Source organism: Dreissena polymorpha, chromosome 12, assembly GCF_020536995.1.
Source record: "Dreissena polymorpha isolate Duluth1 chromosome 12, UMN_Dpol_1.0, whole genome shotgun sequence".
In the NCBI taxonomy this organism is placed as follows: domain Eukaryota; kingdom Metazoa; phylum Mollusca; class Bivalvia; order Myida; family Dreissenidae; genus Dreissena; species Dreissena polymorpha.
The window spans coordinates 43,164,746-43,291,228 of NC_068366.1; the positions used below are offsets into that span (position 1 = coordinate 43,164,746).

The 126,483-nt window shown below is 35.2% G+C and overlaps 4 protein-coding genes across 6 annotated transcripts; 2 read left to right on the forward strand and 2 right to left on the reverse strand.

The window, feature by feature from the left end:
• Positions 1 to 515: 515 nt before the first annotated feature.
• On the reverse strand, positions 516 to 39,534 carry LOC127853231 (TBC1 domain family member 9-like). Of its 3 annotated transcripts, none has more exons than XM_052387540.1 (27): positions 39,369 to 39,534; positions 38,200 to 38,311; positions 35,124 to 35,175; positions 34,686 to 34,763; positions 33,691 to 33,864; positions 33,189 to 33,322; positions 32,064 to 32,129; positions 31,485 to 31,615; positions 27,923 to 27,994; positions 25,654 to 25,786; positions 22,481 to 22,600; positions 20,324 to 20,453; positions 19,938 to 20,061; positions 19,307 to 19,415; positions 18,749 to 18,843; positions 14,747 to 14,841; positions 13,496 to 13,642; positions 12,726 to 12,837; positions 11,965 to 12,025; positions 11,161 to 11,343; positions 10,100 to 10,309; positions 9,261 to 9,452; positions 8,602 to 8,779; positions 7,098 to 7,175; positions 5,227 to 5,514; positions 2,267 to 2,379; positions 516 to 1,788 (listed from the first exon to the last, which is right to left on the reverse strand). In XM_052387540.1, exons 1-27 carry the CDS (start codon positions 39,410 to 39,412, stop codon positions 1,159 to 1,161), a joined length of 3,861 nt encoding a protein of 1,286 aa, XP_052243500.1. In that variant the 5' UTR covers positions 39,413 to 39,534; the 3' UTR covers positions 516 to 1,158. The 3 variants fall into 3 exon arrangements, with proteins under 3 accessions (XP_052243500.1, XP_052243499.1, XP_052243501.1); XM_052387539.1 differs by having other exon boundaries at positions 2,267 to 2,397; XM_052387541.1 differs by lacking the exon at positions 39,369 to 39,534 and adding an exon at positions 39,221 to 39,238 and having other exon boundaries at positions 2,267 to 2,397.
• A 2,857-nt stretch (positions 39,535 to 42,391) lies between these two features.
• On the reverse strand, positions 42,392 to 72,738 carry LOC127853244 (serine/threonine-protein phosphatase 4 catalytic subunit). The gene is made up of 9 exons (XM_052387583.1): positions 72,610 to 72,738; positions 63,431 to 63,466; positions 62,673 to 62,796; positions 59,412 to 59,564; positions 58,707 to 58,880; positions 47,817 to 47,943; positions 47,334 to 47,523; positions 44,397 to 44,475; positions 42,392 to 43,526 (listed from the first exon to the last, which is right to left on the reverse strand). The coding sequence occupies exons 2-9, from the start codon at positions 63,454 to 63,456 to the stop codon at positions 43,476 to 43,478; spliced, it is 924 nt and encodes a 307-aa protein (XP_052243543.1). The 5' UTR covers positions 63,457 to 63,466; positions 72,610 to 72,738; the 3' UTR covers positions 42,392 to 43,475.
• Positions 72,739 to 75,650: 2,912 nt separating this feature from the next.
• Positions 75,651 to 105,847, forward strand: LOC127853241 (prostaglandin reductase-3-like). Its single transcript, XM_052387579.1, has 11 exons — positions 75,651 to 75,926; positions 85,393 to 85,480; positions 86,063 to 86,158; positions 89,853 to 89,951; positions 90,244 to 90,312; positions 99,743 to 99,817; positions 100,827 to 100,898; positions 101,104 to 101,165; positions 101,405 to 101,507; positions 104,501 to 104,686; positions 105,334 to 105,847. Exons 1-11 carry the CDS (start codon positions 75,790 to 75,792, stop codon positions 105,400 to 105,402), a joined length of 1,056 nt encoding a protein of 351 aa, XP_052243539.1. The 5' UTR covers positions 75,651 to 75,789; the 3' UTR covers positions 105,403 to 105,847.
• Positions 105,848 to 106,600: 753 nt separating this feature from the next.
• On the forward strand, positions 106,601 to 112,089 carry LOC127853240 (THAP domain-containing protein 11-like). The gene is made up of 3 exons (XM_052387578.1): positions 106,601 to 108,700; positions 108,928 to 109,056; positions 109,553 to 112,089. The coding sequence occupies exons 1-3, from the start codon at positions 108,320 to 108,322 to the stop codon at positions 110,108 to 110,110; spliced, it is 1,068 nt and encodes a 355-aa protein (XP_052243538.1). The 5' UTR covers positions 106,601 to 108,319; the 3' UTR covers positions 110,111 to 112,089.
• The last annotated feature ends 14,394 nt before the right edge of the window (positions 112,090 to 126,483 follow it).

A 126,483-nucleotide genomic window follows, 5' to 3' on the forward strand; every position in this document is an offset into this window, starting at 1 on the left:
CGACCCCGTGACCTAGTTTTTGACCTGCATGACCCATATTCAAACTTGACCTAGATATTGTCTAGATACAACTTCTGACCAAGTTTCGTAAAGATCGGATGAAAACTATTTGAATTAGAGAGCGGACACGAAAAGTGTGACAGACTGACAGACTGACTGACTGACTGACAGACTGACGGACAGTGAGAAAACTATATACCCACTTTTCTTCAAAAGGGAGCATAAAAATAAGTTTCTGTTAATTTTTAAACTGTAAAGATATGCAATTCATTTTAACTTAATTTTTACATTGCAAAAGGGGCTTAACAAACAACAATTAACATTGTTTAAAAAACATTATTTAACTACCGTTTATTTATCACAGACTTACTTCATACAATTATTTACCTACCTGTTATAACAGATACTTGGATATAAGCACATGGTAAGCATGTACTTATATTGATAACAGCAAATTAATCATGTTTTGAACACTACACTAGCTATGTAAACATTATTAAAGAACCCTACTGGCATTAATGAATAGCTTTTATTTTTTTTAAATGTTTTTCACTATACAAAATAAGTTCAAATTGTACAAGAAACAATATCAAATAAATTGCACATGGTTTTAAATAATGCCATGACATTTACATTTACAACATATATGCAAATTGCACTTAGATAAATATTAAACGAAACAAAAAGCTTCACCACAAGTTTTTCAAATTGATTTCTTTTTAAGAAATAATTTTTTATTTAACAAACTTACACTTAAACTAAAACCAAGAGTAGACCAAAATAAAATATACCAGCCAGTTCTTTTGTATTGTTTTTTATGTAGTAGAAATGAGATGATACAAATTATGTATATTAGAAAGTTATATAATTTGATACCAAATCAAGAAAAAGGGAAAATTAACTTCTTATATGATGGAAGACTTCTAAACTTAATCAGGAGAGAAAATACTGACAGCACAGATTCAAACCTTAATTTGTTACGATTTAAAAAGATATGTAAATTCATTAATTACTACTGAAGACTACAAACTCTTGATATAGTCTAAAAAAAACGTAATATCAATAACTTTTGTTTAAGAAACCGTGTGTTTAAGCATGTTATCATACTAGGAAAAGATTTCAGCGGAAATTCCACATTTCCAGTGCCGGTACACAGTTTTACTTCTGAACTGGCGAGAAGGGAGCACTAGCCTGCCTCATAAGTAGCCGACGGTGCCTAGTTCTGTTGACCGCTTCCTGCAAATCCACCGTGGACTCAAAGAATTGCACCAGAGCAGGCTCAGTCAACATGGAGGCTAAGAACTGTTCAAAAGAAATAGACCAATCAGCATCAACCTTTGTGGATGATACAGACGTTGTCCTTTGACTTCCTAAAATGGGCCCAACATCTTTTTGACTATTCTCTGAAACGATTGACATCAAATCTGATACTAAAGATTCTGGATCTTTGCCAGACAAGTTTTCGATTTTTCCATCACTTTGGATGCCAATATTTTCAAGTCTCTTTCCAATGCTATCAGTCCTGCCGTCAGCAACATCATCATTGTTTTCTTCACCCCCTTTTGCCAAACTTAATTCATCTGCTAGTGAAACATCTGAGTCTGGTGTCTTCATACTATCAGTGAGTGAGGAGGCAAGCTCTTCTTTTTGAAGGTAAAACTTCTTTCCTACCTCCCCTATTTCTAGTAGAAGAGTTCCTACAGTGGCAATACCATGATACAGCTCCTGTTCTTTTGGATCACCTCGGAACATGTCATAGAGCGTCTTCCACATTTGAATAAACTGGGTCTAAAACAGAAACAAAGATTATTAAAAGCTTATATTCAGTTGTCCTTTTAACTTTCAATAACATCCTGAAGTTAACATGTAAGTGACTAAGGCATAATTGCACTTTCCTTAAAAAGCTGCATGAATAAAAATAAGTTTAAAAACAAACACATGAAATTTGAATCAAAGATAAAGCAAACAAATAAACACAATTAATGACAATAAATCGACAACAGTATTATCAAGAGGCCATCCTAGGTTGGCACAAAGTTATCTGAGTTTAATTTCTACAACCAAAAATACATATTTTTTGAAAACATACCCCTTATTTAGAAATAATTTTGAACAATATATGTGAAAATAAGCTTTTTTCAAAAGTTAAATTAGCATATCAGAAGCTCTTGTAGGCTACCTCTAATTTGGTCTATAATGGCACTATCATAGGAATTGACTGAATGTGGAGTTGTATCACAGAAATCTGATTGTGAATCTACCTTACCTGACTGAGCCTGGGAATGTTGCGGAATTCTTCCTTGCTGCCAGACCTCTCCCGAATGAGGTTTCTCCTTACGTGGAACACACCCATTGGGCTCTGGGACACCTGCTGACTCCCTGAAATGCCCCCAGAACCTGAACAGAGGTTGTTGAGTTACCACTAAAAACTGGCTTGGGAATGACAGCATCAGTATATGTTCTTATTAAAAAGAATCTTCATTTAATAATGTTTTACGACATATTACTGCTAATACAGCCACATTAATAAGTGTTCTTGATAAAATAATCTTGGTTTTTATTATGTTTCACAACTAAAACTTCTAAAAGTAACAACCAATTTTGACATTATTATGTATTATCCCATCATTTTTATTGTAACTGAGAGATTAGTCCAATTCGAGATCATAAAGAACCACCCCAATTTCAGTAAGCAATGTTTTCAAAATAATTTAGTATAGTACCCGGCAAATACCAGCAATATTTTTTACAATTAACTTTTGATTGGTGAACATCAAAATACTTAAAGCGAGATTATACGATTTTTTTTATATGTGTTAAATTGTAATAAATTGATAAAATATGTTACAATAACACAAAATAAGCAAGAAAAATTACACATTAAATAGGAATTTCATAGCGTCCCGAGCCAATTGTGATGAACATATTTCTCTTACAATAACCGAAGCATTCGTCTTTTTATTAGGACCAGAGTTAGTTTTGGTGTGTCGTATCATTGCAGGAATTTAAAATGAACCGTTAAACTACATGCATGAACTACATTAGACTGTACAGCCGTTTTCGATTTCAGAATTAAATATCTGGCTTATTTCGCATTTTTCGACACATGTTCTTCACATGCTGCATTGACACAGACTATTTTGCATGCTGTCTTCACAAAACAAAGGAATCTAATTTATGGGGATTTTTAAGAATTATTATGCCATTATCATTTATAGCCATTTTGACCTTTGAACTCTTGAATTCTTTCACATGACATGCCGTCCAATGACTGTGAACAAAATTAATGTACAGAGTCATTTTTAAATCTCACAATGAATGACATAGTTATGGCCCAGACAAGATCATTTATTGCCATTTTTAACCTTTGAACTGAAAGTGTTACCTTGACCTTGGAGATATCGACCTAATTCTTTCGCGCCACACACTGTCCAATGATGGTGAACAAAAGAGCCAAATGATTTTAAAATCTCACAATAAACGACACAGTCATTACAAGCTCAATTATGGCCATTTTTGACCTTTGAACTCAAAGTGTGTCCTTGACCTAGGAAAAATCGACGTAATTCTTTCACGCGACACACCGTTCAATGATGGTGAACAAATGTGCCAAATGATTTTAAAAACTCACAATAAACGACATAGTTATGGCCTGAACAAGCTCATTTATGGCCATTTTTAACCTTTGAACTTAATGTGTGACCTTGACCTTTGAGATATCAACGTAATTCTTTCGCGGGACACACTGTCGAATGATGGTGAACAAATGTGCCAAATCATTTTTAAATCTTACAATGAATGACATAGTTATTGCCTGGACAAGCTCATTTATGATAGTTGAACTCAAAGTGTGACCTTGACCTTGGAGATATCGACGTAATTCTTTCGCGCGACACACCGTCCAATGATGGTGAACACATTTGCCAAATAATTTTAAAATCTCATCATAAATGACAAAGTTATGGCCCGGACAAGCATTTGACCTTTGAACTCCAAGTGTGACCTTGACCTTTGAGATATCAACGTACTTTTTTCACACGACACACGGTCCCATGATGGTGAACAAATGTACCAAGTCATTAAAAAATCTAACGATAAATGACATAGTTATGGTCGGGACAAACTTTCAGTTTAAAACACACTAATTGACCCCATGACCTAGTTTTTGACCTGGCATGACCCAAATTCAAACTTGACCTAGAAATCATCTAGATACAACTTCTGACCAAGTTTGGTGAAGATTGGATGAAATTTCAGGACAGACCAACAGACCGACCGACAGACCGACAAAGTGACTCCTATATAGCCCCCATTACCAATGGTAATGGGGGTATAATTAGCTTTCAATCAAATGTTTTTTGTAATATCTATAAGCTTTACATGAAACATAATCCATCTTTACCTAATCAGTTTGGGAACTTAACTGAGTTTATATATATATATATTAATGAGTATTTTCATTAATTTAATTATATACTAAATGTATAAATGGTGTTTTTAAATTTTGCTTTGGTAAATAAGCATAATAATTCTAAAATTGCAAAAACTAATACTTTGCAGGTTTTGAAAATAAAATATTGTGTTAATTACCAACAAATTGCAAAAACGCCAAAAAGATTGTTGTTTACTTAGGTTAAGGGTGAACAAATTCAGTTCTTACTTTGTCAAATACATCAGAACTCAAACTCAAGCTCTTTGGCTTTTACAAAAGCATTAAAAACAAGACTATTGCCAAGCAATATATGTCCCCTACCGGTTCCACCATTGTCAGATTTTTTTTATTTGTTGCCATAGCAACCAGAATTTTTGACGAAGGAACAAAATGAAATGACATGCACAATTTCCATATTTGCCATCTATATATGTTTCAAGTTTCATGAAAAAATATGAAGAACTTTTAAAGTTATCGCAGGATCAAGAAAACCACTATTTTCAGCAGTATTTCTAGTCTATTTGTTGCCATAGCAACCAGAATTTTTGATGTAGGAACAAAATGAAATGACATGCATAATGTCCATATTGCCATCTATCCATGTTTCAAGTTTCATGAAAAAATATTAAAAACTTTTAAAGTTATCGCAGGATCCAGAAAAGTGTGACAGACTCACAGACAGACAGACAGACACACAGAGTGAAAACCATAAGTCCCCTCCAGTGAAACCGGTAGAGGACTATAATGCCCAAGAATCCAGAGTAAATAACCAAATTACTCCCAGGCAACATTACCTGCTATAGGGACAGGCTGACTTTCCTCACTCTTCACCTCCCCCTCCATCCCCTGCCTACTTGCCCCTGCAGGCACTGCCCTCTCTATGGGACTGGGAGGATCAGAGTCAGTGAGGCTTGAGACCACACTGTGAGACTGGAGAGGGGAGGTAACTGGGACCCCATGGCCTGCCTGACTCGCCTCCCCTGGTATGTCCTGGGGCGGTGTTGCTATCAGCTTGTCTATAAGGTTCAAGTCCTCATCCTCCCCCAGCTCCGGGTATGAGGGGACACTGGGTAACTCAATGTCTACAATGTATACGTAGGGAAACTGATACAGAGTGTGGAAAACAATGAGAAATACATATAGAACAATGATGCATTTGGAATTAGTGGTCTGACAAAGCAGGACTAAATTTTTAGATTAAATATTACTTAAGACCAACAAATTGTTTCAGGTCCAAAAATTAATGTATCAGATTAGAAAAAAAACATCTTTAAAAATCTGCGTCTGCCCATTAAAAATTACCGTTGTGTATAAAACCCGGCATAGAATTCCCCCAGGTCAAACGACCATCACAATTGGGTTATTTGGAAGATCACCACGCATACCGGTAATAAACAATGGTTTTACCCAACATAATTTGAAATGATATCTTATTCAGGAAGTAGTATGGTTGTTTTTAATAACATTTTTATATACCATTTCAGGTACGAGCTTGCAAATAAGTGAAGTTGGTTTATATTTAAAGCAGAAAAAAGAGAGTTACACACAACAAGAGTTCTGCGGTCGGAGACATACATCCCCTAAACAGGGCTTTGAACTAGTGACCCCAATTTCAATAGGGGTCATCTACTGTCCAAGGCCAATGCACATGTGAAGTATCAAGCCAATTGTTCAATTTGTTGACAAGTTATTGATGGGAAACAATTTTCATACTTATTGTGACAGTGACCTTGACCTTTTACAGTGACCCAAATTTCATTAAGGGTCATCTACTGTCCAAGACCAATACACATGGGAAATATCAAGCCAATCCGTCTATTCGTTAGTTATTGCTCAGAAACAATTTTCCCACTTATTTTGACAGTGACCATGACCTTTGACCCAGTGAACCCAATTTCAATGGAGGTCATCTACTGTCCAAGTCCAATGCACATCGGAACTATCAAGCCAATTCGTCCATTTGTTGACAAGTTATTGCCCAGAAAAGATTTTCACAGTTATTGTGACAGTGACCTTGACCTTTGGCCTAGTGACCCCAATTTCAATAGAGGTCATCTACTGTCCAAGGCCAATGCATGGGTAACGTATCAAGCTAATCTATCAATTAGGTGATACTTATTGATTGGAAACGCTTTTCAAACTTATTGTGAGTGACCATGACCTTTGACCTAGTGACCCCAATTTCAACAGGGGTCATCTACTATCCAAGCTGAAGGCCAGTGCACATGTGAAGAGTATCAAGCCCATTGGTCAGTTTGTTGACAAGGTATTGATCTGAAATGAACTGGTCTACCGACAGACATAGCAAAACAATATACCCCTCTTCTTTGAAGGAGGGCATAATAAAATTATTGCACATTAATTTATTGGTTTTCTTTCAATATAATAATTGACAAACAAACACAACATATATGTTTCTAAATTTTTGGACACTCATACTTTTTGAATATGTTTCATATCTAAATTTTCGGGCACGAAAAAAAAATAAATTAAGTGTTTGAAAATTTAAGAGTAATTAAAATATTCGTGGTTCTGTACTGTAATGTACATTTATTAGTAACATTCAAAACAAATTCTGCAAACTACATCCGCATGTGTTGACTTGTATTTGACTTGTATTTACCACTATATCCACAAGAACATATTTAACCAATGTAATGATTACCATCGAGGTTTTCTGTTGTTGGAGTAGACATCTCCTCATCAAAAAAGTCTGTGGCTTCACAAGCACTCTCTGTTGCATCTGATGGCAAACAAAAACATACAAACTTAGTCCCCAGAACAAAAAATTAAAGTTAAAATGGTTACCCTGGTGTAGTGGATATGGTCTCCACCTTACATTCGGGAGGTCATGTGTTTGATCCCCAGTGTGGGAGCGTTCTTTAGATCTCTCCTAAAGACAACAAGTACTGGTTCCCCTTAGGGAACAGATTGGAAAATGCTTAAATAAAAAGTAAGCGTTAGGCTTTCAATGCAGTTAAGATAAAATAAATAGGTTTAATTTTTTTTTTAGTTTATATTAAACAAGAGATTGCCAAGCAGTATGTCCCTACCGCTTAAACTCCACCATTGTCATAATTTTTTATATATTTTTTTAAATATTTGTTGCCACAGCAACATGAATTCTTGACATAGGAACAAAATGAAATGACATGCATTATCTCCATATTGCCATCTATCCATGTTTCAAGTTTCATGAAAAAGACAGAAAGACAGAGTGCACACCATAAGTCCCCTCCGGTTTGAATGGTAGGGGACAACAAATACATTTAAACCAAGTGTATTGTTTTATTATAATTGATATAATCACTTTACTTCATGAATGCACATTATATGGAACATATCAACAAACAGAATTGAAATATTGATATGATAATGGCTTTCTTACTTGTTTAAAATTATGCCTCAAAACAAAACTAAGGAATAGTGGTATTTTTCCTATTTGAATGTTTGAATATGAAACCTCAAACTCTGAGCCATATTTACATATCCATACATTTACACTTTTTTCCTGATTGTCTTTACCTTTCAAGTATTAGACTTGACATCCATATGCATTGCAAATGAACCTCAATTACGCAAGTAGATTTTGGAGCTGCCATCAAATTTCATGAATGAATCTTTGCATCATATTTATTGTGTAAATTATTAATCTCACCTAAATACCACAGAACCTTCACACGTTTTCCCAGCAAACTAGTCTACTGATTTATGCATTGTCTAAATATAAATAATCTCAATCATAAATACATGTAAATACACATTTTGACTTATCATAAAAATAATGCATGTATAATTCCATTATAAAAGCAAATGATAATTTTTTATGACATAACTTTTGTGCATCACAGCGCAATTGCAAAAGCTGGAAAATCTGGTCAACTTTTATACCTCATCCAAAGCATTACATGTCTTATTCTCCTTACAGAAACTGGAAACACACACACACACACACATTATAAATATGCTTACATTGAGTCTGCTGTTTAGCAATTAAATAATTCAATATAAATATCAGACTTGTTTCCCTTCACAATTTTTTGGAGATTATACATTAAAAGGAATAATGAGAAATTATGATAACAGACTTCCACGGTTTGCACCCTTTTACTTTGTTACAGGGGAAGAGTAGTTCTAATAATCCATATATGGTAGCAGTGATCCCTCACCAGATTTAGTGGGAGACTGGACCTCATCCTCGTCAGTGTCAGTGTCCCTCAGACACGGGGGCTGGTGCAGCTCATACAGCAGGCGCAGGCGGTGTGTGTAGTCTCCCTTGCACATCCGGCCCAACAGGTCCACAAACTCCTTAAAGTTCACCATGTTGTCGTCATTTGTGTCGATGTACTGAAAGTTTGATTGGATAAGAATTATATTTCTATGTTCAAGTTGGAGTTGTAATTACTTCCATGAAACCCATTTTATTTGTCACCCATTAGTTTCCGTGCATATTGTTAAATCATTCAACCACAGAGTCAAATGTTTTAATAATGCTTACATCGGAATTTAATGTCAGACATAATACAAAGTCTCTGAATTTAAGATAAAACACAAAGATGTGATTATTTGATTAAACGAACTTTCATATCACAGTGATACAAAGAAAGCGCAGTATTCCATAGTGAAAGTGACCTGTCTGTCTAATTGAGTGAGTCATTTTGATTTTGTGACCTTTTTCTTTGGTTGTATCTTTTTTTTTACACATTGATTACAATATTATAAATACTTCTGAACAGTCAAAAATCATATATTAACATAAAAAGAGAACAAATGATGCCAAACAAGAATTAATGAATAACGAACTTACAAACAACCCTATGATATATACCCTGAATGCCCTGAGAGCCATTGTGCCTGCCCTTTGACCCCTAGCCCAAGGAGAAAGGGAAAGGAACATGGTTTTGAACTGGTCAAAGTCCACCTTGTACAGCTCGTAGTAAGGACGGGAGGAGTCGTACTTGTCTGGAGTGTCGGTGGGCTGCTGGCTGGTGCGCCAGTAACACGAGGTCAGGTACTCCTCCTGTGGGGATAATGAACTTGAGTGGCATTCTATGAAAATGGAGCTAAATGCATGTGCGTTAAGTGTCATCCCAGATTAGCATGTGCAGTCTGCACAGGCTAATCAGGGAAGACCCTTTCAGCATGAACTAGATTTTACAAGAGACTTCCTAAAAACTCCATATAAGCAGAAAGTATTGTCCCTGATAAGCCTGTGAGAAATGCACGGGCTAATCAGTGTGGACACTTCCTCCTATACTGAGTTTTTGCTACAAAGAGACTTACTTTAAACAGAAAATATCATAAAAGCAGAAAGTGCTATCCCTGATTAGCCTGTTTGGACTGCACAGGCTAATCTGGGGTGACACTTTACCCACAAGGATTTAACCCCTTTTTTCACAGAGCACTGCCCATATAGATATGATCATCTTTCCTAAATATATCACTCTCCTAGGTCCAAAGTGAAGATTATGCAAATAAAGAAAAAGGAATGTGTTTCCAAGCTTAAACCATAGTTAAATAAAGCAACAGTAAGATTTTTGAAAAACTGGTTCCAAGATTGCATTTAATGCAGATGCATTCAGCCCAGCAGTTCCAGGACAATGCCTGATCATTCAGCACAGCAGTTCCAGGACAATGCCTGATATATATTTTGAACAAATATACCACCTTGAAGAGCATGTAGAGGTCCTCCAATTCCCTGCCCTTGATGACAGAGACCTCAGACACGCTGCGCAGGATGTTCTTCATCGTGTGGTCCTCTATATTCTGCACCACCCGCAGGCGGAACTTCAGTCGCAGGTTCTCGATGTGTTGGTTGGACAGGGTGCCAAACTTGCGATAACTCTCCTCTATGAGGTCACTGACATCAACCGACGGCTAGAGTAATTAGAGAACAAAGTCAAATCAAAGTGAAAACAAACTTAATAAACTTACCCAGGTAGTAAATTCAAATAATAAAGGCATTAAATATCCTAAATATTACATTAAACAAGAGTTCTCAACACATTGTGCTGAAAGTTTTTTCAAGATACACGACCCTGTGACCTTGATTTAAATAGGTGTCTTACTCTCCTCCCTAGTATCCACTACCATGATTTCCATAATCATAGGTCAAAGTGTTGTTATTTTGTGGTCATTATCTGTTTCAAGACTTATAAGCAGTTGAACACAAAATCAAGATGATTGGAGGTCAAATAGGTCAACATAGCAGGAATAAACTACTTTCTTGATAAAAGCTCATGTAACCTTCTACTTGAACCTCCAAAATTAAAATTCACCCTCTTGCCATCCATGTAACAACTTTACCAAATTAAATTCTTTATTTAAGCCTTATAGTGCCGATTACAAAATAGGTGCCTAACCTTTCTTAGAAATAACCAAAATATATATTTTCATGATCTTTCCTTAATACTTAAAAAAAACAACTAAAAGCCACCATGCCAATATGCATGGTTGAAAAGAAATGGAAGGTCTCTGGATCACAGACAGTCTGACGAACCGTTGGACTTACTAACAGAAAAGTGCAAAGCATTATATCCCCACTTTTTTAAAGTGAGGCATAAAAACTAAATGATCTTCTTTATTTGCTTTTGAGGTATACATTCAAAATAACCAGCCTATTTGAACATCCATTTCATAAACACATGCTTTATTTACATAAATATGATTTTGAAAAAACAACAACTCCTTATACTCATCAAATAATCCTTCTAAATGTCCTGACCCACCAGTTTAGCAGTGATGTTGGAGCTCATGAGGCTGGTGTGCTTCAGCGTAGGCATGGTGGTGTCCCGGTTGGACACGTTCTCTAGGTACACACTCAGTATAGGCATGGCCTCAGCGTCGTCCTTACATTGCATCAGACCCTCGCGATTGGTCTCCAGGATGGTCAACGCTACTTGGAAAATAACCTGCAACATGCAGTAAGTATAGAATGAAACATAAGGTACATTGGTTTTTACAGACCCCATAAAGTAATAGTTAAGGGAAATCAATCATCATTTATAGTCTAGTACATTTTCAAATCAACATAAATATATTACAATTTCTTAAATCATTCATAACCCTTGGACTTCATTGTTTCATGGATAATTCTTGTAAGAGAATCTTTTAATTTTAAGTTGTACTTGCAAGTGACTTACCTGAGATAAGAAGATTAATTAATTGGCCCATACAAACAGAAATAATCAAACAGTTTTATACTTGGAACTATCATTATAGTTCAATAATCTTATATCAGCCTTTGACCTTGATCTGTAACTTTGGCCTTGGACATACAGACTTTTCTTGAACATGCTAGTTCTTTCTTTCAAGATATTTGACTATTCATCCATTGAAGACAATATTTTGCATCAAACAATATGTTAGGGTTGATTGAATTACTCTTCGACTTATTACCTTGACTTGTGAATTTGACCTTGGACCTACAAGAATGATAAGTTCCCAGTAGGCCCTTACACGTTCATATTGTTAAAAACATATTTAGATCATTGTTAGCTATAAAGTAAGAAATAAACTCTGAATTAATGTACCTTTGCCCCATCATAGAAGAAGCAATCAAGAATGTTTACTGCACAGTTAAAGGGCATCACACTGCAAGCAGAAATTCAGAAATATACATGTATAACTGTCAACAACAAAGGACTTTGAGCTGAATGAAAAGCGGTTTACAATTAAATTTGTATGAGGTTTTTTAAAAACATCTTTGTTATTTGACACATGAAGCTGCAGTCAATTTCATCTGAATACATGAATACAATTAATCAAACATGAAATGTGTCGAGCATACATGGATGTCCCGGCTTAATTCCACTGAAAACATAATTAAGTGTTGGCTGAACAGTCATCATGTGTATTTATTATAACATGTTTTTTAAATTGCTAAGAACCATCTTTGAACTTGGCTTAGATATAGAGAGAGAAAATGTTCTTTGCAAGTTTCATGATGATTGGTGAAAAATAGTGACTCTAAGAGTGTTCACATTGTTTCACTGAAGCAAATTTAAGAAAATTGCTTTTAGGGACATGATATCGAAATAGCCGAAATAATTACGATGTTTTATCAACATGCTCTAGTGCCAGAGTGCCTAAGGAAGATGCTGATGACTAAAGCTGATGACTGAAGGTTTGTAAAACATGCCCCTTGAGCCGTAGAAAGAGGGCAACACTTAAGCTTCACACATAAAGATTTATGAACTGTGCCACTAGAGTTGGCATACTAAAGGGGGTGGATGATAACTAAAGCCACACAAATGAAGCTCTATAAACCATGCCCCTGGTTGTGGCTGCATACCTCAGGAAGATGGTGAGGAACCAGGCGAGGCTGATCATGCTGAGCAGTCCGAGGGTCTCGAGCTTCACATGCAGGTCTGGCAGGTACTCCTTGATCAGTTCCTCAAACACCCCTGCAGAGGAATAGCAACCTGTGAGCCTTGCTCTGACAAAAGGGGGCTTAATGCATGTGATTAAAATCCCAGAGTAGCCTGTGCAGTACCCAAAGGCTAATCAGGACGAGATTTTCCTCCTACAATGGATTTGTGCTAAGAATAGACTATCTTTAAAAAGGAAATATCATAAAAGCGGAAAGTTCCTGATTAGCCTGTGCAGACTTCACAGGCTGATTAGGGACGACACTTTACTCACATGCATTACATCCCCTTTTCACAGAGCGAGGCTCATATACATGTTATGTGGGAACAGTTTGAAAATGGTATTGAATGAGTTATTGAGCATAGTTTCAATATATAATGAAAATTAATGTTGATCAATTAGTCTGACAAGTAATTCAATCCAGTTTCAGTTTGAATTTGCAATATTAAATAATAAGACCTCCCACATATTGCAAAAGACCAAGATTAATTATTTTTTAGTTTAAACTTATTTATCTTAATTAGGAGTAAGCCAATTCCTATTAGATTGTAATGTGGGACACCATATCAACAACACTACAGGGATTTTTGTGTATGCATGTCCTCGATTTATAGATTGAAAACAATTTCTTTAAGCATAATATAAGGTTCAAGACTGCATAGAGTCCTGATGTCCAGTTTGGTTTCCACTCACCCTGGTCTATGAGTGCCCCTACAACCCGGGTGTTGTAGTAGTCTGGCAGCATCCTCTCACAGAGCGCGACCAACAACCAGAACGCCTCCTCCTCACTGGTATACAGCAGCAGCACACTGGTCACTATGTTCATAGCCTGACAGTAACCTGTGGTGAAAAACAAATTGCTTGGTTCCCAACTTGATTTCAATAGAACAAAAGGTGACTAACCGGTCCAACCTTTTACCCTTACAGTCACTTTGTTAAAGAGGTTATAGTTTTGGCACAGCATTTACACTATAAATATCTAATAATGAAATGTGGATTTCAGGTGCCAAATAGGCTAATGTATATATCTAAGCATGACTATATCATAGAAAGAAAATATAAAGGTGTCTCTCTAAAAATGTCAAATGTCCCCAATCTTGTTTGCAGATGTTTATCAGCTGAAAAAATTATTGCATGGATGCATTAAACTAACTTGTCACTAACCTATAGTGGGATTCCTCCAAGCACTAACTTATAGTGGGATTCCTCCAAGCACTTACCTATAGTGGGATTCCTCCAAGCACTTTCCTTGTCACTAACCTTAAGTGGGATTCCTCCAAGCGCTAACCATAAGTTGGATACCTCCAAGCACTAACTTATAGTGGGATTCCTCCAAGCACTTACCTATAGTGGGATTCCTCCAAGCACTAACCATAAGTTGGATTTCTCCAAGCACTTACCTATAGTGGGATTCCTCTAAGCACTTACCTATATTGGGATTCCTCCAAGAACTAAACTATAGTGGGATTCCTCCAAGCGCTAACCTTGTCACTAACCTATAGTGGGATTCCTCCAAGCGCTAACCATAAGTTGGATTCCTCCAAGCACTAACTTATAGTGGGATTCCCCCAAGAACTAAACTATATAGGGATTCCTCCAAGCACTAACCTATAGTGGGATTCCTCCAAGCACTAACCTTTAGTTGGATTCCTCCAAGCACTTATCTACAGTGGGATTCCTCCAAGCACTAATCTATAGTGGGATTCCTCCAAGGACTAACCTATAGTGAGATTCCTCAAAGCACTAATCTATAGTGGGATTCCTCGAAGCACTAATCTATAGTGAGATTCCTTCAAGCACTAACCTATAGTGGGTTTCCTCAAAACACTGACCTTAAGTGGGATTCCTCAAAGCACTAACCTATAGTGGGATTCCTCCAAGCACTAACCTATAGAAGGATTCCTCAAAGCACTAATCTATAGTGGGATTTCTCCAAGCACTAACCTATAGTGGGATTCCTCCAAGCATAAGCGGTGAGAACCCTTCGTAGGGCCCCTATTCCAAGGTCAGACTGAAAGGCAGGATGCTCCGGAAGAGACCTGTATACATTTAAAAAATTGATGCATCAAAGTCATACAAATTGAGCACACATTTCTTTGTTAATTTAATATAGACTAACCAATAAATAAAATAGAATGTTAAACTTAGAAATATGCTTATCTTTATCAGGGCTTTCCTTTGACCCGAGCTCCCGGGTTTTGACGCTTGAAAATTACAGAAGACCCCTTTTTGACTCATGAGAAAATTATGTCATGCGTCACATTTGACCCGGGGGAATATACCGACTTGCGTCAACGAGATCGAAAGTTGTTAAGACTAAGCGATAATTGGCTCAGGGCGCAGTATTTCATTTAGTAGACGCTAATCGTTAACGCCCGTTTCCAATCATCGAAGCACAAGTCCACCCAGTAGGCGGAGTTTGTTTAATTGAGAAATCTAGTATTGACCAATTAAAACACTGCTGGTTCGATGACGCGTGTATTAACTTACCATTATTTATCATAGCGTTTGTTATCAGCTGTTTGAGGAAAAGACGTGTATTAAACCCATCTAGTTGTAATAATCCAACTCCCAGGTATTGACCCTCTGAGCTGTACGTATGTACTCGTAAAAGTTCAGTGTATTTAAGAAGAACTATAACCCCCCAAATCCGCATAAGTTTTAATAATGTTCAATATAAAATAATAACATCCATATCCACAGCACACTGTAAAGCATATTTTGCGATATTTCCAGAGTATGTCAGAATGTATTTCCAAAGCTGAATGCACCCATCACTGTTTTACTTCATGTTTGCTCAATTCAAAGGCGCGCGAAAGTTATGCTGTCATATGTACTGTCTACAATGTCAAATTACACGCTTTGCATCAAAGTTGCTTAAAATAACTATAGAACCGATATAACTCACCTTGTGGCTAAGTGACAATTTTCGCATGTGCTAATTGATTACAAAATACATGTAGGCGTAATAATTGACCGTTTGAGAAGGCATAGAAAACGGCGTGTTTGTCGCACGTCTTCAGTGAAGATGGCACATGAAATAATTAAAGGGTGTCGGAATTTTTAATGGGATTAAATACGGAGGCACCTTTATCGGTGAGTAGAAATAATTTCCTTATATAGTTTACCGATTTATATAGGCTATTGCGTTAAGGTGCCACCCGTATGTTTTTTGTGATAGCCAGCGGAAATGTTGTTTTTTTATAAATATTTTGTATTTCATTCTTAATTTAATAGCCAAGCGAAACGGTCAAACAAATTTATTGGATCCCAGAATCTGTTATTCCATCCCAGAATGTGCTGCACAGGTTTCAGGACATGTGCAAGAGAAGAAAGTGATAGTTTGCTGGTTTTATGCTAGTTGTGTGTGTGTGTAGTCATAGTGTTGTTTTATTACCTTTTTTTACTAGGGCACCATTTGAGATCACTCTTTAAATGCATGAATGATTTATTTATTTGCTCAAATGATTGTTAGTTTGTAGGACATATGACATATTGTTTTGCTGTATGCATGAAGTAAATGTTGTATTAGAATACATATTTTGTATGTTATCTTTGAGATGTTTTGTAGGACATAAGACATATTGCTCTCTGAGATGTTGTGTAAGACATGATATGACATATTACTCTTTGAGACGTTGTTTAGAACATATGACATATTACTCTGCTGTATACATGAAGTAAATGTTGTATTAGAAAACATGTTTTGTATGTATTAATCATTGAGATATTGTGTTTAAATGCATAGTGTTTTAGTGACATTACAATGTAAGAAATAAATGTTAACATATCTTTTAATTTGTTGCTTTTTATATATTATATCTCAGTAATTTGCTTAAATTGCAAAAAATCATTGACTCTTCTGCGTTATTATTAGGACTCTTAAAAGTTTGATTTTGACTCTTGAAAATATGGTCCCAAGAGTCCTTGACTCTTGAGATTTGAGGTCTAAGGAAAGCCCTGCTTTATCCAAATTATAAAACCGGAAAATAATTCAACAATAAAAAATGGAGAAATACACTTCATATCACAGAACAGAACAGGTAGTTTATGTGCAACTAAAGGATATACAGCTAATCCTCAAATAAATACTTAAGCAATAATGCTAACATGAATACACAGAGCATCATCACAATAAACAAATCTTAAAGGGTGATATCTGAAATATTGACTGGTGATATCTGACAAATTGACTGGTGATATCTGAAATATTGATTGATATTATGTGAAATATTGAAAATGGTGATATTTGAAATATTGACTGGTGATATCTGAAATATTGACTGGTGATATCTGCAATATTGACTGGTGATATCTGAAATATTGACTAGTGATATCTGAAATATTGATTAGTGATATCTGAAATATTGACTGGTGATATATGAAATATTGACTGGTGAAATCTGAAATGCTGACTGATTATATGTGAAATATGAAATGTTAATATCTGAAAAATTGACTGGTGATATCTAGAATATTAACTGGTGATATCTGAAAAATTGACTGTTGATATCTGAAATATTAACTGTTGATATCTAAATAACTGACTGTTGTTATCTGAAATATTGACTGGTTGTATCTGCCAATTTGACTGTTGATTTCTGAAATATTCACTGGTGATATCTGGGCTATTGACTGGTGATCTCTGAAGTATTGATTGATGATATGTGAAATATTGAATAGTGATATCTGAAATATTGATTGGTGATATTGAAGTATTTCCTGATGATATATGAAATATTAACTAATGATATCTGAAGTATTTATTGATGATATCTGAAATATTGATTATTGATATATGAAGTATTTACTGATGATTTTTTTTGTATTTACTGATGATATCTGAAAAAATGAATGTTGATAGCTGACAAATTCATTGATATCTGAAAAATTGACTGGTGATTTCCGAAAAACTGATTAGTGATATCTGCAGTATTTACTGATGATATCTGAAGTATTGACTGATGATATCTGAAATATTTACTGATGATATCTCAAATATATTCAGATGATATCTGGAATATTGATTGGTGATATCTGAATTATTTACTGATGATTTCTGAAACATTGAATTTTGATATAAAAAATATTGACTGGTCATATCTGAAATATTAACTGTTGATCTCTGAAATATTGCCTGGTGATATCTGAAATATTGACTGATGATATCTTAAATATTGACTGATAAAATGTTAAATATTGACTGATGATATCTGAAATATTAAGTGAAGATATTTCAAATGTTGACTAGTGATATCTGAATTATTGACTGACAATATGTGAAATACTGACTGATGATATCTATTATATTGAGTGATGATATATGAAATATTGATTTGTGATATTTGAGATATTGACAATGATATCCTAAATATTGACTGATGATATCAAAAATGTTGACTGATGGTATCTGAAATTTAGACTTGTGATATCTGAAAATATTTGCCTGGCGATATATACATATTTTGTGTTGATATCTGAAATGCACCTGGGTTGCTTTACCTGTGTAAATCCCTATCAATCTCCTCGGTTGCTTTACCTGTGTAAATCCCTTTCAATCTCTTCGGTTGCTTTACCTGTGTCAATCCCTTTCAATCTCTTCGGTTGCTTTACCTGTGTAAATCCCTATCAATCTCCTCGGTTGCTTTACCTGTGTAAATCCCTTTCAATCTCTTCGGTTGCTTTACCTGTGTCAATCCCTTTCAATCTCCTCGGTTGCTTTACCTGTGTAAATCCCTTTCAATTTCCTCGGTTGCTTTACCTGTGTAAATCCCTTTCAATCTCCTCGGTTGATTTACCTGTGTAAATCCCTTTCAATCTCCTCGGTTGCTTTACCTGTGTAAATCCCATTCAATCTCCTCAGTTGCTTTACCTGTGTAAATCCCTTTCAATCTCCTCGGTTGCTTTACCTGTGTAAATCCCTTTCAATCTCCTCGATTGCTTTACCTGTGTAAATCCCTTTCAATCTCCTCGGTTGCCATTGTGTATTTTCCAGAGCTTTGGGCAACCAGGTTTGCATAGTAACCAGGATTGGTGTTCAGCTGCAATAACATCACAAGACACAAAGGGTTTTAAAGAAACACTATGTACATTGATCACAATAGTACCATTTTAGATAATCACAATATCCCAAGTAGCATTGATAACAAAGAAATAAAAGCACCAATGACTTAAATTGGCTGAATGAGGTTGAGTTACAGTTTTAGGATTAAAATACAGAGAACACATCGTACAACAGAACAAAATTAATGTTGTTATGGAAGATATCATTTATGTAAGTATTATTATAAAACATTGAAAGAAAACAAAACAACTGAAAGAAATATACATGTTGCAAAAAACTATTAACTTAATTTTTTCAGAAAGATTTTTCTAATTTGTCTAAGGTTATTATTTTGTCAAATATATAACAAGTTCCAGTACCTTGATTGGATGATCCCTTATTTAAACACAAAATTATAATCATAGGATATGCCTGAGTGTTGGCTCTTACTAGAGACTTGCCTCATTGAGAGCTCCTGAGAAAAGCATCCACATTTCCCCCCTGTACTTCTCTGGCAGACCCTTCAGCATGAGCTCATTGGTCTTGTGCGTGCGGTACATCACCATGCCTCTGACACACAGGACTTATAGTTACACTTAAAGTCAAGCTATTTCTTCAGGATGTTAACCGATTTATGCCTAGTGGACTCTCCTATCCTTCTAAATTGGATCAATTTATTAAAAAAAATAGGAATGTCTCGTATATTTATTTCTATTTTTATATTATTTCTTATATAAATTCCTTTAAGCAAACAGCGCAGACCCTGATGAGACGCCGCATCATGCGGCGTCTCATCTGGGTCGCTGTTTGCTAAGGCCTTTATTTCTAGACGCAAGGCATAAATGGGTTATAGTCAAGCTATTTCTTATGGATGTTAAGGACCTCTCCAGAGCAATCATGCAAGATCATGCCATGACTAAGAAAAACACAAGGAACTGGACCCTTAATACAAAAACCAATCTGGTTTCAACCTTTTACACATTGTTTTTTTACTTGTCTTTAAAGGCAACTCTACACAAAATGGTCATCTTTGCAGTAAAATATTGAGTTATTGTTAAACAAAACATTAATGGACAAACTATCATGTTATACCTGCCATATTCTGTGAAGTACACATCCCATAAATGTTCCTTGATGGTTTCTTTCGCTGTAAGTTCATCCGACCCCCGTCGACAAAATAGACTGACCAGAGCTGGCTGGAACTGAACTTCCTCACCTAAATAACAGCTCAAACATTAATTCTAATGTTTCAAAATATAATTGTCCATGTTTTAATAACAAAGTCTGATTCATAATAGCCATGGATTTTATTTGACAACATAACATTAATATTAATACATAAGGTTGCAGAAAATATTACACTATGTTATGAAAAAAACACACCAAGCTATATGCATAAAACTATTTGATAACTAAATATTAAGAAGGAACAATTTTACAGTTATTATTCCATTTTTCAAAACCAAGGTGTTCCTTACCAGTTTCTGTCACAGAAACCATGGAGACCAGCCTGCCTGGAGGGGTGTGGCCGGGTTGCCGTGAGAGACAGTCCGAGATCTTCTCCACGATCAGGTCACGCTGACCCAGCTGTGAGAACATCACATTCATCTGAAGGTAAATGGTCTTCTTATAACATTGTCAGTTCATAATAATTTAAACATATTTCTTTTAGCTTGATTGAATTGAAAAGGTTAAGTCTTATTGAGACATTCTTAATATGTCCAATTTCTGATCATATCTAGTGCATTGTATGTTATTAGATGTTTAGAGATCTCTCTGAGTGCCAATAAAACCTTGTATGTCTTGATCACTTCCAAGATGGCATATCTACTTTGTCACTGAAAGCAACATATTTTTGTAGACACTTCATAATACAGCTGATTATAAGTCAGAAACTTCAAAATTAATTATTTAAACCATTCCAATAACATCCCAAAAAAACTTCTGACTTAACTTTTTTTTTTCATTATAAAAAATATTTTGTCTTTTCAAGTCCTTATCACTGGAACATAAGTCATCTGCAATACTAACATATGATGATGATTAAAAACAAGCTCGAACTAGACTAGAGCTTTGTCACAGACGTGACGTATACCTCCACGTGCCGCATTGACACAGACTATTTTGCATGCTGTCTTCACAAAACAAGAGAAGCTAAGTAATGGCGATTTTTAGGAAATATTATGCCATTATCATTTATGGCCATTTTTGACCTTTGAACTCAAAGTGTGACCTTGACCTTGGAGATATTGACATAATTCTTTCGTGCGACACACCGTCCAATAATGGTGATTTAATGATTTTAAAATCTCGCAATGAACAACATAGTTATGGCCCAGAGAAGCTCATTTATGGCCTTTTTTGACCTTTGAACTCAAAGTGTGACCTTGACCTTGGAGATATCAACTTAATTCTTTCGCGCGACACACCGTCCAATGATGGTGAACAAATATGCCAAATGATTTTAAAATCTCACAATGAACGACATAGTGATGGCCCAGACAAGCTCATTTATGGCCTTTTATGACCTTTGAACTCAAAGTGTCACCTTGACCTTAGAGATATCAACGTAATTCTTTCGCGCGACAAACCGTCCAATGATGGTGCCCAAATGTGCCAAATGATTTTAAAATCTCACAATGAACGACATAGTTATTGCCCGGACAAGCTCATTTATGGTCTTTTTTTACCTTTGAACACAAAGTGTGACCTTGACCTTGGAGATATCGATGTAATTCCTTCGCGCGACACACCGTCCAATGATGGTGAACAAATGTGCCAAATGATTTTAAAATCTCACAATGAACAACATAGTGATGGCCCAGACAAGCTCATTTATGGCCATTTTTGACCTTTGAACTCAAAGTGTGACCTTGACCTTTGAGATATCGACGTAATTCTTTCGCGAGACACACCGTCCAATGATGGTGAACAAATGTGCCAATTATTTTAAAATCTCACGATGAACAACATAGTTATGGCCCGGACAAGCTTTCGGGACAGACAGACCGACAGACAGACCGACAAAGTGACTCCTATATAGCCCCCCATCGGAAGACATATACCCCTGGAAACGCATTTTTGAAACAAACGCAGATTTTGAAACCTAAACGCAGACCCTAAGTTCAAGGTCAAATGGGCAAAGACTGTTGTGCGTATGGAAAGGCCTTGCCCATATACACATGCATACCAAATAATGAAGGTTACATCTAAAGGGACATAGAAGTTATGAGCATAATTCGAAATCTTAACGCAGATTTTGAAACCTAAACGCGGACCCTAAGTTTAAGGTCAAGGTCAACGGGGTCAAAACTTGTGTGAGTATGGAAAGGCCATGTCCATATACACATGCATACTAAATATGAAGGTTACATCTGAAGCGACTTACATGTAGAAGTTAATTTTATGAGCATTTTTCGAAACCTAAACGCAAAGTATGACGGACAGACAGACGGACGGACGGACAGACAGTGCGATCAATATATGCCCTCCTTCAGGGGCATAAAAACACCAAATGAGAGTTTTTGCATCTGATACACTATACCGACTGACTTTTACAGATCAAACTCCTTTCGATACCCCTATATTTTAAGATTTGTAAAAAACTATACATGTTAAAATTAAACATGTCTTACCTTGCTTTTTGTTGTGACCACAATGGCTGTAGACTGTACAGGTCCAGGTGGGAACGGTTCTGATTTCTCCACAGTGTTCACATCCCGTAGAGGTATTATCATGGTAACTAGGCCTCGAACCTGAACAATAATCATGGTAACTAGGCCTCGAACCTGAACAATTATCATGGTAACTAGGTCTCGAACCTGAACAATTATAATGGTAACTAGGCCTCGAACCTGAACAATTATCATGGTAGCTAGGCCTCGAACCTGAACAATTACCATGGTACTAGGGCTTGAACCTGAACAATTACCATGGTAACTAGGCCTTGAACCTGAACAATTATCATGGTAACTAGGCTTCGAACCTGAACAATGCAGAGGTATTATTATGGTAACTAGGCCTAGAACCTGAACAATGCAGAGGTATTATCATGGTAACTAGGCCTCGAACCTCAACAATGCAGAGGCATTATCATGGTAACTAGGCCTAGAACCTGAACAATTATCATGGTAACTAGGCCTCGAACATGAACAATTATCATGGTAACTAGGCCTCGAACCTGAACAATTATCATGGTAGCTAGGCCTCGAACCTGAACAATTACCATGGTACTAGGGCTTGAACCTGAACAATTACCATGGTAACTAGGCCTAGAACCTGAACAATTATCATGGTAACTAGGCCTCAAACCTGAACAATGCAGAGGTATTATCATGGTAACTAGGCCTAGAACCTGAACAATGCAGAGGTATTATCATGGTAACTAGGCCTCAAACCTGAACAACGCAGAGGTATTATCATGGTTACTAGGCCTAGAACCTGAACAACGTAGAGGTATTATCATGGTTACTAGGCCTCGAACCTGAACAACGCAGAGGTATTTTCATGGTAACTAGGCGTCAAACCTGAACAACGCAGAGGTATTATCATGGTAACTAGGCCTCGAACCTGAACAATGCAGAGGTATTATCATGGTAACTAGGCCTCGAACCTGAACAATTATCAAATCTATATGTTTCCTTATCCCAACTCGGCTAAACAACTTTTCAGGGGGGGGTTTAACATCAGTGCTTTTAAAGCAAGTTCCCCGGAAGTAAATCAGGCAAGGGACCATCGAAAAAGCCAATTAATCAGAGAAGTGTATAAGTATATTATCAGATTCATAGAGGATATTTGTTGGATTCGGTGGAATATTGATTTTAAATCATGAATGATCATAGAAAAGTAAAGAAAACATTTATTTTCACTTGTTACGCTGTTTTATGCAAACAAATGATTATTTTTGTATCTTTGCCATTTTGGACAATCTTTTTCCCGGTAGGGCGCTCCTTAAATTCATTACATGTATGTTCATTTGAAGATTATCTGTATGTTGTTATAAACATTTAATGAAGAGTAGTCGCCCTTGGTAAAATTGGGGGTCACAATTGGGAAACCAAATATTTATAACAGTAGTTGCGGTAAAACCATGAAAATTATCGATAATTTTCACTGTTTGAAACAGCGAATGTTTTGTTTTATTTCACTTATATTTCTCTATAAACTGCCGGAAAGCATTAAATAAATATTTATCATACCATCACATTGATATCTGCCTGATATAACGTTGCCTGATTTTTTTATATCATGGTCAACAGGAAGTTCTTATATCAGTCATGTGTGGAGGATGGTCATATTACTCCGAATCAACTATAAAGTAATCACTTTTAGTATAATCGAATCACATTCAACAAAACAAACAATTTGATACATATATTTTAAACACAAAATGCAAAACAAACAGTAAAAAACATTTTAAACAAATATTAAGCGCGCATGCTCATGACGTCATTATGAACACGTCAAACGACAAAACTCATATTCTTTCCCGCTAAAACTGCAGCTTTTTAGCAATTTTTTTCATTATTTCTTTAAATAAAGAAATAACAAGGGCTGTTTGTAAAACATGCATGCCCCCCATATGGGCTGTCAGTTGTAGTGGCAGCCATTGTGTTAATATGTTTTTGTCACTGTGACCGTGACCTTTGACTTAGTGACCTGAAAATCAATTGGGATCATCTGCCAGTTATGATCAATGTACATATGAAGTTTCATGATCCTAGGCCTAATTATTCTTGAGTTGTCATCAGGAAAACATTTTACTGTTTCGAGTCACTGTGACCTTGACCTTTGATCTAGTGACCTGAAAATTTATAGATGTCATCTGCCAGTCATGATCAATGTACCTATGAAGTTTCATGATCCTAGGCGTAAGCGTTCTTGAGTTATCATCTGGAAACCATTTTACTGTTTCGAGTCACTGTGACCTTGACCTTTGACCTAATGACCTGAAAATCAATAGGGGTCATCTGTGAGTCATGATGAATGTACCTATGAAGTTTTATAATCCTAGGCGTAAGCATTCTTGAGTTATTATCAGGAAACCATTTTACTGTTTCGAGTCACTGTGACCTTGATATTTGACCTAGTGACCTGAAAATCAATAGGGGTCATCTGCCAGTCATGATCAATGTTCCTATGAAGTTTCAAGATCCTAGGCGTAAGCCGTCTTGAGTTATCATCCAGAAACCATTTTACTGTTTCGAGTCACTGTGACCTTGACCTTTGACCTAATAACCTGAAAATCAATAGGGGTCATCTGCCAGTCATGATCAATGTACCTATGAAGTTTCATGATCCTAGGCGTAAGCATTGTAGAGTTATCATCCGTAAAACCATTTTAGTGTTTTGAGTCACTGTTACCTTGACCTTTGACCTAGTGACCTGAAAATCAATATGGGTCATCTGCCAGTCATGACCAATGTACCTATGAAGTTTCATGATACTAGGCCTAAGTGTTCTTGAGTTATCATCTGCAAACCATCTGGTGGACGGACCGACCGACATGTGCAAAACAATATACCAATATAAAAAGCCTCGCCTTTATATTATTCTAAGCCTTGACTGATATATTACAATAAGATCAGGCAGAAACCTGTTATTCTCCATGTATATTCTGCATGACACAAACACTATCAGAATTTCGATCAGCCTGTAAGCAGCATATACGGTAGTAGTTAACATTATAACCGACAATATTCTCAAAAATAATGCATCAATTAATGTCCCTTGTATGCAATCGCATTAACATGATTTCAATCAGATTTTATTAACCATTTTCAGCATGCAAGATAATTGAATGACTCACCCTGCTAGCAAAGCAGACATAGTTCTGTGAGATATACAATCTCCCCCACACATACTGCTTGTTGTAAGGCGTTAACATCACACAGTCTGTGTCTCCATCAAGCTTCTCTTCTACAGGCAGACTGAATGCAAGCCTGAACAACAGAGGAATGAAGGATGTCTACACTTGCACATGTGTAATATATAAGGCAGACTGAATGCAAGCCTGAACAACAGAGGAATGAAGGATGTCTACACTTGCACATGTGTAATATATAAGGCCAATAAGAACACTTTGTGAACAATTTTCCTCAATCAGAGTTATGACTTAAAGGGATCTTTTCACGCTTTGGTAAATTGACAAAATTGAAAAAAGTTGTTTCAGATTCGTAAGTTTTCGTTTTAGTTATGATATTTGTGAGGAAACAGTAATACTGAACATTAACCATGCTCTAATATAGCCATTATATGCATCTTTTGACGATTTTAAAACCTAAAAATTATAAAGCGTTGCAACGCGAAACGATTGAATAATTTGGAGAGTTCTGTTTTTGTCGTTAAATTTTGTGAAACTACGAAGATTGCTTATATAAGGTATAAAATACGTCAATAATGTGTACTCGGCGGAATAGCTCAGTAGGCTAAAGCGTTTTTACTTCAGGACTCTGGCAGGACTGCAGGGGTCACTGGTTCGAAACCTGCTACGGGCAATGTTCTTTTCCTTTTTTAATTTTTTTTCTTGATTTTTTACTGGGGCTTTTATGATCTAATGTTTACATTTATCAATATAAAGCATTTAATGAATAAGTTAAAAAAATGCCAAAATCTGTGAAAAGGCCCCTTTAATATTTATGAAATATACTTTCCAATTAATCTTATACGAAAAGGTTGATTTCTTTCCATTTATATAACACATTCAATGACAAAATAAATTATACTCAGAAAAATTGTTATTTACATTGCACTGTAATTGGTACAAAAGTAAAAGCATAACAGTCATCTCTACCCTTAACCCTTTGCATGCTAGGAAATTTGTCTTCTGCTAAAATGTCTTCTGCTGAATTTCTAAAATTAGCATTTTCTTCGATTTTTTTCAAAGAATACTATCAGAATAGCAAACAGTTTTGATCCAGATGAGACGCCACGTTGTGTGGCGTCTCATCTAGATCCAAACTGTTTGCAAAGACCTTCAAAATCCGGTTCCAGCGCTGAAAGGGTTAAACATGCCAAATAACAAGAGCTGCCATAGATTTTCTTCAGAGTTGATTTTTTTAACTAGATTTTGATCAATTTACCAATTGATTTAATTGTATTTTAATAACTGTGGCATACAAAGAAAGGCATGCATGTAAGCAACCAACAATGTTAAGGCTATTTTATTTCTCTTTTAAGTATCAATGACCTTACATCATGACCCACAGCATATGTGTGAAGTTTCAATTGATAACCTGTAGTTGAAACAGTAATACAGATTTGTTTCCCCCATTTACCTTACCTTTAGTACCAAATGAGGCATAATTTAGCTGAAATGCAGGTCAGAGTAACAGACTTTGGTCAGTGATCTCACAATGACAGCAAACACATGTAAGACGTTTCATGTGAATACCTGAGGTAACAAGAGATGTGTTTGTCAGAAACACAATGCCCCCTATTGTGCCGCTTTGAAATAAAATGTTAATATATCATTTGGCATATTTAGAAATTATCTCCATTTTATAGCTTATTACTTCCCTTGGATTCTATTTTTTGACTTTTGACCTTGAAGGATGACCTTGACCTTCAAATTTATTTTTATTATATCCTTGTAAAAAAGATTACTTCCTTTGTGAAATTGATCTGTACCTGCCAAATGATATAAAATAAAATTATCTCCCTTAAAGCATGTTACTTCCCTTGGATTCTGTTTTTTGACCTTTGACCTTGAAGGATAACCTTGACCTTTCACCACTCAAAATGTGCAGCTTCATGAGATACACATGCATGCCAAATATCAAGTTGCTATCTTCAATATTGCAAAAGTTATGGCCAAGGTTAAAAGTTTTCGGACGGACACACAGACAGACAGACAGACAGACTGACAGTTCAACTGCTATATGCCACCCTATCGGGGGCATAAAAAAGTGATATGGGGATATTGCATGTTTACCTTAACCAGAGCATTATATGCAGACGCCGACACTGACAAATAAGCGAGTAGTTTAGCTTGGACTATTTGATAAATAGTCGAGCTAAAAATGGCCTCCTGTGACCTATGAAGCGCTTTGCAATTATTAATTGAATTGAACATGTACCTATAAGCATCACTTCGAGCCCGTGCATCAAGATCTCGCTTTATCATTGACATCTTCTTGGGAGTCTTTTTCCTGTAATAAAACAACAAAAGCTCACATCACTATAACTATAATATTCTGTTAAGCAAAAAACATGGGAGAAAAATAACACTTACAAAAAAACACTTGTAGAAGTACAAAAAAGATTGTGAAAACGTTAGTGCCAACTTAAAAAAAAATTACCATTTAAAGGTCTGGGTTTCGTTGATATGTAATCTGGGTCTCATTACTTTATGATCAAAATATTCCAAAAACAAGAGCACCACCTTGCGGGTGCAGACCGCTCATCTATTTTTCTTTTTAAAGGTGAAGGGAACTATCTCAATACTTCAATAAAAAAAGATGGATGGGTGGGGTGGAGAGGGGTGTATGGTGTGGGGGTGTGGTCATTTATTACATTATCTTCCAAAAATAAGAAATAAAAATGCAAAAACAAAATAATTTTTTAATTTTTTTATGGGGAGGGGGGTTCTTGGGTGGGATAGTTGGACGGTCTTTTAAAAATAAAATAATAAAAATAAATATTTTTGTTTTTTAACCATGTTTCCAAAAAACAAATAATTTGGGGGGGGTGTGTGATCATTTTTTTTTTTGGGGGGGGGGGGGGTAGGGGGTGAATGATTCGGGGGGGGGGGGCATGGGGGATGGTTTGGGTTGAGTCTATTGTAGTATGTCATGTAATAGCTGTTTTGTCAAGGTATCAATCAAATCTGATCATAAATAACGAAGTCATGGCAATTTTTGCAAACTTTAATTATTTGACCTTGAGAGTCAAGGTCATTCAAAGGTCAAGGTAAAATTCAACTTGCCAGGTACAGTACCCTCATGATAGTATGAAAGTATTTGAAGTTTGAAAGCAATAGCCTTGAAGTAAAGTGGATGTAAACACAAAATTTAATCATATATTCAAAGTTACTAAGTAAAAAAAGGGCCATAATTCCGTCAAAATGACAACCAGATTTATGCAACTTGTTCCGTACAGTCCCCTTATGATAGTTTGAGAGTGTTCCAAGTCTGAAAGCAATAGCTATGATACTTTAGGAGTAAAGCGGCCCAAAACACAAAACTTAAAGAAATTTTCAATTTTCTAAGTATAAAGGGGCCATAATTCTGTCAAAATGCCAGTCAGAGTTATATAACTTTGCCTGCACAGCCCCCTTATGATAGTAAGTAAGTGTCGCAAGTATGAAAGCAATAGCTTTGATACTTTAGGAATAAAGTGGACCTTAACACAAAACTTAACCAAATTTTCAATTTTCTAAGTATAACAAGATGTGTTTGTGAAACACAATGTCCCCCTATATGACGTTTGACCTTGAAGGATGACCTTGACCTTGTGAGAATGACCTTGACCTTGTGAAGGATGACCTTGACCTTTCACCACTCAAAATGTGCAGCTCCATGAGATACACATGCATGCCAAATATCAAGATGCTATCTTCAATATTGCAAAAGTATTCATAAAATAAGCGATTTGGGCCACATATATTTGACCTCTGACCTTGAAGGATGACCTTGACCTTTCACCACTCAAAATGTGCAGCTCCATAAGATACACATGCATGCCAAATATCAAGTTGCTATCTTCAATATTGCAAAAGTATTCATAAAATGAGCGATTTTGGCCACATATATTTGACCTCTGACCTTGAGGGATGACCTTGACCTTTCACCACTCAAAATGTGCAGCTTCATGAGATACACATGCATGCCAAATATGAAGTTGCTATCTTCAATATAGCAAAAGTTATTGCAAAATGTTTAAGTTGGCGCAAACAAACCAACAGACCAACAGACAGGGCAAAAACTACTATAGTGGGGGACATAAAAAGGGAAAATAATTCTGTCAAAATGCACGCCAGAGTTATCTAACTTTACCTGCCCAGTCCCCTCATGATAGTAAGTAAGTGTACCAAGTTTGAATGCAATAGCTTTGATGCTTCATGAGAAAAGTGGACCTAAACACAAAACTTTACCAAATTTTCAATTTTCTAAGTATAAAAAGGGCACATAATTCTGTCAAAATGCACGCCAGAGTTATCTAACTTTGCCTGCCCAGTCCCGTCATGATAGTAAGTAAGTGTACCAAGTTTGAATGCAATAGCTTTGATACTTTATGAGAAAAGTGGACTTAAACACAAAACTTAACCGGATGCCAACGCTGACGCCGACGCAAAGGTGATGACAATAGCTCATAATTTTTTTTCAAAAAATAGATGAGCTAAAAAAGAGAAATAAGTGTGCGTGTCAATGCTTTGAGTCCATCTGCGCTCACAACAATGTTGTGGAGGACTAAAGCCTATTCAAACATTTACAGAAAGTCATACCGGTAATTCACAAGTGCTGCAGGCAATATGGCTGGTAAATGTTCTTGGCCATGATTTTATGCAAACAAATATTGTCATCAACGCAAATTTTTTGCCAAAGTTTGAAAAGGACAAAATGAAAACTATTTGAGTTGAATATTCTCTTGAAATTGGTCCAAATCATATGCCAACAAAGATTTTCAGCAAAATTTTAGGATAATAAAATTATTTAAGATAAAAACAAGCGATGTGTTTTTGAAACGCTATCTCCCCATATACAAGTATGGGTGGGGGTGGGGGACATAAAAAAGCCAACAAGTTTGATTTGGCCTTTTTTTCTCATTCAAAGTCCATTGTTTAAGAGTGATTTAGTTGATCATATTGATTATCTCCCACTTGGCTGAGACATGGCCAAGTTTCATAATAATTCAATTTAAATTTTTGTTAAATAAAGATTGAACATCATTCTGTACACAGTTTACATGGGCATATAAGAATCAACAAGGCATTTTTTGTATTTCAAAATGCTTGCGGTAAGGATTCTGATGTTTGATGAATCATTGAGCAGTAGCCAATGATGGGTTTAAGCTAATTTTTTGGAAGTCTTGGTTGAGAAAATAAAACCCTGATACTTCAATAAAATCTGATGGGTCAATAAAACCTGGATGGGTCTATTTAACCAAGATTATAGACTTCAGCAGAGCTTGCAGATGTCTTACTTAGTCCTGTTGAGGATGGTCTTCCTTACTTAGTTCTGTCTAGGATGGTCAGTCACAGTCATACTTAGTTCTGTCTAGAATGATCTTCCTTAATTAATTCTGTCCGGGGTGGTCCTCCTTACTTAGTTTGTCTAGGAGGATCTTCCTTACTTAGTTCCGTCTAGGATGATCTTTCTTACTTACTTCTGTCTAGAATGGTCCATCATACTTAGTTCTGTCTAGAATGATCTTTCTTACTTAGTTCTGTCTGGGATGGTCTTCCTTACTAAGTTTTGTCTAGGAAGATCTTCCTTACTTAGTTTTGTCTAGGATGGTCTTCCTTACTTAGTTCTGTCTAGGATGGTCTTCCTTGCTTAGTTCTGTCTAGGATGGTCTTCCTTACTTAATTCTGTCTAGGATGGTCTTTCTTACTTAGTTCTGTCTAGGATCGTCTTCCTTACTTAGTTCTGTCTAGGATGATCTTTCTTACTAAGTTCTGTCTAGGATGGTCTTCCTTACTTAGTTCTGTCTAGGATGGTCTTGTCCTCCTCGAAACCTCCCTCCAACATCAGCTGCCTCATGGCCATGTTGGCCAGCTGCTCCATCAGCCTATACGTCTCTCCGATTTGCATGAACATCGAGAACACATACTGCAAAATAGGAGTGCATTTGATTATTTGATGTTTTAATATCATTTAAGTCCAATCAAACTGGAAGGTTAACCTACTCAAAATATTTGTGGGTTAATCTTTTTTGACCACTGAAAACACCGACAGCAACAGGGCATTGTAATGTAGGTACCGAATGTTTATTCAATCTGCATTTGAGATACTGTCTATGAAAAATGACTATAGTATAGGTAAACTATTATGACAAGACCACCTTGTTCATATGAAAGAGATATGTACACATCTATTTAGTATTCAACACATTCAGTTTCATGTATATAATGCATGTAGATTTAAAATCTTAATATCAAGAAATTATAACATTTAAACTGAACAAATAATAACAGTTTGCCAAAACAACAATCACACATGGATAATGTTTATGTATTTTTTATTTTTTGGCAATGTTGCCTAATGCAATGTTCATTACCTCACAATCACGAGTTGAAACCCTAATACTTTCTGGAAGTATCATGTTGTTGCCTCTCTCAAGTTTCTAAAAATAGCCAAAAATTAATCAATAAATTAATCATTCAGCTAGAAGATCAAAGACAAATACATGCAGATGCACACAGTTTGACTTTGTGAATTACATAAAAGAACACATATATAAATAAACAAGCAAATTCGCATTGATATCCCCCGCCAATATGCTTCTGGACACTCATACCAAGTTTCAGTGAAATCCGCCAAAGCACTTCCAAGATATGGCTCTGGACACATAAAAAACATTTTTTCAAGATACAAAGAGCCATAACTATGTTATTATCAGATGGTGTACAATGCCATTTGACATGCATCATCCTATTATCGATATATATACTCATACCAAGTTTCAATGAAATCCGCCAAAGCACTTCCAAGATATGGCTCCGGACGGACGGATGGAAAAACGGACAGACAACGCCAAAACAATATCTGCTTAAAGCGGGGGGTAAAAAATCATGAATGTATACAAAAAGCCATTCCTTTTAGATCAAGGGTTCTTCCATGCAGGGTGGATAACTCTTCCATGCATGGTGGATAACTGCTGAGCTGTCCTTTCAAACAAGGATCAGAGTAAAACACTGGAAAACTTTAGGTAGACCTAACATTATATAAATATTATGTTATTATTTTGAACATGAAGTCACCTGTAAAATACTACAGACCTAAAAAGTACAAAGAAAAACGCATTCTATGCGTCCGAAATAAACTTTTCTGTAGTCAAGGAATAAATAAGAGGCAAACAGTACAAACAATAACTCATTCAGTCTCTACAAGTTCGGGTATAATAGCCAAATGTCATGGTAGAATAAACATTTAAAATCATTTAAATATCTATTAATATGTGCTTATGGGGACAACAATTAAGAAATAATTGACAGGCAAGCAGTACAAACACTAACCCTTTCATTCTCTAAAATTTGTGGAATGATATCCGAGTGTCAGGGCAGTATAAAAATAAACCCCATTAGTTGGTCTGTATAATTTAAAATGTGCCTTTGGGGACAGCAATGGATGGGTGTTTTGAAATGTGTGTTGGGTAGATGTTTGAGTGACTAAGTCAGCTCACCATGATATCGGTCCATCGGACGATGACCTTGGCCTCCTTGCCCAGCAAGAAGGAGTAGAAGCACATGTGGTTCACACTCAGGTACATCCATCCCTGTCTGGGGACCTTGCCCTTCCAGTAACTACAGGAGTAGTCTGTTAGAAACATGGAGCACAGTCAACATTGACCAAAACCACAAAGGTTTCTATCATACTGCAAAAAGAATTGGAAAAGAACATTCTCTTGTATTACATTTATCTTAATGAATACTTTCAAAAACACATTGGTAGCAAACTTTCAGAAAAAAGGTCTGCATTAAGCTTAAATCAAATACATTTTTTGCTAAGAAGAGACTTCCTTTAAAGGTAAAATACAGTAAAAGCTAAAAGTGTCCCGTATTAACCTACAGTATTCAAACTGCACAGGCTGATCTGGGACATTACTTTACCCATATACATTAAGGCCGGTTTTCCCAGAGTGCATAAACACTATAAAGTAATAAATGTCAAAAATTCAAACTAACGGTTGACTAGCTTTTCCTCAGGAGGCATATTGAACAATTTCATGAATTTTCGGGTGGCCGATTTAAAGCTCTTTGTTTCCTCATCCTCTACCACATTCTCTGTCTTGTTGGCAATCATGCTCTCGATCTTACACCGCACAAATTCTGTAGCCTGATCCTCATCTTCAAATGCACCTATCAAGATTTGATTGTATGCATTTCAACATAGATTTACTTCAAAGAATTCATTATGGTGCTTCTTATAGATTCACAATTCTGATGAATATATATTTACCTTGTTGAGGGATTGTTAATTTGTGTTTGCTAATTTGTTTTTTTCAATAGTATTTCATTAACCCATTAATGCCTAGCGTCCTGAAAAAAGGACATTGCAAACAGCGTAGACCCAGATGAGACGCCGCATGATGCGGCGTCTCATCTGGGTCTACGCTGTTTGCTTAAAGGAATTGTAGTAAGTAATATTCTAAATATAGAAATAAATATACTAGACATCCCTAATTTTGGAAATATATTGATCCAATCTTAAAGGATGGGAGAGTCCACTGGGCATAAATGGGTTAATATCAGGACAGTCAGTTCACCACCCCACAATTTCATTGGTACACATACTTATGCTCATAACCACCCCACAATTTCAGTGGTGCACATACTTATGCTCATAACCTCCCCACAATTTCATTGGTGCACATACTAATGCTCATAAATTACAACTGTCCTACTTGAATCAAAGCTAGGGGGAGAATGGCCTTAGAAATGATTTCATAACCAATATCAGCACATAATATTTTCTGCAAGAGAGACTGACAATTTAATTTTCAAGTTTAAAATGTCCGAAATTATACCAGTTACCTTTTTAAATGATAAGCAAGTATCATACCTATTTATGTCAAACAGATTTTAAGATTCATTCACAGATCAGATAAAAATGTTTATCGACACACCACAGCCAATACAATTAGCTGATAACAAAAAAGAAAAGTTTGTATTAACTGCACCAAGTGTTTGCATGAGGTTCTGTTCTATCCATTCCCAGTCTCTTGTGATGTCAGTCTTATTGTTTGCTACTGACACAGCTGAAAGCAGACAACAGTTGTGATTGTTTTATTCAAATTGTCTCAGTCTAGTGAAAATATGATTTACCAATATCATATTATATACTTTTTAATCTTAACATAGCATTGTCTTATACATTATAAACAGCATAACTGGACATTGACCTGTTGTACATTGAGCTACAGTACATTGACCTGATGTACATTGAGCTACAGTACATTGACCTGATGTACATTGAGCTACAGTACATTGACCTGTTGTACATTGAGCTACAGTACATTGACCTGATGTACATTGAGCTACAGTACATTGACCTGTTGTACATTGACCTACTGTAGAAACACAAATAGCTTACAAGTCTTAGCACCAAAAACACTTACAATAACTAACTTCTGACTCTTGTGTTTTGTGAAGAATTCTGTAAGGTGGAGTCTGTAAACAAAATTAGAACAAAGTCTTTTACACACTATCCTATCCAGTCATTACACCCCCCAGACGTTACACCCCTAATCATTACACCCTCTAAGCCTGGACATTACACCTCTCAAGGTGTAGTCATTACACACCCCCCCAATATATTGATTAGATTAGTAAGGTGTGCTCACACCTTCCAATAAGTAACTTATGAACCACTGATTGGATTTGTTGTGTGTAAGATGACACTGATGAGATTAATGATTGCTCAAATTATTTAATTGAGCAGCCATCATCTAAAAGTGTGTCATTTACATTACAAGCCCAATCAGTGAATATAAGTTATTTATTATCCCCACGTGTTTTGGAGAAAAAGTGGGGTTATAGTATTGATGTGCGTCTGTCTGTCCTGGCCACCTGCTCCTCCTAAAATATTAGCACTAGAACCTTGAAACTTACATACATGGTAGCTATGAGAATATGTGCGACGGTGACAGTGACAGAATTTTTATCTGACCCCTGGGTCAAAATTTATGGGGGTTGGGGCGGGGCCGGGTCAGAGATTTTCACTCATTTTTTTATGTTATTTTACATTAACTTCTTCATTTTTGCACCGATTTACTTCAAATTGATACTGAGCCTCTCTTATGACAATAAGGTCAATCTCAACTATGCATGGCCCAATTACCAACCCTGGGGCGCCCCAGCCACAAAGGCCACGCCCACCCAAAATTGCCTTTTACTATAATTTCATTTCTACACCGATTCACTTCAAATTGATACTGAACCTCTCTTATGACAATACGGTCTATCTCAGCTATGCATGGCCCCATTACCAACCCTGGGGCGCCCCGCCTACATAGGCCATGCCCACATAGGCCACGCCTACCAAAAATTGCCTTTTACTATAATTTCTTCATTTGTACACCGATTCACTTCAATTTCATACTGAACCTCTCTCTTTTAGCATAACTATCTTTGCTGCATGTTACAGATTAAATTTAATTAATTTAAGTAAAATGTTATGGTAAATTACTTTATTAATTGATCCAAATGAAATGCTCCATTAACAGAGAACTTTAAAATGTTTTTTTTAGTCATGCTTAGATATTAAATAAATGATAATAGCTTAGTTTGATAGAAATAGAAGATGGCCAACTGAGGAAAAATACATCACACCTACTTTAATTGGCAACGCAATTTGTGTATATACTTTGCAAACTGATTGAACATCGATTAAATGTGTTATAACAGGGTTTTTTATCTGATTTTGGGGAAAGGGCCTGGCCTTTTTTGAGGGGAAAAAAATCGTGCAAAATGCCGGATTTTGGGGGAAAAAATCACGCGAAACGCTGGATTTTGGGGAAAATAAGGAAAGTCTTTAATAATCAATTCAACATATTTTGCTGTTTTTAAAACAAAATCAAGGCAACAGATAATTTAATTATGCAATATGTTATATTTTCTACACTGGATCAGGTAAACTTATGTATTTAAAGTTTAAAAAAAAAAAAAAAAAAAATTTTTTTTTTTTTTTAGGGGAAAAAAATGAAGTCTGGGGGAAAATTTACCTGCTGAGGGGAAAAAAATCTGAGGGGAAAGGGCCGATTTTCGGCGGGTCCCAAAGAAGGAAAAAAAGCCCTGTATAATATACCAGTGCCAAAGTGACCAACTGTGAATGCCGAACTGGTCAAACCCCGAGTGCTGAAGTGGCACTTTTTACGGTGCCGAAGTAACCAGATGCCGTAGTGACTAGATACCTAAGACAGACATACAGACAAACCTGATGGGGCATAGTATATTTATTTTAATGTAGGTTCATAATAATTACTTTTTAAGTTCAAAATTGATTTTTTATGGTAATTACGCTATTCAACTCACATGCATGATCACTAAATCACAAATTGATATTGATTTAAGCATATGAACCCGGCACAAAAAAAATCATATGTGATATGATATATAATATATTTAAAGCAAGAACATCATTAATCAATTGAAGTGTGCCCCATTATAGGTGTGATCACACCTTAGTAATCTAATCAATTATGTTAATATCCTGGGAGTGTAATGACTACACCTTGAGAGGTGTAATGTCCAGGCTTAGAGGTTGTAATGACTAGGGGTTTAATGTCTGGGGGTGTAATGACTGGAAATCCACACTATTTATTACTTTACTTGAAATACATTTTATTTCAATAAAACAGATTGTATTGTTATACATGTATACATTTAATCTACACATACATAGTGGAAAATCATTTAGACTTATAGTTTTTTAACAGAAAATAAAGTTGCTTAATTTTTCTGGATATCAAAATCAACAACCATGGTTTGGCCTAAATCTTAATCAGGAAGAGGTCATGGCTCATACCCCAAGACCAGATAAGTTAGATGTAGTACTTTATAAAGACATAGAGGCAACAAACAAATAGGTAATCATACGAATAGTTTAGACAAAAAGTCCTTATACTGAGCCCTGGCAATTATCCAGACTGATTAGGCCAAAAAATACTTGAAATTATCCAGACTGGTTTAGGCCAACAAATTCTTATTGGGTACTCTTGGACAAGAAGCTTTCCTTTCACTGAAGTATATTTTCACTCATTCCATTTTGTTTTATTTTGAATAAAAGACATTGATGCCAATCTCAAACAAAAGCCAGGGATATATCACACAATATCATACAATGAAGATTGCTTTCCTTATTAGAATGAGTTATGTGATCAAATATATCAAGCACTTGATAGACTGTTGAGTGCCCTCTTAAAAGAAATCCAGATTGATTATATTAAATTATATTGTTTAACAAGTTTATAAACAACTCGCTCAATAAGTTTTCCGATTCAGCTTAAAGTAAAGGATATCCAGTATCAATTCAACACAATACTGCATTTTGCAAGAGTGCTACTAAATGGGCATTATTCGGTTTACTTGTGTGTAAACATTACTTGATATACATTTACAGTTGAAGTCAAGAATAGGATCTGAATCATATCATGCAATAAAATGGAAACTTCTGTTAAAATACGTATTAAAAACCTTGTTATCAAGGACAGTGTCCAGTGTTCCAACCAGCAGACCTGTGAGCCCTCCACCTCCATAACCCTTCCTACGTTGTAACAGGAAATATGGATTGGCTCTCTCTGTAACCCTGTGAAATACAGCCAGCAAATGCATTTAATACAAATCTCTGTCCTTCTAAGAATGTCACCTTGTCTATTTTGTTATATGATGGGTAAAATTACCTTAGAATTTCATCAAAAAGTTGTGGACCTTTCTTAAAATAAATGGCATCGGAAAATTAATCTCCAAAACTGTGCATATATTTCTGATAGTAATTTTCCATCATACAGCTGTAAGGTAGCTGATATTACTGCATATTCAGGATTTTTTCGAACAGTGTAAATATTCAACGACTGTTCAACATCGTTATGGACTTGGTTACAAAAAATATCACGATGTGCAAAATATTGGTGAACTGCGACCAAACCGATAGCGACACGTTTTGTTGACAACATTACAACAGTTCCCAATATAGTAGATAGAGCGTGAGAAAGATTAACAAAGTAATAAAACAGCAATTATTTCTTGCTTTAATGGTACCATTTGCATGAGTTTGTGCTTTAGACAGGTAATCGTTGATCAGCTTTTGAAGTATCAGTGTTCCTTAGCCTTTTCAGTGGGGGATAAAATTTTGCACCTTTGGACAATAGACAGCACATTGCAACTCTCAGCAACCCTTTGAGTTATAAAGCAGAGATTTGAATTATTGCAACTAAATGTCCATAAGCTGCCATTCAGGTAAATTTAATGTGTTTTTTGAAAACGACGTCTGTTAAGTGATGCTCACAGAATCTCTGCACAGAACTGCGGATGAGTTTATGAACTGATGAATATGAACTCCCAAAGCCGCCATATCAACAATTATCGAAGGCTCTGGGAGTCCGTTTATGTGAACTAGTGTTTATTTATGCAAGAAAATAGTTTGTGTTTCTCAATTTACCTCAATTTACCTATTTAAATGCCAGGCGGCACAGTTTATATATAAAAATTCCATTACCAGTATCAACTCCCAGCGACCCGAAGTGTCAATAACTGGGATTTTGAGTATTGCAACTAAGCTACAGCCTACAAGTTAGGTTATCCTTTACGAGGAAGATAGCGGTCTTGAGCGCGATATTTTTGTATGAATGCAAGAATATATTTACCATAACGCGGTTGTGAGTAGTACCTCTTCAGGTTTTACCCACATTTTGGTGTTAATATAAGACGCAAATATCTAGGCCTAATCACTTTAAGTATTTTATTATTTTGCTGACGGACTTCCGCAAAAATATATCCTCCATTTTGTCCGGTCACGTGAACAAATAGTGTGATATTATTTTATATATTTATGTATTTTTTCGTGATAACGATTTAATTATTCAAATGAATAATATAGTAATTTTATGCTTGAATGGACAGCATGAATACTGAATTTATTTTTATTTTTATCAACGGCTCACATCTATAAATACAACGCACGTGACAAAGCAACGTGATCATTCAACCTTCGCGCAGAGATTTAGACTGGAACCAGCATAGCTGCGTAAACCGTTCGTGGAGATTATGTAGGTGATAATGTTTAACGATATATGATTTTCAAGTTTGCGTGAAACTGTTAGTCAACTTTAAGTATGATCTTGTCAGGATCGTTTCATCTAAGTTGTTTTCAATTGAACACGTTACTTTCTCTTAAGAATAATCCGGGTCGTTTCGCCCTTAAGTTGTACCTGTTTGCCCGTGAGTCGTTTCGCCCTGATACGCGTTTCGCCCTGATACCCGTTCGCCCTGATACGCGTTTCGCCCTGATACCCATTCGCCCTAATTCCGAGTTTTTATATATACAGCAATTCAAAGGGATTTATCTTTAGATTGTCACAAGCTGAATTCATACTTCATTAAAAGTATACTGCTTAGAGTGTAGACAAGAAAAAAATGGTTATTATTCCATTCACTAAACATTTCAAAAGCATAAGATTGTGTAGAGTTACTGACAACAGCAACAAGACAAATACGTGTAACACATCAGATATTCTTTATATAATTATCTGAATATACAGCTGTCACAATTAATGTCTCTGTCACACTTGTGGTCGGTATAATTCACGAGTAATATAGTTGTGTGCAAGAGGCGTGAAAGGTGTTAAATACAACATACTTTATTTAATTATTCAATTAAAGATAATTGGTATTTTAATAAATCAGCTTTAATTGTTATTTAAAATAAGGGCGAAAAAACCCACTTGTAAGGGCGTAACGATGAGTGACCTAGGGCGAACAGGTTTTTGGGCGAAACGACCAAACAGTACCTTGCCCGCCATGCTATTGCCTTCCACTGATTTATCATACCATTATACATAAGACATGCTACCTTTCGTAGTGTACTGGTTTAGGCTTTGATTTAACAACTGGGCTTTGGGAAATGCCGATGTCAACAAGTATAAGTTGATTTTTGATCTTTAGAATATATATATTAACACACTCAATATATGGCATGTTTTAATATTGATTTCAGATAAAAATAACTTTCTATCCCATGGGAGGACAGCCTTCAGTACTTGACAAGCCAGAGGCAAGCTTCATTAAAGCAGCTGTAGCTGAAAATTGCGTAGTGGTATTTTCGAAGACATCATGTCCATACTGTCATTCTACAAAGAAGCTATTCCAAGATCTAGGAGTACAGCCGCAGGTGTACGAACTCAATCAGCGTAGTGATGGTGAAGCTATCCAAGATGTTCTTAGTGAGATGACTGGAGCAAGAACAGTAGGTGTCAGTGCCGCTGTGTTCTCAGCAATAATTATTTTAATTGCCTGAGACAGCCCATTACTTATAAGATATATTAATTATAAGATTTTTCATGATATAATATTGTGTTAAATTTATTCAATATATTCAAGCTGAAATAACAGCAGTTAATAACAGATCTTTTTTAATATAAAACTAGTGAAGACAATTTTAAGTTGAAATAATCTGCTAATAAATGACCATATAACTTATTTTGTAGTTAAGGCGTGAATATTTCTTCCTACTAGAAATTCATGCTGTAGTACACCAGTTCTGAGACTATCCAATGCAATGTTAACAATACTGTAGACAAACATGAGATCTGAAGTTAAACCCGAGTCTAAATATAAAACAAACATAGACACATTTGAATTAATTATCATAGTGGCATTTGTCTATTCGATGCTTCATTCCATCCTTATGTACAGTGTTCTTGTGTATACTTTATTTCAGGTTCCTAGAGTATTTGTAAATGGACAGTGCATTGGAGGGAATTCAGACACCCAGAGTCTTCATAAATCAGGCAAACTGCTCCAGTTGATACAGCAGTGCTCAAACTGACATGTGGAACAGCTTAGTTCTTACTGAAAGCTACGGCAGTGCTCCAGTTAGCCATTGCAACATAACGGCTTGTTTATATAGCAGTAACTTCATTCTCCAAACAATGACAAATTGTCCTTAGAATTAACAGTGGTCAACAGGTAAATTTCAAAGAGGCCATGCTTGCTTTATCAGATTCAAATCAAGAACCAACAACAACATGCAATTCTTCAACCAAGTCAAAGTCATAAGAATTTTTCATTTGGTCTCGCGATTCTGACAATATCCACCGATTGTGGAGACGTGCAGTTGGAATACTGCTGCTTTTTTATCATTTTATTTAATGGCTATTTCTGTAAAATGAGATCTGTTGTTTTTCCACTTCATTGGTGAACATAGTTACTTCTTCTTATCTAAATAAATTCATCCTATAAATGGGGGTGATTACTATATTGATTATTTATGCCATAAACAACTGAAACATGTGTATGCATTAGATAAACACCAAACTTTCAGAGAATGTTTATAGCCATAAACAGGTAACTTAAATAATCCTACCAAGCACTTGAGTTATGGCCCTCAAATTATTGCATTTTGTAAATGTTTGTACATAATTTTGTCCGGTGCATATCTCAAAAACTAAACGAGTTTTAACTATCAAACGTTATAGGTTTGTAACTTTCATTATAACTCTTCTTTCCCCCTTTTAGTGGTAATGCCGTTGTGAAATTTTGCACCTTATTTCTGAAGCATATCAAATAAAATTAATATATTTACATGTATTAACTAAAAACTTTAATGGAAGGTAGATATCATATGAGGAAGTGGATCAATACGGTCAAGTTTTAATGAAGACAAGCCCTATTTTGACGCTTTAGGGATGAATGTTTTATTCATAAGTTTTGATCATGGACAGAATGATGTCAGCATAATGGTGCTGTAAATTGGCAAAAAAATCATGCTCTTAAATACAATACTGCATGTTTCTACCTAATACATTCCTGAAATAATGATACATGTACCAGTAAAAATAATTAAATCCTTCAAATGCACATTTCATAAAAGCAATATATAATTGTTACTCGGAGACAAGAACATAAGATATTTACACATATAACGTGCATAGGAAAGTATACACAAATGTGTCATTTACAAAGAACACACTTAAAACATTGTATGTCTCAAGATTCATTGTGGAATTCATAGAACTGAACCTTTAAAATCAAGAAAAGTCCATGCAAACAACTTAAGTATTCATTGAGAAATTATATACACATCTCAATCATTGCACAAGAGCAATTTGTTGTCTTGAAAATTTATTTGTTAGCTGTTGTAAATCCGTTGAAATAAACTTTATGAATATTGTTTACCACTTCTTTAGCTATTTACAAATAAAATGTCCTCTTGTGGTTCAAATTATTGAAATTTAAAGTCTCTTGCAATGGATATTATTTCATAATAAAACTGGCAATAACAATGTAATACTAAACTTGAAATGCCATAAAAGTGAACATGTCTCATAACATGTCCCACATGCTGTATTTGATTAAACATTCTTTTTGTCAGAATAAATCTGCATTGATAATGTGAAAGTTAATTTGATGACCTTCAAAAAGTAAATATATCCGGCTTACACAAACAACATGCATGTTTTTATGTACATAAATAACATAATATGTTCAGGAAATAAATGCTCTTAAATTGAATTACCTTTCTCAAATAAGTCACATGTTTCTTCAGAAAAACATGCACTTTAATTTGCATATGTGTAAATGAATTCCACAAAAATTGTAATAACTTTAAGTTGCTAGTCCACACTGGACACCAAAGAGCTGATGACAAAGATGGCTATATATAATCTTGATCACAATGACAAATCTCATGAAGATGGATGACACTGAAACTATTTTTGATGATGGAATCAAATTATCAAAGTCTTAGTCCTTCATTATAAGAAGTAATCTGGTTGGGGCTTCTTTGTTGGAACACCTCGCAATTCCTGAAAAAAACAACACATGTTAGCATTATTATCATATCATAAACTAAATCAGGTCCAATTTATTGCACGTACTATTGAACAATTGTCTGAATGAATTTGTGGGAAGATATATCATTTAATACATGGCTGTTTTCAGGGTCTTTCTTGGCCCTATAAGAAATCACATCATATAAAATATATTAACTTATTCCTCAAATATTGTACTGTATTTGATATTTTATATGCCCCCCTTTACACTGGCTGCATAATCCATAATGAACATATTACAGATTTTTAAGTGTCATTACTGTGTATTTACTCAAACTATACTAAGTTTATTATTTAAGTGATATTCTAGTTTAGATTTAGCAAGAAAACACTATCAGAACCAGAATGAATATTTTTTTGATATAGCATTATTATCATATCATAAACTAAATCAGGTCCAATTTATTGCAAGTACTATTGAACAATTGTCTGAATGAACTTGTGGGAAGATATATCATTTAATACATGGCTATTTTCAGGGATTTTCTTGGCCCTTTAAGAAATCACATCATATAAAATATATTAACTTATTCATCAAATATTGTACTGTATTTGATATTTTATATGCCCCCCTTTACACTGGCTGTATAATCCATAATTAACATATTACAGATTTTTAAGTTTCATTACCGCGTTTCTACTCAAACTATACTAAGTTTATTATTTAAGTGATATTCTAGTTTAGATTTAGCAAGAAAACACTATATCAGAACCAGAATTGATATTTTTTTGATATTATAGGATATACACCACACTTAAAATTAATCACTGAAGCTTACACATTTATGTAAACACTACAGATGAGACTATGATACATTTCAGGTATTCTAAATAAATACCAACCTGCGGTGCAGCTTCAAATATAGTGAAGTCTCGCTGTAGATGTTCATCCAGTTCCAAGATGGCTGCCACATTCCCGCATCTATAAAACAAAAGTTAATGAATAATGTGACTTAAATGATTGTCGATTTTACAACTTCCAAATAAAAACAAAGTATGTGCAACTGGAGCTGTGTCATACACATGACTCGTACCAAAAACCATTATAAAGAAAATCAGATATGCTCAAGGGCAAATTACTCGGTAATGTGTGATCACTGGGGATGTCGTGAAATTCTGAAAGTTGGAGTTATGGTTGTTTTCCATTGCACTTCCCATCATTGAGTTGTACATAGTTGATACATCTTATAGTTTTCAAGACATTTCCCATTCACAATTTGAATGTTATAAATAAATACAGGGAAATAACTCTAAGAATAGTGAAGCAACAATTATTGATCTTGTGCACTGCATACCCCATCCACGAGATCTATCATCCATAAAGGTTCATGATGATACCTTTTATATTTTTTAGTTATGCTCTGTAAAATTTTAAATTAAAAAACAAAGTGCAACAAGCAAATTCATTGAATTGATATCCCCTGCCAAATAAAGTTTGTTTATGGATGGGTGCAAATCCCTTGATATATGGTATAATCCTAAAACAATACTTAAGTGTAAGGTAATTGTTTTTATGCATTGCAATACTCCTCATTGATATCTATACACCCATGCAGTTTCATATTGAAATCTTGTAGTTTATCTGAGATATATCCATAAAAAGTTACACAATAAAATAACAACAAAGGGCAATAACTCTATTTCAGAAAGTGTAGGATTTTCGTTCTTGTGCATGGCACTTCTCATTGATATCAATACACCCATGAAGTGTCATGTTGAAGTCTTGTATCGTTTCTGAGATACAGCCTTGAAAAGTTACATCATACAAGGGCCATAACTCTTTCAAGAAAGTGAAGGATTATTGTTCATATGCATGGCACTTCTCATTGATTTATATACACCTTTGAAGTTTGATGTAGATATCTTATATAGTTTCTGAGATAGAGCCATGCAAAGTTTTGTGACAGACGGACGTACAAAGCCAATACTATATCCCTCTGCCTTTGGCGGGGTATAATAACTGTCAATTTTGAAGCATAACATATCGCCATAATGAAATCCAGCTACATGTTTAGTATTCTTTCTTATAGCTTTTTTTGCTTTTAAGACGAAATACAAAATTTAAGTAAAAACAAGAGATGTGTTTGCCAGAAACACAATGCCCCCTACTGCGCAGCTTTGAAGCCATATATTTGACCTTGAAGGATTACCTTGACCTTTCACCACTCAAAATGTGCAGCTCCATGAGATACACATGCATGCCAAATATCAATTTGCTATCTTCAATATTGCAAAAGTTTAACCAAGGTTAAAGTTTGTGACAGACACATACAATGACAGACAGACAGGCCAAAAACAATATACCCCGGATCATTTGATCCGGGGGCATAAAACATTAACTATCACAGGAGGGCCATGTTTCGCCCTAAAGCACTCGGCTTAGTTTGTTGAAGCTATGACCTGGTAACCTAGTTTTTGACACTTGTGACCCAGATTCCAAGTTTGCATAGCTAATATTAATACAAACATTCTGATATTTAAACTCGAGTGAAAAATGTGGTGTCTAGACTGGAAACAAGGTTTAGATATGATTTGACATAATGACCTCAATAGCTTACCATGGGCAGTAAGCCCTCACATATGGCCTAAATAGAGTATTAACAAATTAAAAGATGACAACATAATACAATGGCCCCTGGAAATCAGGTGACCACATAATATAATGGTCCCTGGAAACTGGTTGACCACAACAGCTCAGGTGAGCTGAACATAGGTTTCCCTAAGAATCATCTTCAAAGGGGAGCATCATTAATTGCACTGCTTTGCTCTTAGTCATCACTAAATTTATCATGTATTTTCACATTCATCAAATGATCTTCCATACAGGTCTATCCATGTCAATTTTATAACAATTGCCAAAAACTTGCTTAGATTTCTTATACGCGACTCAAAATTTGAACAAATCTGGGTGACTGGCCTATGTTGATCTGTAAAATATATCTATAGAACCTCCACCAGTTCCTTCACAACATTTTATTAGTTTGTAATGCAATGGTGTTGTTGACACGCCAAACTCAGGTTACTACACTGATTTCAAAATTGTAATAAACAAGCAAATTTGTTGAATTTGATATCCCCCGCCAATATGCTTCTGGACACAAGTGTTATATTTGACACTCAAAAAAGCATTTTTATAAGATACAAAGGGCCATAACTCCGTCATTCAAAGATGTTGTATAATGCCATTTGGTGTGCATCATCCTCTAATTGATATACATACCCATACCAAGTTTCAATGAAATGCGCTAAAACACTTCCAAGATATGGCTCCGAACACACAAAAAAAAGCATTTTTTCAAGATACAACGGGCCATAAATCCGTTATTAACAGATGGTGTACAATGTCATTTGGCGTGCATCATTCTCTTATCCATATATATACTCATACCAAGTTTCAATGAAATCCGCCAAACAAAGCACTTCCAAGATATGGCTCCGGACGGACGGAAAGACGGACGGACAACGCCAAAACAATATCCCTCCGCCTATGGCAGGGGATAATAAACGGATAACAAATGATTAAAACAAGCAGAGCCAACCACATGAAAAGACAACACAATCCTAAAAATTGGAATAACAAATGGTAATGGACTGTTCTTCACATATTACAAAGACTGTTTTTGTAAAATATTGTGGTTGTGTTAGATTTGTTAAATGTCCGCGTAAAATTGTGAAATGCTGTCAACAGTCGCTCCCAAAGAAGGAAAAGCAGTACTGGCATGTAGACTAGAATGTCACTTTTTGGCAAAAAGAAATGGTGGAACCAACTTCATTCCTCACCTATAACAATAGTTGGGTGCCGACCAGACAGTGAGTACAGTCTCATTGAAGTGCCACTTGTACCCCTCCATGACCAGCTGATGTGCGCGACATATCAGGTCCACATTGTTGGCTGTGTTGAATTGAGAAACCACGTCACTGCCAAACAGGTACCCAGCACCTCTTGGACTCACACCCCAACCCTGCATGTCTACAATAGCAGATAATCACAGGTAGATATATGGAGCAAAAAAATGTGTGTTTTATTGATCACAACAGTTTTTGTGTGTTTTATTGATCACATCATTTTCTGAAACATTGAGTCTAAATTTTTTAAGAAATATAACACACAAATATTATATTTATACTTTATATTATATTCAATAAATAAATAGATACCAGAAAGACCCATTCAGTGATTTTTATATAATATCCAACAACTGATGATCTACATGTATAAAGGCAGAAAGTTAAGTCCTTGTAATTAAAAGCTTTCATGTATACCTTCAGGGTCTGACCAGAGCAGATCACACATGGGTCCGTCATGAGGCACTTCCTGTTTCCTGTCTATAGCCCTGATCTGGTCCAGAGTTTGAATAGACGGAGACAGACCTCCATGAACACAGAATATCTGTAACAGGCACACACAATATAATACATATGTATACAAAGTATATATCCCATTTATGTGCATGCTTTTTTTATGGATTCACTTTCATATGGGAATGTAGAGAAACTTTTAACAAATAATAATTTTGATTTCAATATTATAAACAATTGATGTATACTGTTCATTACTTTCGTCATAATTCATTAACACTGTACCACAAATACAAAAGCTGCCGTATGATAAGAGTCCTCAACTATTCTGACATTGATTGCATCAGGTTTATTTTCAAATAACTTCCACAAAAACATATCTGAAGTTTAATATCTATAAAAGTGGTATAGAATATTTAATCTTAAAGCTGAACATGTATAACTTAAAAGAAGAAATGTGACCAGGCCAAGAAACTACCAGAAGATTTTCAACTATAAACCAATTAATTTAGAAGACTTTAATGAGATTTGAAACAATGAAAGCAAGGTCTGCACATGAGCTATCTATAAATAAAATACCGGCACAATACTTCCAGCCATCTCAAGATGGAGAAACATAGAGTTTTTCTATTTTGAGTACATGGAACTCAGCCCAACTTTCTCTAAATGCAATTCAACCATAGGTCTGGATGTAACTTTTTATCTATTTTTTAGTAACAGTGATCTTGCCCCAAACAGCCAAGCTGAAGTTATTGGATACAAAAGTTTCATACATCTTAATCAACAGTACCAGTGACCTTGACCTTGTCTCAACTAGCCCCAGATTCAACTCCATGCTAGGTCTACATGTTAAGTAAGATGTTGCATGCAAAACATTTACCTGAATAAACAATGAGTCCAATTAGGGTATAATTCTTCTAAATTGAAGACTTACCAATTATGTGCCTTGGTCATGACCATGCATGATGATCCCCAGACATGTTTGAAGTACCTACATATCAACTTTAATGGTAACCTTTACCTCACTTTTCCCAGTAAAATATGCATTATCCTAATTAAAGGCCCTTCAAAGTTGTAGGACTTGGTCAGTGATTATTTGTTAAGACACTGAACACAAATGTTAAGTTTGATTCAAATATCTGTAGTCTTCATATTGATTTGGAGTTGTTAAATGCAAACGTAAATCTAATTTTTTTATGAATAAAAGGATACAAATCTGCTAATCACAGGTCATAGTTATGCTTGAATGCCCATCGTTTTCTTGTATACTACTATGTACAACTGGCTATGGACAATATACTAAAACAAACTTGGCAAATATTAGACTTTGCCAGTGCTATGCCCACCCCAAATCAAATGTCATAAAATATTACATAACAAAATTCTCCTTAAACAAAACCTGCCTAAACATGCTTTTTTAAGTATAAATTTGATAACATAGAGGACATTTGACAGATTATTGACATAAAAATACGAACATAATGAATTTGAATTTTTTAAATTTGGCTACTACTTTTTATTTCTTAGAGCCAACCTAGTTTCTTATTAAACAAATGGAGCCCAATCTTGCAATCCTGTTTGTTTTTAAATATACAAATGTATATATCACAGTAGTCTCCCATTTGGCAAATATTGTGTCTAAATTTTGCTTTTTTACTAAAAATCAAACATTTTAATAAATAAAACAAGAGGGACATGATGGCCCTGAATCGCTCACCTGACTAACCTTGCTACATCAACTTAAATTTTATCAGATCCATATACAATCCCAAGCCAGATTTCATCAATTAATACATTCTGACAAAATTTCATAAAGATTGGATGATTACTGTGACCTCTTTCATCTACACAAGGTTTAACTAGAATTGGCCAGGTGACCTAATACAATCCCAACCCAGATTTCATCAAGATTAACATTCTGACCAAAATTTCATGAAGATTGGATGAAAACTGTGACCTCTATTGTCTACAAAAGGTTTTTCTATCCTTTGACCTAGTGACCTAGTTTTTGACCCAGATGACCCAAATACAATTCCAACCCAGATTCCATCAAGATAAACATTCTGACCAAATTTCATAAAGATTAGATGAAAACTGTGACCTCTACTGTCTACACAAACAAATTGTTGAAGGACGCACGCACAACGGACGCAGTACATCGCACGGTCATATAAGCTCACCATGTCACTTTGTGACAAGTGAGCTAAAAACGATAACACGTTTCTTAATCAATTGATTTGCTCTGAAAGTAAAAATAATGGATATAAAAAAATTGCAAATACAAATCAATTATTTTGAAAAATATTGAAGACATCTAATGTAGGGCATTTCTTCTTTCAGACCATTTTAATTTTCCATTTACGTCTTTTGATGGCCCTGAATCTCTCACCTGACTAACCTTGCTACATAAACTTAAATTCTATCAGACCCATATACAATCCCAAGCCAGATTTCATCAATTAATACATTCTGACAAAATTTCATTAAGACATGATAAAAACTGTGACCTCTTTCATCTACACAAGGTTTTACTAGAATTGGCCCGGTGACCTAATTTTTGTTCCCCAGATGACCCATATACGATCCAAAATCAGATATAATCAAGATGAACATTGTGACCACATTTCATTAAGATCAGATGAAAACTATGACCTCTATTGTCTACAAAAGGTTTTTCTATGATTTGACCTAGTGACCTAGTTTTTTACCACAGATGACCCAAATACAATCCCATCCCAGATTTAATCAAGATTAACATTCTGGTCATATTTTATTAAGTTTGGATGAAAACTGTAACCTCTATTGTCTACACAAGGTTTTTCTATGATTTGACCTAGACAGTCTAGTTTTTTACCCTAGATGACCCAAATTCGATCCCAACCCAGATTTAAACAAGACAAACATACTGACCATATTTCATCAAGATCTGATGAAAACTGTAACCTCCATTGTCTACACAAGGTTTTTCTATGATTTGACCTAGTGACCTAGTTTTTGACCCCAGATGACCCAAATACAATCCCAATACAGATTTTATAAAGATAAACATTCTGAACAAATTTCATAAAGAATGGATGAAAATGGTGCCCTCTATTGTCTACACAAGGTTTTTCCACAATTTGACCTAGTGACCTAGTTTTTGACCCCAGATGACCCAAATACAATCCCAACCCAGATTCCATCAAGATAAACATTCTGACCAAATTTCATAAAGATTAGATGAAAACTGTGACCTCTACTGTCTACACAAACAAATTGTTGAAGGACGCACGCACAACGGACGCAGTACATCGCACGGTCATATAAGCTCACCATGTCACTTTGTGACAAGTGAGCTAAAAACGATAACACGTTTCTTAATCAATTGATTTGCTCTGAAAGTAAAAATAATGGATATAAAAAAATTGCAAATACAAATCAATTATTTTGAAAAATATTGAAGACATCTAATGTAGGGCATTTCTTCTTTCAGACCATTTTAATTTTCCATTTACGTCTTTTGATGGCCCTGAATCTCTCACCTGACTAACCTTGCTACATAAACTTAAATTCTATCAGACCCATATACAATCCCAAGCCAGATTTCATCAATTAATACATTCTGACAAAATTTCATTAAGACATGATAAAAACTGTGACCTCTTTCATCTACACAAGGTTTTACTAGAATTGGCCCGGTGACCTAATTTTTGTTCCCCAGATGACCCATATACGATCCAAAATCAGATATAATCAAGATGAACATTGTGACCACATTTCATTAAGATCAGATGAAAACTATGACCTCTATTGTCTACAAAAGGTTTTTCTATGATTTGACCTAGTGACCTAGTTTTTTACCACAGATGACCCAAATACAATCCCATCCCAGATTTAATCAAGATTAACATTCTGGTCATATTTTATTAAGTTTGGATGAAAACTGTAACCTCTATTGTCTACACAAGGTTTTTCTATGATTTGACCTAGACAGTCTAGTTTTTTACCCTAGATGACCCAAATTCGATCCCAACCCAGATTTAAACAAGACAAACATACTGACCATATTTCATCAAGATCTGATGAAAACTGTAACCTCCATTGTCTACACAAGGTTTTTCTATAATTTGACCTAGTGACCTAGTTTTTGACCCCAGATGACCCAAATACAATCCCAATACAGATTTTATAAAGATAAACATTCTGAACAAATTTCATAAAGAATGGATGAAAATGGTGCCCTCTATTGTCTACACAAGGTTTTTCCACAATTTGACCTAGTGACCTAGTTTTTGACCCCAGATGACCCAAATACAATCCCAACCCAGATTCCATCAAGATAAACATTCTGACCAAATTTCATAAAGATTAGATGAAAACTGTGACCTCTACTGTCTACACAAACAAATTGTTGAAGGACGCACGCACAACGGACGCAGTACATCGCACGGTCATATAAGCTCACCATGTCACTTTGTGACAAGTGAGCTAAAAACGATAACACGTTTCTTAATCAATTTATTTGCTCTGAAAGTAAAAATAATGGATATAAAAAAATTGCAAATACAAATCAATTATTTTGAAAAATATTGAAGACATCTAATGTAGGGCATTTCTTCTTTCAGACCATTTTAATTTTCCATTTACGTCTTTTGATGGCCCTGAATCTCTCACCTGACTAACCTTGCTACATAAACTTAAATTCTATCAGACCCATATACAATCCCAAGCCAGATTTCATCAATTAATACATTCTGACAAAATTTCATTAAGACATGATAAAAACTGTGACCTCTTTCATCTACACAAGGTTTTACTAGAATTGGCCCGGTGACCTAATTTTTGTTCCCCAGATGACCCATACACGATCCAAAATCAGATATAATCAAGATGAACATTGTGACCACATTTCATTAAGATCAGATGAAAACTATGACCTCTATTGTCTACAAAAGGTTTTTCTATGATTTGACCTAGTGACCTAGTTTTTTACCACAGATGACCCAAATACAATCCCATCCCAGATTTAATCAAGATTAACATTCTGGTCATATTTTATTAAGTTTGGATGAAAACTGTAACCTCTATTGTCTACACAAGGTTTTTCTATGATTTGACCTAGACAGTCTAGTTTTTTACCCTAGATGACCCAAATTCGATCCCAACCCAGATTTAAACAAGACAAACATACTGACCATATTTCATCAAGATCTGATGAAAACTGTAACCTCCATTGTCTACACAAGGTTTTTCTATGATTTGACCTAGTGACCTAGTTTTTGACCCCAGATGACCCAAAAACAATCCCAATACAGATTTTATAAAGATAAACATTCTGAACAAATTTCATAAAGAATGGATGAAAATGGTGCCCTCTATTGTCTACACAAGGTTTTTCCACAATTTGACCTAGTGACCTAGTTTTTGACCCCAGATGACCCAAATACAATCCCAACCAAGATTTCATCAAGATAAACATTCTGACCAAATTTCATAAAGATTGGATGAAAACTGTGACCTCTACTGTCTACACAAACAACTTGTTGACGGAGGCACTCACAACGGAGGCAGTACATCGCATGGTCATATAAGCTCACCATGTCACTGTGACAGGTGAGCTAAAATGATAACACATTTCAGTAAAAATAATGGATATCAAAAAATTGCAAATACAAATAAATTATTTTGAAAAATATTGAAGACATCTAATGTAGGGCATTTCTTTTTTCAGACCATTTTAATTTTCCATTTAACTCTTTTGATGGTTTTGTCTCAGACTCCGCATTAACAGGAATAGACAAAATAAGTTCACCAACAGTCACTCTTCTGTGTTTTTTTGCAAGAGTTAATCCATGTGATATTTTACAGAAATTCCAATAGAAAATATAGACACTCACGTAAATGCATTAAATCAAACAAGTAACCAGTAAAAACCCCAGTAAAGAATTTTACAAAATACAAAAACACTTTTCATTATTCGGTGCACACACACACACATGTTGCATTAAAAAATATCAAAATTTCATAAAATCCAAGGAAATCAAAAACTGAAATACAAGATATTGCATAAAAACTAAGTTGTTAACATGTCCAATACAAGAGGGCCAAGATGGCCCTAGTTCGCTCACCTGAGAGGAGTTGGTTCATTAAATCTTTACCAAACGTCAAACTTGACCTAGATATTGTCCAGACAAACATCCTGGTCAAGTTTCATCATAATTGAACCAAAACTCTGGCGTATGGAGTGTTTTTGTTTTGTAAGATTTTACCTGGTGACCTATATTTTGAGTTGACCCCCATTACCAAACATCAAACTTTGCTTACAAAAATAAATATTTTGACCAAGATTCATAAAATCTGAAACAAAATTGTGACCTTTAGAGTGTTTACAAGGATTTTGTATAATATAATGAAAATTTGGACAATCTAAGGGCAATAATTATGGAATTAATTATGTAATTTTGCTCATTATCAAACTTGACTGAGATCTTTCAGCAACTTTCATAAAGAATGCTTGAGAAGTGGGAATGCTAGAGTGTTTACAAACCAAATGTGGACGAACGGACAACGGACAAAGGCCAATTCTAAAACCTCACCTGAGCAATCAGGTGAGCTAAAAAGTGTGTTTCACCGATCTGAGCCATTTTCCAACTTGTCCGAGAAATCAATAAAACCAATGTATTGAATAAGTTTCACGATGATTAGGCAAAAAATGAGACTTCTATAGTGTTCGATCACAAGGTTTCTCTCTAGTCACATAAGGAAAACTGCCCCCCCCCCCCTGGAGGCCATGTTTTTTTACCCATCAGGACCATTTGCGAACTCATCTGAGATATGTATAAAACCAATTTTTTCACCAAGTTTCATGATGATTGGGCACAAGCTTATTTTTTTACTATATAAATATAAGAAAACTGCCCCCCTTGGTCAGCCATGTTATTCAACTGACCAGAACCATTTTTTAACTCAACTCTTGTATGAAGGAAACAAATGTTCTGACCAAATTTCATGAAAATTGGGCAAAAAATGTGACTTTTAGAGTGTTCACATGTTTTCACTACGTATATACATATAGAGAGAAATGCCCCGCCCACTGGCGGCCATGTTTTTCACCGATCTGGACCATTTTCGAACTCGTGCGATATATAAATAAAACGAATGTTTTGTCCAACTTTCATGATTGGGCAAAAATTGTGACTTCTAGTGTGTTTACAAGGTATCCCTATAGCCAAAGAAGGAAAACTGCCCCGCCCACTGGCGGCCATGTTTTTCAATGGACCAGAACCACTTTTGAATTTTACGAACATATCATTAAGACAAACATTTTGACAAAGTTACATGAAGATTGGGCATGAAATGTGACTTCTACAGTGTTTACAAGGTTTTTCTTTTTTTTTACTTAGTGACCTAGTTTTTGACCCAGCATGACCCAGTTTCGAACTCCATCGAGATGTCATTGGGACGAAGCTTCTGACCAAGTTTCATGAAGATCGGACAATAAATGTGGATTCTAGAGTGTTTACGAACAAATGTGGACGGACGGAAGGATGGACAGACAACGGACAAAGACCGGTCACAAAAGCTCACCTGAGCAATCAGGTGAGCTAACAAAAAGCATCAAATCCAAAGTTCATTAAAACCAAACATCCCCAATACACATACAATTAGCGCAGCAGTATCAAACATGATTGCCCTAGAGCACAATAGGCCGTCATCACATAAAGAAACCCTAAATTAAATGAATATGATTGATAAAGTTTCATAAACAAGCCTAGTTGCTTTAACCTTTCATCCCCACTTTCATAATGTCGCTGTCGCCCTAAAACCTCGTACATGTACCTACAAAATGCCAACTTTTCAGGAGAGAGAAAAAAACGTCAATTTTTTTTATAACGATGTTTTAGAAAGTGAAATTCAGTAAAAATACCAAACAAATGAAGCTGCAAAATACGGTATAAGCCGTAGACGCGCAAGTCATACTGATAAGTCATACTGATATTCAGAAATGGTAGCTACAATATTTCTTCACCACAGTTTTGTCATTTTTATGAGGTACTACAATTCATCCTGATAGGAGACCTCGTTGCTGCAAATATAACAAGAGCACTGCCTTCGAGTGCAGACCGCTCATCTATTTTTCTTTTGGAGCAGAGAGGATGTATAGTGTGGGGGTGTGGTCATTTATTAAATTATCTTCCAAAAATGCAAAAAAATGCCCCCAAAAAACATGTTTAAAAAAAAGAAAAGGGGGGGGGGGTTGGGGCGGGGTATAGTGTGAGGGTGTGGTGGTAATTTATTAGATGATCTTAAAAAAAAAAAAAAAATGGGGGGGGGGGGGGCGTGGGGGATTGTTTGGTTGGAGTCTATTGTGGTATGTCATGTAAGTGTTGTTTTGTCAAAGTATCAATCAAATCTAATCATAAATAAAGAAGTTATGACAATTTTAGCAAAATTTAATAATTTGACCTTGAGAGTCAAGGTCATTCAAAGGTCAAGGTAAAATTCAACTTGCCAGGTACAGTACCCTCATGATAGCATGAAAGTATTTGAAGTTTGAAAGCAATAGCCTTGAAACTTTAGAAGTAAAGTGGATCTAAACACAAAATTTAACCATATATTAAAAGTTACTTAGTCAAAAAAGGGCCATAAGTCCGTAAAAATGACAACCAGAGTTACGCAACTTGTCCTTTACTGTCCCCTTATGATAGTTTGCGAATGTTCCAAGTATGAAAGCAATTTCTATGATACTTTAGGGGTACATAATTCTGTCCAAATGCCAGTCAGAGTTACATAACTTTGCCTGCACAGTCCCCTTATGATAGTTAGTACAGTCTGTAAGTGTTGCAAGTATGAAAGCAATAGCTTTTATACTTAAGGAATAAAATGGACCTAAACACAAAACTTTACCAAAATTTTCAATTTTCTAAGTATAAAAAGGGCACATAATTCTGTCAAAATGCACGCCAGAGTTATATAACTTTGCCTGCCCAGTCCCCTCATGATAGTAAGTAAGTGTACCAAGTTTGAATGCAATAGCATTGACACTTTATGAGAAAAGTGTTCGATCGAGTTCGAAACTGGGTCATGCTGGGTCAAAAACTAGGTCACTAAGTCAAAAAAAAAGAAAAACTTTGTAAACACTGTAGAAGTCACATTTCATGCCCAATTTTCATGTAACTTTGTAAAAATGTTTGTCTTAATGATATGTTGGTTAAGTTCAAAAGTGGTTCTGGTCCGTTGAAAAACATGGCCGCCAGTGGGCGGGGCAGTTTTCCTTATTTGGCTATAGAGGAACCTTGTAAACACTAGAATAGAATATAGCCCAAAACACGCGCCAGACTTCATATATTCGGAAAAGACAATTTTTTTTTTGAAAATTTTGGAGCTACGAGGTTTGAGAACAACAGCGACGATAAGCAAGTTATGTTTGAGATGCTTTCATGTTTTACTTATAAGGAAATCCAGCTCATCATCTGCTGTTTCCTGAGAAATATAATATTGTCAATGAATGGTCACTTACATGTACATGTATGTTTAGATGGTTGTCACATGAATATTGACTGGCCACTATAATAATTATGTATTTTAAGTAAATAGTCATGTTATCAAAATAGAAACCGCAGTGATATAGCAATGTTGCACATGTACGTGATTAGTCAATATAAGTACAAATGTTGCAGGTAAAAGCTATGGATCTTGGCCAGTAAACTCACACAATCATGATATTTCAACTGAATACTTATGAAATAAACAGCTGTATGCTAATATAATTCAATTTTAAATTATGGTAACACTTTAAGTTGCACTTTCCAAGGGAATAAATTTAGAGCCCTGAAAGAATGCCGATTATATAAATTAATTAAAAATATGAAGAACCAGGTGTGTGATTGAGGCAAAGTCAGAGGGGAGGAAAATTCTGTCGACTGATTTGGACTACGCGAATGGCGCGCATAACGCAATGACAAACCTTGAAACAGACCTTAAAATAAACATCTTCTTTAAGTTCATAACAATATTTCTTTATAAAAAGCAGTTTTTCAATGTATTGAATTACAGTAAATGGACTAATTTTAAATTAACACACTTGAGTGTTCTTCTTGTGTTAATGATGTATTAAACTGAGTTAAATTAACATATTTAATTTGTTTACCTTTCAATATCTTTCAATATCTTGCATTTCACACCTTTAGTTCAATGCTATTTCAGTTAACTGAACAGCGTGACGAACATAATAAAGCAGAATATGCATATGAATCTGATTATACACAGATTCACTAACATATAAATCAAATCATGTTTGTCTATTTCCATGTTCAAACGATACTCTTCTAAATTGTTTTACTTCGCGAGTAGACTGAAGTCCAATTTGCAAACACTGGTTTCCGTGACACAAATTCACTGTGCATATTTCTAAACAAAATATGTGTTGCTCGTATCTAAAACGTATTCTTTTTGTTGACAAACATATTTCATTATTAATATCAAACTATATGATGTCAGAAGTTAATTCGAGTGCTATTTGTCATTTCAATAATCTTAATTTTTGCTTCGCAACGGCGCCATTGGCAAGCGAATCAGCTTAGAAATACCAAACACATTTTAAGAAACCGATTTTAATTGGAAAATTGGGAACCAACAGCCAATTATATTGCTCGTTTTAAAAATGATTAGGCAGAATCTTCCAGTGTAAAATGCGGAGAGATTTACGCTTGCGGATATTTCGAGCCGCTTATGAAATACGTCCGCGGAATCGGTGGTACCACCCCCCCCACCACATTTTTAAAACTAATTTACGCGAATCTCAGAAGTGACCCCGGGACAACCCATTCCGCGGAAATCCGCGGATAAATCACACCCCTGAGAACTATAACTTACTTTTCCATCAATTATTGCAGACAAGCTCAGGTAGTCGAAAATCTCTGTGCAGTACCTCCATACTGTGACAGATCCATACTTCCGCAAGCACTCATCATAGAACCCATAAACCTGTGTAATCTGTCTGCTCTCATGGTTACCTCTAATCAAGGTTATTCTATCTGGATATCTGACCTGCAACATAAACAATATTTATGAACCAAGGTAAAGGCCCTTTTAAATTGAAGAGAATTGATCAGGATAAAATTCAGACAAATATTATTATTATGTGTTTTTTTGTATTTGGTTCCATTGACACAAGCAAGTGCAATTAGTATAAGTTTATGATAAAATAAATAGCAAAGATATTCACAATCATAAAATTGAATGGGCCACCATTCACAATGGTTTTCATATGGATTGTCAATAATAATGTTAGCCGGAATGTGTGAAAAATCGCGACTTTGTTCTATTCGTTCTCGCTAATAACACCGTATTTGAAATGAAGTGAGGTGCGAAATAGTTTAGATATGCACTAAATTCGATAAATAAAGGTGTTTTACGGGTTTTTAAAACCGCGGCAGGTGAACTTTAAGGACCTTTCAAGTGTTAAGCACCCACTTAACCCAAAATATTTGAGCATTATGTAACAATAAACCATTAAGAAACTCTGACACAGACACAAGTGTAAAATTACCCCCAAAGGTCAATTATGGAAATTCTTACCTTTAATGCTAAAAGGAGTAAGAAGGTTTCTACACTATAAAATCCTCTATCAACAAAATCTCCCATGAATAGGTAGTTTGTGTCTGGAACATCTCCCCCTACTTTGAACAATTCTTTTAGATCATAAAACTGGCCGTGTATGTCTCCGCAAACCTGAAATTTGTGAACACAGGATTCAATTACAAGTTTCAGATTTGCAACTACTATTTTTCATAAAAGAAGTTTTAAACAAACCATTACCCTTTTGAATATTTAGATAATGTAAAACAAGAGATGTGTTTGTCAGAAACACAATGCCCCCTATTGCGCCGCTTTGAAGCCATATATTTAACCTTTGACCTTGACCTTTTACCACTCAAAATGTGCAGCTCCATGCGATACACATGCATGCTTATTTTGCAAGTTATTGCAAAAATTTAACCATTAGGTTAAAGTTTGGAGACAGAATGACAGACAGACAGGCCTAAAACAATATTATATACCCCCAATCATTCGATCCAGGGGCATAAAAAAACTGTGAAATTTATGATGAAGTTTAAACATGTGTTTCCTAGCTGTACATTATTACAGCTAAAGCTACAATTATACAGTCATGTTTACTATACTCATGTGTAGTGGTGTTTCTAAAATTTACAGTAACAAAATTTGTTAAGTGTTTTTATTGATTTTAATAAATCTAAAACATAATCTAAACTGGGGATTGCGCTTGGATCAAATTTTACAGAAAAATAACTTATCCATGTACTGGGATTCAAGAGAAGTCAGGAAAAATCTATGTGAAGTCATATACATGTAGATTGAAATTTATTAGTTGCATTATTTCACCATTTTAAAATATTTAAAGTGATATTATGGGCATCTAACAGTTTATAGGTGTCTATCACAACCATTGTTTATTGTTGGTGTTTTCACTTCATATACACTTTTATTTTTAATGCAGCATCAACATACTCAAACAATATTTCCCGGAAAGAGAAAAATAATGCATTTGAATATCAACCGTTCTTTCGTTTGACAACTGATCATGCATGTACGATGTGAACCTAAATTTAGTTTTAGTGCAGATACAATTTTGTTTTACGGATCATTTCGGCTTAGAGGACAGGGTGAGTCAAGTAAGAATATCTAATATAAAATATATTTTTATGAACAACTGGTAGCAAGATGAGTTGCAGATAATTGGTCAGTAACCACATTTTAACTAACTCTTTTGACCTGTTAATTCTCTTCAGCTCAATTCAACAGTGAAAAATGCCCATAATAATTAATATCACTTTAATATAAAATGTATGTAAATAAAAGTTGTTGCGTATTCATTTATCAAATTTTCAAATTTAATTAAACATCAAGAAAAAGGAAAAAAAGAGTTCCACAGTTGGAGACATATGCCCCCAAAACAAAGCTTTAAACTAGTGACCCCAATTTCAACAGACCAACATCCAGCCAAACATTATACCCACTCTTCCTTGAAGTGGGGCAAAAAATAAATAAACACTTTCTAATAGTACAATAAAAATTATAATATCTGTTAAATGCAAAAAGCTTTGATAATCACAGAATTACATTGTGGGAATTTATAAAATAAACCTATGCCTCAACAGTTTGAATGCTATTATCTAAAAGGTCTTTCATGCATTGCCAAGTTGGGTTTCATTTCTAGGGAGTTTGACCTGTACGCATGTAACATTTGGTCATTTCAAAAGGCATCAATAAAAATACTATTGTAAAGGAGAAATGTATTTAAGCACTATAACATGTAATAGAACACAAATGTACAACCCTGATAGAGGAAAGAATGTGTGAAAAATAATAGACACTTTACAACAACAACAACATTTATTCAGCAGTAAAGCTTATACAAGTGCATAGCCTAAATTATGCATTATACAATTTATAAGCAATGGTAGAAGATAGAAATTGGACGATAGTATTATGAACTGGTTAACACTTTACTGCATTGTATTAATTGGATTTTAAGCAGGAGTAAAGAAATCAACTTTATGTTTGCTTGATTTAATTTAATTTGATTAAATCAAATTTCGCAAACTGGTGCCAATATATTTTCTCCATGCGCCGTCTTGCTACCTGTACCCTGTTGATCAATGTACAACGAAAGTCACAAAATATGTTGCTTGCTGATTGATCAAAATAAGATCAATCCAGTAAGCCCTACATTGGCAAATGTAGCCACAATTGCTGAGATTTTCAGTTATATAAAGAATGGCCGTTTTCTTTGCATTTAGTAAGGATCATTATAAGAATGAGTTTCTTGGTAACACTTCTAATGTCAATGACTGCTTGCAAAAAGATCCCCCACATTACAACACACTGAATATGGGCCATGCTCTATGGAGTTTAATGCATGTGCAACACTTTCAGCTTTAATCATATTTTTTGTTTAATTAAAAAGTCTCTTCTTAGCAAAAATCAAGTAAAGGCAGAAAGTGTCATCCCTGATTGGCCTGTGCAAACTGCACAGGCTAATCTGGGACAACACTATATGCACACGCATTAAACCCCCTTTTCATAGAGCATGGCTCATATACTTCAGTTTTGCCGTGATCTAAGTGAGACTAAGTCTGTACTTACTGTGATCTTAGTGAGACTTAGTCTGTACTTACTGTGATCTAAGTGAGACTAAGTCTGTACTTACTGTGATCTAAGTGAGACTTAGTCTGTACTTACTGTGATCTAAGTGAGACTAAGTCTGTACTTACTGTGATCTAAGTGAGACTAAGTCTGTACTTACTGTGATCTAAGTGAGACTAAGTCTGTACTTACTGTGATATAAGTGAGACTGAGTCTGTACTTACTGTGATCTAAGTGAGACTGAGTCTGTACTTACTGTGATCTAAGTGAGACTAAGTCTGTACTTACTGTGATCTAAGTGAGACTAAGTCTGTACTTACTGTGATCTAAGTGAGACTAAGTCTGTACTTACTGTGATCTAAGTGAGACTAAGTCTGTACTTACTGTGATCTAAGTGAGACAAGGTCTGTACTTACTGTGATCTAAGTGAGACTAAGTCTGTACTTACTGTGATCTAAGTGAGACAAGGTCTGTACTTACAGTGATCTAAGTGAGACTAAGTCTGTACTTATTGTGATCTAAGTGAGACTAAGTCTGTACTTACTGTGATCTAAGTGGGACTAAGTCTGTACTTACTGTGATCTAAGTGAGACTAAGTCTGTACTTACTGTAATCTAAGTGAGACTAAGTCTGTACTTACTGTGATCTAAGTGAGACTAAGTCTGTACTTACTGTAACAGGTGAGTCGATTCTTTGAACATTGCTTTCTTCTACAAGTATCTCCCTAGCCTTGGCACACAGGGCTTTTACCTCACTTTCTTTGATTATTTTGCATTGTCTAAGCAACTCAATTTGCCTGAAAATTCATGGGAAAATATATATTATTTTAAGCAATATAAAATTGAATTAAATATAGAATAAAAAAAAATTAATACAAAAATTCTGTGTTTGCCGTTCGGCATTCAAAGAATCGGAAGTTGGCATTTCAAAAATAACTTAAAAAATATTTAGCTTTTGCTACCAATTTGCCATTTTGTAACATTTGTCACCATATTTTAATTAAATAACATAGAACTGTTTTGTTGCCAATTAAATTAAGTACATGTAAAACCTTAACAGAAAAGATACTGATGAAACATCTGAAACGATACTTGTTGACTACGTTTTCATATATTGCATTACACACACAGTTTTCAGTTAAAGTTACACAAATGGTGTTTTTGGTAAAAAATAACGTCTGAATATTGAAGTGCCACTTTTTAAAAAGTCTCATGTTGTAATTATTGTGAAAGGTAACAACAGACCATCATACAGTTTAACTTTATAAGTTGTTTTCAAATCTGTATTAATGTACATGTACATATTTACTGATATGGGTATTAACAGAAACTATTATTTCCTCCAAATATGCAGACATATCAAAATGTGTCATACATGTATCATCCTGATAACATTCATATTTATAATCACAAATTAAAAAGATGTTTTACCTGTCCAAGTCACTGACATCACCCATTTGTGTGATTCTGCAAAGAATTTTTTTTCCATTAACATCTTTCATTATTAAGCTTATTTAAAAACAAAAACAAGATGTGTTTGTGAAACACAATGTCCCCCTATATGATGTTTGACCTTGAAGGATGACCTTGACCTTGTGAAGGATGACCTTGACCTTAAGTCCTTTCACCACTCAAAATGTGCAGCTCCATGAGATACACATGCATGCAAAATATCAAGTTGCTATCTTCAATATTGCAAAAGTATTCATAAAATAAGTGATTTGGGCCACATATATTTGACCTCTGACCTTGAAGGATGACCGTATCCTTGACCTTTCACCACTCAAAATGTGCAGCTCCATGAGATACACATGCATGCCAAATATCAAGTTGCTATCTTAAATATTGCAAAAGTATTCATAAAATGAGCGATTTTGGCCACATATATTTGACCTCTGACCTTGAAGGATGCAGGGTTTTTTTTGGCCCGATTTTATAGCCGAAATTCGGCTATGTTCCCAATCCCAAAAAGTATACTTTTTTCCCAAAATGTGGCAAAAAATTCCCAATTGCCAAAAAAAAAAAAAACAATTTTTTTTTTTTTTTTTTAGAAAGAAGTCTTAAAGTTTTTGTTATCTCAATTTTAATTCAATTACATCAAACAAAGTATTATATGATTTTTTTCTTTTAATTTGAATGATTATAAAGAGTTAAATCAAATTTAGTATTTCCCTAATCAGTGGACTTTTCGTGTGGAAAAAAAGGCTAATGAATTTATTTTCCCAATTTCATGAAAATGCCGTTAAAATTCCCAATTCCAAAGCCATGGGCTATCTTCCCAAAAAGTGGAGAAAAAACCCTGAGGATGACCTTGACCTTGAACTTTCACCACTCAAAATGAGCAGCTTCATGAGATACACATGCATGCCAAATATGAAGTTGCTATCTTCAATATAACAAAAGTTATTGCAAAATGTTAAAGTTGGCGCAAACAGACCAACAGACAGACAGACAGGGCAAAAACAATATGTCCCCCACTACTATAGTGGGGGACATAAAAAACAAGATAAATAAATTTTAAATAAATAAATTATTAAGTGATATTGCTATTGACTAATAAATCATGTCCAACATTCTGGTTAAAGGGAACATTTTCTTAATTATTGGCATTTTATATTGCATGTATAATCTTTATCTATGTATGTTTTTCAAACTATATATACAATGAATTATATTTTTACCAAAAAATGTTTTATGTGATAGAATATTCCTAATAAAAATAAATAATTAAAATTTTATCAGATATATGTCATAATTTCCAAAATAAGTGAGTCGCCAAGCAATGGGAATGAATAAAACTATCAGATAGAACTGAAATATGATTTTTGTTCAATATTTTAAGCACTTAAGTTGAGTCTTGAGGCATATTTATGAGCATTTATAGAGATTAAAATCAAGAAAATATTACTTTAAAATCATTTGTGTATTTGTATACAACAAATGTCTGGTAAAATATATGAGGAAAACATAACAATAAGAACACAAACTGCTGGAAATTTGCGAATGTTTATGGAAATTTGGTACAGATTGTCTGTTTCTGAAAAATAATATGTTGTGGTTTCAGCAAAACACAATGGTTGCGATTTTGATGTTACTGACTATAACTGGTTGATAAATGAATGATTTTGATTCTCTCGATAAATTTATATCTTGCGGGGGATTCTGCAGATAATTGATAGCGTATTTTCGAATGCAGAATTTTCTGAATACTCGGCTTTTTCCATTGCAAAAACTTACACATTTTCATGAACCGTTGACGTGTTTGAAACTTTGGATTAATATCATTATTATGCGAGCACACCACATAACGTAAGTTGTTTTAATTTGTGCACTAGTGATATATATAGGATCTGTTTGTGTTTATTAATGCCAGAAATATTTTATGTTGCTAATATTACAGATTAAAGTATCTCCCTGATTCTGGGCGGGAGACCTGACATGGAAAATGCCTTAACCAGTTGCAACTCCAAGCGACATAGAGGGTCAATAGCTGGGAGTTGGATTATTGCAACTACTGACAATCCCACTAAACAAAACGATTTGATTTTCCCCAATCAAATCGGGCCAATAATGGTGGAAATCTGCAGCGCTGTTTTTTTAATCCAAATCCCAAATCAAATGGTTAACATTAATCTTCTTATTTTAATAATTAAACATTATTATAAATTATAGACAGCAGCTAATTATATTACCCCACCCACAAATTAGGCACAATTGCTCAGTTTGGAGTCCGGTAGTCTCATTTATAAGACGCGCTAAGAATTTAGAGATACTTTTTATATGGGCTAAATTCTTTGGAACGTCTCATTGTTGAAGGACCTTTTATGTGTTGAAAACCAGAAAGTTAAAATTTTCATCAATTTGCATAAAATTGCAAAATAACATTACCAACCCATTCAGTTTTAATTCAGAAGTCCATTTTTACCTCAAATATTGTCGATTTGAAGTTAGAAAGGCATAAATTCTTCAGTTAAACTTCTGCTTAAATCGCAAAACAATCACTGACCTGTAGCCATGTCATGAAACTGATTTAAATATGAACCAATCAGAAGAAGGCATTACGGTGTAACGTGTACACGTAATTTTATTCAGTGTTTTTTTTCACCTATAGGGGAATGGTGGCGGGGCCCGTCCAAAGGGGAAAAACACGTCGTTTTTGAGGAAAAGGGGAAAATAAAAAATTTTACTCTTTTATATGTAATGATATTTATTATATGAATACACATGTATGCATGAATGTTATATTCACAGCTGAATGTCTTTGTCCTTTTTCTTAAATATATATCAATGATTTTACAAAATTAGTTTCAGACAGTTCAGCCTTCATGCACAGTCTTAGTTTTCCTAGCCATTTTGAGTCTAATTTGGATTTTTTAAATAAAAAAAAATGGAAAAATTGAGCATTTTTATCAATAAAATAGACCAAATTGGAATGTTTTTGTCAACGAATATTGACACAATATAGATACATCAGGCCTTTCCCTGGCCTTTTTGGGAAAAAATGCAATTCATGTTAAATTAACTGATTTGGGAAAAACTAACTTAATATAACTCTTTACAAGAGTTCCGCGGTCGGAGATGACCGCATTGAAGCCGGATTTTTGATTTAAATGACAGGAAAGTACCTTTCGTGTTTTTGTCAATGCAATACTTAAATTACTGAAATATTGTTCAAAGGTCAAAATGAAATGTAAGTACTTTTCAAGGCATGAGCAAACCTACATCCAAGGTCACAGTGACCTCGACCTTCAAATGAATGACCTTGAAATGACCAGTGGTCATCTAAGTGTGCTTGCAAACCTTTACGTCAAGTTTGAGATTCTAGGTCCAAGCATACCAAAGTTACAACAATTTTAACATTTTAACATTTAAGTTCACAGTGACCTTGACCTTCAAATGAATGACATTGAAATGAATGACCTTGAAATGACCAGTGGTCATCTAAGTGTGCTTGCAAACCTTTACGTCAAGTTTGAGATTCTAGGTCCAAGCATACCAAAGTTATAACAATTTTAACATTTTAACATTGAAGGTCACAGTGACCTTGACCTTCAAATGAATGACATTGAAATGAGCAGTGGTGATCTTCTAGTACTGGCCAACCTTTATGTCAAGTTTGAAGACTCTAGGTACAAGCATACCAAAGTTATAACATGGAATAAGAACTTTAACATTTTTACCTACCAAAGTTATAAGAACTTTAACATTTTTACATTCAAGGTCACAGTGACCTTGACCTTAGAATGAATGACCTTGAAATGACCAGTGGTCATCTAAGTGTGCTTGCAAACCTTCATGTCAAGTTTGAAGACTCTATGTCCAAGCATACCAAAGTTATAACAATTTTAACATTTTAACATTTAAGGTCACAGTGACCTTGACCTTCAAATGAATGACATTGAAATGACCAGTGGTCATCTTCTAGTACTGGCCAATCTTTATTTCAAGTTTGAAGACTCTAGGTACAACATACCAAAGTTATAACATGAAATAAGAACTTTAACATTTTTACATTCAAGGTCACAGTGACCTTGACCTTCAAATGAATGACCTTGAAATGTCCAGTGGTTACTTACTAGTTCTGGCCAACCTTCATGTCAAGTTTCAAGACTCTAGGTCCAAGCATACCAAAGTTATAACAACTTTAACATTTTTACATTCAAGGTCACAGTGACCTTGACCTTCAAATGAATGACCTTGAAATGTCCAGTGGTTACTTACTAGTTCTGGCCAACCTTCATGTCAAGTTTCAAGACTCTAGGTCCAAGCATACCAAAGTTATAACAACTTTAACATTTTTATATTGAAGGTCACAGTGACCTTCACCTTCAAATGAATGACCTTGAAATGACCAGTGGTCATCTGTTAATCCTGGCCAACCTTCATGTCAAGTTTGAAGACTCTAGGTCCAAGCATACCAAAGTTATACCATGAAATAAGAACTTTAACATTTTTACATTCAAGGTCACAGTGACCTTGACCTTCAAATGAATGACCTTGAAATGACCAGTGGTTACTAACTAGTTATGGCCAACCTTCATGTCAAGTTTCAAGACTCTAGGTCCAAGCATACCAAAGTTATAACAACTTTAACATTTTTTATATTGAAGGTCACAGTGACCTTGACCTTCAAATGAATGACCTTGAAATGACCAGTGGTCATCTGTTAATCCTGGCCAACCTTCATGTCAAGTTTGAAGACTCTAGGTCCAAGCATACCAAAGTTATACCATGAAATAAGAACTTTAACATTTTCGAGCACCCCGCCACCCCGCCCGCCCGCCCGACAACATCAATCTATAAGCCGAGATTTTTTCGAAAAAAATCCGGCTAATAATAATTCAAAATCATATTAATTATAGTTATATACTTTATTAGTTGTTTATGAAATAAATTTGAGATATATCAGGGCTCAACATTAACCGAAAAACCAACTTGCCCTACCGGGCCACTACTTCCAAAATCGACTTGCAGTGAACGTAAAGCAACGTGCCAAAACATGAAATATCACATCAACTGTAAACCTCATATTGTTTAATAAACCAAAATGATACACCACAAAACCTGTTTTATTTTTGAACATATAACCAAAATGATTACAGCAATTAAAGTCTAAATTAAATGCTCTTTGTTCTTTTTTGCACTTTTTCCGGGCGGACAACTAGATTATAAAATAACTTGCCCAGACCCAACTTTAACTTGCCAGGGGCAATAGGACAACCATTAATGTTGAGCCCTGTATATTTATCATAAGACAGTTATTTCAAAAAAAGGGGGGAATGGCCCAAATATCGGCCCCAAAATTGCCATAAAAAACACTGTTATTTGACATGAACTTTTAACACTGACTTTTACTTAACTAGATCTAGTATGCTAATCTTTGATTTAATAAGCATATGTTCAAAACAGATATGGTGCAGTTTCATTCACTGTTCTAAGTTTCAGCAAGTTTTTATGCATGTCTTTTTCGCACCTCTGTCTGTGTTGTTTTATGTACTTACATTCTATGTTACATAGGACGATATACTGTACAATCTGTATCAATATTATTTATGTACAGTATAAAAAAAAAGATGTAATTTATTTCAGAACTTTTTAATTGTCAATTAAGAAAAAAACAATGCTAAAGTAATCCAGAAAAGTATAACATCGGTTTACTATGTAACACTCTGCACCACAACAGACGAACGCAAACTGTATTTTACGCTGTTTATTCTTCCATTTAAACCAGATGCTTTACATTAGGGCTGTCACTAATTCAACGGTAAACCCGTTTATCGCGGTGCATGTCGTTTTTTTTAAATTTAATAATTATTTTATAAACACAGAGGTTTAATACATATTTTGATAACATTATCAGTTTGGAAACTGTAGAACGAGTGTTTTCGATAGAGATTATGACTACTTCTATCAAGTTTATTAGGTTTTGTTGATTCCCTTTTGACAGGTCATAGTCAGACAATGATTGTTTTTATTCATAATAGTTTCTAGTCATACCATGATACCAGTGTTGTCAGATTATTGAGTTTAACAAAGTTGTAAAACATGGTATTCTGCTGTTTTCTTCACAGATATATATTCAGTAAAATATCGCGATACGTATCGCGATACATTGTTGTCGTATCACGATATATCGCGATACACTCACGGCGTGTCGTGACAGCCCTACTTTACATCGAGGTCGTGTTATGGATTTATATCTACACAGCGAGCGAATCGAGAGATATTGAAAAATTTAATAGTGGTTCGATTTAAATTGCTCAGGCGTACAAAATTCAAAGTGTCATTACATAATTTTTACGGAACATTATCGAGAAATGAATTATCTACACAGGTATGTATGCCTCGTTCTCATACTTTCGTGTCTTCTCATTGGATTCGTGCTCAATTTAATACGTCATTTTCGCTCTCGCCAAATACTTTGCGTGTCCGGATTCTATTCAAGTAGATTGAGCGTTAACAACTGCTGACTATTTTGCAGAGAAAATGAGTTTTAAACAAGAAATGTTCAACTCAGACATAGATATTGCTTAAATTGTGGTAAAAAATACCATTGAAGAGTATTATTGCATTATAAATCGCATAAAACAAAAAAGTTTAGAAATTCTGTGCACGTGGCAGAAGCATTTCTAAGGAAGGCCACCCTCTATTTAATTCGGAGCACTGAGAGGTTCCCGACAGGGTATTGTAACTCAATATGCTAGACGCGCGAGACAATTATATTTCAATTAACACGTTTGCATTGTATTGTTGAAAGTAACCATGGTTAAAAATATTTACATCCCTGCTCTTATTTGGAATTTTATATTTGAAAATAAATCGCTTCCATTATTAAATACTAGGGATGTCAACGAATATCCGAATATTCGGTCCCGGACCGAATATTCGGATACTATTTTCCGAATTGAATATTCGGAAGAAAAAAATCAAATAACATCGAGTAATTTCCAAGACTTCGTATTTGTGAAATTTGCTTCAAACGTTGTAAAAAAGTTGTTCCTCGTGTCATAATGTTTAGTCCGGATAATTCGTCGCTATGGTGATGAGAGTATACCGGTCATAAATCCCGCTAATTGCCTAACAAAGACAGTCACTTTGTGTCAAAATTATGATAGGTTCAAATCGCATCGGCAATCAAAACACCGACCTGCACTTGATCCAATAACTCGAATTACATTTAAAATTATCAAAGATTAAATGAGTAAAGGAAAAGCCGACTTGGTGTAAAAAACAAATAAGACCGTATGGCAATTTAAACACCGACCCGTCTTGATCTAATAACTCGAATTACATTTAACATGACCAACGATTAAATAAGTAAAGGAAGTGCCGACTTGGTGTGAAAAACAAAAAAGATCGTATGGTTATAATCACGTTGTCCAATCAAAAAAGCTTTTAGAAAATAATTTACTCAACCTCTAATGAGTATTTGCGTATCGTATGGTCCAAACTTTAATTAATTACTCAATATTCAATCAGGTATTATATTTAAAGAAATGTTTTTGGTATTTCGCCCTCATTTAATTGAAAATATTATCATTGCTACACGCATAAAGTAAATCTCTGTCCAATCAAAATGCCACCTACACCTTCCGCTGCTTGGAAGTATTTCACGATAAGAAGTCGGCAACGTGTAACTTGTGTGGAGTTAATCTTACGTACATCCAGGCCGGTACGACGTCCAATCTTCTCAATCATATTAGTAACAAACATCCATCTTCTGCATCTTCGAATGATGCTGGGGACTCTAAGAAAAAGTCGTCAATGTCATCGTTTTTGAGTACTCCTAAGAAAGTGTGTTTCCGAAAGTGAACGGATTACATGTGCTAATGCGGAGAAATAGACTCGCCAGAGATCTGGTCGACGCAATCGTGTTTTTAAATAAGAACAATGTTCATGTGCCCAGTGACGCCGATCCGAGTGACTTTTCAATGTGGCAACGGTGTTTTATTTGCATGTGTTTGCTATGTAAATAATACGTTTAAGTTCAGTTTAAATTATTTATAGATCTAACTGTTTTTTCATGTAATTATTTTGTCGTCATGTAAATATTATGTTTCTCGTTCTATTGTTGATGTACAATATTAAAGCATGTGTTCGCTATGTAAATACTACGTTTAAGTTCAGCTTAAATTATTTATAGATCTAACTGTTTTGTTATGTAATTGTTTTGTTATGTAATTGTTTTGTCGTCATGTAAATATTATGTTTCTCGTTCTATTGTTGATGTACAATATTAAAAGTTTAAAAAACAGTTTTTGTCATTCACTTTAACAATTTGCGACGGCAATGCTGTGTCAATATTTAGTCACTTCCGGTAAAAACGAAAGTAGAATTCATGGAATAATGGTAAGGTAAACAAAGTTGATTTTTTTCTAACAGATGTTGACCGAATATCCGAATATTCGTTCGGAAGGATGACCGAATATCCGAATACCAATATCGGTATTCGTTGCCATCCCTATTAAATACACATTCAATTGTGTATTAGAAAAAGGACATTGCAATCCGTTACATAAAAAATAACTTCCCCACTGGGAGCCCCATTTAGAACGCGGTCAAGCAAGGAGCACGAATCCAATGAGAATAATCTTCTGGATGATGCAGATCATTGGCCTTCACCTTCACGAGTTGAAAAAAATAGTAAATATGTAAACAAAGACAATTTTCAGATGGTTTATACTGAAAAAGTATTTTATTGAGGATATAAAAGTTATACAATGCTAAAAATACTTGTCATTGTATGCGCATGCGCGAAATAAATACAAGGGGCACGAATGTACGAGAACATAGCAAAAATATTATTGCAATCCGTTGATATTAACTGTCTTATATCGGGGCTTGAATGTTGCGCACAAAATCCTTGCACAACAATATAGACAAAGAAGGAAAAAAGTCCAACACATTTTAAATGCCAGCCCGGTTGGACGCTCCAAATATTACCAATATAAAAAAGTAGCTAAATATTTGAGAGCGTCAACAAGTTGGACTAGGAGTCCGGATCAACATAATTTCGGATTTGCCACATTATGACACATTCTAAAAATTTACAGTAACTAGAGTTATTCTAAACTGCTATTAACTATCGGGACTTCATATCTGATCTATACCTAAAATAGTTCTTAATAGCTATATCACGCTGAATTTCGGAACAGCTTCAACTTCACCGAGTTTTGTTGTTTTTCTGCGCTTAGTCACGTATAATATCACGAGATTATTGATCATTTACGAGACTCTCCTAAGTATGCGCATTTTGCGGATTGGTATTGGTCTCTCCACAGGGATATTCCAGTGCCGCCAAAAAAGACAAAAAACCGGCTACGTTTGTGATTGTTTCTTAATATCTTATGCGAATCCATATGTATGCCTACCGGTATTAACATTGCAGATAATAATATTTCACTTAATTTTACAACGACTAGCTCCCGGAAAAACTTTTAGATTACCCAGTAAATAGAATTTAGAATACCCAGTTATGTCGGTCAATAGCGATACATCGCTAATGTTATACTTGTTATGTACAAACCGACTTTTAATAAAATTTGTATTTGTAGTATTTAGTAATCTGTTTCACAATTATTTAATTGACTAAATCTGACGCGTGAACGAAAATAAATGTTATTCTCTGTTATTGTGATGCCATTTTTTTATGTACTGTAGCCTAAATTTTATTTATTTATATTTATAACAACTCATATGACGACTTGAACATTCTTTGTGGGTGACGATGCGTTTCTTCTTCGCACATACACGATGAAACCCTAAGCCAATTGGTATCTCAAGGTGGACGAACTTATATATAACGACAGGATATTCAGAACGCACATGCCATGGTCATCGTAAACGCCTTTGGCATACTCGCAATGGGATTTCGCTTTCAACTGGAAATATCTGGGATTGTTCCGGAAACTGCCATCTTGATCACAAGTGCTGTGTGGTGCTCCACAACCTTGAGGTATCCAAACCTTCAAAACGTTGATGTCCATCAAGAGAATGATGAAGATTTTGCAATGCTGCTGGAGAAAATTGTATGCCACCATTTTAGCGAAAGTGTCATAAAACATGTCTTACTCACGATCTAAAAGGAGTGCATTTCTCCTCGCCCTGCAACCATTTCTCTTTGGCATCTTAACTTGAAAATGGAAGCTGGAGGTTATTGTCGTGTAATTTACCCACATGATCTGTCAACATGCATTATACTTCAATCACAAATAATACAGTCGCCGGCCGATGTGTCCGATCTCCAGGCATCGGGAAGACTGGACACATCAGAGCCGTCCTTCTTCCGATGAGTGACACAGTTTAAATACCTCAGTAACACATAGAGACCGATCACCGTCCGATCAGCGGATGGCGTATGTTTCCATTAATTTATATCATTGTAATTTTTTAATTATGAAATCTGTCTTATTCATGTTTCAGACCACCACTTATATGATCGAATAAAACGTGGAACTTAAATCCTTCGTGTGAAATACACAAAACCCGGTAACATAAACAATATGCACTTGTAGATTTGGCTATTATAAATAAGTCTTTGATTGCTGTTTCATGCTTTTGTATAAAAAACGATACTGCATTGGGATCGAGATCGCGCGTTAACTTGAACGAGTCACAATTAAAATGCTAAGATAATCATTTAAACTAGGGTGTATACTTGTAAATTAAAGATTTATATTTAAGAAAATCAAGAAATGTGTTTTAATTATGAAACTTTCTCGAAAAATATTGTATTATTCGAGTGTTTACCCAAAAGTCTTTACATGCTGTGATTGTTTTGATTGACATTTTTTTTTTGAAAACGCGATAAATATATTCACAGAATGTTTGCGCCAAAATCGGTTTGCTTTTTAATCGCAGAGCTTATGTGCGTCAGCACAGGCGCTGGATGGCAATATTTTTTTTTTAATTTCTCTTTTAGTTACCCGTTGTTTATTATAATGCATACAAATACTAAATCAATAAAAATCTTCCGACAAAACGTCTTCTTAAAAAAAGTTCGACTACGTATATTTTACGAAGACGTTTTTTCGGAAGATTTGTATTGATTAAGTATTTGTATGCATTATAATAAACAACGGGTAACTATAAAATAAAAATAAATAAATTAATAAAACATCGCCATCGAGCGCCTGTGTGTGTCAGCTGTATTATTATCCAATTATCAAACATGCAATTGTTTCACCCACAGATCAATTGAAGACACATAAATTCACCTTTCCAATACTAGACTTGACGGTACTGTTCCATGATCCGGATACATAGATACAAGCTATAGCTAATTAACATAAGGGTTAATCATAACATAGATGCAGACAGCCCGCACATTCAGTCTCTTGTATGTATTGCTTGGGGTAACATCATAATTAGTAGTTGTAGAGTTAAGCTTCATTAGAATGCTATTTAATATATAACCTCACTCTTGTTTTGCTATTAAGTCATTTGACTATATACATTTGAATTACAAACCTCTACACTACAATAAGATAACATTAGAACAGGTACAATGACACTCTTACACTGCGGTTCATTACATTCATGTATGTTGAGGCACGAACGACAACTCTGCTAGGAGAATGGTACAATGATGGTTTCGGCAAATTTCTTTTAAAGGGGCCTTTTCACAGATTTTAAAAGCTCCAGTAAAAAATCAAGAATAAAATTTAAAAAAGGAAAAAAAGTAGCCGGTACCAGGGCTCGAACCAGTGACCCCCGGAGTCCTGGAATAAGTCTAAAGTAAAAACGCAATAGCCCGCTCGGCTATTCCGCCGGGTTTACACAATTTTAGTATTTTATACCTTATATAAGCAATCTCCGTTGTTTCGTTAATTTAAACGACAACAACAGAACTCTCCTGTCATAGTCAGTAATTGACTGTAGGAAGTATCGAGTAGAAGTAGAAGAAATTATTCAATCGTTTCGCGTTGCAACGCGTTATAACTTTTAGGTTTTCAAATCGTCAAAAGATACATATAATGGCTATATTGGACTATGGTAAATGTTCACTAATACTGTTTTCTCAAAAATATCATAACTAAAACGAAAATTTGCGAATCTGAAACAACTTTTTTTTCAATTTTGTCAATTTACCAAACCGTGACCAGATCCCTTTAATGGTGTTTAACCATTATGTTTTACGAATGTTATGTAGCCAAATGATATCTATGACACCGGTGCAGACGAAATGTCAACTTTTTAAGTTTTTATATCGATATGTAAACATTGAAGATAACAACGTGTTTTGCTTGTAAACTGCCGTGATAGTTCAAAATCTAGACTGTTATAAAAACATGGCAGCCTATAAAATCCCATCGCAAATTAGGAGACTTGTTGCACTCAGATCAAGCACACATTTCCGCGATGTGGTGCAGCTTTTATCCGTCCCCACTCCAAAACCAGGTGATGGAGAAGTTTTAATCAAGAACAGGTATATAGTCAAAGATTATTTAATATAAATAATTAATATGCATAATGTCACAGGCACTCGGCATAAGTTGTTAACAACCCCCCCCCCCCCCCCCACCAGCTGCTACCCCCCCCCCCCCCAGCTGCTATCCCCACCCCCCCAAAAGCCCTCACGCAGTCTTTTTAGGTTTTATGCTGTTTGCTGCTCAACAGTATCCTCTGTGTGCCTAATTTCAATCAGGTGCTTAAGTTCGATCAGTTTTTTATGACGTTTTTTCGAATACCAGCACTTACATCACGCGCCAGCCTTCCTGCGAAAACTCATAACAGACGTCGTAATTTGGTCAACCTCTCGTAAAAATGTGGTTTAAACAGGTCTTTATGAATAACAAAGCTTAAACTATGTCACTTATCAATACCTCATTTTTTTATTCATTTATCGCACTTATATTCTTTAAATCACTATTAAATTCATAAAACATCCATCAAAATACTCTTTTCTAAATTGCCAGGGACGCTGCAGTATTCAGGGGAGGAAAGACAAATCTCTGTAAATAAGCGCTTTGTTTACCTGGGGCTCATAAGGGGGCATTCATAAATTAGATCGACGCATTACATTTTAAGATAATAGACGTCCAATTAAGATGTTTATTGTTAAATTTAAGCTCTTTACTGCAGCGCAATTGCCACGAAAAACTGGCTTTTAGAAAAGGTGAGACATTCCTATGTGCCACATTGTGTTTAGGAAAAATATCGTATTATAATGTAAATATGTTTGGTAATTTTACAAATGTGTGTTTATGAGTGTTTAATGTTCTTTTCTGTTACCTTCTTAATTGTTAGTTGTTGTTAATTTTAATAAATATTTAAGACAGGCATTACAATAATCTTCAAAATATATGAACAACCTTTCTTTTCTAAAAATCAACATTCGAATGTCTCGCTCCTAGCTTAAGTATTCGTGTGAGCAAATAACTATTTATCTACCCATGTGAGCCCCCATTTGTGACGTCATGAAGACAGCTGGTCGAACTTAGGAGTGCTTCTCAGTGACGTATATCATGTGGGGTAATAGATAGTTTTGAACCGTTTACGACCGTTTTGTTTGTTTATATTTCATTTTTTTGGCAGATTTGGATACAGTTTTGAATACTCTGTCTAAATACCATAGCAGGTTTTCAGTAATCGTTGTTGATGTCTAGCATGCGCAGAGACAAAGTTTAACGTGATCGAACATAGGCACACAGAGCATATGTAAGGTTTGGAGATGAAGCCTTAAAAACTTTAATCTGATAAGAAATGTCTTACAACTTGTTTTGAGCTCAAAATACAGTGTCTTCCAAGTCAATTGTGTTTACAAACAATAATACAGTGTCCTCAAAGTCAATTGTGTTTACAAACAATCAGTTTATTTACATAGCTATTTACTCAGGAAAATGAAAGTGACTCAGGTCACCAAGAATATATCGTTGATTTTCAATGTTTTCCGGTTTCACTCACGAAGTAGGTCTCTTCTAAATGGTTAAAACGTTTGTAGTGACCTTATAAGTTACTTTCTGCTGGTAAAAAATTGTTTAAAATAGAATTAAAATTGAATTTTCTTTCGGCTATTTTTAGCATTCGTCACCGCTTTGAGGCTACAAACCATGTTAGTTGCAAAAATGTAAACATTTCTTCCAATTTTGAAACGGGTATATCTTCCCTAATTCTTGCCAACGTTGCACCTAAGCTGTGCTATTATCATATTTTATGCAAGAGTAACTGAAATCTGGTAAACTTTAGACCAGTTTATCACTCATTCTCATGGGAATTGGGATTTTGGTTTTCAATGGCTACAGCTTGAAATAATTCTTTTGATAGGCCAACTTTCTTGTCAAATATTTTGTTTCTTTTATATCAATAAGAAAAACTACAAAAGAAGTTGTTGGTGATAATTACACTGCCTTGAATAAGTAAAAATGATACAAAAATGAAATGTTTGAGACTGTCGTCTGAGGAAAGCTCTCTTTTTACATGCTTACTCTGACATTATGGCTGAAAAAAATAACGAGTTTCCAATATTTGTAGTAAGAGTCGGGTCTATGAAGCCTGCCAATGGCAAAACAAGTAAAAAGTTAGTAAATATCAAGTTGAACACGTACACTGTTCAATGTCGTTAAAAATAGAAAACATATGAAATGTCCGAGACCACATATTCCAGAGCTACTTGAAAGAACGTTTATATCCACATGAAAGATATCCGATTTTGTTTGGCAGCTCTAAGAAATGCATCAAATGACACTTTTACTTTCACTTTGCTTAGAACCATTAAAAATCAGAATTGTACACGAGAGAGTGAGTTCAGGTGTCTTAATTACCTAAATTTGAAATGTCTGATATGACAATTCTATTCGTTGTCAATAAGAGTATGGTTAATGTTTTATCTCTTTTGAAATGGCTTGACATAACAAGCATTTATAACCAGAAAAGATGTAGATGTCCAGGAAAGTATTCAGTTTAAGAAAAGAAATAAGTGTGCAAGAAATGTCCGAGACTGAAATGTCCGATACGAAAACTTGTAATTCAATAAGCTGATGTCATAATTGAGAATAACGTGAAATGATATGACGTCATCGCTATTCCACATGTTCCTGGAAATGACAAGGTTGTTTATCTCCGCTATATTTGTATGAAGGCGCCCGGGAAGGTGTATTGAAAATAAGTGGTAAGTTGTTTAACATTTTTGTCTGAGCTATGAAATTGATTGTTTGAAGTTTTATCATGTTTTGCAATTTGAATTATTGATATTTAATCAATATCAGATACAAATGATTTTTGGACAGAAATACTTTCATTGTTCATAAAATAACCTGTGAAATGTCCGAGACATTTGGTATCGAACATTTCATTCGACTTTGTGCCTCCATGACCAACAAAGTTCAGACAGTAATAATATATATCGTACACATTGTGATTTGTATTTAATTTTTTAAGTATTCGCATCAGGAAGATTGAAAAAATGATTTAGTTTAAAACAAAACTATGCTAGTTTAAACTTGTACCAAATACCACAGTTATAAACAATTTTATATCTCTATAGCTTTCTGGCAGTTTTTAATGAATCTGTACATTTTTCAGTTTTCCTTGCATAGAAATTGTTAGTATATGGTAAAACGGTTTAAATGTCGGAAATATATTTACAATTCAAATTATATTCTACACAGAACAACATTGATACTATGGTCTCGTACATGTAAAAAATGTATCGTACATTTCCTTTTCATCTAATAATGATTATTCAAGACTCCATAGTACTATCATCATAAATTGTGCATCAAGTCAACAGGGAAGACTTTGCCTTTATTATTGTGCCTTGTTTTATACCCAAGTTAAAATGGGTCATACCATTGGAACACACTTGGTGTTAAGGTGCCTGCGGCGGTCGACGGGCGTTTTCCACCACAGTGTTTTGTACTGTTTTCTCTTTAAATCAAATAGTTTTCATCCGATCTTCATCACATTTGAACAAATGTTGTGTATCGATGATATCTAGGTCAACATAGAATTTTGGTCATGTTGGGTCAATAACTAGGTCACGGTGCTGATTAGCCATTCACCGTGGTTTTAAATAATTTCGAATATTATTCATTCAAACTTAGTCAGAAGTTGTATCTTTATGCTTTTTGGGTCAAGGTCGAACATGGGTCATGCAAGGTTAAAAACTAGGTGACAGCTGAGTCACTTATTGCATTGCCGGTGTCTAATTCTTTTGAATAATTACCACATCTTAGCTTAGCTTATTTTGCGACAATTTGGTATTCTTGCAAGCATTTTTGTCCTGATTAAAATAATTTAAAAAGTATAAGAGGAACAGATGATATATTTTTCAACGTTTTCCGATTTTCTGAAAATGATTGTCTGGTTTATTTTTTTCAGTTGACCATGGTGAAGTCTAGGGTTGACATTTCCCAGGACTATACTAGGAAGAGATTAAAAGAGAAGGACTATGTGGGGTACTTAAAAAGGAGAGAGAAAGAAGAAGAAAAAGTTACATACCGTCTTCGGAATTTTCCCAAACAGAGCGAAAAAAAGAGAAACAAAAGAAGCCTATTAACATTAGAAATACACAGACATAAGAAGAGGCAGTGCCTTGTTTTATACCCAAGTTAGAATGGGTCATACCATTCGAACACATGTTGTGTGCAGGTGAGCGACGGGCTTAGTCCACAACAGTGTTTACTCTCTCTAAATCAAATAGTTTTCATCCGATCTTCATCAAATTTGTTCAAGCCTATTGCAGTTGATTTTTGCACTACCTTTGTGTTTGAAGGTTTTTATATGGCATGCAGTTTATTAACTGTTGTTTGAATATTAAGTGTTCATGTATTTTATTGAGGATAATGTTTAGTGAGCATTTATAATGCATAAAACAGCATCGGGTATCGAACATTTCAAAAGTAGACTTCAAGGTTTTGTGTTTATTTTAAAGCTACATCTTTATATTAATCAAAACATATCATTGAGGCTTTTTAGATATGATGTCGCGTACAACTTCGAACTGTTTTGAAAACGTATACATTGAATTCAAAGATCCATATGATTTTTTTTGTTTTGCACATAATCTTGTGTATTAGTCGGCGTCTATATGTTAAGTCGAATGTTGTTTTTTTCACTAAGTTTTAAACTTACAATATGCAATGACATTTTAAACACAAAAACAAACACAGAATACATGTGACAATTTGTTGCCGATTGTGTAAGTGCTGAAATCTAGTTTTGAAATGTTCGACACATTTGTATGAAATGTTCGATTCAGTTTAAATTTTTTTATCACTGGTTAGATATTATCAGAAACTGTTTAAAAGTGTTTAGTTTTTTCATTGTGGTTGTTGTTGTTCAAGTACCCATATGAACTATGTAATGTGAATGCTTACTTTGTAAACGCACAACTATAATTACTTCTGTATAATGGTTTCATTTAAGCATAAGGAAATAGGCGAAAATATTTGTTTTTAGTTATCAGACTTGTTCCAATGTTTTACAATATTGATTTGTATTATTAAAAAGTTCAGGAAAATATATTAGTGTTATGTTTATGCACGATTTAATGCCCTTATATTGAAATATTCTCCGAGTGATTATCCGTGAAATGTTCGAGACATTTTACCTGCAAGATTGAACTTTACCTCAACTTACGTATATGTAGATATCGTCCTTAAGTGGATTCGTTTCTGTTTATACATACATGAAAGGTGAAAATTGAAAGGAATACCTTAAATGGAAACCGTTGTGTGCAACAGCGCACAATTTGAAGTTCGACCTATCGACATAAAAGACAGAAAGTCGATTTCAATCTGTTTCAATGATCATCTTAAAATTTTATTTCTGAAAGTTTTATGAAATATTTGAAGATTGTGTCCTCGATTTACATTAGTTCAATATGTTAATTTTTGTAAAAGAGTTACTAAATAGTTGTATTTCTATACAAAACAAACAACTCAATGCATTATATTTGATGGCTAGAATGTCTCGGGCATTTCATGAGAGTAAAATAAACCTTTTACCGCGGTTCTACTTGGCAAGCTACTTCAAGAAAAGTAATTGCATGATGATGCCAGCGTCTTTCCCTAATGTTCTTAGATGGTCGAAGTAAAAAAATAACAGGAAAAAAAGAAATTGCAGTACTTTTATTATTATTTTTTTTTTCTGTTTCTAAAATCCCAATTGCCGTGAGAACGAGAGTATATGCATAATAATTGAATTTGTCACCTTTATAGAGCCTTTAAAACAAATTCAAGGCAACAGATAACTTAATTAGGCAATATTTTCCTATTTTCTACCCTGGATCAGGTTAACTTATAAAGGTTAAAAAAAAATAAAAAATTTATTTATTTTTTTTTTGAATTGGGATTTTTTTTTCAATTGGGAAAAAAACAACCAGATTTGCATTGGGAATGGGGCCGAATTTCGGACCCGTGGCCTAGGGTGGAAAAGGCCTGTACACACCTGCAAATTACATCCACTATGTGCATTGTTTACCTGGTTTCGATCCGAATGATTGTATGTGTAATTAAAATGTGAATAGCTGTCCAACCAAATTAGGCAAGCTTGAAATGTATTTTCGTGGTAGCCAGATGGATTCTATGAAATGTTTTTATGTCCCCCACTATAGTATTGGGGGACATATTGTTTTTGCCCTGTCTGTTGGTCTGTCTGTTGGTCTGTCTGTTTGCGCCAACTTTAACATTTTGCAATAACTTCTGCTATATTGAAGATAGCAACTTCATATTTGGCATGCATGTGTATCTCATGAAGCTGCACATTTTGAGTGGTGAAAGTTCAAGGTCAAGGTCATCCTTCAAGGTCAGAGGTCAAATATATGTGGCCAAAATCGCTCATTTTATGAATACTTTTGCAATATTGAAGATAGCAACTTGATATTTGGCATGCATGTGTATCTCATGGAGCTGCACATTTTGAGTGGTGAAAGGTCAAGGTCAAGGTCATCCTTCAAGGTCAGAGGTCAAATAAATGTGGCCCAAATCACTTATTTTATGAATACTTTTGCAATATTGAAGATAGCAACTTGATATTTGGCATGCATGTGTATCTCATGGAGCTGCACATTTTGAGTGATGAAAGGTCAAGGTCATCCTTCAAGGTCAGAGGTCAAATATATGTGGCCCAAATCACTTATTTTATGATGCTTTTGCAATATTGAAGATAGCAACTTGATATTTTGCATGCATGTGTATCTCATGGAGCTGCACATTTTCAGTGGTGAAAGGTCAAGGTCATCCTTCACAAGGTCATGGTCATCCTTCAAGGTCAAACGTCATATAGGGGGACATTGTGTTTCACAAACACATCTTGTTGTGAGTTTGTTGTTTGATGATCGCTTTACAGAAGACTTTTGGGAACGGGCATCATTTTATTCATTAAGTATGAATTAAGTCTTCTGCATTGTTTGATACCAAGATTTTGCGAATCAGTTGAATATTGATGGAGTAGTGAGATTCAAAAATTTTATGGTGTGCTAAAATCAGCATGTCAAGGGTCAAAGTCGCATTCTTTGTAATATATGAACAAAAAAATACATTTATAACACCTTTGTTTGTTTGGTTATATTTGTAAATGTTTTCTCCCAAATTTTCACTTATGCGCTTAAATCCCTCCCTCCCCCTATCTTTCAGGCTTTTTTATGCTACATTGTGCACTTTTGCATAAACGGCGCACTAAAATGCTGGTTTTTATGCCCCCGGATCCAAAGATCGGGGGAATATTGTTTTTGGCCTGTCTGTCTGTCATTCCGTCATTCTGTCATCAAAACTTTAACTTTACATTAAAGTTTTGCAATAACTTTTGAAATATTAAACATAGCAACTTGATATTTGGCATGCATGTGTATCTCATGCAGCTGCACATTTTGAGTGGTGAAAGGTCAAGGTCAAGGTCATCCTTCAAGGTCAAAGGTAAAGAAAACAAAACACTTTAACCTTACATTAAAGTTTTGCAATAACTTTTGAAATATTGAAATGGCAACTTGATATTTGGCATGCATGTGTATCTCATGGAGTTGCACATTTTGAGTGGTGAAAGGTCAAGGTCATCCTTCAAGGTCAAAGGTAAAAACAAAAAGCGGCGCATTAGGGGCATTGTGTTTCTGACAAACACATCTCTTGTTAATTAGTGCCATCCTCTTATGCCCTCCTGGGAAAGCACTTAAAATGTATAATCGCATGTTAAAAACATGCTTAATTTAAAATTATCCAAATGTATCCATATTCTACATATTCTGTTTATTTTTTTCGCCTCTTCATTAAATTTCCACATAAATTGCAAAGTGAATCATTTGACTGCAACAGTGTTAACACATTTGTTTTATTTAAAAAAAAAATTCTTTCACTGTCTCCTGATTTTAGAAAATGTTGCATGAAATCATTGTAGATTCTTGCAGAAGAGCTGTGCTAGCACATCACGTCAGGTGATATACACATGTTTAGTTGGAATACCCCAGTCCTGATTGGAACCATTTTCGCCAATGCTGTTATAGTAACATGTATGCTTAAATGTATTTGAACCAATTGAGAACATTTATGTTTATGAAATCCCTGAGCAGTTTTGTGTGCCCATGTTGCTCAAAAGTAGAATAACCAATGAAACAGAAACTTGTTAAAAAATTGTAAATATTAGTTGTTAAAAAGTGTAATTAGTTTTACCTTTTAATATTATATAAAATGTGTTCGGTAAATCAAATTGTTAAATTAGCCTCATGTCTATTGCAATCAGGTTCTCTCCTTTTTGGTGTGACATCACAATACAAAGTCACCACACAATTATTGAATGTTATGGACATTGTGAAGAAACTACGGGCTTCAATTGCATGGTTAAACACGCTATAAATAAACAAATTTAACATGGATTTAACTGGAATTAAATAAATCTTTAATCATTTATCGTTTATTGTTGCATTGTTTTCATCGATTCAGACATTCTGTTTCTAGTTTTCTTAATTGATCAATAAGCAGTCACTGGAGGATAATAGATAATTATCTAGCTTTCTTCCAAGATTCAACCGAAAGAAAACAATGTACCAGTATTGAAAGGCTTTAAATAACAGTATGCACATGGGCTTATACTAAAAACATACTGAAATACGTTTTTGTTTAACTGCAATATTAATTATTATAGTGTCACAAATGTGAAATGCTTCAATAGTATGGAATGTTTGTTGTTTAATGTCAGACAAAAAGTTAATTTATTCATACAGAAATAAATATATTAGGCGTTATAAATCAAGATGGAACAGAGGTTAAGGTGATGTCTATTTACTCCTTCATTTCTGGTAAAAAATTCTAGATCCTTGGGGCAACAATTTTGTAAGGTCCTTTCTTTTAAATATACATAATTTCTTTATTTCTTATGTCTTCACAATTATTTTCTTAATCCAGTTAGTGGATTGAATAAGAAAGCATCAAATCTATAGTGGCTAAGTAAACAGCTGAACTTTCCACTAGGCTTACTAGATGTACATATTTCACAATTTCTACTTGCCTTAGCAGGTCAATCTAATGGCTACAATAAAGAACGTTGGATTTAACGTTCTTGAGAAGACAAAAATATATGAGCAGTGTTCTGTGAAAAAGTGGTTTAATGCATGTGCATGAAGTGCCGTCCCACACAGGCTTATTAGGGATGACACTGTCTGCCTAAACTGGATTTTTGCTTAGAAGAGACTTTCCGTAAACGAAAAATTCCAGAAAAGTGTAAAGTGTTGTACCTGATTAGCCTGCAAACTGCACGGGGTTATCTGGGATGACACTTTACGCAGATGCATTAAACCCCTTTTTGACAGAGCACGGTCCATATACTTAAAATAACATTTAGCTGAAAATAATTTGTTTTAAATGGTTTCCTTTTTAGCTAACTTGTACTTCATTTTAACAATAATCAATCAAATTATATATTCTGTATATAATTCATGGCATAAAATTTTATATTCTTTGCAGGTTTTTAGGTGTAAATGCATCAGATATAAATTTCACAGCAGGAAGATATGACCCTAAGGCCAAATTTCCAATAGAAACAGGATTTGAGGTAAGGAATTTTCTTTGACTTGTGGTTACATACAGGTATTTCAGTCAGCTATTATCCTTGCACTGACTGTTATGCATGAATGTATTAAAGTACTGTTTCAATGATTTTTTTTATCCGTTTTGGAAGTGATTTTAATTGGTGGTAGCGTGATTTTAAGTGATTTTAGGTGTATCTCACTCATTGTTTACTAAAATAGTGTTTATTTTTACCTGAAACTTGTGCAAAAAGTGCATGAATAAACAAAAAGTAGGTTATAGAAGCAATCCAAGAATTTAATTTATGCTTCCACAGTTCACGAGTGAAAGGTCAATGTTGTTGAGCTATAAACCAAATAAATATTTAACATGTTTTGGCACAGAGTAATTCTCGACAAGGCAGTTTATTACATCTGTGACTTGGCCTCCATTAATTTAACTAGCATGTTCATCTGTCAAGAGATTTTAGAGCAGTTCTCATACCAATCTCAATAATGTAAGACAGACAATTATTTATTTATTGTTTCTCAAGTGCTATAATATAACATTTTAATGTTTAATATTTCAAGGGTGAAATAACAATTCTCATGTATGGCTTGTTTAACAGGCAGTGGGTGAGGTGGTAGTTGCTGGGCCCAATGCAATGTATAAGCCAGGACAGGCAGTCATGTACATGGAGTATGGGGCATTTAGTGACTACAAGGTAATTTTGCCTCTCATTCTTATCTTGCATTATAATTGTTTATGCATATGTTTCATATAACCGTATAACCACTGAGGTTGCCATGGTGTAATAGATAAGGTGTCTGCCTCGCGATCAGGTGGTCATGGGTCCAATCCCCCACTGTGGGAGCGTTCTTCAGATTTCCCCCAAAGACACCATGCAAGAGCTTAAATAAATAGGTTTAAACAAAACTTACCATTATATGTCTTTATTATAAGCTTATAAGCTTATTAAAGATAGCCTCATTTTAGCTCACATGAGCATTAGAGGCCTAAGAAGAGCCATAACGCTTATGCAGGGGACAAAAATTCCACTCGTCCGCTCGTATTGACGAGTGAAATCTTGAAAGGACGAGTGAATTTCCCTAAAGCTCTCGTCCTACAGGACGAGTGAAAAAAAGCTGATGTTAAAAATGAATTTTCTGACCATTAAGACTATTTTTCATTTAATAAAATCATTTTCTAAAAGCATATCTATTCCGAAAGTAGAATGCGAATGAACCGGAAATTGTAATTGTAAATTTTATACAGCAGGTGCGTGTTGTTATGCGAGACTTGTGTCCCGAGTAAATATTGGCTTTTTGGTGTAAGCTTTGCGCGTACATGTTGACAGGGAACCATGCGACTGCAGTCTGCAGTCACTGTTAGTATTGACTTTTAAAGAATTATTTAAGCGCGAAGTACGGTTTAAAACCAGATTTAAACCAGTCTGAATTTCGTTTGAAAAATGTCTGCCATACGAGCGTTCTTAAAAGGGGGCGGGGGCGATGTTCAAACGTCCGAAACGGAAAGCACGCGAGCATTAGAAAAAAAATTATTTTGTGTTCCTCATAAATAAAGTAACTTATTTCACTGCTTAGCAGTGATATACTTTTGGAAATTTTATAAGTCATATCAGCCCTTTGCAATCTTTATTTCACACATATTTGATGGACGAGTGCGTGTGTTTGCAGGACGAGTGAAAATTTTAATGCACTCGTCCTGCAGGACGAGTGCAGTTTATGAATATTTTTGTCCCCTGTTATGTTTTACAGTTGTGTTGTCAATTTTTTGCTTGTTTTAACTCTAAAAGCAACACTTGTCATCCAATCTTGATGAAGTTTTGTCAGAATGTTCATGGGGACATTATCCAGACCACGTTTGAATCTGAGTCAAGTGCGTGAAAAAAGTGGATCAACTGGCCATATCTTAGAAAAACCACGTTACCATTCTAGAGCCCAAATGTATAACTAAATCTGATGATTCTTGGTCAAAATGCTTTTCTTGGCTGACTCTGGATTTGAATCACGTGCAACTAAGAACTAGGCCACAAGATCAAATATTAGTAAAACCTGGTTAACACTCTAGAGGCCAGCCAGTGTTGATAAAACTTGATTAAAATGTTTATCTTGACAATAAAAATGCCATATTTGAATATGGGTCAAGTGTGATCAAAAACTAGATAATGAGGTCAAGTCTTCAGCAGTTGGAAGCTGTGAACTCAGGTGAGCTCTCAAGGGCCATGATTGCCCTCTTATTTGTTGATGAAATTTCAGTTTGAGTGAAATATAAACCCATCTGGGACCAGCCAGCTTCCTCCAGGTGTTTCGGTTCTGGGTGAGTCTCTCCAGCTGCTCCCATGTTTGGCCCATCTGCTTAGCATCTGCATCCAGGTCATGGCGCCCTTTCTTCCTTTACCGTTAGGGGAAGACATAGCCTTGTCTTTTTTAATGCAGGCTTGCGACGGGTGTGGCCAATCCACAGCCAACGTCTCTGAAGGATGTCTTCTTCAACTGGCTGCTGCTTTGTTCTTCTCCATAATATTGGAGATCGCGTCAGGCCAGTTATCTTGAGAATCTTCCTGAGGCAGGTGTTGATGAAAACTTGTATTTTCTTTATTGTGGTGACAGTGGTTCTCCAGGTCACTGCTCCATAGAGGAGTAGTGGCTTCACAATGGTATTGAAGAGCCTAATCTTAGTGGTGATGCAAATTTCGCTAGATCCCGACATGTTGTTCAGCTGATGGAAGGCTGCACGTGCTTTACCCATGTTGGTTCAGACATCTGCATCCATTTCTCCCTGGTTGTCCAGGATGCTGCCGAGCTAGGTGAAGCTTTTCAGCTCCTCCAGCGTCTCGTGTTGGACTGTGATGGGTGTGTTGTTGGATGTGTTGGTCCTAAACACCTTGCTCTTCTCTCTGTTGATAGTGAGGCCCAGTCTTGCTGACTTTTCCACAACCATGTTTATGTTTTCATGCATCTGCTGTTGTGTGTGGTAGAGAAGAGCCAGATCATCGGCAAAATCAAGGTCTTCCAACTGTTTCCAGAGTGGCCACTGAATTCTATTCTCCTTCTGCTCTGTTGATTTCTTCATTACCTAGGTTATGGCCAGAATGAACAGGAAAGGTGAGAGTAAGCACTCACACCGGTTTGCACTTCAAAGATGTCCGTGAGCTGTCTGCCATGAACGATTCTGCAGGTCATTCCTTCATAACACTTCCTGATGATGTTGGTGATCTTTCCTGGCACTCAATAGTGTCTCAGAGGTCTCCAGAGAGACTCACAGATATTGCTGTTGAAGGCCTTTTCATAGTCAATGAAGTTCAGACATACAACGGCAAATTCCACTCCAGGGATTGTTCCAGAATGATGTGCAGTGTCGGAACTGATCCGTGCATGATCTCTTCTTTGGAAAGCCTGGTTGTTCATCACGGGTCTACTGCGTCTTTCATTCGGTTCAGCAGGATGCAATTCAACACCTTTCCTGGGATGGACAAAAGTGTGATTCCTCGGCAGTTGGACCAGGAACTGAAGTCGCCTTTCTTGGGAAGCTTGATTAGATAATCCTCTATCCCACTGTTGGAATTTCTTCTTCTTCCCATATCTTGCTGAAGAGCGGGTGTAGTAGCATCACACTGGTCTCCACGTCAGCCTTCTACTGGTATGCTCGCAGGTCCTGCAGATTTACCATTCTTCAATTGCTTGATGACACTGCTGATCTCTTCCTTTGTGGGAGTGCAGCACTTGATTGGCAGTTTGCTTGTAGCTGGCTGAATCACCTGTGAGTTGGCAGGAACTGTCCCTTTTGAGTAGCTCCTGGATTTGCTAAATTACACCTCTTCTTCTGCCCTTCGTCATCTGTTATTGCTCCTCCATTTTTGGCCCTTACTGGCCTCTTTGGCTTGGCAAACTTTCCTGCTAATCTCTTGGTGATGGAGTACAAATCTTTAGTTTTGTTCTGATAGGCTGTCTCTTCCACCTTTGTTGCAAGCATCTCTAGGTAGTTCTGCTTGTCTGCTTTAATACTTTTCTTGACACTTCTATGTGCATCGGTATACTCTTCTTGTGCTTTCACATTTGCGGCTCGTGTTCTGCTGTTGTTGACACCTTCTTTTCTCGTCTTTCAGCAAGTTTCTGAAGAGTATCTGCTGATATACACTCCTTGTGGGTGTAAGACTTGAAGCCCATTACTTCTTGGCACGTTAACGTCACTGTTTCTTCAAGTTCTGCCACTTGTGCTTTATTTTCTCTTCTTCAATAAATCATTTTTACGATGATCATATTCTTAAATCGTAGATTTTGACTTGATTTTATTTTATCAGATTTTTTTTACATTTATCTGCAGAAACTTAATGCTAGTGTTAATGTTTTATATTTTCAATTAATTTAACTTTAAATTTCAATTTAATCTTTCAGCTTATGAAGGCCAATAGAGTTGTTCCGTTACCTGCCTTGAAGGCCGAATACCTACCCTTCATTTTAAGTGGAAATACTGCTGCCATTGCATTAGACAAGGTAAAGTGTTACAGCGAAGCCTTATTGATATGTAATTACATATCAAAATGATGTATGTTCCTCATTTATTAATGCAAAACAGGCAGGAAAATGGAAAATGATATATTGTTTCACAAGTAGTGGAGATGATTTGTTTGAACTGAAACGTAAATGTTATAAATTTGCACTTCCAAAGACAGCCCTTTGTTTATGGTTTTAAATTCACCTTTGTTCTGGATCAATAAAAAAAGTTTAAGAAAAGAAAAAGCATTGTCAAAATGTTCACTTCATTGTTTTTTTTGTTCATTCTCAGGTTGGTGAGATCAAAGCTGGGGAGAAAGTCCTTGTGACAGCGGCTGCGGGCGGAACTGGACAGATTGCAGTAGGTGATTCATACTTTATTATGCCCCTCCTCCTTCGAAGAAGAGGAGGTATATTGTTTTGCTGGATGTCGTTCGGTTGGTCTGTCGGTTGGTCTGTTGGTAGAGCAGTTGGTTTCCGATCAATTACTCGTCAATGGATTAACCAATTGGCTTGAAACTTCACGTGTGCATTGGCCATGGAAAATAGATGACCCCTAGAAAATTGGGGTCACTAGGTCAAAGGTCAAGGTCACTGTCAGAATAAGTGTAAAAATCATTTCCCATCAATAACTTGTCAACGAATTGACTGATTGGCTTGGTAATTAACATGTGCATTTACATTGGACAGTAGATGCCCCTATTGAAATAGGGGTCACTATGTCAAAGGTCAAGGTTACTGTCACAATAAGTGTGAAAATCGTTTCTGATCAATAACTTGTCAACAGGTTGAGAGATTGGCTTGATACTTCACATATGCATTAGCCTTGGACAGTAGATGACCCCTATTGAAATCGGGGTCACTAAGTCAAAGGTCAAGGTCACTCACAATAAGTGTCTAATTGTTTCCGATCAATAACTTGGCAACTAATTGACCGATTGGCTTGATACTTTACATGTGCATTGGCCTTCGACGGTAGATGACCCCAATAGAAATTTTTGTCACTATGTCAATCGTCAAGGTCACTGTCTCAATAAGTGTGAAAATCGTTTCTGATCAATAACTCGTCAACCAATTGACTGGTTTGCTTGATACTTCACCTGTGCATTGGCCTTGGACAGTAGATGACCCCTATTGAAATTGGGGTCACTAGTTTAAAGCCCTGTATGCGAGGGCATATTTTTCCGAGTGTGGAACTCTTGTTCTTCATAGTTCTTCAAGGAGCAAATGCTTCCATATTTGTAATATAATATAATGAAATATGTACTTTGCTCTCTTGAGCATGTGTTGCTCAATGTGACTAATGTGATCACTGTATGTCCAGCATCTTGATGTGTGCTCAGTGTGACTAATGTGATCACTGTATGTCCAGCATCTTGATGTGTGCTCAGTGTGACTAATGTGATCACTGTATGTCCAGCATCTTGATGTGTGCTCAATGTGACTAATGTGATCACTGTATGTCCAGCATCTTGATGTGTGCTCAGTGTGACTAATGTGATCACTGTATGTCCAGCATCTTGATGTGTGCTCAGTGTGACTAATGTGATCACTGTATGTCCAGCATCTTGATGTGTGCTCAGTGTGACTAATGTGATCACTGTATGTCCAGCATCTTGATGTGTGCTCAATGTGACTAATGTGATCACTGTATGTCCAGCATCTTGATGTGTGCTCAGTGTGACTAATGTGATCACTGTATGTCCAGCATCTTGATGTGTGCTCAGTGTGACTAATGTGATCACTGTATGTCCAGCATCTTGATGTGTGCTCAGTGTGACTAATGTGATCACTGTATGTCCAGCATCTTGATGTGTGCTCAGTGTGACTAATGTGATCACTGTATGTCCAGCATCTTGATGTGTGCTCAGTGTGACTAATGTGATCACTGTATGTCCAGCATCTTGATGTGTGCTCAATGTGACTTATGTGATCACTGTATGTCCAGCATCTTGATGTGTGCTCAGTGTGACTAATGTGATCACTGTATGTCCAGCATCTGGATGTGTGCTCAGTGTGACTAATGTGATCACTGTATGTCCAGCATCTTGATGTGTGCTCAGTGTGACTAATGTGATCACTGTATGTCCAGCATCTTGATGTGTGCTCAGTGTGACTAATGTGATCACTGTATGTCCAGCATCTTGATGTGTGCTCAGTGTGACTAATGTGATCACTGTATGTCCAGCATCTTGATGTGTGCTAAGTGTGACTAATGTGATCACTGTATGTCCAGCATCTTAATGTGTGCTCAGTGTGACTAATGTGATCACTGTATGTCCAGCATCTTGATGTGTGCTAAGTGTGACTAATGTTATCACTGTATGTCCAGCATCTGGATGTGTGCTCAGTGTGACTAATGTGATCACTGTATGTCCAGCATCTTGATGTGTGCTCAATGTGACCTATGAGATCACTGTATGCCCAGCATCTTGATGTGTGCTCAGTGTGACTAATGTGATCACTGTATGTCCAGCATCTTGATGTGTGCTCAGTGTGACTAATGTGATCACTGTATGTCCAGCATCTTGATGTGTGCTCAGTGTGACTAATGTGATCACTGTATGTCCAGCATCTTGATGTGTGCTCAGTGTGACTAATGTGATCACTGTATGTCCAGCATCTTGATGTGTGCTCAATGTGACTAATGTGATCACTGTATGTCCAGCATCTTGATGTGTGCTCAGTGTGACTTATGTGATCACTGTATGTCCAGCATCTTGATGTGTGCTAAATGTGACCTATGTGATCACTGTATGTCCAGCATCTTGATGTGTGCTCAATGTGACTAATGTGATCACTGTATGTCCAGCATCTTGATGTGTGCTCAATGTGACTAATGTGATCACTGTATGTCCAGCATCTTGATGTGTGCTCAGTGTGACTAATGTGATCACTGTATGTCCAGCATCTTGATGTGTGCTCAATGTGACCTATGTGATCACTGTATGCCCAGCATCTTGATGTGTGCTCAGTGTGACTAATGTGATCACTGTATGTCCAGCATCTTGATGTGTGCTCAATGTGACTAATGTGATCACTGTATGTCCAGCATCTTGATGTGTGCTCAGTGTGACTAATGTGATCACTGTATGTCCAGCATCTTGATGTGTGCTCAATGTGACCTATGTGATCACTGTATGCCCAGCATCTTGATGTGTGCTCAGTGTGACTAATGTGATCACTGTATGTCCAGCATCTTGATGTGTGCTCAATGTGACCTATGTGATCACTGTATGTCCAGCATCTTTATGTGTGCTCAATGTGACTAATGTGATCACTGTATGTCCAGCATCTTGATGTGTGCTCAGTGTGACTAATGTGATCACTGTATGTCCAGCATCTTGATGTGTGCTCAGTGTGACTAATGTAATCACTGTATGTCCAGCATCTTGATGTGTGCTCAGTGTGACTAATGTGATCACTGTATGTCCAGCATCTTGATGTGTGCTCAATGTGACCTATGTGATCACTGTATTCCCAGCATCTTGATGTGTGCTCAGTGTGACTAATGTGATCACTGTATGTCCAGCATCTTGATGTGTGCTCAGTGTGACTAATGTGATCACTGTATGTCCAGCATCTTGATGTGTGCTCAATGTGACTAATGTGATCACTGTATGTCCAGCATCTTGATGTGTGCTCAGTGTGACTAATGTGATCACTGTATGTCCAGCATCTGGATGTGTGCTCAGTGTGACTAATGTGATCACTGTATGTCCAGCATCTTGATGTGTGCTCAATGTGACTAATGTGATCACTGTATGTCCAGCATCTTGATGTGTGCTCAGTGTGACTAATGTGATCACTGTATGTCCAGCATCTTGATGTGTGCTCAATGTGACTAATGTGATCACTGTATGTCCAGCATCTTGATGTGTGCTCAGTGTGACTAATGTGATCACTGTATGTCCAGCATCTTGATGTGTGCTCAGTGTGACTAATGTGATCACTGTATGTCCAGCATCTTGATGTGTGCTCAGTGTGACTAATGTGATCACTGTATGTCCAGCATCTTGATGTGTGCTCAGTGTGACTAATGTGATCACTGTATGTCCAGCATCTTGATGTGTGCTCAGTGTGACTAATGTGATCACTGTATGTCCAGCATCTTGATGTGTGCTCAGTGTGACTAATGTGATCACTGTATGTCCAGCATCTTGATGTGTGCTCAATGTGACTAATGTGATCACTGTATGTCCAGCATCTTGATGTGTGCTCAGTGTGACTAATGTGATCACTGTATGTCCAGCATCTGGATGTGTGCTCAATGTGACTAATGTGATCACTGTATGTCCAGCATCTTGATGTGTGCTCAGTGTGACTAATGTGATCACTGTATGTCCAGCATCTTGATGTGTGCTCAGTGTGACTAATGTGATCACTGTATGTCCAGCATCTTGATGTGTGCTCAGTGTGACTAATGTGATCACTGTATGTCCAGCATCTTGATGTGTGCTCAGTGTGACTAATGTGATCACTGTATGTCCAGCATCTTGATGTGTGCTCAGTGTGACAAATGTGATCACTGTATGTCCAGCATCTTGATGTGTGCTCAATGTGACTTATGTGATCACTGTATGTCCAGCATCTTGATGTGTGCTCAATGTGACTAATGTGATCACTGTATGTCCAGCATCTTGATGTGTGCTCAGTGTGACTAATGTGATCACTGTATGTCCAGCATCTTGATGTGTGCTCAGTGTGACTAATGTGATCACTGTATGTCCAGCATCTTGATGTGTGCTCAGTGTGACTAATGTGATCACTGTATGTCCAGCATCTTGATGTGTGCTCAGTGTGACAAATGTGATCACTGTATGTCCAGCATCTTGATGTGTGCTCTTTACCATGTCTATCAAGCATTTTGTCATAATTATGGCCCCTTTTCCACTTAGAATATGCAGCAAATGTTAAAGTTTTCGTACTACCCCATTTATTTTCATTGTCCCTTGACATATTGCTTTTATATTTTGCATACTTGTTAACCAACATCACCCCAACCTATAAACAAGAGCAGACAACTCTATCGAGCATTTTGTCATAATTATTGCCCCTTTTGTACTTAGAATATGCATATTATTGATAAATCTATGTTAAAGTTTGCGTACTACCCCAAATATTTCCTATATCCTTTGACATATTGCTTTTATATGTTGCAAACTTGTTAACCAACATGACCCCAACCTATAAACAAGAGCAGACCACTGTATCAAGCATTTTGACATAATTATAGCCCCTTTTACACTTACATAATTGAACATTTTGCTTTAATTGCCATAACTTTTTTATTTATGATCACATTTTATTATTACTTTGACAAAACAACACTTACCTGAATATCACAATGTATTCCACCCAAACAATACCCCACGCCCCTACCCAGAATCCCTTCCCCCCACCCCCCCCCCCAACCTCCCCCCCCCCAATTTTTTTTTAAACATCATCTAATACATTACCCAACCCCACATTATACCCCCCTCTCACCCCCTACCACCCCCCTACCTACCCCCCCCAATTTTTTTTAAACATCATCTAATAAATAACCCCACCCCACATTATACCCCCTCTCACCCCCATCCCCCCTACCACCCTCCCCCCCATTTTTTTATATAAACATCATCTAATAAATTACCACATCCCACATTATACCCCCCTCTCACCCCCCTAATTTTTTTTTTTCCTTTTTATATTTTTGAAAGATCGTCTAATAAATGACCACACCCCACATTATACCCCCTCTCAACCCCCCCCCCCCATGATGGCTTACGTTATAATGTCAAGCGCTAGAATAGTCGAGCGCGCTGTCCTCTGACAGCTCTTGTATAGTATGTATTAATAGATAAATGCATAATATATATAAATATGATAGTTTATAACATGTGAGAAAAGGAATAAAGAAAATATAAACAAACAAGTGATGTCATCATCCTTCCGAAAACGAAAAAAAATTGCAATCTCTAGTCACGAGTCTTTTTTTAAATAAATTGTTAAAAAAAATGGCAAAAGGAAATTACAATCTTCGAACATAGAAATCATCTACAATGTACGCTTGAATGAAAAATAAAGAACAAAATGGAGATCACCAGTGAAAACGAAAAGTTCCTGCTTTTCAATCAAGGGTACCCCCCCCCCTTTTCCAGAAACGCAATACTGAATTTGAGATTTTTATATGTGAGCATAAAGATGAGCTAAATGTTCAAAAATTATTATAAATAGATAAAAAAAGAGAAAAAGCCTATAATAAACTCATAAACATATTAACATACCAGGGTTTTTTTTCAACTTTTTGGGAAGATAGCCCATGGCTTTGGAATTGGGAATTTTATCGGCATTTTCATGAAATTGGGAAAATATATTCATTAGCCTTTTTTTCCACACGAAAAGTCCACTGATTAGGGAAATACTAAATTTGATTTAACTCTTTATAATCATTCAAATTAAAAGAAAAAAATCATATAATACTTTGTTAGATGTAAAGGAATTAAAATTGAGATAAAATATTCATAAGACTTCTTTCTAAAAAAAAAAAAAAAAAAATAGGTTTTTTTTTTTTTTTTTTTTTGGCAGTTGGGAATTTTTTGCCACACTTTGGGAAAAAAGTATACTTTTTGGGATTGGGAACATAGCCGAATTTCGGCTATAAAATTGGGCCAAAAAAAACCCTGCATACATACATCTCATATGTCATGTGTGACATGTAACCTACTCAGTGCAGTAAGATTTGCTAACCTAGTTTGAAATTGCACGTGAAATGCATTCTTCTGTTAATAAGACTTGAAAAAGTTACAGGTTACAGGCACATTTAATCATTCAGTCATACACGTTTAAAGGAAAATAGATTAATAAATTTATCAATGAGTAGTGATACTGGTGATAACATTAAACTTATTATGACAAACAAAACAAATACATGATTGTCATGGTAGTTTTTTGAAGAACTTGTTGGAATAAGTGTCTCCAAAAGAGACTCTGGTGACTCTGGGCTGACCGTCAGATTTATTCATTATGAGAATGTTCTTGAGACCGTCATGTTCAAAAATCATTTTAAGATGCATAAGGTTGAGTCTAGAGCCAGCTATAGTATTAATGTTGTTGCAGCATTGAACACATGACTGTAAACAAGAAAACTCAGTGACTGCAAGTTCCTAGCTTGTTTCTGTGTTGAATTTGAGTTCATAATCTGTCTGGTTTCATTTTCCTCCTGCACAGGTAATCAGCATATCACTGAAAAGACAACACCATTGTTCCTTTGAGGTTGATATTTGCCTAGTAGTTATATTCAGGCAGGTTCATTAGAACTTCAATACGTTTCAGTTGAAGAAAACTATGCATAATTGCAAATTGTGTATGAATAATTTTAACCAGTTTTATTTATTAAAATAAAAATATTTGGTCTTTTCTTATTTATTTGGCTTCAATAAGCCTTCTCAAAGTTGTTTCTATAAATTGACAACATTTTCTTAATGTCATTTAACAAAACAATCATATACAGATGTCAAATACACAAGCACTTGTATAGGAGTAAAAACTGATATTAGTGTTTCATGGGAAGTGTGACATAATCCATTATGATATGCGTCATCGTTTTTATTTATTCAGACATTCACGACATAGCATGTCATTACTAGTATGTTACATGATACCCACTTTTAAACTTGATTAATAAGTAAGTGTGAACCCCACATATATACATTCTTCATCCAAATGTTAATACCAAATACATGTATCATCCCTACTGGATATGAAACTGACTATTAACGTTACATTTCATTTATTACTTAAAACATTGGTTCTACATTAACAATCACATAAGTCAGTGAAATACCTACTTCATTTCCATCGTATAAGCCTGTCTACTACAAAGGAGATAGTTGACACTTGATGAATGGTCCTACCCGCATGTATTTCCATTTTCTTTAAGTTCAACTGATCATTGGAACATTCAGTGTTGACAAAAAGTAATTGATCCTTCCTATACCACCAATGTTGTTGATCATTGCTGAAAAGATAATAAATATGCAGCATTTTAATTTGGATAACCATAATACATAATTTAGGATATCACACAAGTAGCAGTCATTGGCATATCATTTTCAGAAAAGTAATTTTAGTATTTGGGACATAATATACTTTGTTGTTTGTTTGTGGAAAACATCATCACTTGGTCATAAAATTCAAAAATGCTGTCCTTGATTTCCATGCATTTACAACACAACTTTTTCCTTACATGGTATATTTTCTTTTTCAAAATGAAAGCAAATATTAGCCTGATTATGTGGTAAAAATCACTGACAGGGTGCACTTTTCCTACAAAATCTACTTTACACCAATTATGAACAATGAAACTGTGATACTTGAAAAAAATATTGCATAGGCCACGTACCTTCCTGATCCGAGCTTTGTGTTGATAGCAAAACAAGGCATTCCTTTCTTGAAAAGTTGAAGACTCTTCTTTACGTGATGGGTTTTGCCGTACGAGAACCCGTTTACATGCCTACAGTCATCACACAAGAATAAATCCACTTTATCCCCTTTTACTGCTCACCAACAATAAATTTTGTAAGTAACACGGGACGGGTTCTAAACGTTATTCTTGACAGAGGTCAAAATTTTCATGCGTTTGACATTCGTTTTTCCAGGAATCGTTTTCTTCATAAATATCAACACTGCCATGCATTAGTAGACGTTTATCATTAATCCCAGTCACCTGTATATGAACAGCAATAACACTTTAATGAATCTTTTTTTTTCAAGATAGCAAATTGCTTTTTCTTTAAACGACCCAATCTGTCAGGTACAATGGCGGCCATGATATTTGTTGTCATTTTATTTAGCTTGCGGATCCTACATATAGTATTTCATAGCGTATTTATAGAATATTCCTAGTTTTCCGCACATACCCGGTTAACGTTCGGAGTGCTGGTTTGTACGAAATAAGGCGATATTGCACGAAGTTCATTAGAGTGCTAATACCTTAAGGCCATGTTTGGGTCAGGCGGGGTCAAAAACTATGTTGCCTGGTCAAGTTTAAGACGATTGGAGTACCTTGAAATCAGTTTAGCACTCCAAGACCATCATGGCCCTCTTTTTTTAGCTCACCTGAGCACAACATGCACATGAATAGCTTTTGGGAGCACCTTTTGTCCTTAGCTTGACGTGCATTATCAACATTTTGCCTTGTTAACACTCTAGAGACCACATTTTTTGTCTGTTTTTCATTAAACTTGGTCCACAGATTTGTCCCAATTATATCATGTTTGAGTTCGAAACTGGGTCATGTGAAGTCAACAACTTGGTGACTATGTCAAAATAAAGAAAAACTTTATATACACTCTAGAAGTCACATTAATTGTCCAATCTTTATAAGACTTGGTCATAAATTTTTTCTAAATGATGTCTCAGCTGAGTTAAAAAATGGTTCTGGTCTTTTTAAAAACATGGTCACCAGGGGGCGGGGCAGTTTTCTTTATATGGCTATAGTTTAACCTTTTGTCCAATCTTCATGAATCTTGGTCAGAATATTTGTTCTTATGATATCTTGGCTGAGTTATAAAATGAGGATGAGGATGATGATGATGACAATGATGATAAAATTCTTAATTTGCCATGTGATAATTGTGTAACAGGCTTACATCTCCCTGGAAATTGGTTCCAATTAACTGGGCTCTCAAAGCAAAGACCTTTGTCTTGATGTTTCAGCATATCAACAACTCCTAGCTTGCAGATAATGTTTTAAATTAATGTTTCATGTGTACAATTATCAACTTTTAAACTCATAAGTTTTGTAGGTTCAGTGGGCTAAACTTGCTGGCTGTCATGTGATTGGAACTTGCTCCTCAGATGATAAAGTCCAGTTCCTTAAGGTATTATTGCTATCTGTTATTTGTTAGAATTTCTGCTACAACAGTTGTAGCCAGAAAACTCCGTTTGGTCTAAACATTAATGACTAGTCAAGCTATGGGCTTATTTACTTTTGGTGAAAATGGTTATACATGTAATACTAAAACAGGGTTGGCATTATCAAACACCTATTTTATACAGTCTCTCACCTTTTCTGAAACAGCAAATGATTTTTATGCCCCCGGATCGAAAGATTGGGGGTATATTGTTTTTGGCCTGTCTGTCTGTCATTTAGTCATTCTGTCATCAAAACTTTAACCTTACATTATAGTTTTGCAATAACTTTTGAAATATTAGCAACTTGATATTTGGCATGCATGTGTATCTCATGGAGCTGCACATTTTGAGTAGTGAAAGGTCAAGGTCATCCTTCAAGGTCAAAGGTAAAAAAAAACAAAAACATCAACCTTACATTAAAGTTTTGCAATAACCTTTGAAATATTGAACATAGCAACTTGATATTTGGCATGCATGTGTATCTCATGGAACTGCACATTTTGAGTGGTGAAAGGTCAAGTTCAAGGTAATCCTTCAAGGTCGAAGGTATTAAAAAAAAAGCGGCGCATTAGGGGGCTTTGTGTTTCTGACAAACACATCTCTTGTTTTGTTAATTTTATAGGATTACTAAAAACAAGCCAATAAAACTAAATAGTTTTTTTAACAAGTACATTCAATAATAAAGAATAAACATGCAATTAAATAAGTTTAATTAAAAATTAAAAACTTTATAAAAAGTTTAAGCATGTAGTTTAAATAATACATCTTTAAGTAGAATTACTATGTGGACTTTTTCATTGACATTATAAAATACAATACTAATCAATACAAATCTAGAGAAGCAGAAATCATAAGAGAAACTGTATACTGTTGTTGGAACTATAATACAACACTTTCTTCATGACTTATGTTGAACTGTACAGCTAGTAAATTCTTGCTGACAAATGTTGTAACAGTGAACATGTTTGCTTGCAGGATCTTGGTTGTGATAGACCTGTCAATTATACAAAAGAAAATCTTAGAGAAGTTCTGGAAAAAGAATACCCAGTATGTATTGAAATTTCAAAAATCATTTATTTTGACTGAGGTATATTTGCCTAAATTGTAACGCTAATTGTATTTTGTAATAAGTAGCAATAGTGAATTGGTGCCAATGAAAACTATTTAATATGTTTTACATAAATATCATAAATATAATATATATATAATGTGTGACGATTTCTATGTGTGACTATGTGACTAATTATTTCAGAATGGAGTTGATGTGGTGTATGAGACAGTCGGTGGAGAGATGTTTGACACCTGTATTAATAGGTCAGTATTTTCTTTGTGAGGAAATACTAACAATATGCATAGTTAGTTATATCAATTTATTATTTTATGTCTAATGGTTGGTTCTATAATGTTATGGATGTATATTAATATGTTTTTCTGTACTTATAATGTTATATTATTTTATGATAATTTATATTACTGGTTTATATTATATTATTATATGTATTTTGAAGTATAGCTGTAATGAATGCATGTAAATGATTCTATTACTCGCTTAGTTTAGCTGTTCATGGAAGGCTGATTGTTATTGGATACATAGAAGGTTACGAGTCAGACAAGGGTTACAAACCTTCCAGAACGCTCGCCACTTTACCAGCCAGGGTAATAGAAAAAGGACTTTCTGGTTCATGAAAAAAACATACTGGACATTCAGTTGTTACTTCTTACTTAGACATATTATCAGAGGGGGTAATCACGTGACAAACAAGATGGCGGCGTCCATGCCGAGGCAGGTTATTTACGTTGTTTTATACCCTGTATTACTTGCATTATTATTTTTTATTCCGCTCACTTTCCAGCCATATTAGGACGAAAGTTACTGGCTTTTATTTCATAGTAGTATTCGCTCTATATCTCAACTTTACTCGGTGCAAAATTTCTTAGCGGGATTACCTAATTAGGGCTCCACTTAGAAAATTTGCGGGGAGTAAAGTCGAGATATAAAGCAAATTTAAATCAAAATAAATGCTAATCACCTTTTTACTGATATGGCTGGAAAGTGAACGTCATTTTAAAAATAAACAGAAGTAATATAGGGTATAAAACGGCGAAAAATAACCGTCTCAGTATGGACGTCGCCATCTTGACTATCCCCCTCTGATTATGTGTCATGGGTCTGTTTACGAAAAGTAGCCTTATTTTAATGCCCCCCTTCGAAGAAGAGGTGGTATATTGCTTTGCTCATGTCGGTCGGTCGGTCTGTCAGTCCGTCCACCAGGTGGTTTCCAGATGATAACTTAAGAACGCTTGGGCCTAGGATCATGAAACTTCATAGGTACATTGATCATGACTCGCAGATGACCCCTATTGATTTTGAGGTCACTAGGTCAAAGGTCAAGGTCACAGTGACCTGAAATAGTAAAATGGTTTTTGGATGATAACTCAATAACACATACGCGGCCAACAGGGCGAACTCTGAACAATATAACTGAAGCAACTGGTCTGTTATCCTAAATCTATAATTATCAGTCCAATGAAACATCATCCTTTGAGTAAAATAAAGTGGATCAGTACAAATATTATCAGAATATGAGATTTTTTGTATATTTTGTATTTTAAATATTGTGTTAATGTTTAATTTTGTTGATTAATATAAATATAAGCAGGGCAGGGGAGGTAATACACTATTATATCTTTCTTATATACAGGGGAAACAAATGTGATAAGTTTAAATTTCATGTTAAATAAATAGAGGATATTTGTTCATGTCAGTGTGAGATCATTTGTTATTTTTTATGATCACATTTTATTATTACTTTGACAAAACAACACTTACCTGAATACCACAATGGATTCCACCCAAACAATACCCCACGCCCCTACCAGAATCCCTTCCCCCCCAACCTCACCCCCCCCCTCACTCCCCCCTACCCCCCCCGACCCCCCTCAAAAAAATATTTTTTTAAACATCTAATAAATTACCCCACCCCACATTATACCCCCTCTCACCACCCCCTACCCCCCACCCCCCAAAATAAAAATCCCTTCCCCCCCAACCTCATCCCCCCCTTATTCCCCCCTACCCCCCCCAATTTTTTTTTAAAACATCTAATAAATTACCACACCCCACATTATAACCCCCCTCTCACTCCCCCCTACCACCCCCCCCCCAATTTTTATTTTTATTTTTTAAACATCTAATAAATTACCACACCCCACATTATACCCCCCTCTCACTCCCCCTCACCCACCCCCCCTAATTTTTTTTAAACATCTTATTAATAACCACACCCCACATTATACCCCCCTCTCACACCCCACCCCCCTCTCACCCCCCTACCCCCTACCCCCCACCCCCAATTTTTTTAAACATCTTATAAATTACCACACACCACATTATACCCCCCTCTCACTCCCCCCTACCCCCCCACCCTCCCCCCCCATTTTTTTTAAACATCTAATAATTACCACACCCCACATTATACCCCCCTCTCACCCCTCCCTACCCCATCACCACCCCCCCCCCCTATTTTATTTTTTATTTTTTTTAACATTTAATTAATTACCACACCCCACATTATACCCCCCTCTCATCCCCCACCCCCCTACCTCCCACCCCTCCCCCCCAAAAAACATATATTTTTTTTAACATATAATAAATTACCACACCCCACATTATACCCCCTCTCACCCCCCCCCAATTTTTTTTTTTTAAACATCTAATAAATTACCCCACCCCACATTATACCCCCCTCTCACTCCCCCATACCCCCCCCCCGGCGCCCCCCTCCCCCGGGCCCCCCCCCCCAATTATTTTTTTTAAACATCTAATAAATTACCACACCCCACATTATACCCCCCTCTCACTCCCCCCTTGATCATGACTGGCAGATGACCCCTATTGATTTTCAGGTCACTAGGTCAAAGGTCAAGGTCACAGTGACTCGAAATAGCACAATGGTTTCCGGATGATAACTTACATTAGGTCAAAGGTCAAGGTCACAGTGACAAAAAACGTATTCAAACAATGGCTGCCACAAAACTGACAGCCCATATGGGGGGCATGCATGTTTTACAAACAGCCCTTGTTGTAAAAAGTAATTGATTTGATCTAGTTAATACACATGTATTGTAGCCGTTGGATGTTCAAGTTACACTTTACCACTCACTCTTGCTTAGTTTCAATCAACCTTTCATGAGTTGTAGACAATACATTTAAAAGTAGCCTCTAGATAATATGTGTTGTATAAACAGTCAACTTTCTTCAGTGGCTTTAACAATTATCTGTATAACCAGTGTGTTTAAAAAAGCTCATGTGAGCCCTTAGCAAAATGTATATCACTGGTATCCTGCAAACATAATCTTGTAACATATAATGTAAATATGGTTATTGAGAAATGTTAGTTCAATGTTAGTAAGACTGTATATGTTTCATTTCTATTTGATTATAAAGTTTATTGACCTCTAAGGCTCTTTTTTCATATCACAATTTTATCACAAGATCTTATAGTCTAAATTACCTTTGAGATTTCTTATTGAAAATTATTTTTTGTATTACATACATATATTTCCATATAAAAGAGGTCTGTATGGATACTGCTCAGAATGATGTATTATATATTTGACTTCATTTTACACTGCCTTTCATCTTCCAGTTGTTACCGAAGTCTGCAAGTGTTCGAGGCTTCTTCTTGTTTCATTATGTGAAGGACTGGGGACCATATGTCATGAAACAGGTTCAGCATTTCAGTGAAGGAAAGCTGAAGAGTATTGTTGACAAAGGGGAGAGAACTGCATCAGGACCTTTCATTGGTCTGGAGAAGGTGGCGGATGCAGTGGAGGTACAACACAATTATTTCCATATATTATAGATAGTTAACATAAATTGTATAAAGGACAACAATGTCTCATATTTAATAAATATACAGTTGTTCATACAATTGAATACTTGTTTGTATCAAAATTAAGTTAAAATAAGGCTTGCGTGTAGACAATAATTTGTGCAACATGTACTTTACGCTTATTTGTAGTTGGCTAATTGACAACAAGTGATGTATCCAGGTAGCAGAATAATTTAAACGCTAATTTTCAAATTATTTTTATTTAAAGTATATAAGAATATGAATATGAACACATGATATTAATGCTTTTTAATATGGACTGATGTTATATCTAAGTCTATACTTCCTGGTGTTTTTTTAGTTTTAAATGAATGAATTTTTAATTGAATCATGGGCATTAAAGTGTTGAAGCTGTAATTGAGTAAGTCTATGGGAAAACCATAATGCATGTTTCTAAAGTTGTGTACCCGTTTAGCTTTTGCTGTATGCACATGCTAAGGGGGGACTACACTTTCCATGTTTACTTGATTTTTGGTTGGAATTTACTTTATTTAAATTAATTTTTACAAAAGAATTATTTAAAGTACATGATTTAAGCTTAATTTTCCCAAACAGCAGCTCACTTCCAATTTATGTTTGGTTTGTAGTACCTGTACACAAAGAAGAGCATCGGGAAGATTGTTGTAGACCTGGAGGACACAAAGTCAAAGCTTTGAAAACCGAGCGTCGGAAGTAATTAATCAGACATATTTAAAGCTGGCTCAACACTAGCGGCAAAGGATCTGTTTAAAACTCTGCTAATGTTGATGTTAAAGAAAATCATGTTGCAGATTAACTGTTATTGTTAAAGAAATGTATACTAAACAGCTTTGTTAATGGACATCTTTTTCACAAAATCAAGTTTATTATGAAATTATTTTGTTGGGAATATTTTACTGTAAGGAATAAAGTTTGCCCTGTAAAAGACTAGGTAAAACGGAAACATATGAGTTTATTTCATCAAGTTTTATTTGCTATTTCAGTTTTTACTGTTGCTAGACATCATTGTAGACTTGATAGTAGGTTTTGCTAACATTTCCGTTCTCAAAGATATTATTGCATATGTTATATAATTTATGTTACCCAAAAATCTTGTTTCGTTTTCAATAAAGGTTCAATCGCGTTGCATCTTTAATATCCTCTGATTTTAGGCGCAGTAATTTATCAGAAATGTCATCGCTAAAAACAAACAGGTTTTACAGGAAATGTCAAGTGTCAGCTAAGTACACAGTGTAAAGTATCTGGATGTATCGGAATTGCGGTACAAACGCATACGTGTGTGTGTGAATAGATATGTCAATTAAGCATCTTTTTTACGTAGGATGTTAATGTTTTTGCATACCGTTATTCAGTCTTTTAACAAATTAAAGCTGGGAATAGTTTGGAATCTTACATTCGATGATCTTCCTAAAGACCAAGAAATCGACGAAGCCTGTCACACGATTAATAATGATTATGCGTCATTTCAAGAATGAAAATGCATTTATTAGTGTGCGCAATATGTGCCCAAAAGGAATGCTTATGGTTGTTCATGGTTTGTTAACCGGAACTTGTGAAACTATACTATCCTGTTGTGATGTTAATATTCAATGGAAAGCAAGTTGGATCCTTTTTCCAAGTTCTTTATTCAGTCTAAAAGATTTTTAATGAAATTATAAACAATCCTTAAGTAAATTCGATACATGTTCCTGTTTCTTCTTCGCTCTTGAACAGGATTCCTTGTTTTATCAGAACTGGCGTTTAATCATATATATATATATATATATATATATATATATATATATATATATATATATATATATATATATATATATATATATATATATATATATATACTAGTATATATATATATATATATATATATATATATATATATATAAGATATATAATCTGTTAAAATCAGGCTCGACTTTGTGTTGCATGAGTAAATGCATAGCTGAGGTTTAAGATCATTATTTTCAATGCGCTGAGTGCAAACTGCAGTATCTATAGCATCATTGGATTTTAGGTTAATTAGTTAGGTTATTCATGATACAAGGCCAGTATTATTAAAGTAAAAAAGAACACAAACATAATGCATTATCCATGTTTGCAAACTAGTATTATGTTGAACAATTGAGAACATATCTTATTGTGTCTTCAATAAGAGAAAACACATTAATTTAAAACACATGTTACTTAAATTTCGTTTTACATTCTAGAATATGAAAATCTGGATACGTTAATTATAAAAAAAAGAATATGTTATAATAATGATTCTTTCAATCTGATTTAATAAACTTTAATAACTTGTATATGATTAACATAGTTTTTTACCATTCTTGACATAAAGCATCTCTTACATCGGCATTTGCATTGATTTATTGTTGTCATTCTAATTTCGCTTGGATTCATAATCTAGAGAGGCAATTGTGGTAGTATGCAATATAACATTACAAGTCATAGATGTTCTCTAAACTAACGAATCCCCGATCGTGCATTATTCTGTTTGAAACTGTATCGGGCATAATATATATTGAACACAAATCTGGTTAAATGTGATTCACTTTTATGTGCAAACAAATAAGTGGACGGTGACAGAAATTCGGTCACTAGATTCTCACAGCCCATCGTTATTATTCATGGAACGCATCATGAGTTCATTGATTTCCAACGTAAATGATTACACAAAACCACACAGTTACAACAATTAATTATAGCATATTTTGACAAAGTAAGGGTCTACAATAAGTCAGACGGAGTTGTAGGTTACGACTCTCGATGACTGCGAACTAAATTACAGTTCTTCAGCGAGGAAAACATTGTCGATGCTCACAAAAAAATAAATGGTTTTAGTAAAATCCGCGAATGTCCAATCTCTGGCATTTTTGAGCTACACAGATAAAAAAGAAGCCGATATTGCAAAATACAGAGAGTATAATTATGTCGCGTTATTTCTAAAGGTCTGAATATATTGCGGAACTTATTAGCCATGTAACATTAAATAAGTATCATTATACCTTACAAACCAAGTTAAGTAGTTTAACAATTTCACTGTAAATGAACATTGTTTCCGTCATATGTTAGTTTCTTCGTTGCTTGTGTGCACATAAATCATATCCTTCAGATCACGGGTCATCTGGGAAGATTTCTGGAGAACAACCAGTTATGAAGCAATTACCCATGCATTTTTCAGTTGTTTCTTTTGACAAAAAACACACACCTTTCTGTATCACACACCTACGCTCTTCTTCAGGAAGAAATTTTATATTTAGTGTTCTCATTGTGAACTATAAATACAAACATGCTTTCTAAGGAAATACGCTCAAATAAAATGTTCATGTGTAACTTCAGACAAAAGTCGCTGGCCAGCCACTATTCACGATTTCGACATTATCAAATAACGCGCCTAACGAGAGCGAGAGTTCAGCGAGATTTCCGCTTCGGGGGGGTACCGGTGTTATTGCGACACTGTGTTTACAACGAGAAAAACATGGCAGTGTAAAGTTAAGATCTGATTAAGATAATTACATCGTTATGTGTCTTGAATATTATCAGAATATACATTGTTTTATCAAATTCGACTATCAAATGATGTAATAAGGGTAAACAACAATGGGTAAGAAAGACTTTTGCTGTGCTGATGGTTGCTCTCATGAACGTTCACGGGGAGCAGTTTGCAAATTCCACAAATTTCCTACAGATCCAAAGAAAAGATCGGCATGGTTATCTAAAATATCAAGGGTCGTTAAAGTTACAGAAAATGGAAAAACAATTACAAAACCGTGGGAACCAAGTGAGTCATCAAAGCTCTGCAGCTGTCACTTCGATACTCCACCCACCAGATCAAGGAAATTCAGTTTTGTTCCTTCCATATTCAAGCACAGACCAGCCAGCACCAAGCCAAACAGAAAACCACCCAAAGAACGAGCTCCTGGTCTGCCAAATATAAGCACTACAAGTACAAGGAGACCCCTGTTTACAGCCATTCCATTGGTATGTATTTAATAAATAAGTATTTCTTAATTTGCTGAGTAATTGCTAGTTCTGGTTACCATAACTTTAAATGTCGCTTTTTATGATTTTTGACAGGCGCGCCATTAAGTACAGGTCTGTCAATACTATATAAACTGTACGCTGAAGTTTCTTTAGCTAAGTAATTGCTATGTGAAGTACTTCACTATACATCAGTCTTATATGTTTTTTTAAATGGCATCTTTCAGAATTCAACTGAGATTCAAACATCCCAAGCCCAGGAGATATTTGCTGATAGCTGTGATGCTGATCGAGACTTCAGCCCGGATGCTTCATTGGAAAATGCAGATATAGAGACTGGTCAAATAGAAGACCTTGTACGTTCTTGTCCTTTGTTCTTTATTAAGTGCCTATAGTATATGGACTATAAAGTAACTCTGTTATCATATTAAGATTAAATGTAAATGAGTGTCAAAGTGAGCTTGATATACATATAAGGGAATATACCATTTGCATGCTGGAAATAAATTAAGACTTATTTGTTCAAACAGGTCAGTTACATATTTTTTTTATTCATTTGTGCATTATTAGAACATACATGTACCTCTCAGTTAAACTTTTAAGATTTTTATTGCTAACAAAATAACAGCTTATTCTTCAACATAAACTTTCTTATTTAAATTAACTTGCAAGGTTATAATTTAACAACTTGCAGCTAATACACCAAAATGAGTGTTCTTTCAGCTTTTCTTATGTATGGCGATATAGTTGTTTTCAATGAGCCGTAGAAACATTTGAGGGACCATGGCTACTGGGCTCTTATTTATTCATATCTCTACTTTGTAATTTCATTGTTATGAATTTGCATTTCAGAATCTGGCTACAACACTGGCGGGACATGATTACAGCGTGGCAGTTGCTGATCATTCATCACATGATATACTGCGGGTGCATGAGGACCTCTGTGAAATCCTAAAGGAAAAGGACCGCCTTCAGAAAGACAGTGATGAACTTCAGAAATTAAAAAATAATGGTCAAGTATTGAGTGTGAACGAGTTGAAGGAAAATGATAAACTCTTCCAGTATTATACTGGACTGAAAGTAGCAGTTTTTGATGCACTGTTTAAATACCTGGAACCAAAGGCAAGGCATATTAAGTATCCCCATGGCGAGCGGACATGCTTGTTTAAGCATCACTCTGAAGTAAATAAGAGAAAGCCTGGCAAAAATCGGTCTACGAGCCTGGAAGAAGAAATGTTCATGACATTAGTGAAACTTAAGATAGGACTGCAGACAGTAGATTGTGCTGTAAGATTTGGAATGTCTCCTTCAAATTACTCAGCCATTTTCACAGCATGGGTCACATTGCTGTCACAAGAACTTGAGAAGATTTGCAAAATGCCACCAAACACTGAATGTGAGTTTCAATAGCGCCAAATGTTTCCGCGAATTTAGGAACCTGAGAATAGTGGTGGACTGTACGGAGTTATATTCCGAAACGCCATCATCACTAGGGGCTCATAAGCAGTTCCACTCTAATTACAAACATCACAGCACAGTGAAATTTTTAGTAGGCATGAATACGGGTGGAGCCATCACATACATTTCTGCCATGCATGGTGGTAGATCAAGTGATAAATTTATTACCACTACAGCTGGTGACATGCTTTCGCCATTGAACCCTGGAGAGAAAGTCATGGCTGACAGAGGGTTCACCATTCAAGATTGCCTGCCACCTGGAGTGCAACTTATAATTCCACAATTCAAACATAAAGACAAGTCTCAATTTACGAAAGATGAACTCCAGACAAACAAGAAGATTTCTGAAGCCCGAGTACACATAGAGAGAGCTATTCGTAGAATAAAGCAGTTTCAGATTCTGCGTACAGAGGTCAAGTTGACACAGGTTGACGTGTTTGAAAATATGTTCAAGACATGTGGTTACCTGGTTAACTTTCAGGATCCTTTCCTAAAATGTGATGGCGACTAACTTATATAGTGTGAGCTATTGCCCATAATGTGTATTATTTGATGAGAAGAACTTTGTGTGTTGAGATAATACACTAGAGAGAATATCACTTCCTCGCAACTGTTGCTTTAAAGGGTCAGTCTAACTGTAACTGAGATGCTCAAACATTGATAACCACAGTATTAATAGATTTCTGTGTCCTCATGTGTACAAAGATGTATATAGTAATTGACTATTTTAAGGATGTCATTGTGATATTGCTGTGATTTCACTATATATCTCATTTATACAAGTACTAGTTAGCACGGCTGTTTAACACTAGTCCAAATAATCATCCAGTATTACTACATGTCATTCAGAATTTCAATTGATGTATATTCGCCTTAAGCTCTTTGTGATATTTTGACTTATAATATGAAATATGTGCTTATGATCAAAGTTAACTGTAACTGAGTTGTTGAAAATTGATGATCACTGTATTTATAGATTTTTGTGTTCGCATGTGTACATACCTTTATATACTAATTGACTATTTGAATGATGTCATTGTGATATTGCTGTGATTTCACATTATAGAAATGTTCAACACTCGATATATTTAAAATTGTTATCTTTTATATATCTCATTTATACAGGTACTAGTATTTATTAAGATTAAGTTTGCTTTACTTTTGTTCACAAATAATAGTGAAGATGTTTTGTTGTCCTCGACGTTTAACATTTTATTTACACTAGTCTAAATAATTATCCAGTATTACTGCATGTCTTTCAGAATTGAATTGATGTATATTTACCTTAACCCTTTCAGTGCGGGAACCGAATTTTAAAGGCCTTTGCAAACAGTTTGGATCCAGATGAGACGCCACAGTCCCACAGAACGTGGCGTCTCATCAGGATCCAAACTGTTTGCTATTCTGATAGTATTCTTTGAAAAAAATCGAAGAAAATGCTAATTTTAGAAATTCAGCAGACGACATTTTAGCAGAAGACAAATTACCCAGCATGCAAAGGGTTAAGGCTTAATAAGCTCATTGTGACATTTTGACTCTGAATATGAAATTATGTGCTTATGATCTAAGTTTTATTTTATCAAAACAATACTGTAAAGTGTTCCCAGACAAAATATACATTAATGATATCTGTGATAAGTGAAAGTTTTTTATATAAGCAGCTCATATTGAGTTAGAAAACAAAAGCTACACGTAAACTGGGCATTTATTATTGCATGTAACATTATGTTTTAGTACTTTGTCAACAGGGTATTCCTGATGTACAAGTGTATTTTTATTTAATTGCATGGATGAACAACTACATTGTAGATGTGTTATATGCTTCATGCTGATTATTATTATTCTCGTATGCATTTGCTGACTGTATGGTCCATGTCTTAATTTTATAATATATATGCCGTTTTTGTTTAAAATAAAACCTTTAACTATTATCTTCTGGTTTATCTTCCATGCAAAATATACTTAAAGGAGTTTCAATAATTTCATGGTGATTCCAAGGCAGGGTTGGCACGAAAAATCCCGCTCCTGGGAAAAACAGGTTTTTTCCGCCCCGGGCAATTCTCTGAAAGTGGGCAAAACTGGGCAATACTATTTTTTCTTCATTAAACATGCAGTTGAAATTGTTTTTTATCATCCTTACTTCTCTGCTAGCCTCTGTTGTAAAGAAAAAGAGTAAGCAATTGCTGTAGAATTGTTGGCAATAATATTGAAATAGAAGTAACATATTGTCACTGTATGATATATAAAATTTTACTGCAGACTTCAAAGTGACTGTTGTTTTATTAATTACAATATCTAGTCAGTTTCTTAGAAAAAAAACATGATTTAAATAACAAAAAGCAATCTGGAATTGATAAATGGACTTTTATCATGATTTTAACCTAACAATATGAAAATAAATAGTCTCTTCATATTACAAACACAATTAACAGGAGTCTGTCACTTACTGTAGCAATCAAAGCATGTTTTCACAGTTTATGGGTGGGACCTAATTGGCACTAGTCTGTGTATCTTTTATGGCCCCTAATAAACAGTCAGAGGGCCTTTGTCTGGCCCTAATAGGGCCCTTATGTGGCCCAAATAGGTCCAGTGTTTATCTAAGTGGCCCAGTGTAATTGTTAGTTGTACAAACTGTGTGAGTGTCATAAATGATGACACATAACACGGATACCAAGTTATACCCAGTATTGTCCATTAAGACCATTAAATTGAATTTCATTTATGTAAAAATAAGAAAGTATTATTAGGATTCCAAACTTTCCACATGCTGTAGTTGGTTAAAATGTAACAAGTAGTTTCTAATTATTAATAATTAATGGATATGTTTTTAAAGAGACTAATACTTATAGAAGTTATATAATTGTGTAATATCTTTATTACCCAGTAAAGCCCATCCAAACCATCCAAAACAAACACAAAATGCATTGCACTTTTTTTGCAGAAAAAAAGTAATTATTAATATGCATCCACTTGAAGTAGAAGTTAACAGTGTAAATAATAGAATAGAATTGCTAAAATTAATAGTTATTTTCTGTTATGTACTAAATCATTTTTATCAAATTGCAAGTTGTGCTGTTGTATAATTGTGTATTATCTTCGATACCCTAGTAATGCCCATCCAAACAGACAAAGAAAAAGAATTTCCATTTTCATAAAAATGAGAAGGAATTATGAATATGTTTTCACATGAATTAGAAGTTGACAATGAAACTAATAGTTAAAAATTGTTAATAGATATGTTCTTTTAATAAGTACAAACTCATTATTATCGTATAAGCAGTGCTCACTCTGGCCTTCAGAAAATAATAGCCATATTTTGTTTCCTTAAAAAAATAATAGCCAAAACATATGCGGACTTTTCCGCAAAACGGTACTGAAGGCAAAAAGAAAGAAAAAACCATGAATCTCATTTTATCTATGTTTTATTAAATGTATATCTATTGATTTAAGTTATAATATATATATATACTCAAAAACAAGCATAATATCAGTGTGTCATTTTCTTAAAAAATATTATCATGGCTTTACAATAAAGAATACAATCAATGTTGTGGGTGTGACTTAACAAACCAGATCTCAGCTACAGTTACATACACATAAAAATTAAGGGCAGAGGCCCCAACCCACCCAGAGCACTAATTATACTATTTTTTATAGTTTTTCCAATTGCAATTTTTGGTGAATACTCGAAATATTATAAACCACACCTTCCGTATCACCGCATGTGTATTCGTCATTCTATTTTTGCTGTTATGAACTTCGAAAATAAATCATAATGGACGAAAAAAATACAGTATCCGAAAACGGTAATCCGAAAAATTGTACGCGTTTTGCACATGAAATATGCATAATATAAAATATTTATATGCATAATCTAAAATGTGCATATCGTTCGACTACTTTATCTCTTAATACGGCGTTTGCCATCGGCCGCAATATTGTAGGCAGAGGCCAATATCAATTGTAAATGATTTATTCCAAAAATAACACTTTCGCAATGCCGATCATGTTTACATCAATTAACGTCATAGCGCGTGAGTTAAAATACACCACCTTAGTGTAATTCCAAACACGTGTTTCGTTAAAATTAGCTGACCATGGCATATGCCGGGTCCCTTTGAATTGGGAAAACCAGGTTACCTGGTTAAAAATTGGAATCATTATGTTTAAGCAGACAACAAACAGCGGTAATTACGGGGATAATTAGTTGATGGCGATTAAATAATTATTTCATCAAGCAATGTTCAACGTAATCTAATTGCAGAAAAAACGGCGTGCAAAACAAAACCAGCCAACAATATTAGCGGCGATTTTCAATAATGACGATTAAATAATAATTGGCGAAAAATTAACAAAGATCTAACAGTTACCGATAATTGGTAAAGCACAGGGAGATTAAAGACGTTTTTTCCGAAATATATCACTGCTGTCGGACACTGATTGAGAAAAATGCTCTAGGCCACAATGTCGCAGAAGTTATTGACGCGTGTATGACAATACACAGGGTCGAGTGTGTACACAGGTAATCTCGTTATCGATTTTTCCTGCTTGAAGGCCCGATTTGCAGGCGTTTCGCAATCGCCGGACAACATTTAGTGGCAATTTGTTTTTTTATGTAGGCGGATAAAATAATCGCCATTTTTTCTAGACAATTTTAAGAAATAATAGCCAGTTGGATAAAATAATCGCCATTGGCGATAATGTCTGGCAGCAGCGAGAGCACTGGTATAAGTTATACAATATTGCAATATCTTTATTACCCAGTATTGCCCAGTAAAACCCCGGTGTTCCCAGTATTACCCACCTGGGCCGGTCAATACTATAAAACCCGGGTTTTATGCCAACCCTGTTCCAAGGTCAAGGTCTCACTTGTAGGTTAAAGGTGAAAAAAGGTTTAATTATTATTTACTACCGGTATTCACAGTAAGGGGGCTCGACAAGTTGGCCTTGGGTATCTATTTTTATTTCTTTCAAACGCATTAGATTTGAAGATCCCTACTATAAGTACAACTACATGTTGCACAGTTTTGATGTAAACAGGGTCAAAATATTGAACGCCATGTGAAGTACATACATGTACGATTTTATGTGAAATTGCCATCAAATAATTCATTGTCAACTTTAATTAACCGATTGTATAACAATACAAGATTATAAAATTTATTTCGTTTTTATTTCAAAATTTTAATAACACAATAACTAACAGCAAAAACAAATTGTACCACATGATAAGGAAAAAAAGCTTTTTTTTGTTTGTATATATACGAGTTGTATTCTGGGAAAACTAGGCATAATGGCATTTGCGTAATGTGTCGTCCCAGATTAGCCTATGCAATTCGCACGGGCTAATCAGGGACGACACTTTCCGCTCTTATGACATTTTTCGTTAAAATGACGTCCGTTATTAGCAAAAATCCAATTTCGGTGGTAAGTGTTGTCCCTGATTAGCCTGAACAGACTGCACAGGCTAATCTGGGACGACACTTTACGCAAATGCATTATGCCCAGTTTTCTCAGAATGCAACACATATATAGAATTTACATGCACGTACAAACATGATTATGATAGTGTTTGTTAACATTAATAAGACAGAGATTTCGATAGATTTTGAAAACGAGGAGTCAAAATGACCCAATGCTTCTAAATATTAGGGGCCAAAATGATGTTCTGCAGTCCTTTAAGTTCAATGTTTGATAAAATATCTTGACTACAAAACAATGTCACAGTTTCGAACACACTTGGGGCAAAACCATGGTGGTTCACTTTCAAGTTCAGGGTCTGGCGAAAAATTTACACATCTCCAGTGAAACCACTGCCCGCATTTACATTCACACTCGCAGTTTATACTCGCCTCAGAGTTGTCAATTACATTCTCAGCTAGCAAAATGCCACATTTTCCACATGGATAATGTTCTGTTTTAGCACTGACTGCTATTTGAACTTCTTTGCGGCATGTTGAGGCTGAATTTTGGTTTTCTTCACCTGATGTCAATTGTCTGTAGACAAACTTTAAGTAAAACTTATTGACATCTGCAGCCAGTTTCAGCCAATAGTCCGAGTTAAACTCAACATCTATCACTACAACTTTGTGACCATCATAGACAACTAGGTCACACTTGAAGATTCCCGTAATCCCCATCTGCCCCTGGATCTGATCGTAATACGTATTTCCATGTTCTTTCAAGGTCAAATGTCCATTTTCATCTTCATTTAGGAAGTCCAATGAGTTGATCGTCCTTGACGAGTCCACTAATGTGTATGGACACTTGACCTCAACAAGCCTTTTTCCATGGCATGCACAGGAAAATATCCTGTCTGGGGAAGTTCCGAGATAGTCAAACTCCTTTGAGATTACCAATCCACATTCCTCTACAGAGCATCCCTTGTGAAATGACTTCATCAAAGCCAAGTATTCTGTGGAACCTTGCGTATATCCTTGGTCCATCCATCTTTCAAACTTGTTATGTCTTGCAGTGTCTGCAGAAATGGGTCTTGATCACCAGCATCATCTGTCTTAATGTTCAGGTGTCTTGCCAGTAGAGTATATCTGTGTGTACGTTTCCCTTTTGTAGGGAGATCAAACTGGCGTAGAATCCCATTCAGGTCAGCATTGCTCAAATTTGTAATGTCTCTGAAGGTCTGAGGCAGGGAAACCTGAAATGATAATTGATTACATTTAATTTCAAATCCAGGTCATATAAATGTTAACTGTTTAAGCATTCACGAGGATGAATTTTCTGTATGACTTAATAAATATTTCTATTATTTTACATTCTGACATACCGTGTACTTGGCCTTTGAGTACGATTTCAACCCCCCCCCCCCCTGAGTAAGGGCACTAAGACATACCAAAAAGGGGGACACCCAAATTACCACAATTCCATTCCAATTCAAAGAATCATACAGGTCTCAAAACAAAAGTATGTACAGAAAAATGAATTCAAATAAATATAAAGAGCCATTACCAATTTTAGAAGGAATATTTATTTCTTGTGTGTGTTAAGTGGGTGGGTGGGGCAGCAGTTTAAATAAAATATAAGCACATTTTGTTTCACACAAGACTTTATTAAAACTTGTAGCATGGTCATAAGCTAAAACAAACATTACTTCATCACTTGTTTCAGTTAATATTATTTCGAATTACATTCATTACAACACAAAAAACCCCAATAAATACAGAACTTTCGGATCGGATAAATCAGGCAATCAGAAAAAAATAAATATCAGATGCTCATGTTGTTTTGCCGAATACATCCAATACACTTACATTTTCACGATCAAATTATAAAAGGATTGTTGCGTATTACTTACTGGATCAGAATATGTATCGTTTGTACGTTTTCGTTTCTTGGACATGATGAAAATCGTCGAATTTGCAGGTCGATAATTGATAGATTTTGCTATTTCTTTTAAGCGGCAAGTATGTCGTCTGCGCGCGCAACCCCCCCGAAACGAGAACGGAAGTAATGGCAAAAAGGTCAATATTGTTTACGTTAGTGACATTTAGCAACTATACGGCAAAGATAAATTAAGCAGTAAAATTAACGTGGCATAATACTAGTCGATGAATACAATATAAAAGATGTGAAACAGTTCACGTATCAACTTGATTTGTTTTGTAATATAAGCGCCTATCTATTAATGTTAAACATAATTTTCGAAAATCAGTGTTTCTATTTTAATCTAAAAAAAAGGTTTTTGCTTTTAAATTGTTTTAATTCATTTCATAATTCTTTATTTCAAGTTTAGTTTCCTAGAAAAAATAACTAGATTGTTATTATTTTTTGTCTGCATATAAACATTGGAAAACGATGATACCTACCTGAATCACATGATGTTTATATTTAATAAAGGTGATGTAATTTTGTTTTGGGCGGCTTCATCAGAACGAACGTTTTCATGTTATTCGACAATTAATCAATATTATTTAACATAAATCTCAAAATCAGTTTGTGCTGTTCTCTGTAGCTAAAAGTTCTTTAAAATATGTCAGTTGTTAATAAATTTTATTAAAATGTAGTATTTGTTGGTACCTTATAGTAAACATTCACCACATCTCAAAACCTTGACTTTAAAATACAATTACAACCTTGTTAAGCTCATTCTGTCCCTGGTATAAGCGGATATAAAATTAATAACGTGTCTATGGAGGACAACTGATGACCTATTATGACATATGTCTGACAATTCATATTGAAACGGCTCCTTTCTATGTACTTGCATACCATGACCTAAAGTAACAAAATCAGCGCTGTTAATTTCGTTGAACAATCTGACATCCAAAGAAACCAATACGCTGAAGTAATCGAGAAAATGTAAATTCTGTATTGATTAATTACACGTTCGTGTCAATGCAAGAAGAACATACCCTAATAAATTGTACCATGCAATCTCTAGTCGATGGTCGGTCAAAACATAATGCACTCGACGATGTTTCAAACACAAACAAATAATAGACAACAATGGCAACAACCGATATGATATAAAAAAAGTTTATAAACGACTTGTGTAAATATATCAAATTGTTGAAAATGTATTTCCAGGATCAGTTTTTATGCTTCCCCAAAATTTATTTTGGGAGGAGCATATAGTCGCCGCTTCGTCTGACCGTGTGTGCGTCTGTCTGTCTGTCTGCCCGTCCGTGCACAATTTTTGTCCGGGCTATTTCTCAGCAACTAATGACCGGATTTCAATGAAACTTTATGGGATGCTTCACAGCCAAGAGAAGATGTGCATATGATCAGTGGGTTCTGGTCGGATGATTTTTCACAGAGTTATGGCCTTTTGAAATGTTTGCATATAGTGCAATTCCTGTCCGGGCTATTTCTCAGCAACTAATGACCGGAATTCAATTAAACTTTATGGGAAGCTTCACTACCAAGAGATGTGCATATTATCAGCGGTTTCTGGTCGGATGATTTTTCACAGACTTATGGCCCTTTGAAATTTTCTATAAAAAATTAATGTCCCTCCAACTACTGTGCCCTCAAGAAGTTTCCTTTTATCTGAATATATAGTGCAATTTTGTGACAAAAAAACCTTTGGGAGCATCACCCGTCTCCGACGGTTTCTTGTTCTGTTATAGGTGGGATCGCAATGAAATACATGTAATTAGTTTAAACATAGTAAACTGACCCCAAAATCAAAAGCGATATTTGCTTGTCATCCAAAATAAAAAGCGATATTTGCTTGTCATAATTCATAAAATTCCAATAGCAAAATAGCAACATATGTTACTCTTGTTAAGGCTTGAATTGCGACATGTAAACAAAAGTGCTACTATTCACTTGAGATTAAGTGAATTGGAGAGAAGTCGTTAGTTTGTCAGGGGAATGTTTTTGTAATAACGGTTATAACAACCCAAAACCACACATTTGAAACAATTTCAAAAGATTTTTTACCAAGAATGGGCCAGTTATAAGTATCTTCAAACTAGCTTAGAAAGCTCGATGAATGCGGAATAACCTAATCTTCGTCAACGACGAGAAATCATTCGATGTTCGCAACAAAGAAAACATGCGGGAACAAAGCAGCACTCTATGCGTCGGGTCGTTGAAAGATTTAGTTATTACAAAAAAGATTTTCATGTTTAACAGAATATTAAACGCGGCAGTGACCCATTTCCACGTGAAATTTAAGAGCGTCGAAAAAAATAATAAACAATACATGAAACATGCACGCCGCCAAGATAAAGTATTTTTTGAAAGGCTTTATGTAGTACACGGCAGGTAGGAAACAAACATCGAAATAAGATGCGGGCATCAGACGATATCAACGTGTCCTTCAAACCACTCTTGCCTGTCTCAGATAACGTAGTAAAATGAATAAAAGCACCTTTACTATGTTTCTGGAAAGCGATGTCTAGAGTATATTTGAACAAAACTAAATGTCGATTCAGAAAATGGTTTTTCTCTCGTCCTAAAACGTTATAGTCGAGGGTTTATAGTAATTTCAGGGTAACATGTACATTAAACTTTAAATAAGCTAGTTCGCATTTCCATTGTTTATAGGAAATCGTTTATTGGTACTGAACACGATTAATCAATAATTCATTACTATATCCCTCCCAAAGATTTGAACGCATTCTAGTAAATTCATCTCTCAATCTTTGAGCTTATGTTTTTTTTAATATAGATTCAATTTGCTAATGAGATTTGTACGGAACGGCGATATCGTTGTATCTTGCGATATAAATGCGTGAATGAGTCCAAGTTAAGATTTAGTAAAGACAATCATTAATTAAAAACAACTTATGTCAATGAAAGATTTTGATGTAAGAACCGGTTAGTTGTTCAAATGATATAGAAAGATTCTGATAAAGTGTAAGTTGGGAAAATCATTACTGTATAAAGTTTGATGTTGCCTTACCTATTATTGGCTCAGATACTCAATGTCTTATTCTCCATAAACTGAGTATTTCGTTTGAAAACTTATAAAGGCCATACACATGTATACAAATCTAAATTGATTTAATAAATAAGCGACAAACTAAGCACACTATTTCAAAATGTTTCTACGCTCTCACAAAGGAAGTATGCTTGTATTGAACGGACGATCAGTATAGTATAGTTCTTTCTTCCGCTTAAATACTGAACACGTTAGTCACTGAATGTTTATAACGATTTTGTTTTAGCCATATTATGCTATAATTGAGTCTGCCATCATACAGTGTTTTGGGAAATTATGCATCATCGCAAATCAGAATTTTATCTGCGACATTTTTGAGCGACATAGAACAACAAGAAGCTGATATTGCATAATCAGAGAGTAGATGTAGGGTGTTTTGTAAAGGAATGAAGATATGTGGAACTTCTAAGCCCTATAGTATTTAATCAATTTATTAAATTTTACAAACACAATTTTGTACTTTCACTAGATCACTTTACGCATACATTGTTTTCATCATATTTGTGTGCTACTTCTTTGCTTTGTTGCATAAACATCATAGCAGTCCGGCCAGCAATCTTCTGGGGCGAATTCTGGAGACTTGCTAGCTACGAAGCACTTACCCATGCAGTTTTCAGCTGTTTCATTTGAAATCGCTGATACCCTCAGGCACTTATTCAGGAGTATATGTTCAGTTTAATAAACTTATTGTGATTATAAAAAGATATTTTAAAACCGAAAGTGGGATTTCTATAAGTATACGTCCATTTCGACAAACGCGATTATTTTTAAGTTGTAAAGCGCAAAAAAGACGGATTTCTACCTTGTTACCACTAGATATATTCTAATTGGCATTGATAAAATTAAATATACAGCCTAGTTATCAAGGTATTTATTACTTTTCCAACGGTACCGCTTTTAAAATCGAAAGTAGGATTTCTAGACGTATACGTCCATTTTGACAAAAGCGATTATTTTAAAGTTTTAAAGCGCAAAAAGGACGGATTTCTACCTTGTAACCACCAGATATATTCTAATTGGCATAAATAAAATATGTTTCATACTTATACTTTAATTTACTCTGCCATGTTTTTCATTTCAATGTGTGTGGCTTTAAATAAGCTGACACATATTTAAAGCCATGTTTATTCTACCAGATATCCATTAGCATTGTACATATGTACCGGTAGTTAAACACAAAGTTATACGGCAGATGGCTAATCAATCAAGATAAGTGCCCTGTTAAAACGATTGAAATGCCTTATGCACTGTACATGGTCAGTTCTATGTAGAGAAATAGATAGATTGATTAATGGTTTACACAAAGGTCATCTCAAGACATTTTAATTGTACTTCCAGTTCTGACACATTAGGCATTTACGATTTTATTTTACTCTTTATTTCTTCCTCATTCATTTTATATTCAGTGTAGCTTTTACAGTGCAGAATTGTACACGTTTTCGCTTTCTTGGAAATGTTATTTAGATCAGCGTTTTTTGGAATGGATGGCGTTAAATTGATTGATATGTAGGTAAAAAAAGCTAAAGTCAGTATCAATTGGCTTTTTGTTTTTATTGCATTAATATAAATATGAAATATACGTGTTTACAGTGTGAGCAGTTTTACGTGTAGCCCCTTCTGTTAAAGCATACATAATGTTTTTTTAATAGTTAAAAGTGTTTGGTAAATAAAGAACTACAGGAGTTGCTATATACCCGATGGTACTTTCATACAAGAATATACAGCACCGTCTGAACAGGCAGCAACTGTAGTTGAAAATATAACGTGTACATACAGAGCAGATAGTTGACAATTATAATAAGGGATGTTGCAATACGTGACTTAGAGATTGCGCTGCTGATATGTCATTCGTATTTATTGATGTTTAAGATGCCATCCTTTAAATACAAAAACATTGTAAATACATTTTGATAATAATCTTATCGGAAATACAGCGTTATACAGTTTGATACCATATAAAGAGTTTCTGACTTCCACTGATGTCCAATATCAGTGATAGTAAGACCACTTGGCATGTGTCTTATAGTATACGAAATCAACTCGTAACCGCCAATATGCATGCTTTGAAATATACTATGGTATGACAATGTGTATGGCAGGAACAAATATTTAATATATTTCGCAGTTTGTTTGTCCTCTAATTAAGTCAATACATTGTATACAAATCTTATATCGCCTGTTCTTTCAGTTTTCAGTTGTATACCATATTAATAGTCAGCAATAGAAGCGCCCTACGTATGTAAACTGTTTAACAATAACTGCGACATTTAATATTGATGTAGTTTCCTAGTTGCCCTGTTACAATACTATAAAACAACACAATACTTTGAATACTAAAATATGGCAAATTAAATGCATATGAATATGTTTTCATCATACTTACAAAACAGCTTATCTTGCCAGAAGGTATAACTAGCTATAACTAGCTATAACTAGCTATAACTAGCAAGAAAATATATCAAACATATTGATTGCTACACGATGAAACTTATGAGGAGTGCTTCACTCGGGGCAAAATACCCTATCATTTGGTACCATGGCATCTCGGGTCGTTCGTCGTACAAAAAACAGTACACACTGTACTTTAGTTTCAAACAATTACCAATAATAGTCAACAATGACCAAAACTGATATGACAAACTCATCCTAAAAGTCCCGAAATATAAATAAGTTTTCCAACAGATGTGTTAATAGGTATGGGAACCGATTGTTAATATGTATTTTCGGAATCGAGTTTTAAATATCAATGAGTTGGATTAATTATTAAATAAACGTTATCAAATTAAAAAAAAAGCAAACTGACCCGATATCAAAAGCGATATGTGCGTGTCATAATTCATGAAGTGAAAAAGAATCAATGGGGGAATCACGTGGTCAGAATTGAGAAAACATGGCCGCCGATGCCTCGCTTAGATTGAAAAAATTGAGTGTTCAAACAGGTACATCTTCCTTATTACTTACTTGTTTTTAATCGGATTACGCCTATCATATGGCCAGCCGGAAGCGGTTTCATAGAGTATCAACCGTTTCCCTCTGGTTGGTCGGAGTGTGGAGATTTCTCATGGAATATTTTGCGATTTCTTGAACCGTCAATTGCTGTTGTACACGCACTAACAATAACATCACTGTTTTTACAATAATTAGCACTGTTTAAGTACCAGTTGTGCATGTGGACGCATTGAAACTTACAAAAAATGGATACATCGATTGCTAATGGCGTTATTTTCAAGGTAAAATTGAGTTTCGATTGGTTTTAACGATTGCTGTTGAGCACGCACATGGCTGTTGTACACGGACAACATTGGCATGTTCTGATACATGTAGCGATACATATCTTATGCAAACGCACTGAAAATGTTAATTCGTATACGAAATTGGCAATGTGGATCATCAAATTTTTTATTTTCAATAGGAATTTTATAGCTAGCCTGTTTATTATGGGGTAAAAAACACGGCAATTTTCAACCAAAATGTGTGTTTTGCCGGATACATAAGATATGTATCGCTACAGATATTAGCGGAGAAAACGGTATTCCTTGACATGTGCGTGCTCAACAACAGTTGTTCTAGAAGTTGTCCGTGTACAACAGCCATGTGCGTGCTCAACAGCTATTAAAGTGAAATTTAAGAGCGTCGAAAAAATCATAAACAATACATGAAACATGCCCGCCGCCAAGATAAAGTATTTTTTGAAAGGCTTTATGTAGTGCACGGCAGGTAGGAAACAAACATCGAAATAAGATGCGGGCATCAGACGATATCAACGTGTCCTTCAAACCACTCTTGCCTGTCTCAGATAACGTAGTAAAATGAATAAAAGCACCTTTACTATGTTTCTGGAAAGCGATGTCTAGAATATATTTGAACAAAACTAAATGTCGATTCAGAAAATGGTTTTTCTCTCGTCCTAAAACGTTATAGTCGAGGGTTTATAGTAATTTCAGGGTAACATGTACATTAAACTTTAAATAAGCTAGTTCGCATTTCCATTGTTTATAGGAAATCGTTTATTGGTACTGAACACGATTAATCAATAATTCATTACTATATCCCTCCCAAAGATTTGAACGCATTCTAGTAAATTCATCTCTCAATCTTTGAGCTTATGTTTTTTTTAATATAGATTCAATTTGCTAATGAGATTTGTACGGAACGGCGATATCGTTGTATCTTGCGATATAAATGCGTGAATGAGTCCAAGTTAAGATTTAGTAAAGACAATCATTAATTAAAAACAACTTATGTCAATGAAAGATTTTGATGTAAGAACCGGTTAGTTGTTCAAATGATATAGAAAGATTCTGATAAAGTGTAAGTTGGGAAAATCATTACTGTATAAAGTTTGATGTTGCCTTACCTATTATTGGCTCAGATACTCAATGTCTTATTCTCCATAAACTGAGTATTTCGTTTGAAAACTTATAAAGGCCATACACATGTATACAAATCTAAATTGATTTAATAAATAAGCGACAAACTAAGCACACTATTTCAAAATGTTTCTACGCTCTCACAAAGGAAGTATGCTTGTATTGAACGGACGATCAGTATAGTATAGTTCTTTCTTCCGCTTAAATACTGAACACGTTAGTCACTGAATGTTTATAACGATTTTGTTTTAGCCATATTATGCTATAATTGAGTCTGCCATCATACAGTGTTTTGGGAAATTATGCATCATCGCAAATCAGAATTTTATCTGCGACATTTTTGAGCGACATAGAACAACAAGAAGCTGATATTGCATAATCAGAGAGTAGATGTAGGGTGTTTTGTAAAGGAATGAAGATATGTGGAACTTCTAAGCCCTATAGTATTTAATCAATTTATTAAATTTTACAAACACAATTTTGTACTTTCACTAGATCACTTAACGCATACATTGTTTTCATCATATTTGTGTGCTACTTCTTTGCTTTGTTGCATAAACATCATAGCAGTCCGGCCAGCAATCTTCTGGGGCGAATTCTGGAGACTTGCTAGCTACGAAGCACTTACCCATGCAGTTTTCAGCTGTTTCATTTGAAATCGCTGATACCCTCAGGCACTTATTCAGGAGTATATGTTCAGTTTAATAAACTTATTGTGATTATAAAAAGATATTTTAAAACCGAAAGTGGGATTTCTATAAGTATACGTCCATTTCGACAAACGCGATTATTTTTAAGTTGTAAAGCGCAAAAAAGACGGATTTCTACCTTGTTACCACTAGATATATTCTAATTGGCATTGATAAAATTAAATATACAGCCTAGTTATCAAGGTATTTATTACTTTTCCAACGGTACCGCTTTTAAAATCGAAAGTAGGATTTCTAGACGTATACGTCCATTTTGACAAAAGCGATTATTTTAAAGTTTTAAAGCGCAAAAAGGACGGATTTCTACCTTGTAACCACCAGATATATTCTAATTGGCATAAATAAAATATGTTTCATATTTATACTTTAATTTACTCTGCCATGTTTTTCATTTCAATGTGTGTGGCTTTAAATAAGCTGACACATATTTAAAGCCATGTTTATTCTACCAGATATCCATTAGCATTGTACATATGTACCGGTAGTTAAACACAAAGTTATACGGCAGATGGCTAATCAATCAAGATAAGTGCCCTGTTAAAACGATTGAAATGCCTTATGCACTGTACATGGTCAGTTCTATGTAGAGAAATAGATAGATTGATTAATGGTTTACACAAAGGTCATCTCAAGACATTTTAATTGTACTTCCAGTTCTGACACATTAGGCATTTACGATTTTATTTTACTCTTTATTTCTTCCTCATTCATTTTATATTCAGTGTAGCTTTTACAGTGCAGAATTGTACACGTTTTCGCTTTCTTGGAAATGTTATTTAGATCAGCGTTTTTTGGAATGGATGGCGTTAAATTGATTGATATGTAGGTAAAAAAAGC

What these genes read in the sequence shown, in the direction of transcription:
- LOC127853244 (XM_052387583.1), bottom strand. Translation starts at nt 63,456, where the DNA reads ATGGGTGATGTCAGTGACTTGGACAG. An exon ending in TACTCCTTTTAGCATTAAAG is followed by an intron (nt 58,881 to 59,411) that starts GTAAGAATTTCC and finishes TTTATGTTGCAG; the next exon opens with GTCAGATATCCAGATAGAAT. An exon ending in GCACCCAACTATTGTTATAG is followed by an intron (nt 44,476 to 47,333) that starts GTGAGGAATGAA and finishes TTTGTTTTATAG; the next exon opens with ATGCGGGAATGTGGCAGCCA.
- LOC127853231 (XM_052387539.1), bottom strand. Translation starts at nt 39,412, where the DNA reads ATGTGGGTAAAACCTGAAGAGGTACTACTCACAACCGCGTTATG. An exon ending in GAACCTCATGCAAACACTTG is followed by an intron (nt 33,865 to 34,685) that starts GTGCAGTTAATA and finishes AAATCTTGATAG; the next exon opens with GTGCATTTGAAGATGAGGAT. An exon ending in AGGGGCACTCATAGACCAGG is followed by an intron (nt 12,838 to 13,495) that starts GTGAGTGGAAAC and finishes ATTCCTCTGCAG; the next exon opens with GGGTGTTTGAGGAACTGATC.
- LOC127853240 (XM_052387578.1), top strand. Translation starts at nt 108,320, where the DNA reads ATGGGTAAGAAAGACTTTTGCTGTGCTGATGGTTGCTCTCATGAACGT. An exon ending in TGTTTACAGCCATTCCATTG is followed by an intron (nt 108,701 to 108,927) that starts GTATGTATTTAA and finishes GGCATCTTTCAG; the next exon opens with AATTCAACTGAGATTCAAAC. An exon ending in CTGGTCAAATAGAAGACCTT is followed by an intron (nt 109,057 to 109,552) that starts GTACGTTCTTGT and finishes TTTGCATTTCAG; the next exon opens with AATCTGGCTACAACACTGGC.
- LOC127853241 (XM_052387579.1), top strand. Translation starts at nt 75,790, where the DNA reads ATGGCAGCCTATAAAATCCCATCGCAAATTAGGAGACTTGTTGCACTC. An exon ending in ATAAAGTCCAGTTCCTTAAG is followed by an intron (nt 99,818 to 100,826) that starts GTATTATTGCTA and finishes GTTTGCTTGCAG; the next exon opens with GATCTTGGTTGTGATAGACC. An exon ending in AGGTGGCGGATGCAGTGGAG is followed by an intron (nt 104,687 to 105,333) that starts GTACAACACAAT and finishes TTTGGTTTGTAG; the next exon opens with TACCTGTACACAAAGAAGAG.